At 50.5% G+C, this 116,948-nt stretch overlaps 5 protein-coding genes across 5 annotated transcripts; 1 reads left to right on the top strand and 4 right to left on the bottom strand.

Moving 5' to 3' along the window:
• Positions 1-1,352: 1,352 nt before the first annotated feature.
• On the bottom strand, positions 1,353-17,142 carry FKBP2 (FKBP prolyl isomerase 2). Its single transcript, XM_038764675.1, has 6 exons — positions 17,098-17,142; positions 12,772-12,937; positions 9,214-9,326; positions 8,040-8,086; positions 1,638-1,673; positions 1,353-1,551 (listed from the first exon to the last, which is right to left on the bottom strand). Exons 2-6 carry the CDS (start codon positions 12,931-12,933, stop codon positions 1,490-1,492), a joined length of 420 nt encoding a protein of 139 aa, XP_038620603.1. The 5' UTR covers positions 12,934-12,937; positions 17,098-17,142; the 3' UTR covers positions 1,353-1,489.
• Positions 17,143-23,305: 6,163 nt separating this feature from the next.
• DNAJC4 (DnaJ heat shock protein family (Hsp40) member C4) lies at positions 23,306-48,394 on the bottom strand. The gene is made up of 7 exons (XM_038764592.1): positions 48,321-48,394; positions 40,825-40,942; positions 40,512-40,599; positions 29,385-29,569; positions 27,462-27,626; positions 26,679-26,765; positions 23,306-23,459 (listed from the first exon to the last, which is right to left on the bottom strand). The coding sequence occupies exons 2-7, from the start codon at positions 40,911-40,913 to the stop codon at positions 23,399-23,401; spliced, it is 675 nt and encodes a 224-aa protein (XP_038620520.1). The 5' UTR covers positions 40,914-40,942; positions 48,321-48,394; the 3' UTR covers positions 23,306-23,398.
• Positions 48,395-50,817: 2,423 nt separating this feature from the next.
• NUDT22 (nudix hydrolase 22) lies at positions 50,818-61,341 on the bottom strand. The gene is made up of 5 exons (XM_038764565.1): positions 60,713-61,341; positions 56,091-56,189; positions 51,795-51,892; positions 51,364-51,457; positions 50,818-51,042 (listed from the first exon to the last, which is right to left on the bottom strand). Exons 1-5 carry the CDS (start codon positions 61,184-61,186, stop codon positions 50,938-50,940), a joined length of 870 nt encoding a protein of 289 aa, XP_038620493.1. The 5' UTR covers positions 61,187-61,341; the 3' UTR covers positions 50,818-50,937.
• Positions 61,342-73,368: 12,027 nt separating this feature from the next.
• Positions 73,369-77,960, top strand: TRPT1 (tRNA phosphotransferase 1). Its single transcript, XM_038764979.1, has 7 exons — positions 73,369-73,488; positions 75,551-75,632; positions 76,359-76,528; positions 76,623-76,797; positions 76,889-76,945; positions 77,096-77,206; positions 77,823-77,960. The coding sequence occupies exons 1-7, from the start codon at positions 73,426-73,428 to the stop codon at positions 77,861-77,863; spliced, it is 699 nt and encodes a 232-aa protein (XP_038620907.1). The 5' UTR covers positions 73,369-73,425; the 3' UTR covers positions 77,864-77,960.
• Positions 77,961-78,156: 196 nt separating this feature from the next.
• On the bottom strand, positions 78,157-114,232 carry FERMT3 (fermitin family member 3). Its single transcript, XM_038764977.1, has 15 exons — positions 114,153-114,232; positions 111,649-111,826; positions 104,855-105,088; positions 98,696-98,815; positions 91,845-92,016; positions 90,130-90,232; positions 88,620-88,727; positions 85,910-86,044; positions 85,772-85,821; positions 84,760-84,884; positions 83,306-83,412; positions 82,722-82,958; positions 82,469-82,593; positions 81,172-81,313; positions 78,157-78,503 (listed from the first exon to the last, which is right to left on the bottom strand). The coding sequence occupies exons 2-15, from the start codon at positions 111,806-111,808 to the stop codon at positions 78,324-78,326; spliced, it is 1,998 nt and encodes a 665-aa protein (XP_038620905.1). The 5' UTR covers positions 111,809-111,826; positions 114,153-114,232; the 3' UTR covers positions 78,157-78,323.
• Between the last annotated feature and the right edge of the window lie 2,716 nt (positions 114,233-116,948).

Raw genomic sequence — 116,948 nt, 5'->3', positions numbered from 1 at the left:
AAAAAAAATGGCATTTATTAAGCGCTTACTATGTGCAGAGCACTGTTCTAAGCACTGGGGAGGTGACAAGGTGATCAGGTTGTCCCACATGGGGCTCACAGTCTTAATCCCCATCTTACAGATAAGGATTGAAGACACATCTCCTCCAAGAAGCCTTCCCAGACTAGGCCTCCTTTCCTCCTCTCCCACTTCCTTCTGTGTCGCTCTGACTCACTTCCATTATTCATCCCCACAGCACTTAAAATAATAATGATGATGGCATTTATTAAGCGTTTACTATATGCAAAGCCCTGTTCTAAGCGCTGGGGAGGTTACAAGGTGATCAGGTGGTCCCACAGGGGGCTCGGTTTTAATCCCCATTTTTGCAGATGAGGTAACTGAGGCCCAGAGAAGTAGTGATGGTCTTTGTTAAGTGCCTGCTACGTGCCAAGCACTGTTCTAAGCACTGGGGAGGTTACAAGATGATCAGGTGGTCCCCCGGGGGGCGGGGGGGTGGCAGCTCACAGTTTTAATCCCCATTTTACAGAGGGGGTAACCGAGGCACCTGAGAAGTGAAGCGACTTGCCCGAAGTCACACAGCTGACAAGTGGCAGAGCGGGGATTTGAACCCATGACCTCTGACTCCAAAGTCTGGGCTCTTTCCACTGAGCCACGCTGCACTTATGTATAAGTCTATAATTTGTTCGTTTCTATTACCATCTGTCTCCCCTTCTAGACTATAAGCTTGTTGTGGGCAGGGAATGGGTCTGTTTGTAATACTGTAATCTCCCAAGCGCTTAGTACAGTGCTCTCCACACAGTCAGTGCTCAATAAAAACGATTGACCGCGCCCAATCCGTTTATCACATCTTCCAGCGTGGCTCAGTGGAAACAGCCCGGGCTTTGGAGTCAGAGGTCATGGGTTCAAATCCCGGCTCGGCCAATTGTCAGCTGTGTGACTTGGGAAAGTCACTTAACCTCTCTGTGCCTCAGTTACCTCATCTATAAAAATGGGGATTAAGACTGCGAGCCCCCCCGCGGGACAACCTGATCGCCTTGTAACCTCCCCAGCGCTTGGAACAGTGCTTTGCACATAGTAAGCGCTGAATAAATGCCATCACTATTATTATTATTACTACCTCAGCGCTTGGAACAGTGCTTTGCACATAGTAAGCGCTGAATAAATGCCATCACTATTATTATTACTACCCCAGCGCTTAAAGCACTTAAATACCACAGTTATTATTGTTCTTTATGGGGGGGTGGGAAGAGGAAGCAGGGAGAAAGGGGACTAGGCCCAGGCCCTCCTTAGCGGCGCCGCCCCCGCCCTTCTGAACGATGCTGACGGCCCCCCGTCAATCACCGGACGTGCTCTCGCCCTGAAGCATTTTTAATTTTCTTTTTTAAAACGAAATCTGGTCCCGGCGGAGGGGTACCCCCGCCCCCACTGCTCCCCCCAACAGTCCCAGTCCATTCATTCCTCGTCCCCCCCCTCCATCCCCAGCCCCTGGCTACAGCTCCGGTCTTCTCTCGATCTTCAGCAGCTCCACCTCAAACACCAGCGTGGCTCCGCCTGGGGAGGGAGGGAAGACGGGAGCCTCAGAGCCGGCCGGGGAGATGTGGGGAAGGGGGAAAACGGGGAAAAGCGGGTGGACTTACCGGGAATCTTCGGGGGAGCCCCTCGGTCGCCATAGCCTGGGCGTGGGAAGAGAGAGAGAGAAGGATGAGGCTGACACTGAGCTGAGGAGAGCGCTGGTCGTGTGGGACCGTCTCTATACGTTGCCAGCTTGTACTTCCCAAGCGCTTAGTCCAGTGCTCTGCACACAGTAAGCGCTCAATAAATACGATTGATTGATTGGGGATAATGAGGGGAAAACCTGTACTTCCCAGGCGCTTAGTAGAAGCGCGTGGAGAAGCAGCGCGGCTCAGTGGAAAGAGCCCGGGCTTTGGAGGCGGAGGCCACGGGTTCGGATCCCGGCCCCTCCAACTGTCGGCTGGGCGACTTTGGACAAGTCACTTCACTTCTCTGAGCTTCAGTTCCCTCGGCTGTAAAATGGGGATTGAGATTGTGAGTCCCCCGTGGGACAACTTGATCGCCTTGTAACCCCCCCACCAGCGCTTAGAACAGTGCTTTGCACATAGGAAGCGCTTAACAAATGCCATTGTTATTATTATTATTATTATTCTCTGGGCCTCAGTGACCTCATCTGTAAAATGGGGATTAAAACTGTGAGCCCCCCGTGGGACAACCTGATCCCCCTGTATAATAATAATAATAACAATAATGGCATTTATATTAAGTGCTTACTATGTGGAAAGCAATGTTCTAAGCGCGGGGGAAGTTACAAGGTGATCAGGTTGTCCCCCGGGGGCTCACAGTCCTAATCCCCATTTGACAGATGAGGTCGCTGAGGCCCAGAGAAGTGAAGTGACTTGCCCAAAGTCACACAGCTGACAATTGGCGGAGCCGGGATTTGAACTCCTGACCACTGACTCCAAAGCCCGGGCTCTTTCCACTGAGCCATGCTATATCCGCCCCAGTGCTTAAAACAGTGCTTTGCACATAGTAAGCGCTTAACAAATGCCATTATTATTATTATTATTAGTCCGGTGCTCTGCACACAGTAAGCGCTCCATAAATACGATTGAATGAATGAATGAATGAATGAAAAGGAGGAAAGAAATGGGGGCGAAAACCGCCCTGCTTCTCCTAATCAATAATAATTGTGATATCGGTTAACGCTTTCACGTGCCAAGCACTGTAACCCGTGCTGAGGTAGATGATCAGGCCCCACACGGGGCTCACAATCTAAGCAGGAGGGAGGGCGGGTATTGAATCCACATTTAGGCAGACGAGGGGAAACTGAGGCCCAGAAAGGTGAAGTGACTTGCTCAAGGTCACCCAACAGACAAGTGACGGAGCTGGGATGAGAATCCAGGTCCTCTCACACCCAGGCAAGCAGCAGGGCTTGAGTGGAAAGAGCCTGGGCTTGGGGATCGGAGGTTGTGGGTTCTAATAATAATAATAATAATGATGATGGCATTTATTAAGCGCTTACTACGTGCAAAGCACTGTTCTAAGCGCTGGGGAGGTTACAAGGTGATCAGGCTGTCCCACAGGGGGGCTCACAGTCTTCATCCCCATTTTCCAGGTGAGGTCACTGAGGCTCAGAGAAGTGACTTGTCCAAAATCACCCAGCTGACAATTGGCGGAGCCAGGATTTGAACCCACGACCTCTGACTCCAAAGCCCGGGCTCTTTCCACTGAGCCATGCTGCTGCTTCTCATAATCCCGCTTCTGCTACTTGTCAGCTGTGTGACCTTGGGCAAGTCACTTCACTTCCCTGGGCCTCAGTTCCCTCATCTGTAATAATAATAATAACGTTCGTATGTGTTCATTCATTCAATCGTATTTCTTGAGCGCTTACTGTGTGCAGAGCACTGTACTAAGCGCTTGGGAAGTACAAGTTGGCAACATATAGAGACGGTCCCTACCCAACAGTGGGCTCATTGGGCGCTTACTGTGTGCAGAGCACTGTACTAAGCGCTTGGAAAGTACAATTCGGCAACAGACAGAGACAATCCCTCCCCAACAATGGGCTCACAGTCTAGATTTCTCAGGCAAATCACTTCACCTCTCTGGTCCTCAATTACCTCAAAAATGTAAAGTGGGGATTAAGTCTGTGAGCCCCGTGTGGGATATGGGCTATGTCCAACTAGATGATCCAGCGCTTAGAACAGAGTGGCAGCGTGGCTCAGTGGAAAGAGCCCGGGCTTTGGAGTCAGAGGTCATGGGTTCAAATCCCAGCTCTGCCACATGTCAGCTGTGTGACTTTGAGCAAGTCACTTCACTTCTCTGGGCCTCAGTTCCCTCATCTGTAAAATGGGGATGAAGACTGTGAGCCCCACGGGGGACAACCTGATCACCTTGTATCCCCCCAGCGCTTAGAACAGTGCTTGGCACATAGTAAGCACTTAACAAATACCATTATTATTATTATTATTATTATTATTATTATTATTACCTCATCTGTCAAATGGGGATGAAGACTGTGAGCCCCACGGGGGACAACCTGATCATCTTGTATCCCCCCTAGCACTTAGAACTAGTACTTGGCACATGGTAAGCACTTAACAAATACCATTATTATTATTATTATTATTATTATTACCTCATCTGTCAAATGGGGATGAAGACTGTGAGCCCCACGGGGGACAACCTGATCACCTTGTATCCCCCCAGTGCTTAGAACAGTGCTTGGCACATAGTAAGCGTTTAACAAATACCATTATTATTATTATTATTATTACCTCATCTGTCAAATGGGGATGAAGACTGTGAGCCCCACATGGGACAACTTGATCCCCTTGTATCCCCCCAGCGCTTAGAACAGTGCTTGGCACATAGTAAGCACTTAACAAATACCGTCATTATTATTATTACAAGTTAATTATATAAGCGCTTTAACAAATACCATCATTATCATTACAAGTTCATTATATAAGCGCTTTAACAAATACCGTCATTATTATCATTACAAGTTAATTATATAAGCGCTTAACAAATACCATCAATATTATTATTACAAGATAATTATATAAGCACTTAAATACCAACATTATTATTATTACAAGATCATTATATAAGTGCTTAACAAATACCATCATCATTATTATTACAAGAAAATTATATTATTACAAGATAGTAATAATAATGACGGTATTTGTTAAGCGCTTACTATGTGCCAAGCACTGTTCTAAGCGCTAAAGGGAATACCAGGTGATCAGGTTGTCCTACATGGAGCTACCAGTCTTCATCCCCATTTGACAGATGAGGGAACTGAGGCACAGAGAAGTTAAATGATTTGCCCAAAGTCACAAGTGACAGTAACAAATACTGTCATTATTATCTTGTATTGTATCTTGTATCCAGTTTGTTGCCAACTTGTACTTCCCAAGCGCTTAGTACAGTGCTCTGCACACAGTAAGCGCTCAATGAATACAATTGAATGAATTTACCCCCGTGCTTAGTAATAATAATAATAATGATGGCATTTATTAAGCGCTTACTATGTGCAAAGCACTGTTCTTAGTACAGTGCCTCGCACACAGTAAGCACTTAATACCATTAAGGTCATGGGTTCTAATCCCGGCTCCGCCACATGGCTGCTGTGTGACCTTGGGCAAGTCACTTCACTTCTCTGAGCCTCAGTTCCCTCATCTGGAAAATGGGGATGAAGACTGCGAGCCCCACGTGGGACAACCTGATCACCTTGTATTCATTCATTCAATCGGATTTATTGAGCACTTACTGTGTGCAGAGCACTGTACTAAGCGCTTGGGAAGGACAAGTTGGCAACACATAGAGATGGTCCCTACCCAACAGCGGGCTCACAGTCTAGGAGGGGGAGACAGACAACAAAACCAAACATATTAACAAAATAAAATAAATAGAATAAATATATCCCACCCGGTGCTTAGAACAGTGCTTGGCACATACTAAGCCCTTAACAAATGCCATCATTATTATTATTATTACTATGGGGATGAAGACTGCGCTCCCCACATGGGACAGCCTGATCACCTTGTATCCCCCCGGCGTTTAGAACAGTGCTTGGCACATAGTAAGCGCTTAACAAATGCCATCATCATTATTATTATTATTATTATGGGGATGAAGACTGTGAGCCCCACGTGGGACAGCCTGATCACCTTGTATCCCCCCGGCATTTAGAACAGTGTTTGGCCCATAGTAAGCACTTAACAAATGCTATTATTATTATTATTATTATTATTAGGATGAAGACTGTGAGCCCACGTGGGACAGCCTGATCACCTTGTATTCCCCCGGCATTTCGAACAGTGCTTGGCACATAATAAGTGCTTAACAAATGCTATTATTATTATTATTATTATGGGGATGAAGACTGTGAGCCCCACGTGGGACAGCCTGATCACCTTGTATCTCCCTGGCGTTTAGAACAGTGCTAGGCACATAGTAAGCGTTTAACAAATGCCATTATTATTATTATTATTATTATTATGGGGATGAAGACTGTGAGCCCCACGTGGGACAGCCTGATCACCTTGTATCTCCCTGGCATTTAGAACAGTGCTTGGCACATAGTAAGCGTTTAACAAATGTCATTATTATTATTATTATTATTATTATGGGGATGAAGACTGTGAGCCCCACGTGGGACAGCCTGATCACCTTGTATCCCCCCGGCGTTTAGAACAGTGCTTGGCACATAATAAGTGCTTAACAATTGCCATCATTATTATTATTATTATTATTATAGGGATGAAGACTGTGAGCCCCACGTGGGACAGCCTGATCACCTTGTATCTCCCCGGCGTTTAGAATAGTGCTTGGCACATAGTAAGTGCTTAACAAATGCCATTATTATTATTATTATTATTATTATTATTATTATTATTATTATTATGGGGATGAAGACTGTGAGCCCCACGTGGGACAGCCTGATCACCTTGTAGCCCCCCAGCGTTTAGAACAGTGCTTGGCACATAGTAAGCGCTTAACAAAAGCCATTATTATTATTATTGTCATTATTATTATTATTGTCATTATTATTATTATTAAGAAACAAGACACGACCTTCCCAGGTCGAATTGGGGTGACGAGGGCTCCCCCTGGTGGGGAAGAGTGGAAGCACCATCTAGTCTGGTCATTCATCCAATCGTATTTATTGAGCGCTTACTGTTCATTCATTCATTCAATCGTATGTATGGAGCGCTTACTGTTCATTCATTCATTCATTCATTCAATCTTATTTATTGAGCGCTTACTGTGTGCAGAGCACTGTACTAAGCACTTGGGAAGTACAAGTTGGCAACATATAGAGACGGTCCCTACCCAACTATGTGCCGGACACTGTACTAAGCGCTGAGGGTAGACACAAGCAAATGGGGTTGGACGCCATCCCTGTCCCACGTGGGGGTCACAGTCTCAATCCCCATTTTCAGATGAGGTCACTGGGGCCCAGAGAAGCTGTGACCTGCTCAAGGTCACACCGCAGACAAGTGGCAGAGGCGAGAGACTGTGAGCCCACTGTTGGGTAGGGACCGTCTCTAGATGTGGCCAACTTGTACTTCCCAAGCGCTTAATACAGTGCTCTGCACACAGTAAGCGCTCAATAAATACGATTGAATGAATGACTGAAAAGCCAGGTCCTTCTGATTCCCAGGCCCGGGCTCTAGCCACTAGGCCACACCTGCTTCCCTGAATGGGGTGCCGGGGCACTTATCGCTCCTGGAATGCAGCGTCAGGGGTGGAGGAGGGATACTGAGGAGTTAATAATAATAAGGATGGCACTTGTTAAGCGCTTATTATGTGCAAAGCACTGTTCTAAGCGCTGGAGGTGATCAGGTCGCCCCACGTGGGGCTCACCGTCTTCACCTCCACTTTACAGATGAGAAAACTGAGTCTCAGAGAAGGGGTCACCCAGCAGACACGTAGCGGAGCCGGGATTAGAACCCACGCCCTCTGACTCCCATTCACTCATTCATTAATTCAATCGTATTTACTGAGCGCTTACTGTGTGCAGAGCACTGTACTAAGCACTTGGGAAGTCCAAGTTGGCAACATCTAGAGACGGTCCCTACCCAACAGTGGGCTCACAGTCTAGAAGGGGGAGACAGACAACAAAACCAAACATATTAGCCTGGCTCAGTGGAAAAACGGCCTGGGCTTTGGAGTCAGAGGTCATGGGTTCAAATCCCGGCTCCGCCAACTGTCGGCTGTGTGACTTTGGGCAAGTCACTTCACTGGGCCTCAGTCACCTGTAAAATGGGGATGAAGAGCGTGAGCCCCCCGTGGGACAACCTGATCACCTTGTAACCTCCCCAGCGCTTAGTGCTTTGCACATAGTAAGCGTTTAATAAATGCCATTATTATTATTATTATATTAACAAAATAAAATAAATAGAATAAGCTCCCAAGCTCAGGCTCTTCCCAGTGAGCCACGCTGCTTCTCTGGAGTTTCCAGAGACACCCCAACGCTTCACCCTACACCTCCCCTCCTCCCGCCAGCCCGTTACCTAGTTCGGAAGGAATCACCAACTTCCGCTTCTCCCCCTCACACATCCTGCGGGGAGGAAAAAAAAAAAATACCGCAAAATCAGTTTTGCCTTTCACCTCCCGGAATCCGGGCGTCCCAACTCCCAGACCTTTCGGCCCGCCGGGAATCCTGGCCTTCCTTCCTGGAAGACACCTGTCCACGTGTTTTGTCGTTTTGTTGTTTTGTTCTCTGTCTCCCCCTTTTAGACTGTGAGCCCACTGTTGGGTAGGGACTGTCTCTATGTGTTGCCAATTTGTACTTCCCAAGCGCTTAGTACAGCGCTCTGCACATAGTAAGCGCTCAATAAATACGATTGATGAAGATGATGATGTCGTCCGTCTCCCCCCTCCTATTCATTCATTCACGCAATCGTATTTATTGAGCGCTTGCTGCGTGTACTAAGCGCTTGGGAAGTACAAGTTGGCAACATCTAGAGACGGTCCCAACCCCACGACGGGCTCACAGTCTAGACTGTGAGCCCGTCGTGGGGTAGGGACCGTCTCAGGGGCTCAGTCCAGTGCTCTGCACACAGGGAGCGCTCAATAAATAGGATCGAATGAATGAAGTAGATACAAGTTAATCGGTTTGGATAGAAGCCATGATCCACCCGGGGCTCCCAGTCTTCATCCCCATTTTACAGCAGACAAGCGGTGGAGCCGGACAAGAACCAGGTCCTGCCGACTTCCAGTCCCGTGAGCCCGTTGTTGGGTAGGGACCATCTCTAGACGTTGCCGATCATCATCATCATCCATCGTATTTATTGAGCGCTTACTATGTGCAGAGCACTGGACTAAGCGCTTGGGAAGTCCAAGTCGGCAACATCTAGAGACGGTCCCTACCCCACAGCGGGCTCACAGTCTAAAAGAGTGGGCTCACAGTCGCGCTCGGTCCAGTGCTCTGCGCGCAGTAAGCGCTCACTAAATAGGATGGGATGAAGGAATAGATCAATCGCATTTATTGAGCGCTTACTATGTGCAGAGCACTGTACTAAGCGCTTGGGAAGTACAAATTGGCAACGTATAGAGACAGTCCCTACCCAACAGTGGGCTCACAGTCTAAAAGGAATGAATGGAAGCTAAGCCTCTGGCTTCCCAGCCCCGCTTCCCTTCCGGGAACCCGGGCGTCCCGGCCTCCCCCGGCCCCCGCCAACTCACCCGAGCAGCCCCTGGTCCCAGCCCTTGATAACCTGGCCCGTCCCCAAGGAGAAGACGAAGGGCTGGTCTCGCTGCAGGCTGCTATCAAATTCAGTCCCATCTTCCAGCTTCCCCTGGGGAGACAGGATTGCGGGGTTGGGAGGGGGCGTCCATCTCGTCTATCTCGCCGCCACGTCCCGCCTCTGGCCTGGAACACCCTCAATCAATCAATCAATCAATCGTCTCCCCTTCGTCCCCCTCTCCATCCCCCCCATCTTACCTCCTTCCCTTCCCCACAGCACCTGTATATATGTATATATGTTTGTACAGATTTATTACTCTATTTATTTATTTATTTTACTTGTACATATCTATCCTATTTATTTTATTCTGTTAGTATGTTTGGTTTCGTTCTCTGTCTCCCCCTTTTAGACTGTGAGCCCACTGTTGGGTAGGGACTGTCTCTAGATGTTGCCAATTTGTACTTCCCAAGCGCTTAGTACAGTGCTCTGCACACAGTAAGCGCTCAATACATACGATTGATTGATTGATTGACTGTCTCTATATGTTGCCAATTTGTACTTCCCAAGCGCCTAGTCCAGTGCTCTGCACATAGTAAGCGCTCAATAAATACGATTAATGATGATGATGATTGAGCGCTTATTGTGTGCAGAGCACTGGACTAAGCGCTTGGGAAGTACAAGCTGGCAACATATAGAGACAGCCCCTACCCAACAGTGGGCTCCTTCCTCCAATCCCACAGACAATGACCCTCCCCGCTTCAAAACCTTATTAAATCAATCAAATCAATCGTATTTATTGAGCGCTTACTGTGCGCAGAGCACTGGACTAAGCGCTTGGGAAGTCCAAGTTGGCAACATCTAGAGACGGTCCCTACCCAACAGTGGGCTCACAGTCTAGACGGGGGAGACAGAGAACAAAACCAAACGTATTAACAAAATAAAATAAATAGAATAGATATGTACAAGTAAAATAAATTAATACAAACATATATACAGGTGCTGAGGGGAAGGGAAGGAGGTAAGATGGGGGGGGATGGAGAGGCCCATCTCCTCCATGAGGCCTTCCCTGACTAAGCTCCCTCTTTCCTCTTCTCCCTGACTTGCCTTTCTTCATCCCTCCCTCCCCAGTCCCACAGCGCTTCATTCATTCCATCGTATTTATTGAGCGCTTACTGTGTGCAGAGCGCTGTACTAAGCGCTTGGGAAGCACAAGCTGGCAACATATAGGGACGGTCCCTACCCAACAGCGGGCTCACAGTCTAGAAGGGGGAGACGGCCAACAAGACGGAACATAATAACAAAATAACTGTTGGTTGACTGTTACAAACCCACTGAGGTAAGAGACTTGCCACCTGTCCACGTGTTTTGTTGTTTTGTCGTCTGTCTCCCCCTTCTAGACTGTGAGCCCGCTGTTGGGTAGGGACCGTCTCTATATATGTTGCCGGCTTGTACTTCCCAAGCGCTTAGTCCAGTGCTCTGCCCACAGTACGCGCTCAATAAATACGACTGAATGAATGAATGAATTTTACTTGTACATATTTACTATTCTATTTATTTTATTTTGTTAATCTGTTTTGTCTTGTTGCCTGTCTCCCCCTTCTAGACTGTGAGCCCGCTGTTGGGTAGGGACCGTCTCTATATACGTTGCCGGCTTGTACTTCCCAAGCGCTTAGTCCAGTGCTCTGCACTCAGTAAGCGCTCAATAAATACGATTGAATGAATGAATGAATTTTACTTGTACATATTTACTATTCTATTTATTTTATTTTGTTAATCTGTTTTGTCTTGTTGCCTGTCTCCCCCTTCTAGACTGTGAGCCCGCTGTTGGGGAGGGACCGTCTCTAGATGTTGCCAACTTGGACTTCCCAAGCGCTTAGTCCAGTGCTCTGCACACAGCAAGCGCTCAATAAATACGATTGAATGAATGTTGAGGAGGAACCGTTTCTAGATGTTGCCAACTTGTACTTCCCAAGCGCTTCGTCCGGTGCTCTGCACACAGTAAGCGCTCAATAAATACGATTGGATGAATGAATGAATTTTACTTGTACATATTTACTATTCTATTTATTTTATTAAGGTTTTGTTTTGTTGTCTGTTTCCCCCTTCTATAATAATAATAATAATAATAATGGCATTTATTAAGCACTTACTATGTGCAAAGCACTGTTCTAAGCGCTGGGGAGGTTACAAGGTGATCAGGTTGTCCCACGGGGGGCTCACAGTCTTAATCCCCATTTTACAGATGAGGTAACTGAGGCCCAGAGAAGTGAAGTGACTTGCCCAAAGTCACACAGCTGACAATTGGCGGAGCGGGGATTTGAACCCATGACCTCTGACTCCAAAGCCCGGGCTCTTTCCACTGAGCCACGCTGCTTCTTCTTCTAGACTGTGAGCCCGCTGTTGGGTAGGGACCGTCTCTAGATGTTGCCAACTTGGACTTCCCAAGCGCTTAAGCCAGTGCTCTGCACACAGTAAGCGCTCAATACATACGATCGAATGAATGAAAATAGAATAAATATGTACAAATAAAATAGAGTGATAAATATGTACAAAGATATATACATCTATACAGGTGCTGCGGGGAGGGGAAGGAGGTAAGGCCGGGGGGATGGAAAGGGGGACAAGGGGGAGAGGAAGGAGGGGGCTCAGTCTGGGAAGGCCTCCTGGAGGAGGTGAGCTCTCAGTAGGGCCTTGAATTTCTTTGTATTGGTGTCTGTCTCCCCCCCCACTCCATTCATTCATTCAATCGTATTTATTGAGCGCTTACTGGACTAAGCGCTTGGGAAGTCCAAGTCGGCAACATCTAGAGACGGTCCCCCCCCCCACAGCGGGCTCATAGTCTAGAAGGGGGAGACAGACAACAAAACAAAACAGATTAACAAAATAAAAGACTAAATAGACAGACGACAAAACATATTAACAAAATAAAATAAATAGAATTAATATGTACAAATAAAATAGAGTAATAAATACGTACAAACATATATACAGGTGCTGTGGGGAGGGGAAGGAGGTAAGGCGGGGGGGGTGGAGAGGGGCTCAGTCTTTAGCGCTTAGTACAGTGCTCTGCACACAGTAAGCGCTCAATAAATACGATTGAATGAATGAATGAAGGGGAATTGTCTCAAACCATGCTTGGGCCTGAAAAGAGTTCTACATCATGAATCATCATCATCAACCGTATTGATTGAGCGCTTACTATGCGCAGAGCACTGTACTAAGCGCTTGGGAAGTACAAACTGGCAACATCTAGAGACGGTCCCTACCCAACAGTGGGCTCACAGTCTAAAAGGGGGAGACAGAGAACAAAACCAAACATGTTAACAAAATAAAATAAATAGAATAGATATGTACAAGTAAAATAGAGTAATAAATCTGTACAAACATATATACGTATATACAGGTGCTGGGGGGAAGGGAAGGAGGTAAGATGGGGGGATGGAGAGGGGGAGAGGAAGGAAGGGGCTCAGTCTGGGAAGGCCTCCTGGAGGAGGTGAGCTCTCAGCAAATATATAAGACGCCGCCCCCCTCACCCCCTCGGGCCCGGGTTTCTCACCGAATAGTGCATGTGGAGGACGTCTCCTTTGCGGGACTTGAGGGGACAGTGGTCGACCCGTTTCTTCACCCCGATCTGCAGTTTGCGCTTCCCCTCCCCTGCCCCGGCTGGCAGGGCGCCCAGGCACAGGGACCCAAGCGCCAGGATCCAGCTCGCCCTCATGGCCCTGTGAGGAGACAGAGGGAGGGAGGGAGGGGACTCGGGACCCAGGAAGACGCCACCTCCGGCCCCGGACCATCGCCGGGATCCCAGCGGGCCCGCCCAGTCCGCCCCATCTTCCAAATAATAATAATAATAATGATGGTATTTGTTAGGCGCTTACTATGTGCCAAGCACCGGGATGGAGATGGTAATCGGGTTAATACCACTACTAATAGTGGCATTTATTAAGCGCTTACTATGTGCCAAGCACTGCTCTAAGCCCTGGGGAGGCTACAAGGTGATCGGGTTGTCCCACGGGGGGTTCACAATCTTCATCCCCCATTTGACAGATGAGGGAACTGAGGCCCAGTGAAGTGACTTGCCCAAAGTCACACAGCTGACAAGCGGTGGAGCCAGGATTCGAACCCCTGACCTCGGACTCCAAAGCCTGGGCTCTTTCCACTGAGCCACGCTGCTTCTCGGGGTTGTCCCATGTGGGGCTCACAGTCTGAGGCACAGAGAAGTGAAGCGACTTGCCTAAAGTCACCCAGCTGACAGGCGGTGGAGTCAGGATTCGAACCCCTGACCTCAGACTCCAAAGCCCGGGCTCTTTCCACCGAGCCACGCTGCTTCTCGGGGTTGTCCCACGTGGGGCTCACAGTCCCCATTTTACAGATGAGGGAACTGAGGCACGGAGAAGTGAAGCGACTTGCCCAAAGTCACACAGCTGACAGGCGGTGGAGTCAGGATTCGAACCCCTGACCTCAGACTCCAAAGCCCGGGCTCTTTCCACCGAGCCACGCTGCTTCTCGGGGTTGTCCCATGTGGGGCTCACAGTCTGAGGCACAGAGAAGTGAAGCGACTTGCCTAAAGTCACCCAGCTGACAGGCGGTGGAGTCAGGATTCGAACCCCTGACCTCAGACTCCACAGCCCGGGCTCTTTCCACTGAGCCACGCTGCTTCTCGGGGTTGTCCCACGTGGGGCTCACAGTCCCCATTTTACAGATGAGGGAACTGAGGCACGGAGAAGTGAAGCGACTTGCCCAAAGTCACACAGCTGACAGGCGGTGGAGTCAGGATTCGAACCCCTGACCTCAGACTCCAAAGCCCGGGCTCTTTCCACCGAGCCACGCTGCTTCTCGGGGTTGTCCCACGTGGGGCTCACAGTCCCCATTTTACAGATGAGGGAACTGAGGCACGGAGAAGTGAAGCGACTTGCCCAAAGTCACACAGCTGACAGGCGGTGGAGCCAGGATTCGAACCCCTGACCTCGGACTCCAAAGCCCGGGCTCTTTCCACCGAGCCACGCTGCTTCTCGGGGTTGTCCCACGTGGGGCTCACAGTCCCCATTTTACAGATGAAGCCACTGTGGCACAGAGAGTAACAGCAGTAGTGATGGTCTTTGTTAAGCGCTTACTATGTGCCACGCACTGTTCTAAGCGCTGGGGAGGTTACGAGATGATCAGGCGGTCCCCGGGGGGAGCTTGCGGTTTTAATCCCCATTTGACAGAGGGGGTAACTGAGGCACCTGAGAATAATAATAATGACAATGGCATTTGTTTATTTATTTTACTTGTACATTTCTATCCTATTTATTTTATTTTGTTGGTATGTTTGGTTCTGTTCTCTGTCTCCCCCTTTTAGACTGTGAGCCCACTGTTGGGTAGGGACTGTCTCTATGTGTTGCCAATTTGTACTTCCCAAGCGCTTAGTACAGTGCTCTGCACATAGTAAGCGCTCAATAAATACGATTGATTGATTGATTGATTTGTTAAGCGCTTACTATGTGCAAAGCACTGTTCTAAGTGCAGGGGAGGTTACGAGATGATCAGGCGGTCCCCCGGGGGGGCTCGCGGTTTTAATCCCCATTTGACAGAGGGGGTAACCGAGGCACCTGAGAAGAATAATAATGACAATGGCATTTGTTAAGCGCTTACTATGTGCAAAGCACTGTTCTAAGCGCTGGGGGGGCTGCAAGGTGATCAAGTTGTCCCACGGTGGGGGGGCTCACAGTCTCCACCCCCATTTTACAGACGAGGGAACTGAAGCTCAGAGGAGCGAAGTGCCTTGGCCAAAGTCACCCAGCCGACAGTTGGCGGGGGCGGAATTTGAACCCGTGACCTCCGCCTCCAAAGCCGGGGCTCTGTCCACTGAGCCCCGCTGCTTCGCCCGCAGGGCCGGTGCCCCCCAGCCCTGCTCCCCCTCCCTGTCCGGGGGGCTTCGCGGCAACTCTACTCACCCCTCAGGCTGCCAGGGGGCTTGACCTCTGACCCCAGCGGGAGGAAGAGGGGCAGCGGAGGAGGATGCCAAGGCCAGGGGGCCGACCCCCCTGACTCCCCTGATGCCCCCGACCCCGGGGGGCGTCCTCACTCCCTCCCGGCCCCCTTGGCCCCCTTCCCCTTCCGCAGGGCCCGGCCCCTGCCCTCCCCAGCAGAGGGGGGCGGCCCCCTGCGGACCCACACGTCCCCGGGGGGCTGTGGGCTGCGGGGGGCTTCTAGACTGTGAGCCCGCTGCTGGGCGGGGACCGTCTCTAGGTGCTGCCCACTTGGACTTCCCAAGCGCTGAGTCCGGTGCTCCGCACACAGTAAGCGCTCAATCAATACGATTGATTGATTGATTGATTGGGGGGAGCCCCTCTGCCCCCAGCTCTGGGCCCGGGGGGGTCTCCGGGGCACCCAGACGGGGTCGGGGTCCGGGTGGGCCTGCTCCCTCGGCACCCACACCACCTCGGCAGGGGGGCGCCGGGGCCGCCCCCACCCCCGCCCCCACGCCCTGCCCCCCAGCAGGCCCCCCAGCAGGCCCCCCCGGCTCACAGCGCCCCCCACCCCGGCCTTGTCGGGCCCCGGGACCCTGGCTCCCGAAGCCCCCTCCCCAGGGGCATCGCCTCCCACCCCTGGGGGTGCAGCCCCTGGGGGAGCAGCGCCCACCCCCACTCCTATGCCCCCGCCTCTAGGGGGCGCAGTTCCCGCCCCCACCTTGACCGCTCCGCCTCTAGGGGGCGCAGTTCCCGCCCCCACCTCGATGCCCCCACCGCTAGGGGGCGCAGTTCCCACCCCTACCTCTATAGCCCCGCCTCTAGGGGGCGCAGTCCCCGCCCCTACCTCGACGCCCCCGCCTCTAGGGGGCGCAGTTCCCACCCCCACCTCGATGCCCCCACAGCTAGGGGGCGCAGTTCCCACCCCTACCTCTATAGCCCCGCCTCTAGGGTGCGCAGCCCCCGCCCCCACCTCGACGCCCCCGCCTCTAGGGGGCGCAGTCCCCGCCCCCACCTCGACGCCCCAGCCTGCAGGAGGCACAGTCTCCACCCTCACCTCGACGCCCCCGCCTGCAGGGGGCGCAGTCTCCGACCCCACCTCGATGCCCCCGCCTCTGGGGGGCGCAGTTCCCGCCCCCACCTCGACGCCCCCGCCTGCAGGGGGCGCAGTCTCCGCCCCCACCTCGACGGTCCCGTCTCTAGGAGACGCAGTCCTCACCCCCTCCTCGAAGGCCCCGCCTCTAGGGGGCGCAGTTCCCGCCCCTACCTCGACGGCCCCGCCTCTAGGGGGCGCAGTTCCCGCCCCCACGTGGACGGCTCCGCCTCCAGGGGGCGCAGTCTCTGCCCCCACCTCGATGCCCCCGCCTCCAGGGGGCGCAGTTCCCGCCCCCACCTCGATGCCCCCGCCTCTAAGGGGCGCAGTTCCCGCCCCCACCTCGACGGCCCCGCCTCTAGGGGGCGCAGTTCCCGCTCCTACCTCTATGGCTCCGTCACTAGGGGGCGCAGTTCCCGCCCCCACCTGGGCAGCTCCGCCTCTAGGGGGCGCAGTCTCCGCCCCCGCCTCGACGCCCCCGCCTGCAGGGGGCGCAGTCTCCGCCCCCGCCTCGACGCCCCCGCCTGCAGGGGGCGCAGTCTCCGCCCCCACCTCGACGCCCCCGCCTGCAGGGGGCGCAGTCCCCGCCCCCGCCCCGACGGCCCCGCCTGTAGGGGGCGCAGTCTCTGCCCCCACCCCGACGGCCCCGCCTGTAGGGGGCGCAGTCTCCGCCCCCACCCGGACGCCCCCGCCTGCAGGGGGCGCAGTCCCCGCCCCCACCCCGAGGGCCCCCGCCTGTAGGGGGCGCCGTCCCCGGCCCCACCTCCATGTCCCGTCCCGGGCTCCCCCCCCCGGGCCCTCCGCTTCCTCCCCAGCCCCGACTGGCGTCCCCGCTCACCTCCTCAGCTCGCCCCCGCGGTGTCCCCGCCGGCCCCCCCGCCGGCCGGCCGCTCCGCGCAAGCCGGCCCAGACCCCGCCCCCAGGGGGGCCGCCCTTTCTACGCCGCGCTCCCTGATTGGTCGGAATCTAGCTGCGCGCCACGTGATTCCCTGCGGCCCCGGGGCAGTCACTCAGCGCGAGGGGCCCTTGTCACGTGCCGGGGGGCGTGATGTCACTTCCGCCCGACGGGGTGGGAGGGGCCGCGGGGGTTGGGCGAAAGCTCCTTCCGGTCTGGAGGAGGCGGGGATTCCACTGGCAACCGATAGGGGCGCCATTTGGCACGGCCCCCCCCACTCCCAATCAATCAATCAATCAATCAATCAGTCAATCAATCGTATTTATTGAGCGCTTACTGTGTGCAGAGCACTGTACTAAGCGCTTGGGAAGTACAAACTGGCAACATCTAGAGACAGTCCCTACCCAACAGCGGGCTCACAGTCTGAAAGGGGGAGACAGAGAACAAAACCAAACATACTAACAAAATAAAATAAATAGAATAGATAGGTACAAGTAAAATAAATTAATAAATAAATAGAGCAATAAATATGTACAAACATATATACAATCAATCAACGGTATACTGACTGTGGGCAGAACACTGTACTCATTGCTTGGGAGACTGCAAAATAAATAAATAAATAAATAGAGCAATAAATATGTACAAACATATATACATATATACAATCAATCAACGGTATACATTGAGCACTGACTGTGGACAGAACACTGTACTCATTGCTTGGGAGACTGCAGTATTTGTCCTTCCCAAGCGCTTAGTTCAGTGCTCTGCACGCAGTAAGCGCTCAATAAATACGATTGAATGAATGAATGATGGTATTTGTTAAGCGCTCACTATGTGCCAAGCACTGTTCCAAGCGCTGGGGGAGATACAAGGTTATAGTGATAATAGTAATAATGATGGCATTTGCTAAGCGCTTGCTATGTGCCAAGCACTGTTCTAAGCGCTGGGGAAGATGCAAGGTTATAATAATAATGTTGATGGCATTTGTTAAGCGCCTACTATGTGCCGAGCACTGTTCTAAGCGCTGGGGGAGATACAAGGTTATAGTAATAATAGTAATGATGATGGCATTTGCTAAGCGCTTACTATGTGCCAAGCACTGTTCTAAGCACTGGGGGAGATACGAGGTAATAATAATAATGTTGATGGCATTTGTTAAGCGCCTACTATGTGCCGAGCACTGTTCTAAGCGCTGGGGAAGATATAAGGTTATAACAATAATGTTGATGGCATTTGTTAAGTGCCCACTATGTGCCAAACACTGTTCTAAGCGCTGGGGAAGATACAAGTTTATAGTAATAATAATAGTAATGGCATTTGTTACGTGCTCACTATGTGCCGAGCACTGTTCTAAGCGCTGGGGTAGATACAAGGTTATAATAATAATGTTGATGGCATTTGTTAAGCACCTACTATGTGCCGAGCACTGTTCTAAGCGCTGGGGAAGGTACAAGGTTATAATAATAATGATGATATTGATGGCATTTATTAAGCACTTAGTACAGTGCTCTGCACACAGTAAGCACTCAATAAATACAATTGAATGAATGAATGAATGAATGTGCCAAGCACTGTTCTAAGTGCTGGGGGAGATACAAGGTTTTAATAATAATGATAATGATGGCATTTGTTAAGCACTTACTATGTGCCAAGCACTGTTCTAAGCGCGGGGGTAGATTGAAGGTTATAATAATAATGATAATGATGGCATTTGTTAAGCACTTACTGTGTACCAAACACTGTTCTAAGCGCTGGGGGAGATACAAGGTTATAATAATAATAATAACAATGGCATTTGTTAAGCGCTTACTATGTGCCAAGCACTGTTCTAAGCGCTGGGGGAGATACAAGGTTATAATAATAATGTTGATAGCATTTGTTAAGCGCCTACTATGTGCCGAGCACTGTCCTAAGCGCTGTGGAAGGTACAAGGTTATAATAATAATGATATTGATGACATTTATTAAGCACTTAGTACCGTGCTTTGCACACAGTAGGCACTCAATGAATACAATTGAATGAATGAATGAATGAATGTGCCAAGCACTGTTCTAAGCACTGGGGGAGAATTAAGGTTATAATAATAATAATAACAATGGCATTTGTTAAGCACTTACTATGTGCAAAACACTGTTCTAAGCGCTGGGGCGATACAAGGTGATCAGGTTGTCCCACGGGGGGCTCACAGTTTTCATCCCCGTTTTATCGATGAGGGAACCGAGTCACGGAGAAGTGAAGTGAGTTGCCCAAAGGCACTCAGCAGACGAGTGGCGGAGTCAGGATTCGAACCCATGACCTCTGACTCCCAAGCCCGGGCTCTTTCCACTGAGCCACACTGCTTCTCTACAGTACCACCCAGTTGGTAGACCCATTCCGTGCCCACAATGAGCTTACAGTCTCTGAGCAGTCAGTCAATAATAATAATGATAATAAAATAATTATGGTATTTGTTAAACGCTTACTATGTGCCAGGCACTGTACTAAACCCTGGGGTGGATACAGGCAAATTGTATCACATGTGGACACATTCCCTGCCCACATGGGGCTCACAGTCTACTTTCCAAATAGTGCTCTGCACACAGTAAGCTCTCAATAACTACGATTGAATGAACTCCCATTTGACGGATGAGGGAACTGAGGCACAGAGAGGTGAAGGGACTTGCTTAAGGTCACAGAGCAGACAAGTGAAGGAACTGGGATGAGGATCCATGACCTTCTGATCCCAGGCCCGGGCTCTTTCCATTAGGGCACGCTGTGCGTCTACTGGGTACAGGGCATGGGAGAAGCAGCATGGCTCAGTGGAAAGAGCCTGGGCTTTGGAATCAGAGGTCATGGGTTCAAATCCCGGCTCCGTCAACTGTCAGCTGGGTGACTTTGGGCAAGTCACTTCACTTCTCTGGGCCTCACTTACCTCATGTGTAAAATGGGGATTAAAACTGTGATTAAAACCTGATCACCTTGTGACCTCCCCAGCGCTTAGAACAGTGCTTTGCACATACTAAGTGCTTAACATCCCCCATCTTACCTCCTTCAATCAATCAATCAATCAATCGTATTTATTGAGCGCTTACTGTGTGCAGAGCACTGTACTAAGCACTTGGGAAGTACAAGTTGGCAACATATACAGTCCCTACCCAACAGTGGGCTCACAGTCTAAAAGCCTTCCCTTCCCCACAGCACCTGTATAGATGTATATATGTTTGTACATATTTATTACTCTATTTATTTATTTATTTTACTTGTACATATCTATTCTACTTATTTTATTTTGTGAGTATGTTTGGTTTTGTTCTCTCTCCCCCGCTTTTAGACTGTGAGCCCACTGTTGGGTAGGGACTGTCTCTAGATGTTGCCAACTTGTACTTCCCAAGCGCTTAGTGCAGTGCTCTGCACACAGTAAGCGCTCAATAAATACGATTGATTGATTGATTGATTAACATCCCCCCATCTTACCTCCTTCCCTTCCCCACAGCACCTGTATATATGTATATATGTTTGTACATATTTATTACTCTATCTATTTATTTATTTATTTGACTTGTCCATATCTATTCTATTTATTTTATTTTGTGAGTATGTTTGGTTTTATTCTCCGTCTCCCCCTTTTAGACTGTGAGCCCACTGTTGGGTAGGGACCGTCTCTAGATGTTGCCAACTTGTACTTCCCAAGCGCTTAGTGCAGTGCTCTGCACACAGTAAGCGCTCAATAAATACGATTGATTGATTGATTGATGATCATTATTATTAGTAGTAGTAAGCGCTTAACGAATACCATCATCATTATTATTATTATTACCTTCTGGTGGTCAAGGTCGTTCCTCAGGGAGGCAGCTGGGGGGAAGGAAAGGAGCACCAAGTAGGTCTTCGCATGCTGGGGGCTGGGGGTCACCGGGCCTCTGTTCCGTGGCCCCCCACTGTGCCCCCCGGACCCTCTGCCCTCTGGCTGGTGTTTCTGCAGCCAAGGCTGGGTCAGGGGGTCCCCAACCGCACCAAGTCCCTGCTGAGAGCTCACCTCCTCCAGGAGGCCTTCCCAGACTGAGCCCCTTCCTTCCTCTCCCCCTCGTCCCCCTCTCCATCTCCCCGCCTTACCTCCTTCCCTTCCCCACAGCACCTGTATATATGTTTGTACATATTTATTACTCTATTTATTTATTTATTTTACTCGTACATATCTATTCTATTTCTTTTATTTTGTTAGTATGTTTGGTTTTGTTCTCTGTCTCCCCCTTTTAGACTGTGAGCCCACTGTTGCGTAGGGACTGTCTCTATGTGTTGCCAACTTGTACTTCCCAAGCGCTTAGTACGGTGCTCTGCACACAGTAAGCGCTCAATAAATACGATTGATGATGATGATGAAGGAGCCAGGACCCTCCCCTCCTCTCCCCTCCTGCCCCGGGCCCAGACTGGGGGTCACCTGGGCAGTGCCCGGTGGCAGCAGCAGGAGGAGGAGGAGGGGGCACATGGCAGCGGGGTAAGGGGTCCGACATGGGCCTAGCCCGGGCCCGGCCCCATGGCCTCCACGCGCGGGGAGTGCTCAGTACACTCCAGGAGGCAGGCCCGGTGGGGGGACCCGTCTGCCTGCAGCCTGCAGACCCCCACCCCCTCACCCCCTCGGGGACCTCAGGCCTGGGGCTGCCAAGGCTGGGTGGGGGGCTTCGAAGAAAGGAGACAGGCCGCAACGTGCTCCCCCAGTTTAGTAATAATAATAATAATAATAATGATGGTATTTGTTAAGCGCTTACTACGTGCAAAGCACTGTTCTAAGCGCTGGGGAGGTTACAAGGGGATCAGGTTGTCCCACGGTGGGGGCTCACAGTTTGAATCCCCATTTTACAGATGAGGGAACTGAGGCACGGAGAAGTGAAGTGACTGGCCCAAAGTCACACAGCTGGCAGTTGGTGGAGCCGGGATTTGAACCCATGACCTAGTACGTCTTTTGGGGGGTCCAGGCCAGAGCCCCCGGGGACCTCGGGCCTGGGGCTGCCGAGGGTGGGCGGGGGGCTTCGAAGGAAGGAGACAAGCTGCAGTGGTGCTCCCCCAGTTTATTGCACCGTTTGGGGGTCCAGGCCAGAGTCCCCGGGGAGCTCGGGCCTGGGGCTGCCGAGGGGCTTTGAAGGAAGGAGACAGGCCAAAACGTGCTCCCCTAGTTTACTGTGTCTTTTGGGGGTTCAGGCCAGAGCCCCCAGGGAGCTCGGGCCTGGGGCTGCCAAGGGTGGATGGGAGGCTTCTTAGGAAGGAGACAGGCTGCAGTGTTGCTCCCCCAGTTTATTGTGCGATGCTGGGGTCCCCAGACAGCTTATTGCACGGTTTGGGGGGTCCCGGCCAGAGCCCCCGGGGACCTCAGGCCTGGGGCTGCCAAGGGTGGGCGGGGGGCTTCGAAGGAAGGGGACACACTGCAGTGTTGCTCCCCCAGTTTAGTGCATCTTTTGGGGGTCCCAGCCAGAGCCCCCCGAGACCTCGGGCCTGGGACTGCTGAGTGGGGTGAGGGGTGGGCGGGGGCTTAGAAGGAAAGAGACTGCAAAATGCTCCCCCAGTTTATTGCACCTTTTGGGGGTCCTGGCCAGAGCCCCCAGGGAGCTAGGGCCTGGGGCTGCCAAGGGATGGGCAGGGGGCTTCGAAGGCAGGAGACAGGCTGCAGTGTTGCTCCCCCAGTTTATTACTCGGTTTGGGGGTCCCGGCCAGAGACCCGGGGGAGCTCAGGCCTGGGGCTGCCAAGGGTGGGCGGGGGGCTTCTTAGGAAGGAGACAGGCTGCAGTGTTGCTCCCCCAGTTTGTTGTGCGATGCTGGGGTCCCCAGCCAGCTTTTTGCACGGTTTGGGGGGGTCCCGACCAGAGCCCCCAGGGACCGCGGGCCTGGGACTGCTGGGGAGGGTGAGGGGTGGTCGGGGGGCTTAGGAGGAAAGAGACTGCAATGTGCTCTCCCAGTTTATTGCACCGTTTGGGGGTCCCAGCCGGAGCCTCCGAGGACCTTGGGCCTGGGGCTGCCAAGGGGTGGGCAGGGGGCTTCGAAGGAAGGAGACAGGCTGCAGTGTTGCTCCCCCAGTTTATTACTTGGTTTGGGGGTCCCGGCCAGAGCCCCCGGGGAGCTAGGGCCTGGAGCTGCCGAGGGTGGGCGGGGGGCTTCGAAGGAAGGAGACAGGCTGCAGTGTTGCTCCCCCAGTTTATTACTTGGTTTGGGGGTCCCGGCCAGAGCCCCCGGGGGTTAACGGGGAGGACAGGCGGTCCGGCCCGTGGAGGACTCACTTTTCTGCCCCGGCCGGCTTCTGCCCTCGCTCCTGCTGCAGACGGGCCTTGCTTGTCCTGGAGGAGAAGGGAGAGGAGGGATTCGGGGAAATCAGGGATCACAGATTCAATCCATTACTAAATCCCGTCCGTTCGACCTTCGCAACGTCGCTAAAATCCACTCTTTCCTCTCCAGCCAAACCGCTACCACGTTAATCCAAGCAGTTATCCTATCTCGCCATGAAGACTGTGTCAGCCTCTCACCTCTCCCCACTCCTGTCCGTGCTTCACTCTGCTGCCCGGATCATTTTTCTACAGAAACGTTCGGGCCACATTTCCCCTCTCCTCGAGAACCTCCGGTGGTGGCCCATCCACCTCCGCATCCAACAGAAATTCCTTACCAATGGCTTTAAATGGCTTTATTACTCTATTTATTTTACTTGTACATATCTATTCTATTTATTTTATTTTGTTAATATGTTTGGTTTTGTGCTCTGTCTCCCCCTTCTAGACTGTGAGCCCACTGTTGAGTAGGGACCGTCTCTATATGTTGCCAACTTGTCCTTCCCAAGCGCTTAGTACAGTGCTCTGCACACAGTAAGCGCTCAATAAATATGATTGATTGATTGATTTTAATGGCTTTATTACTGTATTTATTTTACTTGTACATATCCATTCTGTTTATTTTATTTTGTTAATATGTTTGGTTTTGTTCTCTGTCTCCCCCTTCTAGACTGTGAGCCCACTGTTGGGTAGGGACCGTCTCTATATGTTGCCAACTTGTACTTCCCAAGTGCTTAGTACAGTGCTCTGCACACAGTAAGCGCTCAATAAATACGATTGATTGATTTAAAGCAGTCAGTCATACTGCTTTCCTCCTCTCTCCTCCTCCCCCCTTCCTCTCCTCCTCCCCATCCCCCCCGCCCTACCTCCTTCCCCTCCCCAAAGCACCTGTATATATGTTTGTACAGATTTATTACTCTATTTATTTTACTTGTACATATTTACTACTCTATTTATTTTGTTAATGATGTGCATCTCGCTTTACTTCTGTTTGTTCTGACGACTTGACACCTGTCCACATGTTTTGTTTAGTCGTCTGTCTCCCCCATCTAGACTGCGAGTCCGTTGTTGGGTAGGGACCGTCTCTATATGTTGCCAACTTGTACTTCCCACGCTTAGAGAAGCAGTGTGGCTCTGTGGAAAGAGCCTGGGTTTTGGAGTCAGAGGTCATGGGTTCAAATCCCAGCTCTGCTACTTGTCAGCTGTGTGACTTTGGGCAAGTCACTTAACTTCTCTGGGCCTCAGTTCCCTCACCTGAAAATGGGGATTAAGACTGTGAGCCCCCCATGGGACAACCTCATCATCTTGTAACCTCCCCAGCACTTAGAACAGTGCTTTGCGCTTAATAAATGTTATCATTATTATTCCCAAGCACTTAGTCCAGTGCTCTGCACTTAGTAAGCGCTTAATAAATGCTATCATTATTATTATTATTATTCCCAAGCACCTAGTCCAGTGCTCTGCACACAGTACGCGCTCAATAAATACGATTGAATGAATGAACCTACCAGTGTACCTCCATCTCATCTATCTTGCCACCAACCTCTTGCCCACATCCCGCCTCTGTCTTGAAACTCCCTCCCCCCTCATATCCAACAGACAAATTACTCTCTCCCCCTTCATGGCCTTATTGAATGCCCATCTCCTCCAAGAGGCCTTCCCTGACTACGCCCTCCTCTCCTCTTCTCCTGCTCCCTTCTGCGCCACCCTTACTCGCTCCCTTTATCCGTCCTCGCTCCCAGCCCCACAGCGCTTATATCCGTATCTGTCATTTATTTATTTCTATTAATATCTGTCTCCTGCTCTAGACTGTGAGCTCGTTGTAAGCAGGGAATAGGACCGTTATGTTGTACTCTCCCCGGTGCTTAGTACTGCTTGTCAGCTGTGTGACCTTGGGCAAGCCACTTAACTTCTCTGTGCCTCAGTTACCTCATCTGTAAAATGGGGATTAAGACTGTGAGCCCCAAGTGGAAAAACCTGATCACCTTGTAGCCCCCCTCAGCGCTTAGAACAGTGCTTTGCACATAGTAAGCACTTAACAAATACCACCATTATCATTATTATTACTGCTCACAGTAAGAACTCGATAAATACAACTGGCTACTGACTAAACCCTTTTTCTCTTTTCCCACTCCCTTCTGCGTCACCTTGACTTGCTCCCAGTACTAAGCGCTTACTACAGTGCTCTGCACACAGTAAGCACTCAATAAATACGATTAATGAATGAATTCATCCCCGCCCCCCAGCCCCACAGCACTTATGCACGTAGCTATCATTTTATTTATTTCTATTCATGTCTGTCGCCCCTTCTAGACTCATTGTGGGCAGAGATTGAATCTGTTATATTGTATGTTCTCTCCCAAGCGCTTAGTACAGTGTTTTGCATGCAGTAAGCGCTCAATAAATACGATTGAATGAATGAATTCATCCCCCACCATGGAGCCCCGCAGCACTTATGCACATAGCTGTCATTTTATTTATTTCTGTTCATGTCTGTCTCCCCTTCTAGACTCATTGTGGGCAGAGACTGAATCTGTTATATTGTATGTTCTCTCCCAAGCGCTTAGTACAGTGCTCTGCATGCAGTAAGCGCTCAATAAATACGATTGAATAAATGAATGAATGAATTCATCCCCCCACCGAGCCCCACAGCACTTATGCACGTAGCTATCATTTTATTTCTTTCTATTCATGTCTGTCTCCCCTTCTAGACTCATTGTCGGCAGAGACTGAATCTGTTATATTGTATGTTCTCTCCCAAGCGCTTAGTACAGTGCTCTGCAAGCAGTAAGCGCTCAATAAATACAATTGAATGAATTAATTCATCTCCCCCACCGAGCCCCACAGCACTTCTGCACGTAGCTGTCATTTTATTTATTTCTGTTCATGTCTGTCTCCCCTTCTAGACTCATTGTCAGCAGAGACTGAATCTGTTATATTGTATGTTCTCTCCCAAGCGTTTAGTACAGTGCTCTGCATGCAGTAAGCGCTCAATAAATACGATTGATTGACTGAGTGTTACACTGCTGGGTGGGCAGGAAGATGGGGCGGGGAGAGTCCGGGAGGAAAGGGGGAGATGGGGCATTGTGGGGGTGGTGGGGAGGGAGGGGAATTTCAATTGTATTTATTTATTGAGCGCTTACTGTGTGCAGAGCACTGTACTAAGCGCTTGGGAAGTGCAAGTTGGCAACAGGAAGTACAAGTTGGGAAGAGGAGCAGGAGATAGGTGAGGACCTTGCCCGGGCTCTGGTCTCATTGTAGATGGCTGTGAAGACCTGGTCCTTCTTGTCCATGAATCTCCGATGGACTTGTTCCAGCAACCTGAAGGGGGAATTCCAGAGGTGGGAATGATGGTAAGAAGAGGAGGAATCTTACAGGGCTCTCCACCTATGGGGCGGGGGGACGCGCCTGTTTCCGAGTGGTTCATTCATTCATTCAATCGTATTTATTGAGCGCTTACTGTGTGCAGAGCACTGTACTAAGCGCTTGGGAAGTACAAGTTGGCAACATAACAAGTTGGTTGGGACCCTAGCGTGGCTCAGTGGAAAGAGCCCCGGGCTTGGGAGTCAGAGGTCATGGGCAAGTCACTTCACTTCTCTGGGCCTCAGTTCCCTCATCTGTAAAATAGGGGTGAAGGCTGTGAGCCCCACATGGGACATCCTGATCACCCGGTATCCTCCCCAGCGCTTAGAACAGTGCTTGGCACATAGTAAGCGCTTAACAAATGCCATCGTTATTATTACTATCCTCTAGACTGTAAGCTCATCCTGGGCAGGGCACGTGTCTACTCATTCCGTTGTCCTCTCCCGAGTGCTCAGTCCAGTGCTTTGCACATAGTAGGCCCTCCTTCTGACTGAGTGATGGTGGGTGGGGCCGTGGTGGAAAGCAGCTCCCCACTCACGGGGGCGAATGGGGGGTGGTCCCCCTTGAGCCACTGCTACCCCAGCGTTTCGCAGAGTACTGCGCCCACCCTCTACCCACCCAAGCCGTGCCCCTTTTCCCGGAGCCTGGTGTTACCTGAAGGCAAAGTAGTGCAGACCCATGCCCGTCAGCATCAGCAGGACGCAGTAGCCCAGGACCTGCTGGTTGCGTCTCTGCTGCTGCCGCCGCCGCTCTCCCGGCCCCTCGGGCCTCACCCCGCGGAACTGGGACCAGTACTCGGCGTTGGAGGCCGGCCCGGACCTGCAGAGGGGTAAAGGTGGACGGGGGCCCCGGGAGCAGAGCTGGACTGCCACACGGGGAATGGACTGGGGCTCTGGGAGGAGAGGCGGGGGGCCCTGGGGGGAACGGACTGGGGCTCTGGGAGGAGAGGCGGGGGTCTTGGAAGAAAGGGACTGGGGTTCTAGGAGGAGAGACAAGGGGTCTTGGGGAAAATGGATTGGGGTTCTGAGAGGAGAGATGGGGGTCTAGGAGGAAAGGGATTGGGGTTCTAGAAGGAGAGATGGGGGTCTTGGGGAAAATGGATTGGGCTCTGAGAGGAGAGATGGGGTCTTGGGGGGAATGGACTGGGTTCTAGGAGGAGAGACAGGGGGTCTTGGGGAAAATGGACTGGGGCTCTGAGAGACAGGGGGTCTTGGGGAGAATGGACTGGGGTTCTAGGAGGAGAGATGGGGGTCTTGGGGGGAATGGACTGGGTTCTAGGAGGAGAGACGGGGTCTTGGGGAAAATGGATTGGGGCTCTGAGAGGAGAGATGGGGGTCTTGGAGGAAAGGGACTGGGGTTCTAGGAGGAGAGATGGGGGTCTTGGGGAAAATGGATTGGGGCTCTGAGAGACAGGGGGTCTTGGGGAGAATGGACTGGGGTTCTAGGAGGAGAGATGGGGGTCTTGGGGGGAATGGACTGGGTTCTAGGAGGAGAGACGGGGTCTTGGGGAAAATGGATTGGGGCTCTGAGAGGAGAGATGGGGGTCTTGGAGGAAAGGGACTGGGGTTCTAGGAGGAGAGATGGGGGTCTTGGGGAAAATGGATGGGGGCTCTGAGAGGAGAGATGGGGGTCTTGGAGGGAATGGACTGGGGTTCTAGGAGGAGAGACAGGGGGTCTTGGGGAAAATGGATTGGGGCTCTGAGAGGAGAGATGGGGGTCTTGGGGGGAATGGACTGGGTTCTAGGAGGAGAGACAGGGGTCTTGGGGAAAATGGATTGGGGCTCTGAGAGGAGAGATGGGGGTCTTGGGGGGAATGGACTGGGTTCCAGGAGGAGAGACAGGGGTCTTGGGGAAAATGGATTGGGGCTCAGAGGAGAGACGGGGGTCTTGGGGGAAATGGACTGGGTTCTAGAAGGAGAGACAGGGTCTTGGGGAAAATGGATTGGGACTCTGAGAGGAGAGACGGGGGTCTTGGGGGGAATGGACTGGGTTCTAGGAGGAGAGACAGGGGGTTTTGAGGAAAATGGATTGGGACTCTGAGAGGAGAGATGGGGGTCTTGGGGAAATGGACACAGTAAGTGCTCAATAAATACGATTGAATGAATGAATGAATGAATGAATGAATGAGGAGAGACAGGGGGTCTTGGGGAAAATGGACTGGGGCTCTGAGAGACAGGATGTCTTGGAGAGAATGGACTGGGGTCTAGGAGGAGAGACGGGGGTCTTGTGGGGAACGGATTGGGGCTGTCGGGGGACAGAAGGGGGTCTTGGTGGGGAAGCGCCAGGTATTTGAAATAATCTTGTTGTAGCAGGGAACGTGTCTACCAGCTCGGCTGTATGATACCCTCCCAAGCACGTAGAACAGTGCTCTGCACACAGTAAGCACTCAATAAATACCACTGATGATGATGAGTAACCTGACAGGGAAAGCCAGTGGAAGAGCTTAAGGGCCAGCGCGAGGGGGACGACGGGGGAGGAAACCACCGATCCGGAGGGAACCCCCAAGTGCTTAGCACAGCGCTCGGCACACAGCCAGCATACCGTACATACGATCGATCGATCGATTACCCGGCCCACCTGGAGGCGGAGGAGGCCCGGGAGCCATGGCGGGCGGAGGGCCGCGGGGCGGGCGGCGGGCTGGAGTAAAGCAGGCTGTCGTAGCTGCGGCGGCTGTGTTGGCGACTGAGCACCCGGTAGGCCTCGTTCAACTCCACGAAGCGGCTGTGCAAAGCAGGGTTGCCGGGGTCCCTGTCGGGGTGCAGCTGGCGGGGGGATCGGAAACGCCAGGGTGACGCCCCATGGCTCCGCTCCTCACGCCCTCAGGGCAGGGATTGTGCCTACCCACTCGATGGGCCTGGACTTGGGGCAAGTCACTTCATTCCTCTGTGCCTCGGTTCCCTCATCTGTAAAATGGGGATGAGGACTGTGATCCCCACGTGGGACAACCTGATCACCTTGTATCCACCCCAGTGCTTGGCATATAGTAAGCACTTAACAAATGCCATCAACATTATTATTATTATTATCACTCTCCCAACCGCTCAGTACAGTGCCCTGCCCACAGTAGACTGTTAGCTCCTTGCGGGCATGAATCGTGCCCACCAAATCTACAGTATTATTACCTCCCAGGTGGCTAGAGCTCGGCCCTGGGAGTCAAAAGGTCATGGGTTCTAATCCCGGCTCTGCCGCTCGTCTGCTGTGTGACCTTGGGCAAGTCACTTGACTTCACTGAGCCTCAGTTACCTCATCTGTAAAATGGGGATCGAGACGCTGAGCCCAGTGTGAGCCCAACCCCATTTGCTTGTATCTACAAGCTGTGTGACCTTGGGCAAGTCACTTAACTTCTCTGGCCTCAGTTACCTCATCTGTAGAATGGGGACGAAGACTGTGATCCCCACGTGGGACAACCTGATCACCTTGTATCTACCCCAGCGCTTAGAACAGTGCTTGGCACATAGTAAGCACTTAACAAATGCCATCATCATTACTATTATTATTATTATTATTACTCTCCCAACCGCTCAGTACAGTGCCCTGCCCACAGCAGACTGTTAGCTCCTTGCGGGCATGGATCGTGCCCACCAAATCTATGGTAGTATTCCCTGCCAGGTGGCTAGAGCCCGGCCCTGGGAGTCAGAAGGTCATGGGTTCTAATCCCGGCTCTGCTGCCCGTCTGCTGTGTGACCTTGGGCAAGTCACTTGACTTCACTGAGCCTCAGTTACCTCATCTGTAAAATGGGGATCGAGACGCTGAGCCCAGCGTGAGTCCAACCCCATTTGCTTGTATCTACAAGCTGTGTGACCTTGGGCAAGTTACTTAATTTCTCTGGCCTCAGTTCCCTCATCTGTAAAATGGGGATGAAGACTGTGATCCCCACGTGGGACAACCTGATCACCTTGTATCCACCCCAGTGCTTAGAACAGTGCTTGGCACATAGTAAGCACTTAACAAATGCCATCATCATTATTATTATTATTACTCTCCCAACCGCTCAGTACAGTGCCCTGCCCACAGCAGACTGTTAGCTCCTTGCGGGCATGGATCGTGCCCACCGTATCTATGGTATTATTCCCTCCCAGGTGGCTAGAGCCCGGCCCTGGGAGTCAGAAGGTCATGGGTTCTAATCCCGGCTCTGCCGCCCGTCTGCTGTGTGACCTTGGGCAAGTCACTTGACTTCACTGAGCCTCAGTTACCTCATCGGTAAAATGGGGATCGAGACGCTGAGCCCAGTGTGAGTCCAACCCCATTTGCTTGTATCTACAAGCTGTGTGACCTTGGGCAAGTTACTTAATTTCTCTGGCCTCAGTTACCTCATCTGTAAAATGGGGATGAAGACTGATTCCCACGTGGGACAACCTGATCACCTTGTATCCACCCCAGTGCTTAGAACAGTGCTTGGCACATAGTAAGCACTTAACAAATGCCATCATCATTATTATTATTATTATTATTATTACTCTCCCAACCGCTCAGTACAGTGCCCTGCCCACAGTAGACTGTTAGCTCCTTGCGGGCATGGATCGTGCCCACCGAATCTACGGTAGTATTCCCTCCCAGGTGGCTAGAGCTCGGCCCTGGGAGTCAGAAGGTCATGGGTTCTAATCCCGGCTCTGCCGCCCGTCTGCTGTGTGACCCTGGGCAAGTCACTTGACTTCACTGAGCCTCAGTTACCTCATCTGTAAAATGGGGATCGAGACGCTGAGCCCAGTGTGAGTCCAACCCCATTTGCTTGTATCTACAAGCTGTGTGACCTTGGGCAAGTTACTTAATTTCTCTGGCCTCAGTTCCCTCATCTGTAAAATGGGGATGAAGACTGTGATCCCCACGTGGGACATCCTGATCACCTTGTATCCACCCGAGCGCTTAGAACTGTGCTTCGCACATAGTAAGCACTTAACAAATGCCATCATTATTATCATTATTATTACTCTCCCAACCACTCAGTACAGTGCCCTGCCCACAGTAGACTGTTAGCTCCTTGCGGGCATGGATCGTGCCCACCAAATCCATGGTAGTATTCCCTCCCAGGTGGCTAGAGCCCGCCCCTGGGAGTCAGAAGGTCATGGGTTCTAATCCCGGCTCTGCCGCTCGTCTGCTGTGTGACCTTGGGCAAGTCACTTGACTTCACTGAGCCTCAGTTACCTCATCTGTAAAATGGGGATTGAGACACTGAGTCCAACCCCATTTGCTTGTATCTACAAGCTGTGTGACCTTGGGCAAGTTACTTAATTTCTCTGGCCTCAGTTACCTCATCTGTAAAATGGGGATGAAGACTGTGATCCCCACGTGGGACATCCTGATCACCTTGTATCCACCCCAGCGCTTAGAACAGTGCTTGGCACATAGTAAGCACTTAACAAATGCCATCATCATTGCTATTATTATTATTATTACTCTCCCAACCGCTCAGTACAGTGCCCTGCCCACAGTAGACTGTTAGCTCCTTGCTGGCATGGATCGTGCCCACCAAATCTACGGTATTATTCCCTCCCAGGTGGCTAGAGCCCGGCCCTGGGAGTCAGAAGGTCATGGGTTCTAATCCCGGCTCTGCCGCCCGTCTGCTGTGTGACCTTGGGCAAGTCACTTGACTTCACTGAGCCTCAGTTACCTCATCTGTAAAATGGGGATCGAGACACTGAGCCCAGTGTGACTCCAACCCCATTTGCTTGTATCTACAAGCTGTGTGACCTTGGGCAAGTCACTTAACGTCTCTGGCCTCAGTTCCCTCATCTGTCAAATGGGGATTAAGACTGTGAGCCCCACATGGGACAACCTTGATTACCCTGTATCCCCCCCCAGCGCTTAGAACAGTGCTTTGCACATAGTAAGCGCTTAACAAATGCCATCATTATTATTATTATCTACCCCAGTGCTTAGAACAGTGCCTAGCACCTAGTAAGTGCTTAACAAATACCTCCATTATTATTAGTAGGTGCTCAGTACAGAGGTTTGCCCTCAGTAGAGTGACTTTTAGCTCCTTGAGGGCATGGATTCTGTCTACCAATTCTACGGTACTGTTCTCTCCCAGGAGTTCAGTACAGTGCTCTGCCCACAGTAGACTGTTAGCTCCTTGCGGGCATGTAGCCTGTCTACCAACTCTACGGTACTGTACTCTCCTAAGCGCTTAGTGCAGTGCTCTGCCCAAAACAGATGGAGTGTCGTCTCCTTGGGGGCAGGGGTGGTGCCTACTAACTCTACAGAGAAGCAGCGCGGCTCAGTGGAGAGAGCCCGGGCTTCGGAGTCAGAGGTCGTGGGTTCTAATCCCGGCTCCGCCACTTGTCAGCTGCGTGACTTTGGGCAAGTCACTTCACTTCTCTGGGCCTCAGTTCCCTCATCTTTAAAATGGGGATCATCATCATCATCATCAATCGTATTTATTGAGCGCTTACTGTGTGCAGAGCACTGTACTAAGCGCTTGGGAAGTACAAATTGGCAACATGTAGAGACAGTCCCTACCCAACAGCGGGCTCCCAGTCTAAAAGGGGGAGACAGAGAACAAAACCAAACATACTAACAAAATAAAAGGATGAAGACTGTTGAGCCCCAGGTGGGACAACCTCATAACCTTATGTCTGTCCCGGCGCTTAGAACAGAGCTTGGGACATAGTAAGCGCTTAACAAATACCATTATTATTATTGTACTTTCCCAAGCACCTAATACAGTGCTCTGCAAACTGAAGGTGCTCAATAAATTCCACAGACTGACTGACCCTATCTCAGCCCTCCCTCAGGATCCCCTTCTGCTTCTGCAGAGAAGCAGCGTGGCTCGCTGGAAAGAGCCCGGGCTTGGGAGTCAGAGGTCATGGGTTCTAATCCCGGCTCCCCCACGTGTCTGCTGTGCGACCTGGGTCAAGTCACTTCACTTCTCTGAGCCTCGGTCCCCTCGTCTGTAAAATGGGGATGAAGACTGTGAGCCCCACGTGGGACAACGCGATCACCTTGCATCCCCCCAGCGCTTAGAACAGTGCTTTGCACATAGTAAGCGCTTAACAAATACCACTATTATTATTATTATCTCCATTACTCCTCATTTGCCGCCTCATCCCCATTTCTCCCAACACCTGGACAAAGTCCAAACCTGAGCTTCTGGGTTCTGGAAGGGGTTTGGAGTAGAATACCCTAGCACGCCGGGTAGCTTCAAGTGGAATTTCTCCCCATGCCTCAGTTTCCCTCGACAGAGAGAGGGGAAATGGACGGCAAAGAAGGTCAGAGAAGCATACAGATCTCCTCTCCTTTTGCCTCCTTTGTCCCCTCTAAGGAGCCCCCACTCTTTAAACATGCCCTGGCCAAGGGCCCGGGCATTTCCCAGTCAGGAGGACAGGAGAGAAGAGTTTGTCATCATCATTATCAATCATATTTATTGAGCGCTTACTATGTGCAGAGCACTGTACTAAGCGCTTGGGAAGTACAAATTGGCAACATATAGAGACAGTCCCTACCCAACAGTGGGCTCACAGTCTCACCGTTGTCCTAAGCAACCCCGAGCCCCAGCCCCAGGAATCCAATCAATCAGTCAATCGTATTTATTGAGCGCTTACTGTGTGCAGAGCACTGTACTAAGCGCTTGGGAAGTACAAGTTGGCAACATATAGAGACGGCCCCTACCCAACAGTGGGCTCACAGTCTTAAACCGTTTATCCTGAAGCCCTTCACCCCCAAACCTCACTTCCCTCTCACAGAACCCGGGTCTCCCCACTCAATCGATCGATAGCATTTACTGAACGCTTGCCGCGTGCAGAACACTGTACTGAGCGCTTGGGAGAGTCCGGTCCCACAGAATCGGCCGATTCGCTCCCCGCCCGTAACGAGCTTACAGTCTAGAGGGAGAGACGGGCATTAATAGGAATAAAAAAAGTAATTTATAATATCTAATTTGAAGATATGAATGTAAGTGCCGCGGGGGTTGGAGGCGAAAATAACCAGTTGACGTATACGTGATCTGTACCTTTCCCCTCAGACGACCGACACGGGCAAAGACAAACAAACCCTGTAATGAATGGCATCTTGCTTTTATTTCTCTCCTGCAGAAAATAAGGAAAAGCGTACAGCTGCAACTGAATTTCAGCTCCGTAATTTCCACTGAATTCTTCCTTCAGAACCTGCAACAGGAGAGCCCGAACAGAAGCCTTTTTCTTGCTCTCTTTGTTAGCCCTCGTTCTCCACAAGAAGTAATAATAATAGTAGTAAGCGCTCACTGTGTGCAAAGCACTGAAGCGCTGGGGAGGTTACAAGGTGATCAGGTTGTCCCACGGGGGGGCTCACAGTCTTCATCCCCATTTTACAGATGAGGTCACTGAGGACACAGAGACGTGAAGTGACTTGCCCAAAGTCACCCAGCTGACCCCTTCTAGACTGTGAGCCCACTGTTGGGTAGGGACTGTCTCTGTATGTTGCCAATTTGTACTTCCCAAGCGCTTAGTACAGTGCTCTGCACATAGTAAGCGCTCAATAAATATGATTGATGATGATGATGATGATGACAGGTGGCGGAGGCCAGGATTTGAACCCACGACCTCTGACTCCAAAGCCCGGGCTCTTTCCACTGAGCCACGCTGCTTCCCAAGTACAGCAGGGCGACCTAAGTGCCCTGAGCAGTAATGAAGAGGCCCCGTGAATTTACGCGCAGGCTTTCACCTGAAGGTTCAAAATGAATCCCCAAATGTGTGAAAGTGTGAGCAGATGGAGCTTCTGAGGCAGAGAGAAAGAGGAATAACTTTCCCGGGGGGGCCGAGCATCTTCTCTTTCTGCAGTTACTCCAAAGAAGAGAAAAAATAAATAAAATGAAGCGATCTCGGAAAAGAAATGGGACCCAGGCCTAGAAACCTCGCTACTGAAGTACAAGACAAATTGTGACCGCTCTCTCTCTGTCTAGTGAGCCTACCTGGACGCTTCATCATCATCATCAATCGTATTTATTGAGCGCTTACTATGTGCAGAGCACTGTACTAAGCGCTTGGGAAGTACAAATTGGCAACAAATAGAGACGGTCCCTAGAGACAGCTTCACAGAAAATGTTTGTTTCCACGGGTCAGACACGGCTATACGCCCTGTGCCAGCACCTATACGGACTGGCCACGGGCTTCAAAGTGGTCAGATGGGCAACTAAATAATAATAACTGTGGTATTTGTTAAGCCAGGCGCTGTACTAAATGCTGGAGTGGACAAGCAAATCGGGTCGGACACAGTCCCTGTCCCAAGTGGGGCTCACGGTCTCAACCCCCATTTTACAGATGAGGGAACTGAGGCATAAAGAGGTAAAGTTGACTTGCCCAAGCTCACACAGCAGACAAGTGGCGGAGCTGGGATTAGAACCCACGACCTTCTGACTCGGGCCCGTGCGCTAGCCAAAAAATTCCAGATAGTGATGATGGTGTTTGTTAAGCGCTTACTATGTAACAGGTATTGTACTAAGCACCGGGGTGAAGAAAAGGAAATTGAGTTGGGTACTGTCCCGCACGGGGCTCATAGTCTTAATCCCCATTTTACAGATGAAGCAACTGAAGTATAGAGAATAATAATAATAATGGTATTTGTTCAGTGCTTACTTTGTGCCAGGTGCTGTAATAATAATAATGATGATGGCATTTATTAAGCGCTTACTATGTGCAAAGCACTGTTCTAAGCGCTGGGGCGGTTACAAGGTGATCAGGTTGTCCCACGGGGGGCTCACGGTCTTAATCGCATTTTGACAGATGAGGTAACTGAGGCCCAGAGAAGTGAAGTGACTTGCCCAAAGTTACACAGCTGACAGGTGGAGGAGCCGGGATTTGAACCCATGACCTCTGATTCCAAAGCCCGTGCTCTTTCCACTGAGCCACGCTGCTCTCTGGCAGCAGCAGAGAACGATGGTATCTGTTAAGTGCTTACTACGTGCCAAGCACTGTTCTAAGCGCCGGGCTGTACTACGCACTGGGGAGGATACAAGCAAATCGAATTGGACACAAGTCCCTGTCCCCAGAGGGGCTCACAGTCTCAATGCCCATCTTTCGGATGAGGTCACTGAGACCCCGAGAAATGAAGCGACTTGTCCATGGTCACGTAACAGGCAAGTGGCGGAGGCGGGATTAGAACCCATGACCTTCTGACTCCCAGCCCGTTCCTTAGCCACAACGCCATGCCTGGAATGGCCTCCCTCTGCCCATCCGCCAAGCTAGCTGTCTTCCTCCCTTCAAGGCCCTGCTGAGAGCTCACCTCCTCCAGGAGGCCTTCCCACACTCAGCCCCTTCCTTCCTCTCCCCCTCGTCCCCCTCTCCATCCCCCCCATCTTACCTCCTTCCCTTCCCCACAGCACCTGTATATATGTATATATGTTTGTACATATTTATTACTCTATTTATTTATTTATTTATTTTACTTGTACATATCTATTCTATTTATTTTATTTTGTTAGTATGTTTGGTTTTGTCCTCTGTCTCCCCCTTTTAGACTGTGAGCCCACTGTTGGGTAGGGACTGTCTCTAGGTGTTGCCAATTTGTACTTCCCAAGCGCTTAGTACAGTGCTCTGCACATAGTAAGCGCTCAATAAATATGATTGATTGATTGATTCCTCTCCCCCTCGTCCCCCTCTTCATCCCCCCCATCTTACCTCCTTCTTTTCCCCACAGCACATGTATATATGTATATATGTTCGTACATATTTATTACTCTATTTATTTATTTATTTTATTTGTACATATCTATTCTATTTATTTTATTTTGTTAGTATGTTTGGTTTTGTTCTCTGTCTCCCCCTTTTAGACTGTGAGCCCACTGTTGGGTAGGGACTGTCTCTAGATGTTGCCAACTTGGACTTCCCAAGCGCTTAGTCCAGTGCTCTGCACACAGTAAGCGCTCAATAAATACGATTGATTGATGGATTGATTGATTCTCTGACTCCCGGGCCTGTGCTGTGCTGTCCACACTGATTCTCCAACAAACAGCCGCACTGCCTTCCCAAATGTCCCTGTCACCCGGTGGGAAGCAACAGTCAATCCCAGCTGGAAGTGTGAGGACGTCTCTCCCTAGTCTCCAGAGTCTCCTGACAGGGACACTAGACTCTGCTCCCCTTGTTCCCCTGCGGGGAGGGGATGGAGGGAGACAGCTCGGGGAACGGTTGGCATTCCCTGTCTCTATATGTTTCCAATTTGTGCTTCCCAAGCGCTTAGTACAGTGCTCTGCACATAGTAAGCACTCAATAAATACGATTGATGATGATGATTCCCTGCCTGCTAATGCCAACCTCCTCACCCTACCTCCATCTCGTCTATCTCGCCTCCAACCTCTCACCCAGATCATCATCATCATCATCAATCGTATTTACTGAGCACTTACTGTGTGCAGAGCACTGTACTAAGCGCTTGGGAAGTACAAGTTGGCAACATATAGAGACAGTCCCTACCCAACAGTGGGCTCACAGTCTAAAAGGGGGGAGACGGAGAACAAAACCAAACATACTAACAAAATAAAATAAATAGAATAGATATGTACAAGTAAAATAAATAAATAAATAAATAGAGTAACAAATATGTACAAACATATATACCCTGCCTCTGGCCTGGAACGCCCTCCCCCCTCATATGATAATAATAATAATAATGATGGCATTTATTAAGCGCTTACTATGTGCAAATCACTGTCCTAAGCGCTGGGGAGGTTACAAGGTGATCAGGTTGTCCCACAGGGGGCTCACAGTCTTAATCCCCATTTTACAGATGAGGTCACTGAGGCCCAGAGAAGTGAAGTGACTTGCCCAAAGTCACACAGCTGACAACTGGCAGAGCCGGGATTTGAACCCATGACCTCTGACTCCAAAGCCCGGGCTCTTTCCACTGATCCACGCTGCTTCTCATATTCATTCATTTTTTAGACTGTGAGCCCACTGTTGGGTAGGGACCGTCTCTACATGTTGCCAATTTGTACTTCCCAAGTGCTTAGTACAGTGCTCTGCACACAGTAAGCGCTCAATACGATTGATGATGATGATGATTCATTCAGTTCATTCAATTGTATTTATTGGGCGCTTACCGTGTGCAGAGCACTGTACTAAGCGCTTGGGAAGTACAAGTTGGCCACGTATAGAGACGGTCCCTACCCAACAACGGGCTCACAGTCTAGATGGGGGAGATAGACAACAAAACAAAATATATTAACAAAATAAACAGAATAGTAAATATGTACAGGTAAAATAAATCCGACAGACTTTAAAGCCTTACTGAAGGCCCATCTCCTCCTAGAGGCCTTCCCTGACTAAGCCCTCATTTCCTCTTCTCCCACTCCCGTCTGCATCGCCCTGATTTGCTCTTTTTATTAACCCTCAGCCTGGCAGCACTTATGTACATATCCATATATTATTATTATTAATAACAATAACGATGGTATTTATTAAGTGCATACTATGTGCCAAGCACTGTTCGAAGCACTGGGGTGGATACAAGGTAATCAGGTTGCCCCACATGGGGCTCACAGTCTTCATCCCCATTGTACAGATGAGGTCACTGAGGCACAGAGAAGTAAAGCAGCCCAGCAGACAAGTGACGGAGCCGGGACTAGAACCCATGTCCTCTGACTCCCAAGCTCGTGCTCTTTCCATTAAGCCCCGCTGCTTCTCAATTGATGTATCTGTATTAATGTCTGTCTCCCACTCTAATAATAATGGCATTTATTAAGCACTTACTATGTGCCAAGCACTGTTCTAAGCACTGGGGAGGCTACGAGGTGTTTAAGTTGTCCCACGGGGGGCTCACAGTCTTCATCCCCATTTTCCAGATGAGGGAACTGAGGCCCAGAGAAGTGAAGTGACTTGCCCAAAGTCACCCAGCTGACAACTGGCAGAGCCGGGATTTGAACCCATGACCTCTGACTCTCAAGCCCGGGCTCTTTCCACTGAGCCATGCTGCTTCCCTTCACGCTGCCCTAGACTGTAAGCTCCTTGTGGGCAGGGAGTGTGTCTATCAACTCTGTTGTAATATTGTGCTCTCTCGGGAACTTGGTTTAGTGCTCTGTGCACAGTAAGCACTCAAAAGCCCTACTGAGAGCTCACCTCCTCCAGGAGGCCTTCCCAGACTGAGCCCCCTCCTTCCTCTCCCCCTCCCCATCCCCCCGCCTTACCTCCTTCCCCCACCACAGCACCTGTATATATGTATATATGTTTGTACATATTTATTACTCTATTTTATTTGTACATATTGATTCTATTTATTTTATTTTGTTAATGTGTTTTGTTTTGTTGTCTGTCGCCCCCTTCTAGACGGTGAGCCCGCTGTTGGGTAGGGACCGTCTCTAGATGTTGCCAACTTGGACTTCCCAAGCGCTTAGTCCAGTGCTCTGCACACAGTAAGCGCTCAATAAATACGACTGATTGATTAGACTGTAAGCTCGTGGTGGGCAGGGCATGTGTCTCTTTATTGTTCTATCGCACTCTCCCAAGCGCTTAGTCCAGTGCTCTGCACACAGTAAGCGCTCAATAAATATGACTGAATGAATGAATGAATGAATGAATGAATGAAAAGATACGATCGATTGGCCGATTAGCTGCTTTGACGTTCTACTTCTCCTTCCAGCCCATTCCAAGGAACTCAAAGCACTTACTGGCAATGGCCTCACAGCCGAACAAACCCCAGATCCTCTGTCTCCCAGGGAACTCAAAGCACTTACTGCCTCCGAAGGCACATCCCGCCTGAACCAACCCCGACACCCCGTCTCCCAGGGCTGGAAAGGGCAGTACCTCTTTGGACTTGGTGAAGAAGGCCCGCTTGACCTCTTCGGTGTTGGCGTCTGGACTGATCCCCAGTAGCTCATAGTAATTACTTTGGCTGGAGCAATAGAAAAAGAATCTAGGACTATCTAAAGGAGCCCAGAAATGAGGGAGCTTCCCCTCCGCCATCTCCCCCCGGCCCACCGTCCCGCCCCGCTGTCAGGCCGGACTCCGAGGCTTTGAGCGGAAACTTCGGTCAAAGCCGGCGCTGACCGTTGGCTCTTTCTTCCCCCGTCTTCCCCAAAGTGACCCCGGGGACCGCTGCCCACTCCTCAAGACTCACCGCTGGCCAAGTGTCGTGGAAAGGTGCCGGGAGAGAGGGCGGCGAGGGCACAGCTGGCACAGGCGGGAGGCCAGAAGCAGAAGGGGCATGGCGGCTGGCGGAGTACAAGGACTTAGGTCTAGGGTGGGTGAGGGGAGAGAAAACGTGCAGAGATCAACATACACGTATATCATCATCATCATCATCATCAATCGTATTTATTGAGCGCTTACTATGCGCAGAGCACTGTACTAAGCGCTTGGGAAGTACAAATTGGCAACATATAGAGACGGTCCCTACCCCACAGTGGGCTCACAGTCTAAAAGGGGGAGACGGAGAACAAAACCAAACACACTAACAAAATAAAACAAATGGAATAGATATGTACAAGTAAAATAAATAGAGTAATAAATATGTACAACCATATATGCATCTATACAGGTGCTGTGGGGAAGGGAAGGAGGTAAAATGGGGGGGATGGAGAGGGGGACGAGGGGGAGAGGAAGGAAGGGGCTCAGTGTGGGAAGGCCTCCTGGAGGAGGTGAGCTCTCAGTAGGGCCTTGAAGGGAGGAAGAGAGCTAGCTTGGCGGATGGGCAGAGGGAGGGCAATGGGCAGAGGGAGGGCAGATATATATACATATAATGTATATATGTTTGTATATATTTATTACTCTATTTTATTTGTACATATTGATTCTATTTATTTTATTTTGTTAATATGTTTTGTTTTGTTCTCTGTCTCCCCCTTCTAGACTGTGAGCCCGCTGTTGGGCTCTATATGTTGCCAACTTGGACTTCCCAAGCGCTTAGTAGTAATAATAATAATGATGGCATTTGTCAAGCGCTTCCTATGTGCAAAGCACTGTTCTAAGCGCTGGGGAGGATATAAGGTGATCAGGTTGTCCCATGTGGGGCTCACAGTTTTAATCCCCGTTTTACAGATGAGGTCACTGAGGCACAGGGAAGTGAAGTGACTTGCCCAGGGTCACACAGCAGACATGTGGCGGAGCCGAGATTGGAACCCACGACCTCTGGCTCCCAAGCCCGTGCTTTTTCCACTGAGCCATGCTGCTTCTCCAGTACAGTGCTCTGCACACAGTAAGCGCTCAATAAATACAATTGAATGAATGAATGAATGAATGAACAAGAGAACTCCCCAGGGGACGGGAGATGAGCTCATGAGCACACCACGTTTACAGTCTAGAAGGGGGGAGACAGACCTCAAAACAAGTAAACAGGCATCAATATAAATAAAGAGAATTATAGATCTATAATAATAATAAGAATAATGGCATTTATTAAGCGTTTCCTATGTGCCAAGCACTGTTCTAAGCGCTGGGGTAGATACAAGGTAATCGGGTTGTCCCACGTGGGGCTCCCAGTCTTCATCCCCATTTTACAGCTGAGATAACTGAGGCACGGAGAAGGTAAGTGACTTGCCCAGAGTCACCCAGCTGACAAGTGGCGGAGCCGGGATTTGAACCCATGACTTCTGACTCCATCATCATCATCATCAATCGTATTTATTGAGCGCTTACTGTGTGCAGAGCACTGTACTAAGCGCTTGGGAAGTACAAATTGGCAACATATAGGGACAGTCTCTACCCAACAGTGGGCTCAGAGTCTAAAAGGGGGAGACAGAGAGCAAAACCAAACATACTAACAAAATAAAACAAATAGAATAGATATGTACAAGTAAAATAAATAAATAAATAGAGTAATAATGTAATAGAGTAATGTGTCCACAGCCCGGGCTCTTTCCACAGAGCCATGCTGCTTCTCCAACCTATTTATCTATCTATCTATCTATATATATATCAACATCTATACATATATACACAAGTGCTGTGAGGCGGGGAGAGGGGGTTAATAATAATAATAATAATAAAGACGGCATTTATTAAGCGCTGTGCGTGCTCTGCACACAGTAAGCACTCAATAAATACGATTGAATGAATGAACTCCGGGGAATTTCTGATCCTGGAAAAGCCAGATCCACAGACCCTGCAAAGGGCCAGGAGAACTGGATGGGAACTCTCGGCTTCAGGATTAGCTCCTTGTTCACACCCCAGCCGGCAAGCCACCTCGCCCCTCTCTCTGTCCTGATTTATAATAATAATAATGATGGCATTTATTAAGCGCTTACTATGTGCAAAGCACTGTTCTAAGCGCTGGGGAGGTTACAAGGTGATCAGGTTGTCCCACAGTGGGGGGTCACAGTCTTAATCCCCATTTTTCAGATGAGGTAACTGGGGCACGGAGAACTTAAATGACTTGCCCAAAGTCAAACAGCTGACAATTGGCGGAGCCAGGATTTGAACCCATGACCTCTGACCCAAAGCCCGGGCTCTTTCCACGGAGCCACACAGCTTCCCTGATCACCTTGTAACCTCCCCAGCGCTTAGAACCGTGCTTAGCACATAGTAAGTGCTTAATAAATGTTATTATTATTATTACTCTGTGCCAAGCATTGTCCTAAATGCTGGGCTAGATACAAGGTAATCAGGTTGTCCCATGTGGGGCTCACAGTCTTAATCTCGCCATTTTACAGATGAGGGAACTGTTAAGTGGCTCAGAGAAGTTAAGCTGCTTGCCCAAGGTCACACAGCAGACTAGTGATACAGCCGGGTTAGAACCCACGTCCTCTAACTCCCAAGCCCACGCTCTTTCCACTAAGCCAGGCTGCAGTCCATTGTCTGCTGTGCGATTGAACACATTCAGTCGTATTTATTGAGCGCTTACTGTGTGCAGAGCACTGTACTAAGCGCTTGGAAAGTACAATTCAGCAATACAGACAATCCCTGCCCACACCACATTTACAGTCTAGAAGGGGGGAGACAGACCTCAAAACAAGTAAACAGGCTTCGATATAAAGAGAATTATAGATCTATACATATATACACAAGTGCTGTGAGGCGGGGAGAGGGGGTTAGTAATAACAATAATAATGATGGCATTTATTAAGCGCTACGTGCAAAGCACTGTTCTAAGCGCTGGGGAGGGTACAAGGTTGTCCCACTGGGGGCTCACAGTCTTAATCCCCATTTTCCAGATGAGGTAACTGAGGCCCAGAGAAGTGAAGTGACTTGCCTAAAGTCACACAGCTGACGATTGGCGGAGTTGGGATTTGAACCCATGACCATCAATCGTATTTATCCTCTCCCCCTCGTCCCCCTCTCCATCCCCCCATCTTACCTGCTTCCCTTCCCCACAGCACCTGTATATATGTTTGTACATATTTATTACTCTATTTATTTATTTTACTTGTACATATCTATTCTATTTATTTTATTTTGTTAGTATGTTTGGTTTTGTTCTCTGTCTCCCCCTTTTAGACTGTGAGCCCACTGTTGGGCAGGGACTGTCTCTATGTGTTGCCAATTTGTACTTCCCAAGCGCTTAGTACAGTGCTCTGCACACAGTAAGCGCTCAATAAATACGATTGATGATGACCCCTGACTCCCAAGACCATGCTCTTTCCACTGAGCCACGCTGCTTTTCTGGGAGCGAGTTGAGGCGATGCGGAGGGGAGAGGGAGCAGAGGAAAAGGGGGGCTTAGTCTGGGAAGGCCTTCTCTGGGCCTCAGTTCCCTCATCTGTAAAATGGGGATTAAGACTGTGAGCCCCATGTGGGATAGGGATGGTGTCAAAACTACCTTGTAGCTACCCCGGGCGCTTACTACAGTGCCTGGGGGTGGGGGGAGGCAGCGGGCCGGACCCGGGGTGGTCCTGGCCCAGGGATGGGAGCCAGTGGCGGGAGAAGAAGTGCGGAGAAGCAGTGTGGACTAGTGGAAAGAACATGGGGCCTGAGTGTCAGAAGGACCTGGGGTCTAATCCCAGATCAATCAATCAATCAATCAATCGTATTTATTGAGCGCTTACTGTGTGCAGAGCACTGTACTAAGCGCTTGGGAAGTACAAGCTGGCAACATATAGAGACAGTCCCTACCCAACAGTGGGCTCACAGTCTAAAAGGGGGAGACAGAGAATATGATCCTGCGTCCTTTCCCGCACCAATCCCCGGGAAAGCTTCGGGAAATGCTTGGGCATCGAGAGGGACTTTTTGGAAGTTGGAGCTGCGGGGCTATTTCGTCTAAGCAGCCCTGGGGGCCCCTTCTCCTTCCGGGAAGCCGCCGACCCCCAAGAGCAGGGAACGCGTGACTTTTTTCTTTTATGGCATTTATTAATCAATCAATCAATCGTATTTATTGAGCGCTTACTATGTGCAAAGCACTGTTTTAAGTAAGCGCTGGGGTAGATACAGGGTATCAGGGTATCAGATCTGACTGTGAGCCCACTGTTGGGTAGGGACCATCTCTATATGTTGCCAACTTGCACCTCCCAAGCGCTTAGTCCAGTGCTCTGCACACAGTGAGCACTCAATAAATACGATTGAATGAATGAATGAATGACAGAGTGTGCCTCAGTGGAAAGAGCCCGGGCTTGGGAGTCAGAGGTCATTTCATTCATTCATTCATTCAATCGTATTTATTGAGCGCTTACTGTGTGCAGAGCACTGGACTAAGCGCCTGGGAAGTACAAGTTTGCAACATAAACTAAACTCATAAATTCATAAACTCAGAACTCATGGGTTCTAATCCCGGCTCCGCCACTTGTCAGGTGGGTGATTTTGTTTTCGGTGAGGTGGTGGGGACTCTAAGCTGTGAAGAAGCCCATTCATTTATTCATTCAATCGTATTTATTGAGCAGTTACTGTGTGCAGAGCACTGGACTAAGCGCTTGGGAAGTGCAAGTTGGCAACATAAACTAAACTCATAAATTCATAAACTCAGAACTCATGGGTTCTAATCCCGGCTCCGCCACTTGTCAGCTGGGTGGCTTTGTTTTTGGTGAGGTGGTGGGGACTCTAAGCTGTGAAGAAGCCCATTAATTAATTAATTAATTCAATCGTATTTATTGAGCGCTTACTGTGTGCAGAGCACTGGACTAAGCGCTTGGGAAGTGCAAGTTGGCAACATAAACTAAACTCATAAATTCATAAACTCAGAACTCATGGGTTCTAATCCCAGCTCCGCCACTTGTCAGGTGGGTGACTTTGTTTTCGGTGAGGTGGTGGGGACTCTAAGCTGTGAAGAAGCCCATTAATTAATTAATTAATTCATTCATTCATTCAATCGTATTTGAGCGCTTACTGTGTGCAGAGCACTGGACTAAGCGCTTGGGAAGTACAAGTTGGCAACATAAGTTGGCCCACTGCAAGGGGCCGAAAGCCCCCAAAGCCATTTGGGATGGACTTCGTGTCTCAGTCATCCCGTGACTCTGACTGGAACTGACAGTTTTCGATCAGACGGACATCCACCCTCTAGACTGTGAGCTCGTTGTGGGCAGAAAATGTCACTTTTTATTGTTGTATTTTCCCAAGCGCTTAGTGCAGTGCTGTGCACACAGTAAGTGCTTAATAAATACTATCAATCAATCAAGTCACTCAACTTCGCTGTGCCTCAGTTCCCTCATCTGGAAAATGGGGATGAAGACTGTGAGCTCCATGTGGGACAACCTGATCACCTTGTATCCCCCCCAGCTCTTAGAACAGTGCTTCACACATAGTAAGCACATAACAAATACCATCATTATGATTACCTCTAGACTGTAAGCTCGTTGTGGGCAGGGAATGTGTCTGTTTATCAGTGCTTAGAACAGTGCTTGGCACATAGTCAGTGCTTAACAAATGCCATCATTATTATTATTATTCTCTGGGCCTCATTTCCCTCATCTGTAAGCGTTTAACAAATGCCATCATCATTATTATTATTATTCTCTGGGCCTCAGTTCCCTCATCTGTAAAATGGGGATGAAGACTGTGATCCCCTTGTGGGACAACCTGTTCACCTTGTATCCTCCCAGTGCTTAGAACGGTGCTTGGCACATAGTAAGCGCTTAACAAATGCCATCATTATTATTATTCTCTGTGCCTCTGTTCCCTCATCTGTCAAATGAGGATGAAGACTGTGAGCCCCCTGTGGGACAACCTGATCACCTTGTATCCTCCCCAGTGCTTAAAACAGTGCTTGGCACATAGTAAGCGCTTAACAAATGCCATTATTATTATTATTATTATTATTCTCTGGGCCTCAGTTCCCTCATCTGTAAAATGGGGATGAAGACTGTGATCCCCTTGTGGGACAACCTGTTCACCTTGTATCCTCCCAGTGCTTAGAACGGTGCTTGGCACATAGTAAGCGCTTAACAAATGCCATCATTATTATTATTCTCTGTGCCTCTGTTCCCTCATCTGTCAAATGAGGATGAAGACTGTGAGCCCCCTGTGGGACAACCTGATCACCTTGTATCCTCCCCAGTGCTTAAAACAGTGCTTGGCACATAGTAAGCGCTTAACAAATGCCATTATTATTATTATTATTATTATTCTCTGGGCCTCAGTCCCCTCATCTGTCAAATGGGGATGAAGACTGTGACCCCCCTGTGGGACAACCTGATCACCTTGTATCCTCCCAGTGCTTAAAACAGTGCTTGGCACATGGTAAGCGCTTAACAAATGCCATCATTATTATTATTATTATTTTCTGTGCCTCAGTTCCCTCATCTGTAAAATGGGGATGAAGACTGTGACCCCCTGTGGGACAACCTGATCACCTTGTATCCTCCCCAGTGCTTAAAACAGCGCTTGGCACATAGTAAGCGCTTAACAAATGCCATTATTATTATTATTATTCTCTGGGCCTCAGTTCCCTCATCTGTCAAATGGGGATGAAGACTGTGACCCCCTGTGGGACAACCTGATCACCTTGTATCCTCCCCAGTGCTTAAAACAGCGCTTGGCACACAGTAAGCGCTTAACAAATGCCATTATCATTATTATTATTCTCTGGGCCTCAGTTCCCTCATCTGTCAAATGGGGATGAAGACTGTGACCAGCCCTGTGGGACAACCTGATCACCTTGTATACTCCCAGTGCTTAAAACAGCGCTTGGCACATAGTAAGCGCTTAACAAATCCCATTATTATTATTATTATTCTCTGGGCCTCAGTTCCCTCATCTGTCAAATGGGGATGAAGACTGTGACCCCCTGTGGGACAACCTGATCACCTTGTATCCTCCCCAGTGCTTAAAACAGCGCTTGGCACACAGTAAGCGCTTAACAAATGCCATTATCATTATTATTATTCTCTGGGCCTCAGTTCCCTCACCTGTCAAATGGGGATGAAGACTGTGACCCCCCTGTGGGACAACCTGATCACCTTGTATCCTCCCAGTGCTTAAAACAGTGCTTGGCACATAGTAAGCGCTTAACAAATCCCATTATTATTATTATTATTCTCTGGGCCTCAGTTCCCTCATCTGTCAAATGGGGATGAAGACTGTGACCCCCTGTGGGACAACCTGATCCCCTTGTATCCTCCCCAGTGCTTAAAACAGTGCTTTGCACATAGTAAGCGCTAAACAAATGTCATTATTATTACTATTATTATTATTATTAAATATTACAGAGAATCAAAGGTGGAGGGGGGGGGGCGGGGAGCGGCCGACGCACTCACGGCAGCTGAGGAGGCCACGGCCGCCATTTCCGGCTCCCGCGCGCCCCGAAACCCCGCCCCCAACCGGCGCGAGACTCGCCCACCGCGCACGCGCACCGCGCAGGTCCCGCCCCTCCATGCCCCCCGCGCCGCCAATCAGGGAAGGCCGCGCTCTCACGAAGGCCCCGCCCCCAGTCGGCGCGAGACACGCCCGCCGCGCACGCGCACCGCCCCTCGGCGCCCAACAAGGCCCACGCCCACGCCCACGCCCACGCCGCCAATCAGGGAAGGCCGCGTGCTCACGCAGCTCCGGGCGCAGGCCCCGCCCACCGCTCAGGCCACGCCCACGCCGCCAATCAGGGAAGGCCGCGCGCTTACGCAGCTCCGGCCACAGGCCCCGCCTACAGCTCTGGCCCCGCCCACAACCACGCCCCCAATCAGCGCGAGCCTCGCCACCGCGCGGCCTCTGCTGCGCAGGCCCCGCCCACCTCGGCCCCTCCCGCTACCGCTCCCCCAATCAGGGCGGGCCTCGCCCCCCCACAACCACACCCCAATCAGCTCGAGCTTCGCCCCGCCCACCTAGGGCCCCACCCACAACCACTCCCCCAATCAGCGCGGACCTCGCCCCCGCGCATGCCCAGCCCACCTCCCCCTCCCCCAATCAGCGCGGGCCCCGCCCCGCCCCTCGGCGTTGCCGTGGTTACCTAGCCCCGCCCCTCCACGAGGCTCTGAGGCGCTAACCACGCCCCTCCCTCGTGTGGAGCAGTGCCTGAATAATAACAGTCGTTGTGGAATTTATTAATAATAATCATAATGATGACGGCATTTGTTAAGCGCTTACTATGTACCAAGCACTGTTCTATGCGCTGGTTTAGATACAAGGTGATCAGGTTGTCCCAAAGGGGGCTCACAGTCTTCATCCCCATTTTACAGATGAGGGAACTGAGGCCCTGACTGTGAGCCCATTGTTGGGTAGGGACCGTCTATGTTGCCAACTTGTACTTCCCAAGCGCTTAGTACAGTGCTCTGCACACAGTAAGCGCTCAATAAATACGACTGAATGAATGAAGTGACTTGCCCAAGGTCACACAGCTGATAAGTGTTGGAGGGGATTCGAACTCATGACCTCTGATTCCCAAGCCCAGGCTCTTTCCACTAAGCCACACCTTTTCTCCATGTGCCAGGCCCTGTACCAAGTGCTGTGGCAGGTGCTTAGAACAGTGCTTTGCACATAGTAAGCACCTAACAAATGCCATCATTATTATTACTATTGTTATTATTACAAGCAAATCAGGTGAGACTCAGTCCACATCCCACGTGGGGCTGACATTCTTAATCCCCATTTTACAGATGAGGGAACTGAGGCCCAGAGAAGTGAAGCGACTTGCCTAAGGTCACACAGCAGACAAGTGGGGGAATGGGAATTGGAACCCATGTCCTTCCGTCTCCCAGGCCCTATCCACAAGGACATGGAGAGGAAGGGGAGAAGGAAAGGCAGTCAATCAGTGTTATTTATTGGGTGCTGACTATACGCGGAGCACTGTACTAAGCTCTTGGAAGAGGATAAAAGCGTTAGAAGACTCGGTCTCTGCTCTCAGGGAACTTATGGTGTAGGATGCAGGGGGTAGGGGGACAGACAGGCATTTGAACTGGAGAGCGGGGAATTAATAACATGAGATATCTATCAATCAATCAATGGTATTTATTGAGTACTTACTGTGCGCAGAGCACTGTACTAAGCACTTGGAACTGTACAATACAACAAAACTGGTAGACATGTTCCCTAGCAACTCTACTAGCTTGTGAACTCTTTGTGGTCAGGGATCACATCTACCACCTCTATTATCCTTTCCCAAGCGGCGTGGCTCAGTGAAAGGAGCCCGGGCTTGGGAGTCAGAGGTCATGGGTTCGAATCCCAGCTCTGCCACTTGTCAGCTGTGTGACTTTGGGCAAGTCACTTCACTTCTCTGGGCCCTCAGTTCCCTCATCTGGAAAATGGGGATTAAGACTGTGAGTCCCATGTGAGACAACCTGATTACCTTGTATTTCCCCCAGCGCTTAGAACAGTGTTTGGCACACAGTAAGCACTTAACAAATACCAAAATTATTATTATTACAGTGCTCTGCACACAGGAAGCACTCACTAAATATCATGGATTAACTGAAAAGCGTCCAGCCATGGGGGTCAAGCAATGAATGATATTTATTGAGAGCACTTACTATGTGCAGAGCGCTGTTCTAAGCGCCTGGAAGAGTACACTACAACAGAATCAGCAGACATATTCCCTACCCATAACGAGCTTACAGTCTAGAGTTGGAGACAGACATTAGTATGAATAAGTAATTTACAATAAATAATTTAACGATCTGTACAACTCGTGATGTGGGGATGGGGGTGAGTATCAAATGTCCAGAGGTCACGGATTCAGGTGCACAGACGGCGCAGAAGGGAGAGCGAGTAGGGGAAAAGAGGGCTTACTCGGGGAAGGCCTCATGGAGAAGCAGCGACCTTAATTGTGCTTGGAGGGTGGGGAGGGTCCCGGCAGAGCGGAGGGCAGGCCTGTGGCCGAGACATGGCGGGTCAGGTCGGATTGTCCAGAGATAAATCCCTTTATTATTTACAGGCCGTTCCGCAGGCTCAGTCAGCAGGGCCTCGCACCAGGTTGTAGAGCAGGACGGCTCCTTTGGCGGAGGGACAGAGCTCTCCCCACACCTCCGGGGTGTCCTCCAAGTGCCGCACTTTCTGTGGAGACCCCGTCCCGTCCCCCCGAGGATCAGGAAAGCAGCAGCACCCCGACATCTTCATCCCCAGGTCACCCCCTCCCCGTCCCATAACTCTGTGCTTCTCGCCCCCAGCCTTAAGGCGGGCCATTCGGGTCCACCTGTCTTCCCCGTCTGACCTCAAGCCCCCTGAAGGCAGGGGGTGGTGTCATCTACTCTCAACGCGTGTTCCCGAGTGCTGAGTTCAGGGTTTTGCACGCAGGGAGGCACCCGCTCAATGAGTGTTGAGGAGGAGGGGGACTGTGGTGGTGATGACGCCAAGAGTCCTGACCCCAAATCTCACCTTCGCCTCTATGAAGATGATCCCAGTAGACTCGTGGGCCTCGGGCCCTCCAGCCTGGTACAGTTGCCTCACCTGCTCAGAAGTCAGACTGCACCTATGAGAGGTGGGTGGTCAAGGGGTTGGAACCCCCCTCTCCCTGGCACCGGGGCACAGGCACACAAAACCACCCTCCCAACCTGACCCACGATGGGGAGAAGAGGCTGGGTCGGGCAAGCAGAGAGCAGGAAAGACCGGGTCCCTGGGAGGGTATGCGCCTGGCTCCCTCGGATCCCGGCTTTCCCTCGCCCAGAAGCTACGTGCCCTGCACCGGGGCCCCAGAGTATTGTGGGAGAATCACGTATGTGTGTGCTCACACGTATGTGCACGCACATGGGCACAGGGAGGGGATTTGGGCAGGGAGGGGGAGAGGCAATACCCGAAAGGCGCGGTACCTGACGTAGAATTCGGCACTGGCCCGGCCAGCGCTGGTCTCGTTGCGGGCGATGCCCAGTAGCAGAGGGTGACTGAGCGTTGCCAGTGGTAGATTCACCTGGGAGGGGCGTGAGGGGACGGGGCATTAGGCTCCCTCCCTCCCTATCTGTCTCCTCTGAAGTCCCTCTCCCCACCTTCAAAGCCTTATTGAAGGCTCATCTACTGTATCAGCCTTCTCTCTGATCTCCCATCCTCGTGTCTCTCCCCACTTCAATCCATACTTCATGCCGCTGCCCGGATTGTCTTTGTCCAGAAACGCTTTGGGCATGTTACTCCCCTCCTCAAAAATCTCCAGTGGCTACCAATCAATCTGCGCATCAGGCAGAAACTCCTCACCCTGGGCTTCAAGGCTGTCCATCACCTCGCCCCCTCCTACCTCACCTCCCTTCTCTCCTTCTCCAGCCCAGCCCGCACCCTCCACTCCTCTGCCGCTAATCTCCTCACCGTACCTCGTTCTCGCCCGTCCCACCATCGACCCCTGGCACATGTCATCCCCCGGGCCTGGAATGCCCTCCCTCTGCCCATCCGCCAAGCTAGCTCTCTTCCTCCCTTCAAGGCCCTACTGAGAGCTCACCTCCTCCAGGAGACCTTCCCAGACTGAGCCCCTTCCTTCCTCTCCCCCTCGCCCCCCCTCTCCATCCCCCCATCTTACCTCCTTCCCTTCCCCACAGCACCCGTATATATGTATATATGTTTGTACATATTTGTTACTCTATTTATTTATTTTACTTGTACATATCTATTCTATTTATTTTATTTTGTTAGTATGTTTGGTTTTGTTCTCTGTCTCCCCCTTTTAGACTGTGAGCCCACTGTTGGGTAAGGACTGTCTCTATATGTTGCCAACTTGTACTTCCCAAGCGCTTAGTACAGTGCTCTGCACACAGTAAGCGCTCAATAAATACGATTGATGATGATGATGATCTCCTCCAAGTGGCCTTCCCCGACGGCCCTCCTTTCCTCCTCTCCCACTCCCTTCCGTGTCGTCCTTGCACTTGGATCTGCTCCCTTTTTAATACCCCTCCCTCAGTCCCACGGCACTTGGGTCCATATCCGTAATTTCTTTCTATTAATGTCTGTCTCCCCCTCTAGACTCCTCGTGGGCAGGGAACGTGTCCACCGACTCTGATAGACTGTACTCTCCAAGCTCTAGGTGCAGCGCATTGCACACGACAAGGGCTCAATCGATAGGGCTGATTGACTGATTGATTCTCGGGCACTTTTTCTCCAGGGCTTCTCCATCGATCCATCGGGGTTACAGTTGCCTCACTGTCCATCCGGCGGTGCTCGGCCCAAATCCCACGGGAAAAAAATCACTAGTTGGTTTTGTGAAGGGAGGGAGGGCGTATTTGGTCCTCACACATCTCTAGATAACTGCTGGGGCTCTTTGATGGACAGTGTACGCTTCCTGTTAAGTTTTCTAGATCTCTGTAAGTGTTATTTTAGTTCTCCGCTGGAAGGCCACCAGAGAGCCGCAGCTAATATAGGACAGACAGAGGCCAACCAAATACCACCTAAATTGTACCCTGGAATAAAAAAATCCTCTGTTTGGTCTATACATATCTCTAGGTAACTGTTGGGATTTTTTAACGGAAAGTGTTAGCTTCTTGTTAAGTTTTCTAGATCTCTATAAATGTTGTTTTAGTTCTCTGCTGGAAGGCCACAAGAGAGCCTCGGCTGGTAAAGGACATAGAGGCCAAGCAAGTACCACTGAAATTGTACCCTGAAAAAAAATCCCTCACTGCAGGGACCGTGACATCAGAGAAGTGCCTATATTCCTTCATCCACCCACTCTCTTTTCCCTCCACCTGCTCCATTTATTTTTATAGCTCCTGGAAAGTGGGGAGGGAGAGGGAGAGGAAAAGGGAGAGGGAGAGAAAGAGGGGGAGAGAGCACATCCGCCAAACTAGCTCTCTTCCTTCCTTCCAAGCCCTACTGAGAGCTCACCTCCTCCAGGAGGCCTTCCCACACTGAGCCCCCTTTTTCCTCTCCTCCTCTCCATCCCCCCCTCTTCCCCACCTCCTTCCCCTCCCCACAGCACTTGTATATATTTGTACAGATTTATTACTCTATTTATTTCACTTGTACATATTGACTATTCTATTTATTTTGTTAATGATGTGCACCTAGCTATAATTCCATTTGTTCTGACGATTCTGACACCCGTCTCCATGTTTTGTTTTGTCGTCCGTCTCCCCCTTCTAGACTGTGAGCCCGTTGCTGGGTAGGGGCCGTCTCTATATGTTGCCGACTTGTCCTTCCCAAGGGCTTAGTACAGTGCTCTGCCCACAGTAAGCGCTCAATAAATACGACTAACTGAATGAACGAATGGCAGAGACAGAGATTGCCAGCCCAGCCTGGGAATCAGTGGGTGAGAGATGGGCCCAGGGGAGGAAGACGGGTCTGAGTGAACGGTGGTGGGAGGAGGAGGAGCGAGTGTGTATATGGCAGGAGGAGCATCGTTGCCTAGAGGAAATAGCACAAGCCTGGGAATCAGAGGACGTGAGTTCTAGTCCTGGCTCCGCCACTTGTTGCTGTGTGACCCCGGGCAAGGCATTTAAATTCTCTGTGCTTCAGTTACCTCACCTGTAAAATGGGGATTGAGACAGTAAGCCCCATGTGGGACAGGGACTGTGCTAGATGAGATTGAGGCAGTGAGCGAGGCAGCACTAGAGGAGCGAAGCGTGCAGACTGGGTCATAGTAGGAAATCAGTGAGGTGAGGCAGGATAGGGCGAGTTGAGGGAGAGCGTTAAAACCGGTGGTAAGGAGTTTCTGTTTGATCCCCATTTTACAGATGAGGTGACTGAGGCATAGCAAATGCAAGTGACTTGCCCAATATCACACAGCAGACAAGTGGTAGAGAGAGGGTCAGAACCCAGTTCCTCTGACTCCTGGGCTCGGGTTCTTACCACTAGACCCCGCGGCTTCTTATTCTTAGGCCTGTCTTCCTGTGAGAATGTGTTCCGCATGTTTACCATGGAGGACAGTAGTAATATTACAATAATAATTGTACTTGTTAAGCCCTTACTATGTACCAAACACTGTTCTACTTTCTGGGGTAGATACAAGTTAATTTCCAGACTGAGCTCCTTCCTTCCTCTCTCCCTCCTCCCCCTCCCCCTCCCCCCGCCTTACCTCCTTCCCCTCCCCACAGCACCTGTATATATGTTTATATGTATATATGTTTGTGCATATTTATTACTCTATTTTACTTGTACATATTTATTCTATTTATTTTATTTTGTTAATATGTTTTGTTTTGTTGTCTGTCTCCCCCTTCTAGACTGTGAGCCCGCTGTTGGGTAGGGACCATCTCTATATGTTGCCGACTTGTACTTCCCAAGCGCTTAGGACACTGCTCTGCACACAATCAATCAATCAATCAATCGTATTTATTGAGCGCTTACTGTGTGCAGAGCACTGTACTAAGCGCTTGGGAAGTACAAGTCGGCAACATATAGAGACGGTCCCTACCCAACAGTGGGCTCACAGTCTAGAAGGGGGAGACAGAGAACAAAACCAAACATATTAACAAAATAAAATAAATAGAATAGATATGTACAAGTAAAATAAATAGAGTAATAAATCAATCAATCATACTTATTGAGCGCTTACTGTGTGCAGAGCACTGTCCTAAGTGCTTGGGAAGTACAAGTTGGCAACATATAGAGACGGTCCCTACCCAACAGTGGGCTCACAGACTAGAAGGAGGAGACAGAGAACAAAACCAAACATATTAACAAAATAAAATAAATAGAATAGATATGTACAAGTAAAATAAACATACATACATATATACAGGTGCTGTGGGGAAGGGAAAGAGGTAAGATGGGGGGGATGGAGAAGGGGACGGGGGGGGGAGAGGAAGGAGGGGAAGTCTGGGAAGGCCTCCTAAGCGCACAGTAAGCACTCAATAAATACGATTGAACCTGACTAGCTTGTACGTACCCCAGTGCTTAGAAAAGTGTCTGGCACATAGTAAGCGCTTAACAAATACCATAAAAAGACACAAACCTCCTGGCAGATACCCAGAGGCTTCTAGCCTGGGTACCAACCACCTCTGGCCTGCCCTTGGCAAGCCCCATGGGTCCCCTGCGCCCCTCAGACCCGCCCACCCCAAATTCCTCCACCGCCGTTCCCAGCAGGAACCATCCCTATCCTCCTTGCCCCGGACCCTAGTCCCTGGAGGCTTGTGGCTAGCCTCTCTGGCCCCTCAAGACCCCCGCCCCTCCCCACTGAGTCTGCCTCCGCTCACCTCATCCCGAATCTCCTGGAGGATGGAGGAGAACAGCTCCCGAACCACCAGCTCTCCGGGCAGCTCCTGATGCTGGGGATGGTCCCCGGGGGACACGGCCTGCAATGAGTCCAACCAAGCCTCAGATCCCGCCCCGCTGAGACCCCTCCTCCCCTTCGGCGGCCGAGATGGGGGTCGGAGGGCTGGACCTCGGAGGGGAGGCCGAGAGGCCTGGGGTCTTCCAGTCCCTCTGACCCCGAGGGCACCAGCCCTTAGGCTCCCTTGGACTCTGGGGATCCAGGGCTCCAGAAGCAGCGTGGCTCAGTGGAAAGAGCCCGGGCTTTGGGGTCAGAGGGCATGGGTTCAAATCCCGGCACCGCCAATTGTCAGCTGGGTGACTCTGGGCAAGCCACTTCACTTCTCTGGGCCTCGGTTCCCTCACCTGTAAAATGGGGATGAAGACTGTAAGCCCCCCATGGGACCACCTGATCACCTTGTAACCTCCCCGGCGCTTAGAGCAGTGCTTGGCACATAGTAAGTGCTTAATAAATGCCATCATTATTATTATTATTATTATTATTATTATTATTATCCAGGCCTCTCCAACTTGTCCCAGACTCTGGCCACCCCTTCTGGGCTGTGGGCGAGAGCGGCCCACGACAGGGAGACCAATGCACCCAGAGAAACGCCTGGTGGCTCCGCTGGTCACAACCACCAGAGAGGTACTTCCCAAGTGCTTAGGGCAGTGCTCTGCACACAGTCGGCGCTCAAGAAATACGATTCATTCATTCAATCGCATTTATTGAGCGCTTATTGTGTGCAGAGCACTGTGCTAAGCCCTTGGGAAGTCCAAGTCGGCAACACAGGGAGACGGTCCCTACCCAACAGCGGGCTCACAGTCTAGAAGGGGGAGACGGACAACAAAACAAAACATATTAACAGAATAAAATAAATAGAATAAATTTGTACAAGTAAAATAAATAAGAGCACTGTACTAAGCGCTTGGGAAGTACAAGTTGGCAACATTATAGAGACGGTCCCTACCCAACAATGGGCTCCCAGTCTAGAAGGGGGAGATAGACAGCAAAACAAAACATGTGGACAGGTGTCAAGTCATCAGAACCAACAGAAGTAAAGCTAAATGCACATCATTAACAAAATAAATAGAACAGAAACGCTCTGGGCATGTTACTCCCCTCCTCAAAAATCTCCAGTGGCTACCAATCAATCTGCGCATCAGGCAGAAACTCCTCACCCTGGGCTTCAAGGCTGTCCATCCCCTCGCCCCCTCCTACCTCACCCTCCCTTCTCTCCTTCTCCAGCCCAGCCCGCACCCTCTGCTCCTCTGCCACTAATCTCCTCACCGTTAGGCCTCGTTCTCGCCTGTCCCGCCGTCGACCCCCGGCCCACGTCCTCCCCCGGGCCCGGAATGGCCTCCCTCTGCCCATCTGCCAAGCTAGCTCTCTTCCTCCCTTCAAAGCCCTACTGAGAGCTCACCTCCTCCAGGAGGCCTTCCCACACTGAGCCCCCCCTTCCTCTCCCCCTCCCCATCTCCCCACCTTACCTCCTTCCCCTCCCCACAGCACCTGTAGATATGTCTGTACAGATTTATTACTCTATTTATTTTACTTGTACATATTTATTCTATTTATTTTATTTTGTTAATCTTTTGTTTTGTTTTCTGTCTCCCCCTTCTAGAGTGTGAGCCCGCTGTTGGGACCATCTAGGGACTGTCTCTAGACGTTGCCAACTTGTACTTCTCAAGCGCTTAGTCCAGTGCTCTGCAAGCAGTAAGCCTCAATAAATACGACTGAATGAATGAGTGAATTTTATTTTGTTAATATGTTTTGTTTTGTTGTCTGTCTCCCCCTTCTCGACTGTGAGCCCGTTGTTGGGTAGGGACCGTCTCTAGACGTTGCCGACTTGTACTTCTCAAGAGCTTAGCCCAGTGCTCTGCACACAGTAAGCGCTCAATAAATACGACTGAATGAATGAAGTAGATACAAGTTAATCAGTTTGGATAGAAGCCATGATCCACATGGGGCTCCCAGTCTTAATCCCCGTTTTACAGCAGACAAGTGATGGAGCCGGAACAGAACCAGGTCCTGCTGACTTCCAGTCCCGCGAGCCCGCTGTTGGGTAGGGATCGTCTCTAGACGTTGCTGACTGGTACTTCTCAAGCGCTTAGTCCAGTGCTCTGCACGAACTAAGTGATCAATAAATACGATTGACTGAATGAATTTTATTTTGTTAATATGTTTTGTTTTGTTGTCTGTCTCCCCCTTCTCGACTGTGAGCCCGTTGTTGGGTAGGGACCGTCTCTGGATGTTGCCAACGTACTTCTCAAGCGCTTAGTCCAGTGCTCTGCACGCAGTCAGCACTCAATAAATACGATCGAATGAACGGATGTACAATCAATCAATCGTATTTATTGAGCGCTGACTGCGTGCAGAGCACTGGACTAAGCGCTTGGGAATCAATCAATCAATCATATTTATTGAGCGCTTACTGTGTGCAGAGCACTGTACTAAGCGCTTGGGAAGTCCAAGTTGGCAACATATAGAGACAGAGAACAAGTTGGCACCATATAGAGACATATTTATTACTCTATTTTACTTGTACATATCTATTCTATTTATTTTATTTTGTTAGTATGTTCGGCTTTGTTCTCCGTCTCCCCCTTCTAGACTGTGAGCCCACTGTTGGGTAGGGACTGTGTCTAGATGTTGCCACCTTGTACTTCCCAAGCGCTTAGTCCAGTGCTCTGCACACAGTGAGCGCTCAATAAATACGATCGAATGAACGAATGTACAGGTGATGACAGTCTAGAAGGGTGGGCTCACAGCCTAGAAGGCCTTGTACTTCTCAAGCGCTTAGTCCAGTGCTGTTGTTCTGACAATTTCAACACCTGCCTAGACGTTTTGTTTTGTTGTCAGTCTCCCCCTTCTAGACTGTGAGCCCGCTGGTGGATAGAGACCGTCTCTAGATGTTGCCACCTTGTACTTCCCAAGCGCTTAGTCCAGTGCTCTGCACACAGTGAGCGCTCAATAAATACGGTCGAATGAACGAATGTACAGGTGATGACAGTCTAGAAGGGTGGGCTCACAGCCTAGAAGGCCTTGTACTTCTCAAGCGCTTAGTCCAGTGCTCTGCACGCAGTCAGCCCTCAATAAATACAATCGAATGAACGAATGTACAGGTGATAGTCTAGAAGGGTGGGCTCACAGTCTAGAAGGCCTTGTACTTCTCAAGAGCTTAGTCCAGTGCTCTGCACGCCATAAGCGCTCAATAAATATGATCGAATGAATGAATGTACAAGTGATGACTGTCTAGAAGGGTGTGCTCACAGTCTAGGAGGACTTGTACTCCTAGACAAGCACTTAGTCCAGTGCTCTGCACGCCGTAAGTGCTCAATAAATACAGTCGAATGAACGAATGTACAGGTGATGACAGTCTAGAAGGGTGGGCGCACAGTCTAGACGGCCTTGTACTTCTCAAGCGCTCAGTCCAGTGCTGTTGTTCTGACAATTTCGACACCTGCCTAGACGTTTTGTTTTGTTGTCAGCCTCCCCCTTCTAGGCTGTGAGCCCGCTGTTGCCGCCTTGTCCTTCCCCAGTGCTTAGTCCAGTGCTCTGAGCGCAGTGAGTGCTCAGTAAAAACAACTGAATGAATGAATGCTCCATAAATACGATAGGCTGAATGGATGTACAAGTGATGCTCTCTGTCCCCCCCATCTTACCTTCTTCCCTTCCCTACAGCACCTGTATATATGTATATATGTCTGTACATATTTATTACTCTATTAATTTATTTATTTTACTTGTACATACCTATTCTATTTATTTTATTTTGTTAGTATGTTTGGTTTTGTTCTCCGTCTCCCCCTTTTAGTCTGTGAGCCCACTGTTGGGTAGGGACTGAATGCTCCATAAATACGATAGGCTGAATGGATGTACAAGTGATGCCCCCTCTCCGTCCCCCCCATCTTACCTCCTTCCCTTCCCCACAGCACCTGTATATCTGTATATATGTCTGTACATATTTATTACTCCATTTATTTATTTACTTTACTTGTACATATCTATTCTATTTCATTTTGCTAGTACGTTTGGTTTTGTTCTCCGTCTCCCCCTTCTAGAGTGTGAGCCCACTGTTGGGTAGGGACCATCTCTATATGTTGCCAATTTGTACTTCCCAAGCACTCAGTCCAGTGCTCTGCACACAGTAAGCGCTCAATAAATACGATTGATGATGATGATGATGTTTGGTTTTGTTCTGTCTCCCCTTTTTAGACCGTGAGCCCACTGTTGGGTAGGGCCCGTCTCTATGTGTTGCCAACTTGGACTTCCCAAGCGCTCGGTCCAGTGCTCTGCACACAGTAAGCGCTCAATAGATACGATTGATGATGATGATGCACGTAGTAAGCGCTTAATAAATACCATCATTATGATGGACGGGAGGGGTAAATACCATCATTATTATCATTATGAATAGGGACGGGGGTGGAGAGAGGTGGTGGCTGGGGGGGGGGGGGTTAAATACCATCATTATTATCATTATGAATAGGGGCGGGGGTGGAGAGAGGTGGTGGCTGGGGCTCAATAAATTTGATTGATTGAATCCTGCAGGGATGGGGGGCTCACCTGAGGCTCGGGGTGGCCACCGGGCACGTCCAGCAGCCCGGGGGCTTCGGCCACGGTCAGGGAGCGCCTAAGGAGCACCAGGTGGGCGTCGGCGGTGCCCAGGAGGGCGCCCACCCCGAGGGGGTCTGCCAGGTAGGCCTGGGGGTCTGCCCACCGGGCAGCCCCCTGCCTCCTCAGATCTGCCGCCGTGGGGGCCCAGTTGGTGCCCAAGTAGTCGCGGTAGGAGGTGAGGCCGAGGCGCAGGGTGAGCAGGGGCCCCCCGGGCCCGTTGGGCACCCAACTGGACGAGTGAAACCGGAATTTGGGCCCGTCGAAGAGCCAAGGTTGGGCCCGTTGCCGGGCAACCCAGGCCAGGGTGATGGGGGCATCCCCCCCGGGCAACGGCCGCCGGTCGAAGGCCGGGCACAGCTCCGCACGGACACGGGCCTCCGGCAGGCCGCCCCGGGGGCACCGCAACCACACCGACGCCTCCATGGCCCCGTCGGCGCTCAGCACAGTCCCTGCTGCGTAATGAGCGCTTAGCCTGGCATGGTGGAAGGAAAATGCAGGGAGGTGGGGCAGAGGGAGGAGCCCCCGGGGCCTAAGGAGGAGGCTTGGGGTCCGCAGGCACGGGAGGACGGCGCTCAGAGCAGTGCCTGCTGCATTGTAAGCGCCTAACCGAGGACGATGGAAAGAAAATGCAGGGAGGAGGGGGAAGAGGAGGAGGTCAATCAATCAATCATCAATCGTATTTATTGAGAGGGGGGAGGAGGAGGGCTTAGTCAGGGAAGGCCCCTGGGAGGAGATGGGCCTTCAATCATCATCATCATCATCCGTATTTATTGAGCGCTGACTGTGTGCAGAGCACTGGACTAAGCGCTTGGGAAGTACAAACTGGCAACATCTAGAGACGGTCCCTACCCAACGGCGGGCTCGCAGTCTAAAAGGGGGAGACGGGGAACAAAACCAAACGTCCTAACAAAATAAATAGGATAGAGATGTACAAATAAAATAGAGTAATAAATCTGTACAAACATAGATACATGGATACAGGTGCTGTGGGGAAGGGAAGGAGGTAAGACGGGGGGATGGAGAGGGGGACGAGGGGGAGAGGAAGGAAGGGGCGAAGTCTGGGAAGGCCTCCTGGGAAGCCTTCAGTGAGGCTTTAAAGGTGGGGAGAGTCAATAATAATAATGCTGGTATTTGTTAAGTGCTTACTATGTGCAAAGCACTGTTCTGAGCGCCGGGGGGAACACGGGGAGATGAGGTTGGCCCATGTGGGGCTCACGGTCTTAATCCCCGTTTGACAGATGAGGGAACTGAGGCACAGGGAAGTGAAGTGACTTGCCCAAGGTCACACAGCAGGCAGGTGGGGGAGGCGGGATTCGAACCCATGACCTCTGGCTCCCAAGCCCGCGCTCTTTCCACTGAGCCATGCTGCTTCCTAGACCGAATCGATCAATCAATCAGTCGTATTTATTGAGCGCTTACTGTGTGCCTCAGGCCTTCCCAGACTGAACCCCTTCCTTCCTCTCCCCCTCTCCATCCGCCCCCCGTCTTACCTCCTTCCCTTCCCCACAGCACCTGTATATATGCTTGTACATATTTATTACTCTATTTATTTATTTTACTTGTACCTATCTATTCTATTTATTTTATTTTGTTAGCATGTTTGGTTTTGTTCTCTGTCTCCCCCTTCTAGACCGTGAGCCCGCTGTTGGGTAGGGACCGTCTCGTTATGTTGCCAACTTTTACTTCCCAAGCTCTTAGTCCAGTGCTCTGCACACAGTAAGCGCTCAATAAATACGATTGATTGTACATATTTATTACTCTATTTATTTTTTTATTTCACTTGTACATATCTATTCTATTTATTTTATTTTGTTAATATGTTTGGTTTTGTTCTCTGGCTCCCCCTTCTAGACTGTGAGCCCGCTGTGGGGTAGGGACCGTCTCTAGATGTTGCCAACTTGTACTTCCCAAGCGCTTAGTCCAGTGCTCTGCACACAGTAAGCGCTCAGTAAATACGGTTGATTGATTGTACATATTTATTACTCTATTTATTTATTTATTTTACTTGTACATATCTATTCTTTTTATTTTGTTAATATGTTTGGTTTTGTTCTCTGCCTCCCCCTTCTAGACTGTGAGTCCACTGTTGGGTAGCGACCGTCTCGGTATGTTGCCAACTTTTACTTCCCAAGCTCTTAGTACAGTGCTCTGCACACAGTAAGCGCTCAATAAATACGATTGATTGATTATACATATTTATTACTCTATTTATTTTACTTGTACATATCTATTCTATTTATTTTATTTTGTTAATATGTTTGGCTTTGTTCTCTGTCTCCCCCTTCTAGACTGTGAGCCCGCTGTTGAGTAGGGACTGTCTCTATATGTTACCAACTTGTACTTCCCAAGCGCTTAGTCCAGTGCTCTGCACACAGTAAGCACTCAATAAATACGATTGATTGATTGATTGCAGAGCCCTGGACTAAGCACTTGGGAAGTACAAGTTGGCAACATAGAGAGACAGTCCCTACCTAACAGTGGGCTCGCAGTCTAGAAGACGGACTGTCACCTTACCTCCTTCCCTTCCCCACAACACCTGTATATATGTATATATGTTTGTACGTATTTATTACTCTATTTATTTATTTTACTTGTACATATTTATTCTACTTATTTTATTTTGTTAATATGTTGGGTTTTGTTCTCTGTCTCCCCCTTCTAGACTGTGAGCCCACTGTTGGGTAGGGACTGTCTGCCAACTTGGACTTCCCAAGCGCTTAGTACAGTGTTCTGCACACAGTAAGCTCTCAATAAATACGATTGAATGAATGAATGAATGAAGAGAAGGAGGAGGAAGGAGGAGGAGGAGGGCTTAGTCAGGGAAGGCCCCTAGGAGGAGATGGGCCTTCAATAAGGCTTTAAAAGGTGGGGAGAGTCATTGTCTGTCGGATATGAGAAGCTCCACCAATAGTCAGCTGTGTGACCTTGGGCAAGTCACTTGACTTCTCTGGGCCTCAGTTCCCTCATCTGTCAAATGGGGATGAAGACTGTGAGACACCCCCCCAGCATTTAGAACAGTGCTTGGCACCTAGAAAGTGCTTAACAAATACCATCATCATTATTATTATTATCTGTAAAATGGGGATTAAGACTGTGAGCCCCACATGGGACAACTTGATTACCTTGCACCTCCCCCAGTGCTTAGAAGAGTGTTTGGCACCTAGTAAGCGCTTAACAAATACCATCATCATCATTATTATTATCTGTAAAATGGGGATTAAGACTGTGAGCTGCACATGGGACAACTTGATTACCTTGCGCCTACCTCAGCGCTTAGAAGAGTGTTTGGCACCTAGTAAGCGCTTAACAAATACCATCATCATCATTATTATTATCTGTAAAATGGGGATTAAGACTGTGAGCTCCACATGGGACAACTTGATTACCTTGCGCCTCCCCCAGCGCTTAGAAGAGTGTTTGGCACCTAGTAAGTGCTTAACAAATACCCTCATCATTATTATTATTATCTGTAAAATGGGGATTAAGACTGTGAGCTGCACATGGGACAACTTGATTACCTTGCGCCTCCCCCAGCGCTTAGAAGAGTGTTTGGCACCTAGTAAGTGCTTAACAAATACCATCATCATTATTATTATTATCTGTAAAATGGGGATTAAGACTGTGAGCCCCACATGGGACAACTTGATTACCTTGCACCTCCCCCAGTGCTTAGAAGAGTGTTTGGCACCTAGTAAGCGCTTAACAAATACCATCATCATCATTATTATTATCTGTAAAATGGGGATTAAGACTGTGAGCTGCACATGGGACAACTTGATTACCTTGCGCCTACCTCAGCGCTTAGAAGAGTGTTTGGCACCTAGTAAGCGCTTAACAAATACCATCATCATCATTATTATTATCTGTAAAATGGGGATTAAGACTGTGAGCTCCACATGGGACAACTTGATTACCTTGCGCCTCCCCCAGCGCTTAGAAGAGTGTTTGGCACCTAGTAAGCGCTTAACAAATACCATCATCAATATTATTATTATCTGTAAAATGGGGATTAAGACTGTGAGCACCACATGGGACAACTTGATTACCTTGCAGCTACCCCAGTGCTTAGAAGAGTGTTTGGCACATAGTAAGCGCTTAACAAATACCATCATCATTATTATTATTATCTGTAAAATGGGGATTAAGACTGTGAGCCCCACATGGGACAACTTGATTACCTTGCACCTCCCCCAGTGCTTAGAAGAGTGTTTGGCACCTAGTAAGCGCTTAACAAATACCATCATCCTTATTATTATTATCTGTAAAATGGGGATTAAGACTGTGAGCTCCACATGGGACAACTTGATTACCTTGCACCTCCCCCAGCGTTTAGAAGAGTGTTTGGCACATAGTAAGCGCTTAACAAATACCATCATCATTATTATTATTATCTGTAAAATGGGGATTAAGACTGTGAGCCCCACATGGGACAACTTGGTTACCTTGCAGCTACCCCAGTGCTTAGAAGAGTGTTTGGCACATAGTAAGCAATTAACAAATACCATCATCATCTTTATTATTTTTATTTAATCATTTTATTTAATCATTTTATTTAATCATTTCATCATTATTATGGCGCCCCAACCTGCCCCGCCCCCTTCCGGTAGCACCGGAAGTCCCCGCCTCCGTCTCCTCAGGCGACAGCGGAAGTCGCCGTCTCGGCCCCGCCCCTTCCGGCGGCGCCGGAAGTCCCGCCCCTACCGCGGCCTCCCATTGGCCCTTGGGGACGGGCGGGGGTGAGGGGGGGTCAGTCCGGCAGGAGGGGGCGGGGCCGGAACCGGAAACGGGTGAGTGTGGGGGCGCGGCCCCCTGGGTGACCGTTGGGGGGCGCCCAACCAATCAATCAATCAATCAATCATATTTATTGAGCGCTTACTGTGTGCAGGGCACTGTACTGAGCGCTTGGGAAGCACAAGTTGGCAACATCTAGAGACAGGCCCTAGCCAACAGTGGGCTCACAGTCTAGAAGGGGGAGACAGAGAACAAAACCAAACATATTAACAAAATAAAATAAATAGAATAGATATGTACAAATAAAATAAATAAATAGAGTAATAAATATGTACAAACATATCATCATCATCAATCGTATTTATTGAGCGCTTACTGTGTGCAGAGCACTGTACTAAGCGCTTGGGAAGTACAAGTTGGCAACACCTAGAGACGGTCCCTACCCAACAGTGGGCTCACAGTCTAGAAGGGGGAAACAGAACAAAACCAAACATACTAACAAAATAAAATAAATAGAATAGATACGTACAAGCAAAATAAATAAATAAATAGAGTAATAAATATGTACAAACATATGTATGTATATATATAGTCCCTATCCCACATGGGGCTCACAGGCTTAATCCCCATTTTACAGATGAGGCCCAGTGGCACAGAGAAGTGAAATGATTTGTCCAAGGTCACCCAGCAGATACGAGAAGCAGAGGAGGGATTAGAACCCAGGTCCTCCAACTCCCAGGCCAGCACTCTCTAACCGTTAGAAGCAGGGTGGCTCAGTGGAAAGAGCCTGGGCTTGGGCGACTGTGAGCCCACTGTTGGGTAGGGACCGTCTCTATATGTTGCCAACTTGTACTTCCCAAGCGCTTAGTACAGTGCTCTGCACACAGTAAGCGCTCAATAAATACGATTGAATGAATGAATGAACGAGTCATGACCCTCTGGGTCATGGGTTCTAATCCAGGCTCCGCCGCTTGTCAGCATTGTGACTTTTGGCAAGTCACTTCGCTTCTCTGTGCCTCAGTTCCCTCATCTGTCAAATGGAGATTAAGACTGTAAACCCCATGTGGGACAACCTGATCAACTTGTATCCCCCCCAGCGCTTAGAACAGTGCTTTGCACATAGTAAGCGCTCAACAAATACCATCCTCCTCTTCCTCATTCATTCATTCATTCATTCATTCATTCACCTCCTCCAGGAGGCCTTCCCACACTGAGCCCCCTCCTTCCTCTCCTCCCCCTCCCCATCCCCCCCGCCCTACCTCCTTCCCCTCCCCACAGCCCCTGTATACTTGTTTGAACAGATTTATTACTCTGCTTATTTTACTTGTACATATTTACTATTCTATTTATTTTATTTTGTTTATATGTTCTGTTTTGTTGTCTGTTCTCCCCTTCTAGACTGTGAGTCCGCTGTTGGGTAGGGACCGTCTCTAGGTGTTGCCAACTTGGACTTTTCAAGCGCTTAGTACAGTGCTCTGCACACAGTGAGCGCTCAATAAATACGACTGAATGAATTGAATGAATGAATGAATCATTATTAGGCCACGCGGTTACTCGGCATTGGGGCGCCTCCTAGTGTTCAACGAGGGCAAGTGGTCTTTGGGAAGGTGTGGGATAATAATAATAATAATAATAATAATATTACACATTATTATATATTATTAATATATTATATAATATATTATAATAATAACAACAATAATAATATAATATCATAACATATTATATATAATAATATATTATATAATAATGATAATTGTTATTGTTATTAATTATGGTATTAGTTAAGCATATTCATTCAATCGTATTTATTGAGCGCTTACTGTGTGCAGAGCACTGTACTAAGCGCTTGGAAAGTACAAATGGGCAACCTATAGAGACGGTCCCAAGGGGCTCAGTCTGGAAGGGGGAGACAGACGACAAAACAGAACAAGTAGACAGGTGTCAGTACCATCAAAATAAATAGGATTATAGCTATATACATAGCATTAAAAATAAATACAGTAATACATCCGTAAAAATATACACAAGTGCTGTGCGGAGGGGAAGGGGGTAGGCGGGGGGGGGGGGGAGGAGGAAGTGAGGGAAAGGGGGGCTCAGTCTGGGAAGCATTTATTAAGCGCTTACTATGTGCAAAGCACTGTTCTAAGCGCTGGGGAGGTTACAAGCTGATCAGGTTGTCCCACGGGGGGCTCACAGTCTTAATCCCCAGTTTACAGATGAGGTATCTGAGGCCCAGAGAAGTGAAGTGACTTGCCCAAAGTCGCACAGCTGACAAGTAGCAAAACCGGAATTAGAACCCACGACCTCTGACTCCAAAGCCCGGGCTCTTTCCACTGAGCCACGTAGGGCTTTGAAGGGAGGAAGAGAGCTACCTCGGTGGATACACTTTACTTAGAACAGTGGCACATAGTAAACACGTAACAAGTACCATTATCATCATCCACCGCAGCGCTTAGAACAGTGCTTTGCACGTAGCACTTAAGAAGTACCAAAATTCATTCATTCATTCATTCAACTGTATTTATTGAGCGCTTACTTTGTGTTGCAGCACGGATTAGAACCCGGGTCCTCGGGATTTCCAGTCTCTTTCCAGGAGGCCATGCTACTTCTCGGGTGTGTGGGTGGAGCTGTGATCAGTGGGTGATGTGTTAGCCAACAAGTATTCACCCAGCACTTTAGTGGGGTGGGTAAATATGAGGCGTGAATGGCTTGACTGTTGGGTAGGGACCGTCTCTATATGTTGCCAACTTGTCCTTCCCAAGCGCTTAGTACAGTGCTCTGCACACAGAAATCGCTCAATAAATACGATTGATTGATTGAGTGATTGACTGTGAGCCCACGGTTGGGTAGGGACCGTCTCTATATGTTGCCAACTTGTACTTCCCCAGCGCTTAGTACAGTGCTCTGCACACAGTAAGCGCTCAATAAATACGATTGATTGATTGATTCTACCCCCAGTGCTCTGGGAGTCCCACCCCTCTGTCCTGGGGCTTTTTGCCCTAACCGCACTTAGAGATTGTGGCTGGAGCCACTACGCTGTACTTTCCAAGTGCTTAGTCCAGTGCTCTGCACATAGTAAGCGCTCAAGAAATACGATTGATTGAATGAATGAATGAAGGGGAAGCAGTGTGACCTAGTGGAAAGAGTGCGGGCCTAGGAATCATTCTCGCTCGTCCCGCCGTCGACCCCTGGCCCACGTCCTTCCCCTGGCCCGGAATGCCCTCCCTCCACATATCCGCCAAACAAGCTCTCTTCCTCCCTTCAAAGCCCTACTGAGAGCTCACCTCCTCCAGGAGGCCTTCCCACACTCAGCCCCCTTTTTCCTCTCCTCCTCCCCATCCCTCCGCCCTACCTCCTTCCCTCCGCACAGCACCTGTATATATATATTTGTACAGATTTATTATCTATTTATTTTACTTGTACATATTTACCATTCTATTTCATTCATTCAATCGTATTTATTGAGCGCTTACTGTGTGCAGAGCACTGGACTAAGCGCTTCATTCATTCTTTTAGACTGTGAGCCCACTGTTGGGTAGGGACTGTCTCTAGATGTTGCCAATTTGTCCTTCCCAAGCGCTTAGTCCAGTGCTCTGCACACAGTAAGTGCTCAATAAATACGATTGATGATGATGATTCATTCATTCATTCAATCGTATTTCTTGAGCGCTTACTGTGTGCAGAGCACTGGACTAAGCGCTTGGGAAGTACAAGTCGGCCACATCTAGAGATGGTCCCTACCCAACAGCGGGCTCACAGTCTAGAATTAAATCCATCAGGTCCGACCTCCCCAAAGTCTCTTCCCCCCTTTCTCCAACCCCCCGGCTCTCAACACTCTCTGCTACTCTCCCATCCTTCCCAGCGGTATCCTCAGAGGAACTCTCCTCCCTCCTCTCAAGTGCTACTCCGGCCACCCGTGCTTCTGACCCCATTCCCTCTCATCTTATGAAATCTCTCGCTCCATCCCTTCTCCCCTCCTTAACTTCCATCTTCAACCGCTCACTCTCCACTGGTTCCTTCCCCTCTGCCTTCAAACATGCCCATGTCTCTCCCATCCTAAAAAAACCCTCTCTTGACCCCACCTCACCTTCTAGTTATCGTCCCATATCCCTCCTACCATTCCTTTCCAAACTCCTTGAACGAGTTGTCTACACGCGCTGCCTAGAATTCCTCAACAACAACTCTCTCCTCGACCCCCTCCAGTCTGGCTTCCGTCCCCTTCATTCCACGGAAACTGCGCTCTCAAAGGTCACCAATGACCTCCTGCTTGCCAAATCCAACGGCTCATACTCTGTCCTAATCCTCCTCGACCTCTCAGCTGCCTTTGACACTGTGGACCACCCCCTTCTCCTCCACACGTTATCTGACCTTGGCTTCACAGACTCCGTCCTCTCCTGGTTCTCCTCCTATCTCTCCGGTCGTTCTTTCTCAGTCTCTTTTGCAGGCTCCTCCTCCCCCTCCCATCCTCTTACGGTGGGGGTTCCCCAAGGTTCAGTGCTTGGTCCCCTTCTGTTCTCAATATACACTCACTCCCTTGGTGACCTCATTCGCTCCCACGGCTTCAACTATCATCTCTACGCTGATGACACCCAGATCTACATCTCTGCCCCTGCTCTCTCCCCCTCCCTCCAGGCTCGCATCTCCTCCTGCCTTCAGGACATCTCCATCTGGATGTCCGCCCGCCACCTAAAGCTCAACATGTCGAAGACTGAGCTCCTTGTCTTCCCTCCCAAACCTTGTCCTCTCCCTGACTTTCCCATCTCTATTGACGGCACTACCATCCTTCCCGTCTCACAAGCCCGCAACCTTGGTGTCATCCTCGACTCTGCTCTCTCATTCACCCCTCACATCCAAGCCATCACCAAAACCTGCCGGTCTCAGCTCCACAACATTGCCAAGATCCGCCCTTTCCTCTCCATCCAAACTGCTACCCTGCTCATTCAAGCTCTCATCCTATCCCGTCTGGACTACTGCACTAGCCTTCTCTCTGATCTCCCATCCTCGTGTCTCTCTCCACTTCAATCCATACTTCATGCTGCTGCCCGGATTATCTTTGTCCAGAAACGCTCTGGACATATTACCCCCCTCCTCAAAAACCTCCAATGGCTACCGATCAATCTGCGCATCAAGCAGAAACTCCTCACCCTGGGCTTCAAGGCTGTCCATCACCTCGCCCCCTCCTACCTCACCTCCCTTCTCTCCTTCTACTGCCCAGCCCGCACCCTCCGCTCCTCCACCACTAATCTCCTCACTGTACCTCGCTCTCGCCTGTCCCGCCATCGACCCCCGGCCCACGTCATCCCCCGGGCCTGGAATGGCCTCCCTCTGCCCATCCGCCAAGCTAGCTCTCTTCCTCCCTTCGAGGCCCTGCTGAGAGCTCACCTCCTCCAGGAGGCCTTCCCAGACTGAGCCCATTCTTTCCTCTCCCCCTCGTCCCCCTCTCCATCCCCCCGTCTTACCTCCTTCCCTTCCCCACAGCACCTGTATATATGTACATATGGTTGTACATATTTATTACTCTATTTATTTATTTATTTATTTATTTTACTTGTACATTTCTATCCTACTTATTTTATTTTGTTGGTATGTTTGGTTCTGTTCTCTGTCTCCCCCTTTTAGACTGTGAGCCCACTGTTGGGTAGGGACTGTCTCTATGTGATGCCAATTTGTACTTCCCAAGCGCTTAGTACAGTGCTCTGCACATAGTAAGCGCTCAATAAATACGATTGATTGATTGATTGATTGATTGATTGATAGAAGGGGGAGACAGAGAACAAAACAAAACATATTAACAAAATAAAATAAATAGAATAAATATGTACAAATAAAATAGAGTAATAAATACAATAAAATAAATACAAAATAAATAAATTTATTTTGTTAACCACGTGCATTATAGCTATAATCCTATTTGCTCTGACGATTTTGACACCTGTCTACATGTTTTGTTCTGTCGCCCGTCTCCCCCTTCTAGACTGTGAGCCCGTTGGTGGGTAGGGACCGCGTCTAGATGTTGCCGACTTGTACTTCCCAAGCGCTTAGTCCAGTGCTCTGCACACAGTAAGCGCTCAATAAAGACGATGGAATGAATGAATGGAGCAGAGGACTTGGGTTCTAATTCCAGCTCCGCCACTTGCCTGCCGTGTGACCTTGGACAAGTCACTCAACTTCTCAGTGCCTCATTTCCCTCATCTGCAAAATGGGGATCCAACACAGGCGCGCCCTCCTACTTGGCCTCCGAGCCTCATGCGGAACCCGATTAGCTTACATCTACCACAGAATTGGCACATAGTAAGTGCCCAACAAATGCCACAATTATTATTATCGCAGCCACAGCCTGGAGGGGTGTGAGGAGTGGGAGTCCTGCGAAAGGCTCCTCCCTAGCCACTCCTGCTCTGCAGATAAAAATAATAATAATAGTAATTGTGGCATTATTGTGGAGAAGCAGCATGGCTCAGTGGAAAGAGCCTGGGCTTTGGAGTCAGAGGTCATGGGTTCAAATCCCGGCTCCACCAACTGTCAGCTGTGTGACTTTGGGCAAGTCACTTAACTTCTCTGGGCCTGTTACCTCATCTGTAAAATGGGGATTAAAACTGTGAGCCCCCCGTGGGACAACCGGATCACCTTGTAACCTCCCCAGTGCTTAGAACAGTGCTCTGCACATAGTAAGCACTTAATAAATGCCATTATTATTATTAAAGAGCCTGGGTTTGGGAGTCAGAGGTCGTGAGTTCTAATCCCATCTCCACCACTCATCACCTGTGTGACTTTGGGTAAGTCACTTCACTTCTCTGGGCCTCAGTTACCTCATCTGGAAAATGGGGATTAAGACTGTTAGCCCCACGTGGGACAACCTGATTACCTTGTATCTCCCCAGTGCTTAGAACAGTGCTTGGCATATAGTAAGTGCTGAACAAATACCACAATTATTATTATTAACTGCTTACTATGTGCTAGGCACTGTACTAAGCACTGGGGTGGTTACAAGATAATCGGTTTGGACACAGTCCCTGTCCCACATGGGGCTCACAGTCTTGTCCCCTGTGTCCCCTATGTCCCCATACATATATATGTATATATATATATATATACATATATACCTGTATATATGTATATATGTTTATACATATTTATTACTCTATTTATTTATTTATCTTGTACATATCTATTCTATTTATTTTATTTTGTTAGTATGTTTGGTTTTGTTCTCTGTCTCCCCCTTCTAGACTGTGAGCCCGCTGTCGGGTAGGGACTGTCTCTATGTGTTGCCGACTTGTACTTCCCAAGCGCTTAGTACAGTGCTCTGCACACAGTAAGCGCTCAATAAATACGATTGATTGATTGATTGTCCCCATTTTACTGATGAGGAAACTAAGGCAGAGAGAATAATAGTAGTAATCGTGGCATTTGTTAAGCGCTTACTCCTCCCCATCCCCCCCGCCCTACCTCCTTCCCCTCCCCACAGCACCTGTATATATGTTTGTACAGATTTATTACTCTATTTATTTTACTTGTACATATTTACTCTTCTATTTATTGTGTTAATGATGTGCATCTAGCTTTAATTCTATTTATTCTGATGACTTGACACCTGTCCAGGTGTTTTGTCTTGTCGTCTGTCTCCCCCTTCTAGACTGTGAGCCCGTTGTTGGGTAGGGACCGTCTCTATATATGTTGCCGACTTGTCCTTCCCAAGCACTCGGCACAGTGCTCTGCACCCAGTAAGCGCTCAATAAATACGATTGAATGAATGAATGAATGAACTTAAGCTCTGGGGAGCAAATCGAGTCCCTGTCCCACCTGGAGCTCACGGTCTCAATCCCCATTTTACAGATGAGGTAACTGAGGCCTAGAGAAGTGAAGTGCCTGCTCAAGGTCACACAGCAGACAAGTGGCAGATTCCTGGGGAGAAAGACAAGAACCCCCGTATGGCCGGGGTCCCGGAGCCGGCCAGACGTGGAGGGCGAAGGGCGCAGAGACCTCGGGAGCAGGTGAGATTCAGATGTGGAAGCCAAGGGAAGGACTGGACCCATTGGCCCCAAAATCAAGTCTGTGCAGGCCACAGAGGCTGACGGGCACTGTAGTTTCCTGGAACCCCGGGTGGATTGGATCGTTTGTTCTTCAGCCGAGAGTTCTCTTCCCGCTCCAATCAATCAATCAATCAATCAATCCACGGTATTTATTTATTTATCCTCCCCCTTTTAGACTGTGAGCCCACTGTTGGGTAGGGACTGTCTCTATATGTTGCCAATTTGTACTTCCCAAGCGCTTAGTACAGTGCTCTGCACATAGTAAGCGCTCAATAAATACGATTGATGATGATGATGATGACTTATTGGGCTCATACTACATGCATTAAGCCCTTTGGAAAGTGCATTCTTGAGAAGCGGTGTGGCTTAGAGGAAATAGCACAGGCCCGAGAGTCACAGGACCTGGGCTCTAGTTCTGTCTCTGCCGCTTGTCTTCTGCCGGACTTTGGGCAAGTCACGTCACTTCTCTGGGCCCCAGTTCCCTCATCTGTAAGATGGAGATATAATACCCGGTCTCCTACTTAGACTGTGAGCCCCCCGATTATCTCCTCTCGTTTCTACCCCAGCACTTATTACGGTACTTGGCACATTGGAAGTGCTTAACAGATACTACAGTTATTATTATGTATCCGAGTTGGTAGATGTGTTTCTTGCCCTCGAGGAGTCTCAGTTGCAGAAAGACTAGCAGGAGAGGTGGCTTATGCTTCACCGGTTTCAGGCCACCTCAGTCCGTCTAGGCCTTCTGCCACCTCGGTAATATGAGAGAGAGAAAAGAGAGAGAAAAGCGAGGGAAAGAAAATAGAAAGGAAAGAGAGAAGAGAAAGGGAAGAAAGAGGAAGAGAGAAAGAAAAAGAGAATGAAAAAGAAAGAAAGAAAGCGAGAAAGAGAGAGGAAAGAAAGGGAGGGAGGGAGGGGGAAGGGAAGGGAAAGGAAAGGAAGTGAAGGGAAGGGAAAGGAAGGGAAATAGGAAGGGAAATGGAAAGGGAAAGGAAAGGAAGGGAAAGGAAAGGAAGGGACGGGAAAGGAAAGGAAGGGAAAGGAAGGGAAAGGGAAAGGAAAGGAAGGGAAAGGAAAGGAAGGGAAAGGAAAGGAAGGGAAGGGAAAGGAAGGGAAGGGAAGGGAAAGGAAGGGAAATGGAAAGGGAGAGGAAGGGAAATGGAAAGGAAAAGGAAAGGAAGGGAAAGGGAAGGGAAAGGAAGTGAAGGGAAGGGAAAGGAAGGGAAAGAAAAGGAAGGGAAAGGAAAGGAAGGAAAAGGAAAGGAAGGGAAAGGAAAGGAAGGAAAAGGAAAGGAAGGGAAAGGAAAGGAAAGGAAGGGAAAGGAAAGGAAAGGAAGGGAATGGAAGGGAAGGGAAAGGAAAGGGAAAGGGAAAGGGAGAGGAGAGAAGGGGAGGGGAGGAAAGGGAGAGGATGACAGGACAGTACAGGAAAGGACAGGACAGGAATGGAATGCATTTACCTGTTTGGGAATCCCAACGGCTCACAGAATCAATACCATATGCCCATATGTAGCCTTGCCCCTGGATGTGAGGAATAACTATGGTATTTGTTAAACACTTATTTTATGTCAAGACTGTTCTAAACTCTGAGGCAGGTACAGGTAATCAGTTTGGTCACAGTCCCTGTCCCACACTGGGCTCACAGTCTTCTCTGAGGCACAGAGAAGACAAGTGACTTACCCAAAGTCACACAGCGAGCAATCGGCAGAGCCGGGATTGGAAACCAGGTGCTCCGATTCCCAGGCCCGTGCTCTTTCCGCTAGGCCCCACCGCATCGCAAGTCAGGAAGTCTGAGCCCTGCGTTCCTCGGGTCCGGCCCTCCTGGTGCCGTCGGGACTAAGAGGACCACTGCAGGCCCCCGGTCACACGCACCCAGAGGGGGCCGTCGCTTGGAGCATGAGGGCCAGCTGCCCGTGGAGATTTTCAGGCCTCGTCCCGAAGGGAGGCTGCAGGAAAGGGTGGGTCTGTCGGCTGGACTGTGGGGGTTGCTTGCCAGAGCCAGCTGCATTCCTGGGGTTTGTTTCAGGACCGGGATGTCCGGCTTTCCAAGGCCCTCTCTTACGCCCTGCGCCACGGAGCTGTCAAACTGGGGTTGCCCATGGGCACCGGTAAGTCCTGTCCGGGGGAAGGCTGGCAGAGTCAGTCGGGTGTATTTATTGAGCCCTTATCATGTGCAGAGCGCTGTACTGAGTGCTTGGGAGAGTACAGTCTAACAGTAAACGGACTCATTCCCCGCCCACAAAGAGCTCACCTAGGTTGTGAATGGAGTTGGGGGGGGTTATTTAACCGTTGGCTTCTGGCCGAACAACTCAGAACATTCAGGAGGCGCTGCCTTTAAGGCAGACCTGAAACTGGAACCTCCCTTCTCCTGAACCTCTCACCCCTCCAGAAGTAGGAAAAAAGGCAGCCCGTGACCCGGCAGCCGGAAAACAATCCCCGCTCTGGAGCTCAACTGGTGCTGCTTCTGCCTGTGGCGGATCCCCACAGTCCCTTGGGAGCCAGCCCCCATTCCTCGGAGAGGAAAAGGAGAATTTGATAACTTGGTTGCCCCCACCCCACGCTCTCTCTCTTCCTATGAGGACTCCAGGGGGTAAAGGAGGGGAAGAGGGCCGTTTACCTTCCCCCGATACTTGGGCTACCATCCTCACGGCGCGTCGGGAATCTTTCGGATGGAGCCGGGCTCCTGGGGAAGATGGCGGAGGTGGAAGGCAAGTGTGGGTGGAGATGGGGATGCCGACAAGGCCAGGCGGTGAGGGACGGATGCGGGAAGGCCGCGGAGAAGCCCGAGAGGAGCGTGGGGCCTGGCGGTACCCGGAGCCCCCGTTTCTCCCCAGATGGCTTTGTGCCCCTGGACTCCCTCCTGCAGCTGCCCCAGTTCCGAGACTTCACCCCCGAGGACGTGCACCGGGTGGTGGAGACCAACGAGAAGCGGCGGTTCGCTCTGAAGCCCGGCCCGCTGGGCTCCGGCCCGCTCATCCGCGCCAACCAGGGCCACTCCCTGCAGGTGGCCCCCGGGGAGCGGGAGGGGGCCCGTCCACGGCTTGGGGACCGAGTCCCCGGGCGAGGGGGTGAGCATCGCCTTGACCGTCCCCCGGCAGGTGGCCGACTTGGAGCTGACCCCCTTGAGCGGGCCGCGGGACCTGCCCCCCGTGCTGGTCCACGGGACCTACCGGCGCCACTGGCCGTCCATCCGGCAGCGGGGCCTGTCGCGCGGCAAGAGGACCCATATCCACCTGGCACCTGGGCTGCCCGGAGACCCCCACGTCCTCAGCGGTTAGTAGCCCCCGACCGGCTGGTCCCGCCGAGCCCCGGCCTGTTTGGGGCATCGGGGCCCCCGGCTCTGACTCGTGGCTCTCGCCCCCAGGCATGAGGCAAGACTGCGAGGTGGCCGTGTTTGTTGACGGGCCCTCGGCGATGGCAGGTGAGACAGGTGGGAGAGAGGAGGCGGGTGGGGACGTTTGTCTCCGGTGTCCGTGCCCTGGAGCCTCGTGAAGGGGCACGGTGGGGAGATGCCTCTCGCCGACTCCCCCTTTCCCAGAGTTCCTCCTCCTCCTCCTCCTCTCGTCCACAGATGGAATCCAGTTCTTCCTCTCAGCCAATGGGGTGATCCTGACCCCGGGGGATGCCCACGGTTTCCTGCCCCCAAAGTACTTCAAGGAAGCAGTACAGCTGGGGTCCCACCGTAAGTAGCCTGGTCCAATTCAGGACCCCGCTATCCGGGGGATGCCCACGGTTTTCTGCCCCCAAAGTACTTCAAGGAGGCGATACAGCTGGGGTCCCACCGTAAGTAGCCTGGTCCAATTCAGGACCCCGCTATCCGGGAGATGCCCATGGTTTCCTGCCCCCAAAGTACTTCAGGGAGGCGATACAGCTGGGGCCCCACCCTAAGTAGCCAGGACGCCGCTACCCTGCCCTTCCGACTCCCCACTCTGCCCGGGGACCATCTTCTCCTCCATTCATTCGTTCAGTCGTGTTTATCGAGTACGCGCAGAGCACTGTACTAAGCGTTTGGAAAGTACAGTTCAGTAACAAGAGACAATCCCTACCCAACAGCGAACAACCTGGGGTTGCGCCCCTGCCCCGTGTCCCCGCGGGGCTCAGCTGGTTTGGGGACGAGGGACACCCGAGAGGAAGAGACCGCCGTCTTGGCCGACGGTTTGCCGGCCCCCGGCTCGCCCCGCAGCCTGGTGTTTGTCGTCCTTGCCGAGCCCCGGGACCCCCACCTTCTCCTTCTCAGCCTTTCAGAGCGGCCCTGTTCTCAGTCTCTGCCCCCCTCTCTCTCTCTCTCTGCGTCTCAGGGCAAAAACTGCCTCTGCTGGATGGGTCAGAGCCGCGCTGAGTGCGTCAGGAGCGGTGGAGTAGCCGACTCTCAATCATTTATTTATAAAAAAGAAACGAATAAAAACGGAAGCCGCAAGGCTGCGTCCGGTCTTCTTGGAACCGGTTAGGCCCTGCAGCCCTAAGCCGGTTTCCGCTCTTGTATTTCTCGGGCAAGACGGGCCTCGGGGGCCCCGACCTGCCTCACCTACTTGTGGAGAGGAGCAGGGGACTCCCATCTCAGGAAAGAAACCAACCCCCGGCCCCGGCCTCCCCCTCTGTGGGCATTTCCAGTCTCTGTAAAGCCCCGGGGACGGAGGGGAGGTGGGGGCAGTCCTGGCTGGGAGGAAACGGTAAGCTCTGCGGCTTCCTCGCTCGGTGAACAGCAGTGAACGTGGGAGGGGAAACGGTGGTCTGTGTGTGGGGACGGGGGATTCTCGGTAGAGGGAAGGGGGGGTGTCCCCCGGGGAGGGACCCCGGCCTCAGAGAGCCTCGTGGCCCCCGGTGAGTTGCAGGAAGAGATCCTCGTTCAGTTCTTCTCCTCGGGCCCGCTCGCGGGTGGACAGGAAGATGTAGCCGCCGATGTACTCGTGCAGCACGCGGCAGCCGGCGGACACGCAGCTGAACGCCACGTTGATGTGCTCGTCGAACTCGATGGCCACCTGCGCGGGGGGAGGAGGGCCACAGGGGTGAAGTCAGAGCGGGCCGGGGCCGGGCCGCCCACCGTGGGGGCCGTAGGACGGGTTATCGGGGGACCAGAAACGCCCGCACCAAACCCAACAGCCCATCATTCGTTCGGTCGTGTTTATCGAGCGCTAACTGGGTGCAGAGCACTGTACTGAGCGCTTGGGAAGGACAAGTTGGCAACATCAGCTGAGGGCGAGCAGCCCCGCCGAGTTGGGGGTCCCGCGAGGGTGGCTATAGAAAGCCGGAGGACACGGGTTCGGGCTCCCGCTCTGCCACCAGCCTGGGCAAGTCACTTAACCTCTCTGGGCCCCTTTTCCTCTCCTCCTCCCCATCCCCTCTGCCCTACCTCCTTCCCCTCCCCACAGCACTTGTATGTATAATAATAATAATGGCATTTGTTAAGCACTTACTATGTGCAAAGCACTGTTCCAATCATCATCATCATCAATCATATTTATTGAGCGCTTACTGTGTGCAGAGCACTGTACTAAGCGCTTGGGAAGTACAAGTTGGCAACATATAGGGACAGTCCCTACCCAACAGTGGGCTCATAGTCTAAAAGGGGGAGACAGAGAACAAAACCAAACATACTAACAAAATAAATAGAATAGATATGGACAAGTAAAATAAATAAATAAATAGAGTAACAATAAATAGAGTAACAGTTCTCTAAGTAAGAGAACTCTAAGTAAGAGTTCTAAGCACTGGGGGGATACAAGGTGATCAGGTTGTCCAACGTGGGGCTCACAGTCTTAATCCCCATTTTACAGATGAGGTCACTGAGGCTCAGAGAAGTTAAGCGACTTGCCCAAGGTCACATAGCAGACACGTGGCAGAGCTGGGACTAATAATAATAATTACGGTATTTGTTAAGCGCTTACTAGGTGCCAAGCACTATTCTATGCTCTGGGGTAGATACAGGGTCATCAGGTTGTCCCACACGGGGCTCACGGTCTTCATCCCCATTTGACAGATGAGGTCACTGAGGCCCAGAGAAGCGAAGTGACTTGCCCAAAGTCACCCAGCTGACGAGTGGCAGGGCGGGGATTAGAACCCGCAACCTCTGACTCCCAAGGCCGGGTTCTTGCCACTAAGCCATGCTGCTTCTCATACAGATTTATTACTCTTATTTATTTGACTTGTCCATATTTACTATTTTGTTAATGATGTGCATCTAGCTTTAATTCTATTTGTTCTGACGACTTTGACACCTGTCTACGCGTTTTGTCTTGTTGTCTGTCTTCCCCCTTCTAGACCGTGAGCCCGTTGCGGCCGACTTGTACTTCCCAAGTGCTTAGCCCAGTGCTCTGCACACAGTAAGTGCTCAATAAATACGATTGATGATGAATGGGCCCGTTTCTGCATCTGCAAAACGGGCGTAATGATGCCTGCCTTTCTGTACCACTCACAGTGTCGGTGTGGGGGCAAAAATGAGATCGGCAACGTGCGAGCACTCGGGGAATCAAACCAACGTGTTATTTAGGGGTCGACGGGCCTGCCGGAACAGGTTGAGAGAAGCCCAGGCCTGGACTCTTGTTCTTGGTCCCGCGGGGGACGGGCGCTGGGGTGGAGGTTTTAGGGAGCAAGACCCAGGGTGGGATATTTGGGAAGGAGGATGTGGGGAAGGGGACTTGGTGTAGGGGACACGGCGTGGCTCAGTGGAAAGAGCCCGGGCTTTGGAATCAGAGGTCGTGGGTTTGAATCCCGGCTCTGCCACGTGTCTGCTGTGTGACCTTGGACAAGTCACTTCACTCCCTTTTAGACTGTGAGCCCAATGTTGGGTAGGGACTGTCTCTATATGTTGCCAATTTGTACTTCCCAAGCGCTTAGTCCAGTGCTCTGCACATAGTAAGCGCTCAATAAATATGATCGATTGATTCTCAGAGCCTCATCTGTAAAATGGGGATCATCGTCATCATCAATCGTATTTATTGAGCGCTTACTATGTGCAGAGCACTGGACTAAGCGCTTGGGAAGTACAAACTGGCAACACATAGAGACAGTCCTGATGCCTGTGATCACCTTGTACTCCCCCCAGCGCTTAGAACAGACCTCCAGAGTCAGAGGTCATGGGTTCAAATCCCGGCTCTGCCAATTGTCAGCTGGGCGACTTTGGGCAAGCCGCTTAACTCTCTGGGCCTCAGTTCCCTCACCTGTAAAATGGGGATGAAGGCTGTGAGCCCCCCGTGGGACAACCCGATCACCTTGTAACCTCCCCAGCGCTTAGAACAGTGCTTTGCACAGAGTAAGCGCTTAATAAATGCCATCATCATTATTATTATTATTATCTTCTGCCTCGCAGGGAGCGGGACCGGCCCAGAGCAGGCGTGCCCGGACAGGGTCCCAGGGCCCGGCTTCTGACGGCTGCCGGGTTAGGACCTATCTATTCTATTTATTTTATTTTGTTGGTATGTTTGGTTTTGTTCTCTGTCTCCCCCTTTTAGACCGTGAGCCCACTGTTGGGTAGGGACTGTCTCTAGATGTTGCCAATTTGTACTTCCCAAGCGCTTAGTACAGTGCTCTGCACATAGTAAGCGCTCAATAAATACGATTGATGATGATGATGATGATGATGAGGGGCGGCGGGGGGCCGAAATCCGCCGAGGGCCCCCCGCCCACCGGCCCGCCGGCCCGCCGGCCCACCTGCCGGATGTCCCAGTTGACGTTCCACTGGCGCATGTTGCTGAACCTCCAGGTCTTGATCACATCCCCCCCGGCGAGGTCCATCCGGATCAGGCGGTTGTTGGCAATGCCCAAGATCTCGTCTTTCCTGCTGCCTTTGAACCTGCACGCGGGGAAGGAACGGGGTGAGAGTCGGGTCGGGGGGCAAGGATCAGGTTGGGCCCGGGGGATTGGGAAGTGGGGGCGAGGGGATGTTGCCAATTTGTACTTCCCAAGCGCTTAGTACAGTGCTCTGCACATAGTAAGCGCTCAATAAATACGATTGATGATGATGAGGGGGAAGGATCGGGAGGCGAGACTGGATTGCGGGGAGAGCCGTCAGCTCCCGGCCAGTACTCCCCGGGGTGGGAAAAAGAGCCACTTCCCTGCGTTGGCAAGTTGGGGAGAGGCAGGCAGGGAGCCCCTAGACTGTAAGCGCGCTGAGGGCAGGGAGTATGTTGGTTTATTGTTCTATTGGACTCTCCCAAGCGCTTATTACAGCGCTCTGCACACAGGAAGTGCTCAATAAATCCGACTGAATGAATGAAAGAGCCTTGGCTGGTGGCCATCAGAGCCCGGGCAGGGGGACCGAAGCGGAGAAGGTTGGGGGGGCATGTTGCCAACTTGTACTTCCCAAGCGCTTAGTACAGTGCTCTGCTCACAGTAAGCGCTCAATAAATACGATTGAATGAATGAATGAGCCTTGACTGGTGGCCATCAGAGCCCGGGCAGGGGGACCGAAGCGGAGAAGGTTGGAGGGGCATGTTGCCAATTTGTACTTCCCAAGCGCTTAGTACAGTGCTCTGCACACAGTAAGCGCTCAATAAATGCAATTGAATGAATGAATGAATGAAAGAGCCTTGACTGGTGGCCATCAGAGCCTGGGCAGGGGGACCGAAGTGGAGAAGGTTGTGGGGGGTGGGGGGGCATGTTGCCAACTTGTACTTCCCAAGCGCTTAGTACAGTGCTCTGCACACAGTAAGCGCTCAATAAATACGATTGAATGAATGAATGAATGAATGAATGAATGAATGAAAGAGCCTTGACTGGTGGCCATCAGAGTGTGGGACTGGTGGCCATCAGAGCCCGGGCAGGGCAACCAAAGTGGAGAAGGTTGGAGGGGCATGTTGCCAACTTGTACTTCCCAAGCGCTTAGTACAGTGTTCTGCACACAGTAAGCGCTCAATAAATACGATTGAAGGAATGAATGAATCCCCCCCCCCGGCCCCCCTACCAGGTTGGAGGCACCAGGAGGCTGAGCGGGGCACCGCCCGGTTACCTGACGATGAAATAGGAGATGCCAAAGTCGGGCAGGGACTGCCAGGCCTGGATGAAGCGCAGTTTGGCCTCGGCCAGGGAGAGCTGGGCTATGTTCTGGTGGGCCTCCAGGATCCGCTGGGTGAGCTGGGACACGGGGGGGGGGGGGGCGGGGGGCCCGTGAGGACCGAAACCCGGCCTGGAAACCGGGGAATCTGGGCCCCTCCCTGCCCCTCCCGCCCCCCCAAGCCCTCTCCCAGGAGCCGGCCCCCCACCTGCTTGGCCTTCAGCTTGCGCTGGAATCGGGGGGCGACGAGGCCGTGGGGGTTGAGGGTCTCGGGGTTGATGTCGGCGCCCTGGCTGTGGAGGGAGCCCCCGCCTCCGCCCCCTGCCCGCTGCAGGTTGAGGAAGGCCAGGATGCTCTGCACCTCGCTCTGGTAGCTGCTGTCGGCCATGGTGCGACCTTTGGCTGCCAGGCGGCACCCTGCCATCCAGCGGGCGTACTGCTGCTCCTGGGGACGGGTAATTGCGGGACATCTGTGCCTCAGAAGCCCTCCTTCTTGCCCAGCTCTTCCCCCAGCCGCCCTGCCCAAGGCCTGGCTTTCCCGGCTTTCCACTCCCGTGCCCCGGCGAAGGCCCCAACGATGCCCCTGGCACACTCCCTTGCTGCCAAGCTCCTGCGACACTCCCATACGCCCAGCTTGCTCTCGCCAACATCCTCACCTCCTCTGCCCGGTGATCCCAGACACACCCTCACGCTCCCAGCAACGGTCCCACGCTCACAGCTCCCCCAGCCCCCCAAATCTTCCCAGGAAGGACATGTGCCCGCCTGCCCACTTGCCCGCCCGCCCTTCCTCACATCCTGGCAGCGCAGGTAGATTTCGCTCATGCCCTCGGGAGAGGGCACGAGCAGTTTGATGCAGAACTTCTGTCCGGAGACGTTGACCTCGGGGACGACCTCGCAGCCTGGAGGAAGAGGGCAAGGAGAGGGCTGACGGGAGGTGGGCCTGAAGCTCGCTGGGGTCGGGGCGGGAGGCAATCAATCAATCAATCAATCAATCGTATTATTGAGCGCTTACTGTGTGCAGAGCACTGGACTAAGCGCTTGGGAAGTACAAGTCGGCAACATCTAGAGACGGTCCCTACCCAACAGCAGGCTCACAGTCTAGAAGGGGGAGACAGAGAACAAAACCAAACATACTCACAAAATAAAATAAATAGAATAGATATGTACAAGTAAAATAGAGTAATAAATATGTACGAACATATATACATATATACAGGTTAATAAATGTCGTAAAAAAAATAATAGTGATGACTGACCGATCATTATTATTGGAGGATAATAATGACTGAATGATCATTATTATGGGGGGGTCACAGGCTTGGGGGTGACAAAATAACAAAATACAATAAATAGAATAGATATGTACAAGTAAAATAAATAGAGTAATGAATATGCACAAACATATATACATATATATATAGGTTAATAAATGCCGTCAAAAAAAATAATAGTGATGACTGAATGATCATTATTATTGGGGGATAATAATGATGATTGAATGATCATTATTATGGGGGGCGGTCACGGGCCTGGGGGTGACAAAATAACAAAATAAAATAAATAGGATAGATATGTACAAGTAAAATAAATAGGGTAATAAATATGTACAAACATATATACATATATATAGGTTAATAAATGCCGTCTAAAAAAATAATAGTGATGACTGAATGATCATTATTACTGGGGGATAATAATGATGATTGAATGATCATTATTATGGGGGGGGGTCACGGGCCTGGGGGAGACAAAATAACAAAATACAATAAATAGAATAGATATGTACAAGTAAAATAAATAGAGTAATAAATGTACAAACATATATACATATATATAGGTTAATAAATGCTGTCAAAAAAAATAATAGTGATGACTGAATGATCATTATTATTGGGGGATAATAATGATGATTGAATGATCATTATTATGGGGGGGGTCACGGGCCTGGGGGTGACAAAATAACAAAATAAAATAAATAGAATAGATATGTACAAGTAAAATAAATAGAGTAATAAATATGTACAAACATATATACATATATACAGGTATACCACCACCGCAATAGACTAAAAAAACCAACCCAGTACTTGGCTTTAGAAGGATGTTGGTTACCTAGATCCTGGAGGCCTTGGGTAAATCGAGTCATGACAACAGAATTTAATTCGGAATAAGGAAACAGCAGCAGTATTACAGTGGGCAGTGGGTAGGGGGGCACCCGGGGCTGCAGGGGAGAGGGCGGCTCTTACCCTTGAGGTTGAGCTGCTGGACTGGCTCTCCGGGGGCCTGGTCCTGGCTTTTGTAGTAGGAGAGGGTGGTCTCCTTGAAGACAACCCAGTGCTGCCGGTAGCCCTTCAGGGTGAGCTTGCGGGGCCTGGGGGCGGGAAGAGGGTGAGGGTGGGGGGACTCAGGTGGGGCCCCTCATTCATTCATTCAATCGTATTTATTGAGTGCTTACTGTGTGCAGAGCACTGGACTAAGCGCTTGGGAAGTACAAGTCGGCAACATATAGAGACGGTCCCTACCCAACACTGGGCTCACAGTCGAGAAGGGGGAGACAGACAACAGAACCAAACATATTAACAAAATAAAATAAATAGAATAGATATGTACAAGTAAAATGAATAGAGTAATAAATCCGTACAAACATATATACATATATACAGGTGCTGTGGGGAAGGGAAGGAGGTAAGATGCGGGGGATGGAGAGGGGGGCGAGGGGGAGAGGAAGGAAGGGGCTCAGTCTGGGAAGGCCTCCTGGAGGAGGTGAGCTCTCAGTAGGGCCTTGAAGGGAGGAAGAGAGTGAGCTTGGCGGATGGGCAGAGGGAGGGCATTCCAGGCCCGGGGGAGGACGCGGGCCGGGGGTCGACGGCGGGACGGGCGAGAACGAGGCCCAGTGAGGAGATTAGCGGCAGAGGAGCGGAGGGTGCGGGCTGGGCTGGAGAAGGAGAGAAGGGAGGTGAGGTAGGAGGGGGCAAGGTGATGGACAGCCTTGAAGCCGAGGGTGAGGAGTTTCTGCCTGATGTGCAGATTGATTGGTAGCCACTGGAGATTTTTGAGGAGGGGAGTAACATGCCCAGAGCGTTTCTGGACAAAGACAATCCGGGCAGTGGAGTGAAGTATGGATTGAAGTGGGGAGAGACAGGAGGATGGGAGATCAGAGAGAAGGCTGATGCAGTAGTCCAGATGGCATAGGATGAGAGCTTGAACCGGGTCCCAGCAGGGTGAGGTCTCCTCCCCCGGCCGTTCCCCAAGACTCACCGGAAGATGCGGAGGTGATCTTTGAGCTCGGGGATGGCCGTGAGGCTGTCCTGGAAGAGGAAAGAGGCTACTACAGCCCCGGCCTGGACTCCACGCCCACCCCACCCCCGGGCCGGTGCCCCCCAGAGCCCTCCTCACCAGCACGTCCGTCGGGGCTGAGCCTTCCAGCTTCACCTCCAGGTTGCTCAGAGCCGCGTCCAGGTCGTCGAGGCCGGAGTCGTTGGTGGCCGAGTCTCCCGGCTCCGCGCCGGCCGAGAGCTCGTTGATGTGATACTGGCAGGGGGAGCGGGAAGAGGGGTGTCTTGGGGGGCCGGGCCCTGCTCTGCCCGTTGCCCACTGGCTCCTGGACACAGGGGTCTGGCCTCCCCTCAAACCCCTCGGCTGTCCTGGATCCCATTCATTCATTCAATCGCATTTACTGAGCGCTTACTGTGTGCAGAGCACTGTCCGAAGCGCTTGGGAATTACAAGTTGGCAACATATAGAGACGGTCCCTACCCAACAATGGGCTCACAGTCCATCAGTTCCCTCATCTGTAAAAATGGGGATGAAGACTGTGAGCCCCACGTGGGACAACTTGATCACATTGTATCCCCCCCAGCGCTTAGAACAGTGCTTTGCACATACTAAGCGCTTAACAAATGCCATCATTATTATTATTATTATTATTAGAAGGGGGAGACAGACAACAAAACAGAACATGTGGACAGGTGTCAAGTCATCGGAATAAATAGAAATAAAGCTAGATGCACGTCCTTAACAAAATTAATAGAATAGTAAATATGTACAAATACATATGTACAACAACCTCTTCAACTTCAAAGCCAGATGACACGGGTTCAGGCTCACGCTCTGCCACCAGACTGGACAAGTCACTTAACCTCTCTGGGCCCTTTTTCCCCCTTTTTCCCCCCTTTTCCTCTCCTCCTTCCCATCCTCCCAGCCCTACCTCCTTCCCCTCCCCACGGCACTTTTCATTCATTCAATCGTATTTTTTGAGCGCTTACTGTGTGCACAGCACTGTACTAAGCGCTTGGGAAGGACAAGTTGGGAACATCTAGAAATGGTCCCTACCCAACAGCGGGCTCACAGTCTAGAAGGGGGAGACAGAGAATAAAACAAAACATATTAACAAAATAAAACAAATAGAATATGTACAAATAAAATAAATAAATACATAGAGTAATAAATACATACATATATACAGGTGCTGTGGGGAGGGGAAGGAGGTAAGGCGGGGGGATGGGGAGGGGGAGGAGGGGGAGAGGAAGGAAGGGGCTCAGTCTGGGAAGGCCTCATTCATTCATTCATTCATTCACTCGGCACTTTTCATTCATTCAATCGTATTTATTGAGCGCTTACTGTGTGCAGAGCACTGTACTAAGCGCTTGGGAAGGACAAGTTGGGAACATATAGAGACGGTCCCTACCCAACAGTGGGCTCACAGTCTAGAAGGGGGAGACAGACAACAAAACAAAACATTTTAACAAAATAAAATAAATAGAATAAATATGTACAAATAAAATAAATAGAGTAATAAATACGTACAAAGATATATACGTATATACAGGTGCTGTGGGGAGGGGAAGGAGGTGAGGCGGGGAGGATGGAGAAGGGGAGGAGGGGGAGAGGAAGGAGGGGGCTCAGTCTGGGAAGGCCTCATTCATTCATTCATTCAATCGTATTTACTGAGCGCTTACTGTGTGCAGAGCACTGGACTAAGCGCTTGGGAAGTACAAGTCGGCAACATCTAGAGACGGTCCCTACCCAACAGCGGGCTCACAGTCTAGAAGGGGGAGACAGACAACAAAGCAAAACACAGTAACAAAATAAAATAAGGAGAATAGTATTGTTGGGTAGGGACTGTCTCTGTTGCTGATTTGTGCTTTCCAAGCGCTTAGTCCAGTGCTCTGCACACAGTAAGCGCTCAATAAAGCAGCGTGGCTCAGTGGAAAGAGCCCCGGCTTTGGAGTCAGAGGTCATGGGTTCAAATCCCGGCTCCACCACTTATCATCAGCTGTGTGACTTTGGGCAAGTCACTTCACTTCTCTGGGCCTCTGTTCCCTCATCTGTAAAATGGGGATGAAGACTGTGAGCCCTCCGTGGGACAACCTGATCACCTTGTTAACCTCCCCAGCGCTTAGAACAGTGCTTTGCACATAGTAAGCACTTAATAAATGCTATCACTATTATTATTATTAATAATAAAGACGATGGGATGAATGAATGAATACACATGAATTGGGTTGGACATAATCCCCGTCCCGCAGAGGGCTCACAGTCTTCGTCCTCATTTTACAGAGGAGGGAACTGAGGCACAGAGAGGTGAAGTATCTTGCCCATGACCACACTACTGAGAGCTCACCTCCTCCAGGAGGCCTTCCCGGACTGAGCCCCTTCCTTCCTCTCCCCCCCGCCCCCCTCTCCATCCCCGCGATCTTACCTCCTTCCCTTCCCCACAGCACCTGTATATCTGTATATATGTCTGTACATATTTATTACTCTATTTATTTATTTATATATTTTACTTGTCCATATCTATCCTATTTATTTTATTTTGTTAGTAAGTTTGGTTTTGTTCTCTGTCTCCCCCTTTTAGACTGTGAGCCCACTGTTGGGTAGGGACCGTCTCTAGATGTTGCCATCTTGTACTTCCCAAGCGCTTAGTGCAGTGCTCTGCACACAGTAAGCGCTCAATTAATACGATTGATTGATTGAGCGGCGGAGCGGGATTAGAACCCAGGCCATTCTGATTCCCAGGCCCCACTGCCGCCGCCATGCTGCTTCCCTAGACGGTGGCCACCATTCCCCCACCCACGCCCTGGGCTGGCTAGCCCGCACCCCCTTACCTGGAGGGCAGCGAACACCATCATCTCCTCTTCGGTGCAATCGATCTCCTCGAGCAGGAGGTCCCAGCGGGCCTGCTCGTACAGCTGGGTCAGCCGCACCGGGTCCGTCTGGGGTCGCGGGGGTACGGTAAGCGCTTACTACGTGCCAGGCGCTCAGTGGAAAGAGCCCGGGCTTTGGAGCGAGTCAGAGGCTATGGGTTCAAATCCCAGCCCTGCCAAGTGTCAGCTGGGCAAGTCACTTCACTTCTCTGGGCCCCAGTTCCCTCGTCTGTAAAATGGGGATTAAGACTGGGAGCCCACTGTGGGACAACCTTTTCATTCATTCATTCATTCATTCAATCGTATTTATGGAGCGCTCATTGTGTACAGAGCACTGGACTAAGCGCTTGGGAAGTACAAGTTGGCAGCATATGGAGACGGTCCCTCCCCAACAGTGGGCTCTTAGTCTGCTCACCTTGTAACCTCCCCAGTGCTTAGAACAGTGCTTTTCACATAATAAGCGCTTAATAAATGCCATCATTATTATTCTAAGTGCCGGGGAGATACGAGGTCATCAGGTTGTCCCATCTGGGGCTCACAGGCTTCACCCCCATTTGACAGAGGAGGTCACTGAGGCATAGGGAAGTTGAGTGACTTGCCCAAAGTTACCCAGCTGACAAGTGACGGGCCCAAAGTCACCCAGCTGACAAGTGGAGGAGCCGGGATTAGAACCCATGACCTCCGGACTCCCCATCTGGGGCTCTTGCCACTGAGCCACACTGCTTCTCTAGGGGTGAAATTCTGCGTTCCTTTGTGGTCCCTGACAGGGCCCACCACCCCATCACCCAAAGTCACCCAGCTGACAATTGGAGGAGCCGGAATTAGAACCCATGACCTCCGAATCCCCATCCCGGGCTCTTTCCACTGAGCCACGCTGCTTCTCTAGGGGTGAAATTCTGTCCTTTGTGGTCCCTGGCAGGGCCCATCACCCAAAGTCACCCAGCTGACAATTGGAGGAGCCGGAATTAGAACTCATGACCTCCAACTCCCCATCCCGGGCTCTTTCCACTGAGCCACGCTACTTCTCTAGGGGTGAAATTCTGCGGTCCTTTGTGGTCCCTGGCAGGGCCCATCACCCAAAGTCACCCAGCTGACAAGTGGCGGAGCTGGAATTAGAACCCGTGACCTCCGATTCTCCATCCCGAGCTCTTGCCACTGAGCCACGCTGCTTCTCTAGGGGTGAAATTCTGCGGTCCTTTGTGGTCCCTGGCAGGGCCCGCCACCCCATCACCCAAAGCCACCCAGCTGACAATTGGAGGAGCCGGAATTAGAACCCATGACCTCCGAATCCCCATCCCGGGCTCTTGCCACTGAGCCACGCTGCTTCTCTAGGGGTGAAATTCTAAGGTCCTATGTGGTCCCTGGCAGGGCCCGCCCCCCCCATCACAGCCATCACTCCTGCTATCCTCACTGCCATCCTCACTGCCCCCTCTTTCCTCCCTCTCTCTCCCCCTCGGGCCTGCCCTCTGACCTTGGGGTCCAGGTCAAAGAAGCTGTAGTACTTGAAGCGCAGCAGGAGGGTGTCCCCGGCCTGCACTCCCTGCTGCAGGAGGCATCTCGATGAGTCCAGCCACCTGGGGGAGGGAGGGGGCAGAGGGCACCGGGGGGGGGGGGGTGAGGCGTGGAGGGCCCGGGCACAGACCGAGGGGCACAGGAGGGGGCGGGCAGACAAGGCCCAGAGTGGGAGGGGAGGGCACAGGGGTTGGGTGGGTGGATGGGCACAGGGGGACGGGGACTGATTAGCATGGGGGAGCCCGTTGTTGGGTCGGGACCGTCTCTAGATGTTGCCAACTTGTCCTTGCCAAGCGCTCAGTACAGTGCTCAGCACACAGTAAGCGCTCAATCAATAGGATTGAATGAGTGAATGAATGAAAGAAGGAGTTGGGCCGGACAGAGCGGGGCGAGGCGGGGACTGGCCAGCAGGGGGCGGGGCAGAGAGGGGGGCGAGGCGGGGACTGACCGGCAGGGGGCGGGGCAGAGACGGGGCGAGGCGGGGACTGGCCGGCAGGGGGCGGGGCTGAGGAGGGGGTTTTTATTTTATTTTAATTTTATTTTGTTTTATTTGATTTTCTTTTGTTAATCTGTTTTGTTTTGTCGTCTGTCTCCCCCTTCTAGACTGTGAGCCCGCTGTTGGGGAGGGACCGTCTCTGTATGTTGCTCTGCTTAGTCCAGTGCTCTGCACACAGTGAGTGCTCAATAAATACGATTGAATGAATGAATGAAAGGAGGAGGGGGCGGGGCCTAGGAGGAGGAGGGGCGGGGCTGAGGAGGACGGGGGAGGGGTTTTTATTTTAGTTTTATTCGATGTTGTTTGATTTGATTTGATTTTGTTAATCTGTTTGGTTTTGTTGTCCGTCTCCCCCTTCTAGACTGTGAGCCCGCTGTTGGGTAGGGACCGTCTCTAGATGTTGCCCACTTGTCCTTCCCAAGCGCTTAGTCCAGTGCTCTGCACATAGTAAGTGCTCAATAAATACGATTGATTGAATGAATGAATGAAAGGAGGAAGAGGGGGGGACGAGGAGTAGGATGGGGGGCGGGGCCGGGCCTGAGGGGGTGAGGCTGAGGAGGAGGAGGAGGAGGAGGAGAAGGACGGTGGCGGGGGTTTTATTTAATTTTAATTTAATTTTGTTTTATTTGATTTTATTTTGTTAATCTGTTTTGTTTTGTTGTCTGTCTCCCCCTTCTAGGCTGTGAGCCCGCTGTTGGGTAGGGACCGTCTCTCTATGTTGCCCTGCTTAGTCCAGTGCTCTGCACACAGTGAGCGCTCAATAAATACGATTGAATGAATGAATGAATGAAAGGAGGAGGGGCGGGGCCTAGGAGGAGAAGGGGCGGGGCTGAGGAGGAGGAGGACGGGGTTTTTATTTTATTTTTATGTGATTTTGTTTGATTTGATTTGATTTTGTTAATATGTTTTGTTTTGTTGTCTGTCTCCCCCTTCTAGACTGTGAGCCCGCTGTTGGGTAGGGCCCGTCTCTAGATGTTGCCGACTTGTACTTCCCAAGCGCTTAGTACAGTGCTCTGCACACAGTAAGTGCTCAATAAAAATGATTGAATGAATGAATGAATGAAAGGAGGAGGAGGAGGGGGCGGGACAGGCTCTGAGGGGAAGGAGGGGGTCGGGGCTGGTCCCAAAGGGTCGGGGGTCCCTTGGGGGTCCCTTGGGGGTCCCTTGGGTGGGGAGACCTGGAGTGGAGGCGCGTCTTGTCGCTGAGGGCGTCGGGTCTGGGCAGGCTCTGCAGCAGGCGGGGGTCCGGGGCCGGCTGGGCCCGGCTCAGCAGGCTGCGGTAACAGGCCTCCGCCTCCGCCGAGTCCGACAGGTGCGACGGCAGACCCCGGAACAGGCCTGGGGACACCCCTGGCCGAACCGCCGACCCACCGACGGATGCCTGTTAGTCCGTCAGTCAGTCAGTCAGTCACCCCGACGGACGGCATGCCGTCCGGCAGTCAGTCAGTCAGTCAGTCAGTCACCCCGACGGCAGGCCTGCAGCCCGGCAGTCAGTCAGTCAGTCACCCCAACGGCAGGCCTACAGTCCAGCAGTCAGTCAGTCAGTCAGTCACCCCGATGGACGGCAGTCCGTCAGTCAGTCCGTCAGTCAGTCAGTCAGTCAGTCACCCCTACGGCTGGCCTGCAGTCCGGCAGTCAGTCAGTCATTCAGTCAGTCACCCCAACGGACGGCAGTCCGGCAGTCAGCCAGTCAATCAGTCACCCCGACGGCAGTCCGGCAGTCTGTCAGTCACCCCGACGGCAGTCCGGCAGTCCGGCAGTCAGTCAGTCACCCCGACCGCAGTCCGGCAGTCCATCAGTCAGTCAGTCAGTCACCCCGACGGCAGTCTGGCTGTCCATCAGTCAGTCAGTCACCCCGACGGCAGTCCAGCAATCACCCCACCGGCCCACCCCCACACGATACTCATGATGACGGCAGGGCTTAAGCGCTTCCTCTGGGCCCAGCCCTGTCCTAAGTGCTGGATAATAAATGCCATCATTATCATTATTATTACAGGTCACCCCGCCGGCCCACCCCCACAGATGATACTCATGATGACGGCAGGGCTTAAGCGCTTCCTCTGGGCCCAGCACTGTTCTAAGCGCTGGATAATAAATGCCATTATTATTATTATTATTATTGTTATTATTATTGCAGGGACAAGTTCATCAGGTTGTGTCCCCCGTGGGGCTCACGGTCTAGAAGGGGGAGGTCCCAGCTCCACCGCTTAATAATAATGATGGCATTTGTTAAGCAATTACTATGTGCCAAACGCTGTTCCAAGCGCTGGAACAGATACAAGGTCATCAGGTTGTGTCCCCCATGGGGCTCACGGTCAAGGGGGGGAGATCCCAGCTCCGCCGCTTAATAATAATGATGATATTTGTTAAGTGCTTACTGTGTGCCGAGCGCTGTTCTAAGCGCTGGGGCAGATACAAAGTCATCAGGTTGTGGGTTGTGTCCCCCGTGGGGCTCACGGTCTAGAAGGGGGAGATCCCAGCTCCGCCGCTTAATAATAATGATGGCATTTGTTAAGCGCTGGATAATAAATGCTATTATTATTATTATTATTATTATTATTATTATTATTATTATTATTATTATTATTACAGGGACAAGGTCATCAGGTTGTCCCCCGTGGGGCTCACGGTCTAGAAGGGGGAGATCCCAGCTCTGCCGCTTAATAACAATGACAATATTTGTTAAGCGCTTACTGTGTGCCGAGCACTGTTCTAAGCTCTGGGGGAGATACAAGGTGATCAGGTTGTGCCCCGTGGGGCTCACAGTCTTCATCCCCATTTGACAGATGAGAGCACTGAGGCTCAGAGAAGTGACTTGCCTAAGGTCACACAACTCATAAGTGGCAGGGCCGGGATGCGGGGTTGATTCCTTAGACTCAGGTCCCCTCGGCAGTGGAGGCATCACCTTGTCCTGTTGTACTGTTCCAGTGCTTAGAACGGTGCTTTGCACATAGTAAGCGTTTAATAAATGCCATCATTATCATTATTATTATTATTGTCCTCCCCCTCACCTCCTCCCTGAACTACCCCAAGTCCTCCCAAGCCAGTGTCTTGGACCCTCCTGGGCCCTCTCTGACCCCCAGCTGATCCCTGGAGAAGCGGCCTGGCTTAATGGATAGAGCAAGGGCCTGCAACTCAGAAGGGCATGGGTTCTAATTCATTCATTCATTCATTCATTCATTCATTCATTCATTCGTATTTATTGAGCACTTACCGTGTGCAGAGCACTGGACTAAGCGCTGGGGAAGTACAAATCGGCAACACAGACAATCCCTACCCAACAACGGGCTCACAATCTAGAAGGGGGAGATCCCAGCTCCGCCACTTAATAATAATGATGGTATTTGTTAAGCGCTTACTATGTGCCGAGCACTGTTCTAAGCGCTGGGGGGGGGGGGGGGATACAAGATGATCAGGTTGTCCCATGTGGGGCTCACAGTCTTCATCCCCATTTGACAGATGAGGGAACTGAGGCCCAGAGAAGTGAAGTGCCTTGCCCAAAGCCACACAGCTGACAAGTGGCGGAGCCGAGATTCGAACCCATGGCCTCTGACTCCCAAGTCAGCTGCTTTTCTAATTATTATTAATTGTTGTTGTGTGCCAAGTCCTGTTGTAGATCCAAGGTAATGAGGTTGTCCCACATGGGACTAACAGCCTTTATCCCCATTTTACAGATGAGGGCCCAGAGAAGTTAAGCAATTTGCCCAAAGTCACACAGCTGACAAGGGGCGGAGCCTGGATTAGAACCCATGACCTCTGACTCCCAAACTCCGGGCTCTTTCCACTAAGCCATGCTGCTTCTGCTTTGTGGCCTTGGGCAAGTCACTTCACTTCTTTAGGGCTGTTAGCTCATCTGTAAAACGGGGGTTGAGACTTTGCTTTTTATTGTTGTATTGTACTTTCCCAAGTGCTTAGTACAGTGCTCGGCACACCGTAAACACTTAATAAACACAATTGAATGAATGAGCCTCACATGGGACAGGGACTGTGTCCAACTCGATTTGCCCATATCCACCCCAGCACTTTTAGTACAGTGCTTGGCATGTAGTAAGTGCTTAACAAATACCATCATCATCATCATCTTCCTTGTGGTCCCCATCCCTTATTCATTCATTCATTCAATTGTATTTATTGAGCGCTTACTGTGCGCACAGCACCGGACTAAGCGGTTGGAAAGTACAATTAACATTTCAAAAACCCCCTGGGGGGATTGCATTTTAATTTTTCCAGCCTCATTCAGTACCAGCCCCGTACTTTAATCCACAGTGTCTTAAATTCTGATTTTTTTATTGTCTGTGTAAGGTGCTTACCATACAGTGTAGGGATTTGAGATATGACTGATAATGGGAGACCCTCAGTAACTTGTATATATATTTGTACAGATTTATTACTCTATTTTACTTGTACATATTTACTCTTCTATTTATTTTGTTAATGATGTACATACATGTTGCCAACTTGTACTTCCCAAGCGCTTAGTACAGTGCTCTGCACCCAGTAAGCGCTCAATAAATACGATTGAATGAATGTAGCTTTAATTCCATTTGTTCTGACGATTTTGACACCTGTCTACATGTTCTGTTTTGTTGTCTGTCTCCCCCTTCTAGACTGGGAGCGCATTGTTGTTTGGGACTGTCTCTATATGTTGCCAGCTAGTACTTCCCAAGCGCTTAGTACAGTGCTCTGCACCCAGTAAGCGCTCAATAAATACGATTGAATGAATTCGGCAACAAAGAGAGACAATCCCCGCTGTAGGTCCCCTCCTGAGGGGATGGACAGACCCTCCTGATGGTGAACCTTGGCTTCACTAACACTGTCCTCCCCTGGTTTGGGCTTTTTTAAAATGCTATTTGTTGAGCTCTTCCTGTGTGTCAAAACTGTTCTAAGCACTGGGGTGGATACAAGGTAATAAAGTCAGACACAGTCCCTTGTCTCGCATGGGGCCTCACAGTCTGAGGTAGGAGGGAGAACAGACATTTAATCCCCATTTTACCGTTGAGGGAAGCGAGGCACAGAGAAGTTAACTGGCTTGCCCAAGGTCACACAGCAAGAAATTGGCATTCGTTCTTAGTCTCTTTCACGGGCTTCACCTCTGTCTCCCGTCCCTCAAGGCTCAGTTCTGGGTCCCCCCACTTCTATTCTCCATCTACACCCACTCCCGTGGAGAACTCGCTGGCTCCCACGGCTTCAACTACCACCTCTGTGCGGATGATAGACAGTGAGCCCGTTGTTGGGGAGGGAACATCTCTCGATGTTGCCGATTTGTACTTCCCAAGCCCTTAGTCCAGTGCTCTGCACACAGGAAGCGCTCACTAAATACGACTGAATGAAACCTACACCTTCCGTCCTGACCTCTCTCTCCTTCTCCATAGTCCCGTATTTCCTCCTGCCCCCCGGGAAATCTCTCCTTGGATCAATCGGTGGTATTTGTGAGCCCCCCTGGGACAACCTGATCACCTTGTAACCTCCCCAGCGCTTAGAACAGTGCTTTGCACGTAGTAAGCGCTTAATAAATGCCATCATTATTATTATTATTATTATTCTCTGGGCCTCAGTTCCCTCATCTGTCAAATGAGGATTAAGACTGTGAACCCCCCGTGGGACAACCTGATCACCTTGTAACCTCCCCAGCGCTTAGAACAGTGCTTTGCACGTAGTAAGCGCTTAATAAATGCCATCATCATTATTATTATTATTATTCTCTGGGCCTCAGTTCCCTCATCTGTCAAATGAGGATTAAGACTGTGAACCCCCTGTGGGACCATCTGATCACCTTGTAACCTCCCCAGCGCTTAGAACAGTGCTTTGCACGTAGTAAGCGCTTAATAAATGCCATCATTATTGTTATTATTATTCTCTGGGCCTCAGTTCCCTCATCTGTCAAATGAGGATTAAGACTGTGAACCCCCTGTGGGACCACAGGATCACCTTGTAACCTCCCCAGCGCTTAGAACAGTGCTTTGCACATAGTAAATGCTTAATAAATGCCATCATTATTATTATTATTATTATTTACTGAGCGCTTGCTATGTGCAAAGCACTGTGCTAAGCACTTGGGAGAGTACAAGAGAATATTAGCGGACACGTTCCCCGCCCATAATAAGCTTACAGTCTAGAGACGGATGTCTCTAGATCCTGCCAACATCGCGAATTGGACGTGTCCAAAACAGAAGTCCTTATCTTCCCACCCAAACTCCGTCCTCCAGCTGACTTTCCCGTCACTGTGGACGGCACCGCCACCCTTCCCGCCTCACAAGCCCGAAACCCTGGCATCGTCCTCGACTCGTCTCTCCCATTCAACCCACACGTTCGACCTGTCGCTACACCCCGTCGGTTCAGCCTTCACCCCGTCCCTAAACTTCGCCCTCCGCTTGCCATCTGGACTGCGACCGTGTTAATCCCAGTTACCCTCTTCCTGCCTCGCTCACTGCATCGGCCCTCTCGCTGACCTCTCAGCCTCCTGTGTCTTCCCCGCTCCAGTCCGTGCTTCACTCGGCTGTCCGGGTCATTTTGCTACAAAAATGTGAATTCGGTTCCTGTTTCTCCACCCCTCAAGAACCTCTAGTGGTTGCCCGGCCACCTCCGCATGTAACAGGAACTCCTTACCACTGACTTTAAAGCGGTCAGTCACCTTGCCCCCTCCTACCTCACCTCACTGCTTTCCTAATACAAGCCAGCCCACACATCGCTCCTCTAATGCCCATGTACTCACTGTACGTCCATCTCGCCCCCGGCATCTTGCCCACAACGTGCCTCTGGCCTGGCACGCCCTTCCTCTCCACATCGGACAATTCCTTTCCCCACCTTCGAAGCCTTATCGAAGACACATCTCCTCCAAGGGGCCTTCTCCGACTAAACCCTCTCACTCCCTTCTCTCCCTTCTTCTTCACCCTTGCACTTTTAGACTGTGAGCCCACTGTTGGGTAGGGACTGTCTCTACATGTTGCCAACTTGTCCTTCCCAAGCGTTTAGTACAGTGCTCTGCACACAGTAAGCACTCAATAAATACGATTGATTGATTGATTGCACTTGAATTTGCTCCCCTCCCTCAGACCTCCACCTCTCACGTCCATATCTGTCATTTATTTATTTCTATTCGTGGCTTCCTCCCCCTCTGGATTGAGTTCGTTGTGGGCAGGGAATGTGTCTACCAACTGTTATATATATTGTATATATATATATATATATTGTACATATAGCGGCGTGCCTCAGTGGAAAGAGCACGGGCTTTGGAGTCAGAGGTCATGGGTTCAAATCCTGGATCTGCCAACTGTCAGCTGTGTGACTCTGGTCAAGTTACTTAATTTCTCTGTGCCTGTTACCTCATCTGTAAAATGAGGATTAAAACTGTGAGCCCCCCGTGGGACAAACTGATCGCCTTGTAACCTCCCCAGAGCTTAGAACAGTGCTTAGTGTGTAGTAAGCGCTTTGTCTCCCCCTTCTAGACTGTGAACCCCCTGTTGGGTAGGGACCGTCTCTATATGTTGCCGACTTGTACTTCCCAAGCGCTTAGTCCAGTGCTCTGCACACAGTAAGCACTCAATAAATACGATTGAATGAATGAATATTTAACTCTCCCCAGCACTTAGTACAGTGCTCTGCACACAGTAAGCGCTCAATAAATATGATTGAATGAATGAATGAATGAACAAATACCATCATTATTATTATATATTTTCTGTTTTGTTGTCTGTCTCCCCCTTCTAGCCTGTGAGCCCGCTGTTGGGGAGGGACCGTCTCTAGATGTTGCCGACTTGTACTTCCCAAGCGCTTAGTCCAGTGCCCTGCACATAGTAAGCGCTCAATAAATACGATTGAATGAATGAATATTTAACTCTCCCCAGCACTTAGTCCAGTGCTCTGCACACAGTAAGCGCTCAGAAAATCCTGCCCACTGTTGGGTAGGGACTGTCTCTGTATGTTGCCAACTTGTACTTCCCAAGCGCTTAGTACAGTGCTCTGCACACAGTAAGCACTCAATAAATATGATTGATTGATTGATTGATTGATTGGTTGAGGGCCTCCTCACCTCCAGCAATGACGACCTGGCTGAGATCAAACACCTTCTCCTCAGGCTCCTTCTCCTTCTTCTTCTTCTCCTTTTTCTCCGGAATTCGCAGCAGGGACAACTCCTCGGGGTGCCGAATGCCTGGGAGAAGATAAGAAAGATTGATTCATTCATTCATTCAATCATATTTATTGAGCGCTTACTGTGTGCAGAGCACTGGACTAAGCGCTTGGAAAGTACAATTCGGCAACATCTAGAGATGGTCCCTACCCAACAACGGGCTCACAGTCTAGAAGGGGGAGACAGATGACAAAACAAAACATGGAGACGGGTGATTGATTGATTGGTGGGGACTTGGCTGATGGCGTGAGCCAACCCCTGCATCCCAACCCTCAGCTTCTGGGCCCTTGTGGTCCTTCACTGTCCAAGCGCTTAGTACAGTGCTCTGCTGGGGTAGATACGAGGTAATCAGGTTGTCCCATGTGGCGCTCAAAAGTCTTCATCCCCATTTTACAGATGAGGGAACTGAGGCCCAGATTAGTGAAGTGCCTTGCCCAAAGCCATTCATTCATTCATTCAATCGTATTTATTGAGCGCTTACTGTGTGCAGAGTACTGTACTAAGCGCTTGGGAAGTCCAAGTTGGCAACATATAGAGACGGTCCCTACCCAACAGCGGGCTCACAGTCTAGAAGACTTCTATGTGCCAAGCCCTGTTCTAAATACTGGGGTAGATATGAGGTAATCAGGTTGTCCCACATGGCGCTCAGAGTCTTCATCCCCATTTTACAGATGAGGGAACTGAGGCCCAGAGAAGTGAAGTGCCTTTCCCAAAGTCACACAGCTGACAAGTTCATTCATTCATTCATTCAATCATATTTATTGAGTGCTTACTGTGTGCAGAGCACTGGACTAAGCGCTTGGGAAGTACAAGTCGGCAACATATAGAGACGGTCCCTACCCAACGACCAGCTCACAGTCTAGAAGGGGGAGACAGACCACAAACAAAACATGTAGACAGGTGTCAAATCGTCAGAACAAATAGAATTAAAGCTATATGCACACCATTAACAAAATAAATAGAATAGTAAATATGGACAAGTAAAATAAATAGAGTAATAAATCTGTACAAATATATATACAAGTGCTGTGGGGAGGGGAAGGAGGTAGGGCGGAGGGGATGGGGAGGAGAGGAAAAAGGGGGCTCAGTCTGGGAAGGCCTCTTGGAGAAGGTGAGCTCTCGGGCTTTGAAGCGGGGAAGAGACAAGTGGCGGAGCCAGGATTAGAACCCATGACCTCTGACTCGCCAGCCCGTGCTCTTGCCACTGAGCCACGCTGCTTCTCTCTAGTGCCAGGGTAGATACAAACTAATCAGGTTGGACACATTCTGTGTCCCTCATGGGGCTCACAGTCTTCATCCCCATTTTACAGATGAGGTAACTGAGGCCCAGAGAAGTGAAGTGACTTGCCCAAGGTCACACAGCAGACAAGTGGTGGAGCCGGGACTAGAACCCGGGTCCTTCTGACTCCCAGGCCTGTGGTCTGTCCACTGGGCCACGCGGTTTCTCAGCGTGAGGAGGAAATATAATAATAATAATAATAATAATAATAATAATGCCATTTATTAAGTGCTTACTATGTGCAAAGCACTGTTCTAAGTGCTGGGGAGGTTACAAGGTGATCAGGTTGTCCCACGGTGGGGGCTCACAGTCTTCACCCCCATTTTACAGATGAGGTAACTGAGGCCCAGAGAAGTGAAGTGACTTGCCCAAGGTCACACTGCAGACAAGTGGCAGAGCCGGGACTAGAACCCGGGTCCTTCTGACTCCCAGGCCTGTGGTCTATCCACTGGACCATGCTGTTTCTCAGCATGAGGAGGAAATATAATAATAATAATAATAATGGCATTTATTAAGCGTTTACTATGTGCAAAGCACTGTTCTAAGCGCTGGGGAGGTTACATGGTGATCAGGTTGTCCCATAGAGGGCTCATAGTCTTAATCCCCATTTCACAGATGAGGTTAACTGAGGCCCAGAGAATAATAATAATAATGGCATTTATTAAGCGCTTACTATGTGCAAAGCACTGTTCTAAGTGCTGGGGAGGTTACAAGGTGATCAGGCTGTCCCACGTGGGGTTCACAGTCTTCATCCCCATTTTCCAGATGAGGGAACTGAGGCCCAGAGAAGTGAAGTGACTGGCCCCGAGTCACCCAGCTGACAATTGGCGGAGCCGGGATTCGAACCCATGACCTCTGACTGCAAAGCCCGGGCTCTTTCCACTGAGCCACGCTGCTTCTCTATAGGAAAGATGCCTTCAACGACTTGCCGAAGGCACACCTCATCCAAAGGCCTTCCCTCTCGTTTCTTCTTCTCCCACTCCCTTCCGCATCATCCTCACGCTTGGATTTTTGTGCGTGTGTGCGGGTGCTTCCCTGTGGAGCTGTGTGGAGCTCTCCCCCTCATCCCCCTCTCCATCCCTCCCATCTTACCTCCTTCCCTTCCCCACAGCACCTGTATATATGGATATATGTTTGCACATATTTATTACTCTATTTATTTATTTTACTAGTACATATCTATTCTATTTATTTTATTTTGTTAGTATGTTTGGTTTTGTTCTCTGTCTCCCCCTTCTAGACTGTGAGCCCACTGTTGGGTAGGGACCGTCTCTAGATGTTGCCAACTTGGACTTCCCAAGCGCTTAGTCCAGTGCTCTGCACACAGTAAGCGCTCAATAAATACGATTGATTGATTGATTGATTTGCTCCCTTTATTCCCCCTCTCCCTCAGCCCTACAGCACTTAGGTCCGTATCTGTCATTTATTTATTTCTATTCACAGCCGTCTACACCGTGGGCTTATTGTGGGCAGGAAACGTGTCTCCCGATTCTATTCTAGACTGTGGGCTCACCATTAATATGTTTTTTTTTGTAGTCCATCTCCCCCTTCTAGACTGTGAGCCCGCTGTTGGGTAGGGACCGTCTCTAGATGTTGCCGACTTGTCCTTCCCAAGCGCTTAGTACAGTGCTCTGCACCCAATAAGTGCTCAATAAAGACGATTGAATGAATGAATCGTGGGCAGGGACTGTGTCTGTTTGTTGCTCTATTATAGTCTCCCAGCTGCTTAGTACAGTGCTTTGCACACAGTAAGAAGCAGCATGGTGAGAAGCAGCAGAGTGTAGTGGATAGGGCCTGGGCCTAGGAGTTGGAAGGTTATGATGATGATGGCATTTGTTAAGCGCTTACTATGTGCCAAGCACTGTTCTAAGCGCTGGGGGAGGTTACAAGGTGATCAAGTTGTCCCACAGCGGGCTCACAGTTTTAATCCCACTTTCACAAATAAGGCAACTGAGGCCCAGAGAAGTGAAGTGACTTGCCCAAAGTCACACAGCTGACAGTTGGCAGAGCCGGGATTTGAACCCCTGATCTCTGACTCCAAAGCCCGGGCTCTTTCCACGGAGCCACGCTGCTTCTCCGTTATGGGTTCGAATCCCGACTCTGCCAGTTGTCAGCTGCGTGACCTTGGGCCAGTCACTTCATTTCTCTGGGCCTCGGTTACCTCAGCTGGAAAATGGGGATTGAGACTGGGAGCCCCATGTGGGACAGGGACTGTGTCCAACCCGATTTGTGCCTCAGTTCCCTCATCTGTAAAATGGGGATGAAGACTGTGAGCCCCACGTGGGACAATCTTGATTACCTTGTATCCCCCCGCCCCAGCACTTGGAACAGTGCTCGGCACATAGAGAAGCAGCGTGGCTCAGTGGAAAGAGCCCGGGCTCTGGAGTCAGAGGTCATGGGTTCCAATCCCGCTCCGCCACTTGTCAGCCATGTGACTTTGGGCAAGCCACTTCACTTCTCTGGGCCTCAGTTACCTCCTCTGTAAAATGGGGATGAAGACCGTGAGCCCCCTGTGGGACAACCTGATCACCTTGTATTCCCCCAGCGCTTAGAACAGTGCTTTGCACATAGTAAGCGCTTAATAAATGCCATTATTATTTTTATAGTAAGCGCTTAACAAATACTAACATTATTATTATTGTATCCACCCCAGTGCTTAGTACAGTGCCCGGCACACAGTAAATGCTTAACAAATACCACAGTAAGCGTTCAATAAATACAACTTAATGACTACCCTCCTCAAATCCACCAGACGATTATTCTACTGGCTTGAAAACCTTACTGAAGGCCCATCTCCTCCAAGAGGCCTTCCCAGACTGAGCCCCACTTTTCCTCAACTCCCACTCCCTTCCTCATCGCCCTGACTTGCTCCCTTTGCTCTTCCCCCCAAACCCCAGCCCCACAGCACTTATGTCCAAATATGTCATTTTATTGATTTGTCTTGATGTCTGTTTATTTGTTTTGATGTCTACCTCTCCCCCCTCTATCAATCAATCAATCAATCCTATTTATTGAGCGCTTACTGTGTGCAGAGCACTGTACTAAGCACTTGGGAAGTACAAATTGGCAACATATAGAGACAGTCCCTACCCAACAGTGGGCTCACAGTCTAAAAGGGGGGCTCACAGTCTAAAAGGGGGGCTCACAGTCTAAAAGGGGACTGTAAGCTCGTTGTGCGCAGGGATTGTCACTTTTTATCGCTGTACTGTACTTTCCCAAACGCTTAGTACAGTGGTCTGCACACAGTAAGCGCTCAATAAATACAATTGATTGATATACTCTCCCGTGCACTTTGTACAAGAGACGCAGCGTGGAGAGCCCGGGCTTGGGAGCAGAGGTCGCGGGTTCTAATCCCGGCTCCGCCACTTATCAGCTGTGTGACTTTGGGCAAGTCAGTAACTTCTCTGGGCCTCAGTTACCTCATCTGGAAAATGGGGGTGAAGACTGTGAGCCCCACGTGGGACAACCTGATCACCTTGTATTTCCCTCCAGCGCTTAGAACAGTGCTTTGCACATAGTAAGCGCTTAACAAATGCCATTATTATTATTATTATCATTATCTGGAAAATGGGGATGAAGACTGTGAGCCCCCCGTGGGACAACCTGATCACCTTGTATTTCCCCCCAGCGCTTAGAACAGTGCTTTGCACATAGTAAGCGCTTAACAAATGCCATTATTATTATTATTATCATTATCTGGAAAATGGGGATGAAGACTGTGAGCCCCCCGTGGGACAACCTGATTACCTTGTATCCCCCCCAGCGCTTAGAACAGTGCTTCGCACATAGTAAGCGCTTAACAAATGCCATTATTATTATTATTATTATCTGGAAAATGGGGATGAAGACTGTGAGCCCCACGTGGGACAACCTGATCACCTTGTATCCCCCCAGCGCTTAGAACAGTGCTTTGCACATAGTAAGTGCTTAACAAATGCCATTATTATTATTATTATTATTATTATCTGAAAATGGGGTTGAAGACTGTGAGCCCAACGTGGGACAACCTGATCACCTTGTATCCCACCCAGCGCTTAGAACAGTAATTCGCACATAGTAAGCGCTTAACAAATGCCATTATTATTATTATCTGGAAAATGGGGATGAAGACTGTGAGCCCCACGTGGGACAACCTGATCACCTTGCATCCCCTCCAGCACTTAGAACAGTGCTTTGCACATAGTAAGTGCTTAACAAATGCCATTATTATTATTATTATTATTATTATTTAGACTGTGAGCCCACTGTTGGGTAGGGACTGTCTCTATGTGATGCCAATTTGTACTTCCCAAGCGCTTAGTACAGTGCTCTGCACATAGTAAGCGCTCAATAAATACGATTGATTGATTGATTGATTGATTATTATTATTAAGTGCTGTGCTCACAATAAGTGGTCGATCAACGCGATTGATTGATAGACAGATTGATGGGCAGAGGGGCTGGGCCGGGGCAGTCATTCATTCATTCAATCGTATTTATTGAGCGCTTAGTGTGTGCAGAGCGCTGTACTAAGCACTTGGGAAGTACAATCAATCAATCAATCGTATTTATTGAGCGCTTACTGTGTGCAGAGCGCTGTCCTAAGCACTTGGGAAGTACAATCAATCAATCAATCGTATTTATTGAGCGCTTACTGTGTGCCGAGCGCTGTACTAAGTGCTTGGGAAGTACAAGTTGGCAACATATAGGGACGGTCCCTACCCAACAATGGGCTCACAGTCTAGAAGGGGGAGACGGACGACAAGACGAAACATGTGGCCAGGTGTCAGAGCCGTACTCACTGAGGACGCGGCAGATGGCGGCGACGGCTTGGAAGAGGGGCCGGGAGAAGCTGACCCGGAGCCGCAGGGCCCGGCGATTGGGCAGCCGCAGGATGACCGGCCGGTGCTGGGGTCCGAAGAAGAGGCGGGCGTCCGCCAGGATCCCGTACTTGTCCAGAGTCCAGTGCGTCTGCAGTAGCCACAGCTTCTTCTGATCCCACCACACGCCATAGTCCGACCAGTCCTGCTTCTTCTCTGGAGGGACGGAGGAGACAACAATCAATCAATCAATCAATCAATCAATATATCAATCGTATTTATTGAGCCCTTACTGTGTGCAGAGCACTGTACCAAGCGCTTGGGAAGTACAAATTGGCAACACATAGAGACAGTCCCTACCCAACAGTGGGCTCACAGTCTAAAAGGGGGAGGCAGAGAACAAAGCCAAGACATACCAAAAAAATAAAATGAATAGGATAGAAATGTACAAGTAAAATAAATAAATAAATAGAGTAATCAATCAATCAATCAATCAATCGTATTTATTGAGCGCTTACTATGTGCAGAGCACTGGACTAAGCGCTTGGGAAGTACAAATTGGCAACACATAGAGACAGTCCCTACCCAACAGTGGGCTCACAGTCTAAAAGGGGGAGGCAGAGAACAGAACCAAACATACCAACAAAATAAGATAAATAGGATAGAAATGTACAAGTAAAATAAATAAATAAATAGAGTAATGAATATGTACAACCATATATACATCTATACAGGTGCTGTGGGGAAGGGAAGGAGGTAAGATGGGGGGATGGAGAGGGGGACGAGGGGGAGAGGAAGGAAGGGGCTCAGTCTGGGAAGGCCTCCTGGAGGAGGTGAGCTCTCAGTAGGGCCTTGAAGGGAGGAAGAGAGCGAGCTTGGCGGATGGGCAGAGGGAGGCCATTCCAGGCCCGGGGTCGATGGCGGGACAGGCGAGAACGAGGTGAACACCCCGGCAACAAGGGCGCGCGGGGTTGGCACGGGAGGACTGTTGGCATCGGGGCCTTCTCACCCCCACCGTCCGCCGGCCCCGGGACTCCCAGCCTGAGCCGCCCCGGAGTCGCGGGGGTCAGAGGGCAGGGCCGGGCTGGGAGAGCTCGGCGCTCGCCCCAAGCTCTAGCGCAGCCCCACGTGTCGAGAAGCAGCGTGGCTCGGTGGAGAGAGCCCGGGCTTTGGGGTCAGAGGTCATGGGTTCAAACCCCGGCTCCGTCACTCGTCAGCTGGGTGACTTTGGGCAAGTCACTTAACTTCTCTGGGCCTCAGTGACCTCATCTGTAAAATGGGGAGGAAGACTGTGAGCCCCCGTGGGACAACCTGATCACCTTGTAACCTCTCCGGCGCTTAGAACAGTGCTTTGCACATAGTAAGTGCTTAATAAATGCCATCACTATTATTATTATTACTATGTGCCAAGCACTGTTCTAAGCGCTGGGGTAGATACAAGATAATCAGGTGTCCCCCATGGGGCTCACAGTCTTCACCCCCATTTTACAGTTGAGAGAACTGAGGCACCCAGTGAAGTGGCTTCCCCAAGGTCACACAGCAGCAGACAAGAGGTCTTGGGTTCTTTTAGACTGTGAGCCCGCTGTTGGGTAGGGACCGTCTCTACATGTTGCCAACTTGTACTTCCCAAGCGCTTAGTACAGTGCTCTGCACACAGTAAGCGCTCAATAAATACGATCGATTGATTGATTGATTCTAATCCCAGCTTCGCCACTTAACTCCGCCAAGTCACTTCACTTCTCCGGGCCTCAGTTCCCTCATCTCCAAAATGGGGATCAAGACTGTGAGCCCCGCGTGGGACGGGGATCGCGTCGGACCCTCGCGTCTACCCCAGGGCTTACTACGGTGTCCGGCACAAAGTCGGCACTGAATAAATACCATAGAAAAAGGAAGGGTCTGAGGTGGGGAGGGGACGGGTGAGCTCTGCTGTCCGGTGGGGTGGTGGAGGGAGGGCGGCTGGCTGAGCTCCGCGCTGATGTCCCTCGGGGCCTTCCCTATTAGACTCCCTTCCCCTTTCACATCCTCATCCCTGGTCTCTGTTAAGGAGTTCTCCCTGCGGAGCCCAGGCAGAAGCCCTGTTGGGAACTGCCCAACCTCGTGAGCGCTTGGGAAGTACAAGTTGGTAACATATAGAGACGGTCCCTACCCAACAACAGGGTCACAGGCCAATTCATTCAATCGTATTTATCGAGCGCTTACCGTGCGCAGAGCACTGGACCAAGTGCTTGGGAAGTACAAGTCGGCAGCATCTAGAGACGGTCCCTACCCAACAACGGGCTCACAGTCTGGAAGGTGAGACGGCCGACAAAACAAAACACGTGGACGGGTGTCAAGTCGTCAGAACAAATAGAATTAAAGCTAGATAATAATAATAATAATGGTATTTGTTAAGCGCTTACTATGTGCAAAGCACTGTTCTAGATGCACATCATTAACAAAATAAATAGAACAGTAAATATGTACAAGTCAAATAAAGAGAGTAATAAATCTGTACATATATATATATAGGTGCTGTGGGGAGGGGAAGGAGGTAGGGCGGGGGGATGGGGGAGAGGAGAGGTAAAAGGGGGCTCAGTTTGGGAAGGCCTCTTGGAGGAGGTGAGCTCTCTGTTGGGCTTTGAAGGGAGGAAGAGAGCTAGCTTGGCGGATGCGTGGAGGGAGGGCATTCCATTCATGCATTCATTCAATCGCATTTATTGAGCGCTTACTGTGTGCAGAGCACTGGACCGAGCGCTTGGGAAGTGCAAGTCGGCAACATCTAGAGACGGTCCCTACCCAACAGCGGGCTCACAGTCTAGACGGGGGAGACAGAGAACAAAACCAAACAAAAGAAGCACTGTTCTAAGCGCTGGGGGGGATGTAAGGTGATCCGGTTGTCCCATGTGGGGCTCATAGACTTACGATTGATTGATTGATTACCTTGTATCTACCTCAGTGCTTAGTACAATGCCTGAAACATAGTAAGCGCTTAAAAGTGCCACAGATATTATTATTATTAGTTAAGGCAGGATAGGATAAGTGCTTGGATCAACAGAGTAGCGATTGTGAGCCCGCTGTAGGGTAGGGACCGTCTCTATATGTTGCCAACTTGTATTTCCCAAGCGCTTAGTCCAGTGCTCTGCACACAGTAAGCGCTCAATAAATACGATTGAATGAATGACTGGATGGAGAGGAAAGGAAAGATTTTAATAATGATAATTATTGTGGTACTTGTTAAGTGCTTACTATCAATCAATCAATTGTATTTATTGAGCGCTTACTGTGTGCAGAGCACTGTACTAAGCGCTTGGGAAGTACAAGTTGGCAACATATAGAGACAGTCCTTACCCAGCAGTGGGCTCACAATCTAAAAAGGGGGAGACAGAGGACAAAACCAAACATACTAACAAAATAAAATAAATAGAATAGATATGTACAAGTAAAATAAATAAATAAATAGAGTAATAAATCTGTACAAACATATATACATATATCCAGGTGCTGTGGGGAAGGGAAGGAGGTAAGATGTGGGGGATGGAGAGGGGGACGAGGGGGAGAGGAAGGAAGGGGCTGTGCCAAGCACTGTTCTAAGCACTGGGGGGGATACAAGGTAAACCAGGTTGTCCCACACAGGGCTCACAGTCTTAATCCCCATTTTACAGATGAGGGAATTGAGGCACAGAGAAGCTAAGTGACTTGCCCAAAGTCACCAAGCTGACAAGTGGCGGAGTCGGGATTAGAACCCATGACCTCTGACCCCCCCAAGCCCAGGCTCTCTCCACTGAGCCACGCCGCTTCTCAAGATTTTAGCGATATATTGCCAAGGTAGAACCGACAGGTTCGGTGACAGATGGAATATGAGAGCCGGGTCAAGGACAATGCCGAAGTTCCGGACTTGTGAGATGGGAAGGCTAGTGGAACTGTCTACAGCGACGGGAAAGATGCGGGGAGGACAGGATTTGGATGGAAAGACGAGGGGTTCTGTTTGGGACATATCTAGTTTGAGGTTTTGGCGGGAAGGCCCCCCCAGCCTTCATCCCCACGTGGCTCAGTGGAAAGAGCCCGGGCTTTGGGGTCAGAGGTCATGGGTTCTAATCCCGGCTCCACCATCATCATCATCATCAACCGTATTTTATTGAGTGCTTACTGTGTGCAGAGCACTGTACTAAGTGCTTGGGAAGTACAAGTTGGCAATATATAGAGACAGTCCCTACCCAACAGTGGGCTCACAGTCTAAAAGTCTGCTGTGTGACCTTGGGCAAGTCACTTAACTTCTCTGAGCCTGTTACCTCATTTGTAAAAATGGGGATGAAGCCTGTGAGCCCCACGTGGGACAACTTGATCACACTGTACCCCCCCCCAGCGCTTAGAACAGTGCTTTGCACATAGTAAGCGCTTAACAAATGCCCTCATTAGTATTATTATTATCCCCGCCGCAGGTTGAGAGAAGGGTTGGGGAACTCTACCCGTCCCCCACAGCTGCGCCAGCACAGCGTTGCTGCAATTTCCTGTTGGGGGAGGTTGAGGTCTTCCTGTCTGGTCTTTCAACTGGCTCGGGGTGGCGGGGGGCGGAGGGCGTGAGGTCTCGGCAGGCCGCCGCTCCCCATCCCTTACTCCAGACTGTCTGAGTCCCGGGGGCTCCTGCGAACTACCGCCCACCACCCCCAAAACTCCCTACCCCTAGGGTGGCGGGGGCTCCCCGAGACCAGGGAATTTCCCCAGTCCATCCCAGTCCAGCATGGAAGTACTGAGGGAGGGTGACATCCCCCCCGCCCCCGTCTCCCCCTTTTAGACTGTGAGCCCACTGTTGGGTAGGGACTGTCTCTATATGTTGCCAACTTGTACTTTCCAAGTGCTTAGTCCAGTGCTCTGCACACAGTAAGCGCTCGATAAATACGATTGATTGATTGATTACCTCCTTCCCTTCCCCACAGCACCTGTATATATGTTTGTACATATTTATTATCCTATTTTACTTGGACATATCTCTTCTACTTATTTTATTTTCTTAATACGTTTGGTTCTGTTCTCTGTCTCCCGCTTCTAGACTGTGAGCCCACTGTTGGGTAGGGACCGTCTCTAGATATTGCCAACTTGGACTTCCCAAGCGCTTAGTCCAGTGCTCTGCACACAGTAAGCGCTCGATAAATACGATTGATTGATTGATTACCTCCTTCCCTTCCCCACAGCACCTGTATATATGTTTGTACCTATTTATTATCCTATTTTACTTGTCCATATTTATTCTATTTATTTTATTTTGTTAGTATGTTTGGTTCTGTTCTCTGTCTCCCGCTTCTAGACTGTGAGCCCACTGTTGGGTAGGGACCGTCTCTATATGTTGCCAACTTGTACTTCCCAAGCGCTTAGTCCAGTGCTCTGCACACAGTAAGTGCTCGATAAATACGATTGATTGATTGATTACCTCCTTCCCTTCCCCACAGCACCTGTATATATGTTTGTACATATTTATTATCCTATTTTACTTGGACATATCTCTTCTATTTATTCTATTTTCTTAATACGTTTGGTTTTGTTCTCTGTCTCCCCCTTCTAGACTGTGAGCCCACTGTTGGGTAGGGACTGTCTCTATACGTTGCCAACTTGTACTTCCCAAGCGCTTAGTCCAGTGCTCTGCACACAGTAAACGCTCGATAAATACGATTGATTGATTGATTACCTCCTTCCCTTCCCCACAGCACCTGTATATATGTTTGTACATGTTTATTATCCTATTTTACTTGGACATATCTATTCTATTTATTTTATTTTCTTAATACGTTTGGTTCTGTTCTCTGTCTCCCGCTTCTAGACTGTGAGCCCACTGTTGGGTAGGGACCGTCTCTATACGCTGCCAACTTGGACTTCCCAAGCGCTTAGTCCAGTGCTCTGCACACAGTAAGCGCTCGATAAATACGATTGATTGATTGATTACCTCCTTCCCTTCCCCACAGCACCTGTATATATGTTTGTACATATTTATTATCCTATTTTACTTGGACATATCTATTCTATTTATTTTATTTTCTTAATACGTTTGGTTTTGTTCTCTGTCTCCCCCTTCTAGACTGTGAGCCCACTGTTGGGTAGGGACTGTCTCTACATGTTGCCAACTTGGACTTCCCAAGCGTTTAGTCCAGTGCTCTGCACACATTAAGCGCTCGATAAATACGATTGATTGATTGATTACCTCCTTCCCTTCCCCACAGCACCTGTATATATGTTTGCACATATTTATTATCCTATTTTACTTGGACGTATCTATTCTATTTATTTTATTTTCTTAATACGTTTGGTTTTGTTCTCTGTCTCCCCTCTCTAGACTGTGAGCCCGCTGTTGGGTAGGGACCGTCTCTAGATGTTGCCAACTTGGACTTCCCAAGCGCTTAGTACAGTGCTCTGCACACAGTAAGCGCTCGATAAATAAGATTGATTGATTGATTGACTGGTGGGGAAGAGGAAGGGATTGGCCTCCCCCGCAGGGGGAGGCGGTGGGGAGAACAGGAAGAGGGGGAGGGAGAAGAGGGGAAGTTGGGGGAATTTCTGTTTTGGGAACAAATGATTAAAATGGAGGCTGAGTCACCCTGGAAGTCTTATCATAGGCGGCACAGCAGGGCGTGAGGCCGGGGGAGCCAGTGGGGACCAGGTTTCCGGGAGGAGGGGAGCCGCCTTGGTGGAAGGCGATGGGGACATCTCCCCCAACCCCCCACAGCCACCCACCCTGGAGCTCAGGGCTGGGCGAGGGGGGCGGGAGGCGTCTCACCCTCCCGGATATAGAGGGGTCCGAGGCCACTCACGGATCTTTTCCACGATCTGCAGGATGACCCCTCCGATGTGCATTTCCCCGGTGACCCTCAGGACCACAGGCTCAGACTCGGTCTCCTGCTCCCCGACGAGAACTTGGAGCTCCCAGGTGGAGTCGATGTAATCTCCGCTTGCCGTCTTCAGGCCTGCCATGGCTGCGGGGCCCGGGGCCTGTTGGCAGGACGTAGCGAGGGGGCAGAGTGAAGGCCTGTGTTGCCCTCCCTGCCTCGGGGGCCACCCTTGTCTGCTCCACTTCCTAGCCTGCAGGCGGTTTGCGAGGTTAGGGGGAGGAAGAGAAGTCGGAGTCGGTTTTGTTCGAATGGAAGAGCACCAGGAGCCGGGGGAACTGAGGCTCGGTTGGGCAACAAATAGGAGCTGCTGTTCACGCCCCGCTATTTCACCCCGCCATCGATCAACTTAGCGTTCAGGAGAATACGACAGAACTTGTAGCATGGTCTAGTAGATAGATCATAGGCCAGGGAGACAGGAGGGCCTGGGTTCTAATCCCAGCTCTGCCACTTGCCTGCTGGGCGACCTTAGACAAGTCACTTCACTTCTCTGTGCCTCCGTTACCTCATCTGCAAAATGGGGGTTAAGACTGTGAGCCCCCCGTGGGACAACCTGATCACTTTGTAACCTCCCCAGTGCTTAGAACAGTGCTTTGCACATAGTAACTGCTTAATAAATGCCATCATTATTATTATTATTGTTATTATTATTATCCACACCTCAGTTTCCTCATCCGCGAAATGGGGATTAAATCCCTATTTTCCCTCCCCATGTGGGACAGGGATTGGGTCCCAACTGATTATCTTGTACCCACCCCAGCGGTTGGTCCTGTGACGCCCCCGGGATGTAGTAATCGCTTCCCTCTCCACCTAAGCCAGGGATTGTGGGTTCGAGTCCCCACCTGGGGTGGAAGGAATTGCTTTATTGAGAAGCAGTAAGGCTTAATGGATAGAGCACGGGACTGGGGGGGTCAGAAGGTTGTGGGTTTTAATCCCGGATCTGCCACTTACTAATAATAACGATGGCATTTGTGAAGCGCTTACTATGTGCAAAGCACTGTTCTAAGCACTAGGGAGGATACAAGGAGATCAGGTTGTCCCACGTTGGGCTCACAGCCTTAATCCCCATTTTCCAGATGAGGTAACTGAGGCCCAGAGAAGGGAAGTGACTTGCCCAAAGTCACACAGCTGACAATTGGCGGAGCCGGGATTTGAACCCAAGACCTCTGCCTCCAAAGCCCAGGCTCTTTCCACTGAGCCACGCTGCACTTGACTGGTGTGTGACCTTGAGAAAGTCCCTTCACTTCTCTGGGCCTCAGTTCCCTCATGGGTAAAATGGGGACGAAGACTGTGAGCCCCACATGGGACAGGGACTGTGTCCAACACAAATATCTTGGATCTTCCCCAGCGCTTAGAACAGTGCCTGGTGCATAGTAAGTGCCTAACAAATACCATCCTTATTAGTATTATTAGCCCGTAGTCAGTGTTTAAGAAACAGCACGATTATTATTATCGCTAGTGCTGGTCCAGTCCTTCTAGACAGTGAGTCCACAGTTGGGTAGGGACCTTCTCTATATGTTGCCAACTTGTACTTCCTAAGCGCTTAGTACAGTGCTCTGCACACAGTAAGCGCTCAATAAATACGATTGAATGAATGAATGCTGGCAAGCCAGGAGTTTGGGCCTCCTCCATTTCGACCGACTGAAAGCAAGTCCAGTGCTCTGCACACAGTAAGCGCTCAAGAAATACGATTGAATGAATGAATGAATGCTGGCAAGCTGGGAGTTTGGGCCTCCTCCATGCTCTGCACACAGTAAGTGCTCAATAAATACGATTGAATGAATGAATGAATGAATGCTGGCATGCTGGGAGTTTGGACCTACTCCATGCTCTGCACACAGTAAGCGCTCAATAAATACGATTTAATGAATGAATGAATGCTGGGAAGCCAGGAGTTTGGGCCTCCTCCATTGCTCTGCACACAGTAAGCGCTCAATAAATACGATTAGACTGTGAGCCCACTGTTGGGTAAGGCCTGTCTCTATATGTTGCCAACTTGTACTTCCCAAGCGCCTAGTCCAGTGCTCTGCACCCAGTAAGCGCTCAATAAATACGATTGATTGATTGATTGATTGAATGAATGAACGAACGCTGGCAAGCCGGGAGTTCGGGCCTCCTCCATTTCGACCGACCGAAAGCAAGGGTCGACCCCTGACCGCTCCCCAAAGAGGAAGCTGCGCACCGGCACAGGAAATGGCAGGAGAAACCTTCCCCATCCTCGCGGATGGCATCCCCTGTCAATCCATCAATCGTATTTATTGAGCGCTTACTGTGTGCGGAGCACTGGACTAAGCGCTTGGGAAGGACAAGTTGGTCGATCCCCATCCCGGCGGATGGCCCGGGCGGGCACAGGGGAGGCAACGCCTGCTAGCCGGGCCACCTAAGAGGGCAGGCCAGGACGCGGCGCTCCTCGGGAAGTGGGTCCTTACCTTGCTCGGGGTGAGTCGGGGGGTCTCGGGGGCCTCTGGATCCAACACTAGGGATTCCTCCCCCAGAACCGCAGGCCGCCGTGTTCTCTTTTTCACTTCCTTCAGCCGAGGGCACTCCTCTGACTCTTCACTTCTCTATCTTCACTGGATGACAAGTGACAAGGGGGAGGGCCGAAGGTGGCACCCAATCACTCCCCGGAAGCCAACGGGACCCCACGGGAAACAGAAGAAGCAGGCGGAGGAAAGGGAAGCAGCGTGGCCTAGTGGATAGAGCCCGGGCCTGGGAATAAGGAGGACCTGGGTTCTAATCTTAGCTCCGCCGCTCGCCTGCGGTGTGACCTCGGGCAAGTCAATCAATCAATCAATCAAACAATTGTATTTATTGAGCGCTTACTGTGTGCAGAGAACTGGACTAAGCGCTCGGGAAGTACAAGTTGGCAACATAGAGAGACGGTCCCTACCCAACAGTGGGCTCGCAGTCTAGAAGGGGGAAGTCGCGTCGCGTCGCCGGGCCTCGGTTCCCTCATCTGGAAAATGAGGATTGAGGCTGTGAGCCCCATGTGGGGCAGGGGCTGTGTCCGACCTCATCATCATCATCAATCGTATTTATTGAGCGCTTACTGTGTGCAGAGCACTGTACTAAGTGCTTGGGAAGTACAAATTGGCAACATATAGAGACAGTCCCTGCCCAACAGTGGGCTCACAGTCTAAAAGGGGGAGACAGAGAACAAAACCAAACATACTAATAAGATAAGATAAATAGAGTAGATATGTACAAGTAAAATGAATGAATAAATAGAGTAATAAATTGTACAAACATATATACATATATACAGGTGCTGTGGGGAAGGGAAGGAGGTAAGATGGGGGGGATAGAGAGGGGGCCAAGGGGGAGAGGAGGGAAGGGGCTCAGTCTGGGAAGGCCTCCTGGAGGAGGTGAGCTCTCAGTAGGCCCCTGAAGGGAGGAAGAGAGCTAGCTTGGCGGATGGGCAGAGGGAGGGCATTCCAGGCCCAGGGGAGGACGTGGGCCGGGGGTCGATGGCGGGACAGGTGAGAGCGAGGTACAGTGAGGAGATTAGCAGCAGAGGAGCGGAGGGTGCGGGCTGGGCTGGAGAAGGAGAGAAGGGAGGTGAGGTAGGAGGAGGCGAGGTGATGGACAGCCTTGAAGCCCAGGGTGAGGAGTTTCTGCTTGATGCGCAGATTGATTGGTAGCCACTGGAGATTTTTGAGGAGGGGAGTAATATGCCCAGAGCGTTTCTGGACAAAGATAATCCGGGCAGCAGCATGAAGTATGGATTGAAGTGGGGAGAGACACGAGGACCTCGTGTGCTCATACGGTGCCTGGCACCGAGTAAATGCTCAACAAATATCACAATCAATCAATTGCATTTATTGAGCGCTTACTGGGTGCAAAGCACTGTACTAAGCGCTTGGGAAGTACAAGTTGGCAACATAGAGAGACGGTCCCTACCCAACAGTGGGCTCACAGTCTAGAAGGGGGAGACAGAGAACAAAACCAAACATACTAACAGAATAAAATAAATAGAATAGATATGTACAAGTAAAATAAATAGAGTAATAAATATGTACAAACATATGTACATATATACAGGTGCTGTGGGGAAGGGAAGGAGGTAAGACGGGGGATGGAGAGGGGGACGAGGGGGAGAGGAAGGAGGGGGCTCAGTCTGGGAAGGCCTCCTGGAGGAAGTGAGCTCTCAGTAGGGCCTTAGGAGTCATCATCATCATCATCATCAACATCAAATACCGTTATTATTATTGCTATTATTATTGTGCTCTGCACAGTAAATGGACAGGAGGTCAGTCGACAGCTCCTGCTTAAGGTTGTCTAGACTGTAAGCTCAACGTGGGCAGGGGATGTGTCTGTTAATTGTTATATTGTCCTCTCCCAAGTGCTTAGTACAGTGCTCTGCACACAGTAAGCGCTCAGTTCATTCATTCATTCAATCGTATTTATTGAGCGCTTACTGTGTGCAGAGTACTGTACTAAGCTCTTGGGAAGTACAAATCAGCAACATATAGAGACAGTCCCTACCCAACAGTGGGCTCACAGTCTAGAAGGGGGAGACAGGGAACAAAACCAAACATACTAACAGAATAAAATAAATAGAATAGATATGTACAAGTAAAATAAATTAATAGAGTAATAAGTGCTTAACAAGTACAATTATTACTATTATTATTATTATTATTATTAATCTATCGACTGAAGAGCATCGGTGTGGAAGCTGGAGGATCTGCGCTTGAGTTTGCTTTCTGCCACTGGCCTGCTGCCTGACTGCGGACAAGTTACTTAACCTCTCGTTACCTCAGTTTCCTCATCTGCAGAATGAGGATAAACACATCTGCTCTTCTACCAACCTCACAGAGTGGTTGTGTGGACAAAAATTAATGATTAATGTGAGAGCAGCACTTTAGGAAGAAAATCACTGTACACAAACCAAGGTATTAATTATTATCACGTATGCTATATATAATAATAATAGCTATAAGGACCTCGAGGTTCAGTGAGCCAAGAACTAAGCACTGGACTTCTGGGTTTAGGGGAGGGAAACCCTGTCTACCTCATCAGACAAGAAACACCATTCTCTTCTCTCACTAGCTGGAAATAAATTGTTGATCTTCTCCCCCTCAGCACCCCTCATGCATTCATTCATTCGTCCCTTGGTGAACTCATTCGCTCCTACGGCTTCAACTACCATCTCTACACGATGACACCCAAATCTCCATCTCTGCCCCTGCTCTCTCTCCCTCCCTCCAGGCTTGTGTCTCCTC

Source organism: Tachyglossus aculeatus, chromosome 22 (assembly GCF_015852505.1).
Source record: "Tachyglossus aculeatus isolate mTacAcu1 chromosome 22, mTacAcu1.pri, whole genome shotgun sequence".
NCBI classification, from domain to species: domain Eukaryota; kingdom Metazoa; phylum Chordata; class Mammalia; order Monotremata; family Tachyglossidae; genus Tachyglossus; species Tachyglossus aculeatus.
The sequence above is the reverse complement of the archived record's forward strand: the minus strand, read 5'-3'. Positions and strand labels throughout refer to the sequence as shown.

What these genes read in the sequence shown, in the direction of transcription:
- FKBP2 (XM_038764675.1), bottom strand. Translation starts at nt 12,933, where the DNA reads ATGAGGGCGAGCTGGATCCTGGCGCTTGGGTCCCTGTGCCTGGGCGCC. An exon ending in TGGGACCAGGGGCTGCTCGG is followed by an intron (nt 8,087 to 9,213) that starts GTGAGTTGGCGG and finishes TCCTCCCCGCAG; the next exon opens with GATGTGTGAGGGGGAGAAGC. An exon ending in GGTGATTCCTTCCGAACTAG is followed by an intron (nt 1,674 to 8,039) that starts GTAACGGGCTGG and finishes TCCCACGCCCAG; the next exon opens with GCTATGGCGACCGAGGGGCT.
- DNAJC4 (XM_038764592.1), bottom strand. Translation starts at nt 40,913, where the DNA reads ATGCCCCTTCTGCTTCTGGCCTCCCGCCTGTGCCAGCTGTGCCCTCGC. An exon ending in TCTTCACCAAGTCCAAAGAG is followed by an intron (nt 29,570 to 40,511) that starts GTACTGCCCTTT and finishes TCCCCCCGCCAG; the next exon opens with CTGCACCCCGACAGGGACCC. An exon ending in CTGCACTACTTTGCCTTCAG is followed by an intron (nt 26,766 to 27,461) that starts GTAACACCAGGC and finishes TTCCCCCTTCAG; the next exon opens with GTTGCTGGAACAAGTCCATC.
- NUDT22 (XM_038764565.1), bottom strand. Translation starts at nt 61,186, where the DNA reads ATGGAGGCGTCGGTGTGGTTGCGGTGCCCCCGGGGCGGCCTGCCGGAG. An exon ending in GTGGCCACCCCGAGCCTCAG is followed by an intron (nt 56,190 to 60,712) that starts GTGAGCCCCCCA and finishes GACTCATTGCAG; the next exon opens with GCCGTGTCCCCCGGGGACCA. An exon ending in TCATCTTCATAGAGGCGAAG is followed by an intron (nt 51,043 to 51,363) that starts GTGAGATTTGGG and finishes GGGTCTCCACAG; the next exon opens with AAAGTGCGGCACTTGGAGGA.
- TRPT1 (XM_038764979.1), top strand. Translation starts at nt 73,426, where the DNA reads ATGGCCGGGGTCCCGGAGCCGGCCAGACGTGGAGGGCGAAGGGCGCAG. An exon ending in ACCAGGGCCACTCCCTGCAG is followed by an intron (nt 76,529 to 76,622) that starts GTGGCCCCCGGG and finishes GTCCCCCGGCAG; the next exon opens with GTGGCCGACTTGGAGCTGAC. An exon ending in AGTACAGCTGGGGTCCCACC is followed by an intron (nt 77,207 to 77,822) that starts GTAAGTAGCCTG and finishes TCTGCGTCTCAG; the next exon opens with GGCAAAAACTGCCTCTGCTG.
- FERMT3 (XM_038764977.1), bottom strand. Translation starts at nt 111,808, where the DNA reads ATGGCAGGCCTGAAGACGGCAAGCGGAGATTACATCGACTCCACCTGG. An exon ending in CGCCATCTGCCGCGTCCTCA is followed by an intron (nt 98,816 to 104,854) that starts GTGAGTACGGCT and finishes ATCTTCTCCCAG; the next exon opens with GCATTCGGCACCCCGAGGAG. An exon ending in CCAGCAGCTCAACCTCAAGG is followed by an intron (nt 83,413 to 84,759) that starts GTAAGAGCCGCC and finishes CTCTTCCTCCAG; the next exon opens with GCTGCGAGGTCGTCCCCGAG.